This window comes from Schistocerca cancellata, chromosome 8 (assembly GCF_023864275.1).
Source record: "Schistocerca cancellata isolate TAMUIC-IGC-003103 chromosome 8, iqSchCanc2.1, whole genome shotgun sequence".
NCBI classification, from domain to species: Eukaryota; Metazoa; Arthropoda; class Insecta; order Orthoptera; family Acrididae; genus Schistocerca; species Schistocerca cancellata.
In genome coordinates, this window is record NC_064633.1 from 99,411,109 (window position 1) to 99,555,287 (window position 144,179).

Consider the following 144,179-nt stretch of genomic DNA (forward strand, 5'->3'; position numbering starts at 1 on the left):
GACACTAAGAATAATTTCCAGTTTCATTAGATGTAAAACAACACATTTATTTAGATTGCAAAATTAATGATTTTTTTCTGTAAGATTTAGTCCAAGAACTGTGACTGTTTCTGGAGTAAAGACACTGTTTTCTAAGGAATGATTCAACATGACTGTGGATGTGACTTTTTAATGTTAGCAGACTTCACATTGACTATAACATTTTTCCCATGTTAATCTCTTGAAGATTTACACGAAAGCAGTAATTTCCTTATATGGTTAATTCTTCCATCACAATTTAAACAACGGAGACTAATATCAGCCTTGTGATACATTTCCTTTCCTGGTTATTTGATGATGTGGTAAGTGAAGCTAAAGCCAGAAGTTACCAAACTGTTTTCTCTCCTAGGACGTTTTCTCTGTACAGATTGACAATCTATTAACCTTTGCAAATACAGGTCTTGCTCATCCTTGCTTTCCAAACTGTTAAATCAGTCTAAAATTTGTTTTCTTGTTCGTCTTCTGCATCACGGAATACCATCGTTACAGCTGCAACTCCCTCTCTCTCCCGTCGGAGGTTCGAGTCCTCCCTCGGGCATGAGAGGGCGTCACTTAAAGTTAAAGTAGTATGTAAGCCTAGGGACCGATGACCTCAGCAGTTTTGGTCCCATAGGAACTTACCACAAATTTCCAAAAATTTTACAGCTGCAATTGGGACCAGTTTGTCATGCTGGAACGGTTTTACCACTTTTGTCCTTACATCCTTTTCCCTCCACACAACATCGTTATTTATTTCACTTCCATAATAATCGACTGTTCGTAAGAAACGAAGAACGGTGAATGGTGGTACCAGCATTAATTATAGGAACAGCGAGAGTCCTGGACTTAGGTACTTTCTAAAATGAACCAAATTTACCTCACTCTGTTGTGCTGCACGTAAACATTGGACTGCCATACTTTCTATGCAATATTATAAGACTTATTATTGCTGTGGTCTTCAGTCCAAAGACAGATTTGATGCAGCTCTTCATGCCACTCTATCCTGTGCAAGCTTCTTCATCTCCGAATAACTACTGCAGCCTACATCCTTCGGAATCTGCTTAGTGTATTCAACTCTTGGTCTCCCTGCATGAGTTTTACCACCCATGCTTCCCTCCAGTACTAAATTGGTGATCCCTTGATGCCTCAGAACGTGTCCCACCAATCGATCCCTTGTTCTAGTGAAATTGTGCCACAAATTCCTCTTCTCCCCAATTCTATTCAGTATCCCGTCATTAGCTACTTGATCTTTTTCCTGTAGCACCACGTTTCAAAAGCTTCTATACTCTTCTTGTCTAAACTGTTTATCGTCAACGTTTCACATCCATACATGGCTACATTCCATACAAATACTTTCAGAAAAGACCTCCTGACACTTAAATCTATACTCGATGTTAACAAATGTCTCTTCTTCAGAAACGCTTTCCTTGCCATCGCCAGTCTACATTTTATATCCTCTTTACTTTGAACATCCTCAGTTGTTTTGCTCCCCAAATAGCAACTCATTTACTATTTTAAGTGTTTTATTTCCTAATCTAATTCCGTCAGCATCACCTGATTTAATTCGACTACATTCTATTTTTCTCGTTTTGCTTTTGTTGATGTTTTGCATATTGTTTAACTTTCTTTAAATATGATAATTTTTTAAAACACGTTTATTCAGGTTATATGGATGTTGTTTGAGGGCTCTGACTGTATTGTAAGATTTTTATTAAATAATATGCACTGCAACAGTCACTTGCTACTAATATTTTATTAGAATGTCGCGTTTGGGCAGCACCAGGTGCATTTACAGTTACTTCTATATTCTAATTAAAATTAAGCAAAGTTAGTTAACTTTGTTGTACGTGGGCGTGCGTTTATGTGTCGAAAAAGACGCCTGTTTAGAAACCTAACGGGCACACAAAACAAAAGAAACCTCACCTCATTTTAATTACAATGTAAAAGTGACTGTAAATGCACCAATTGATGGCAGCAGCTGCCGAAACATGTCATGCAAATAAAATATTACTAACAAATGACTGTGGCTGAATATATTATTTAATAAAAACAATAAATTTTATTATGTAATTGTGCACAAAAGGGTGCCCTCTAGCTATTGTATCAAATAGCAACATCACGAACACACACAGTAGTTTTATGCCTCAGTACTTAGATGTAAAATATGTGCCGCGCTACTTTCTGTAACTATATTTTACGGTACCTTCTTTGTCACTTTATTGCACTTTTTGTAAGTAGATGGAACTTTTCATGAACGAAGTTTCTTTATTTTAGATCTGTAGAAGAGGACTAGCACACTCGGAACCGGTAATGCCAGTTTATAAACTCGCGATCTAAATGAAAGAAAGTCATATTGAAAATATACTGCTCGATTCAAAACCGAAGCGCTTTTTTGAAAAATCCTTTAAGTGCATACGTAACCAGTAATGTGTGTGCGTGTGTGTGCGTGTGTGTGTGTGTGTGTGTGTGTGTGTGTGTGTGTGTGTGTGCGCGCGCGCGCGCGTGAAAGATTCATGACCCGCACAAAGTGTGCGCCAGAGCCACGCAGGGCTGGGGAACGCACACATGTGTAGCGAGGGCGGGCTGCGCGGCCTGCTTTGAAGTGTGGTGTGCTGGCCGGCAGGGGGGGGGGGGAGGGGGAGGAGACAAAGCGGGGCACTCTCTCTGCCTCTCGCTGCCTACCTGCCTACCTGCGATGTGACACACGTCCGGCCCCTGCTCTGCACTCAGCATGCCTCTTTCCCCCCCCCCCCCCCCCCCCACCCAGCCCCTTTGCAGCCAATACTGCTGCTCCTCTTTGGCATCCGCTCTCTCACGAGCGCAGTACTCGCCCGCAGCCGAGAATTCCGAATGTCACAAACATCAACTGTCACGGACATTTCCGAGCTGTTGTAACCGAATTGCAACCGGTGGTGGTGACGACGACGACGATGATGATGTTTGGATAGTCCAGTCCCCACTGTCATGAATGATGATGATTATGATGATGAAATGATGAGGACAACACAAACACCCAGTCCCCGGACAGAGAAAAATCCCAACCCGGCCGGGAATCGAACCCGGAACCCCGTGATCCAGAGGCAGCAACGCTACCTTGCAGCCGAGTTCTTTAGCGATCCTCTCTAGCTATGACCGTGGCGAACTGCAGTCTCCGTGTCGTACGTTTTCTCCAATTCGCAATTTTTGCAGTTCAGCATTTAAACCTATGGTACCAGGCAGGCAACTCACTAAGACCTCATCGCGCTCAAGAGCAAAAATCAAATTGCACCTAGCTGTGGACGAAGAGCGAAATAAATACTCTACATTAAATTACAAAATTGATTACGACCTAGTGGTGGGAGACGCAAAAGATTTCTCCTACCTAGGAAGCAAGGTTTCGCCGAATAACCGATGCAATGGAGATCTCAGCAGCAGACTGGCACAGGCAGGGGAAGCGTTATTCAGTGGAAGAGTCCTGCCCATACGGAAGTTGATGTAGAACTGAGAAGAAATTTACTGAAGTGTACATCTGGAACACAGCATTGTACGGGGCTGAAACGCTGATGACCTTAAATCCGGAGAAGAAAATGGAACATATGAAAAGTAATTCTGTCGAAAAATGCTGAATTGTTGTGGAGATACGAAGCAGGAAAGGGGGGAGAACTACAAAGAGCAGCTCAAGGCAGAAGCCTGCGGAAGACCATTTTCAGAAAAAAGAGACATTTTAGTGGGACGTCTGCTGATGCATCCAGTAGTAAGTAGTACAGAATGGCGGCAGAAGGAGCAATAGAGGGGAAAATGTGAGGGTAGGCCAGGAGTACAATATGCTAAATAAGTTATATAAGGTGTTGCGTGTAGCAGCTATTGTATATGTAGATCGAAAAAATAGCAAAAGATAGGTAAAGATGGAGGATACCTTCAAACTACACTCCTGGAAATTGAAATGAGAACACCGTGAATTCATTGTCCCAGGAAGGGGAAACTTTATTGACACATTCCTGGGGTCTGATACATCACATGATCACACTGACAGAACCACAGGCACATAGACACAGGCAACAGAGCATGCACAATGTCGGCACTAGTACAGTGTATATCCACCTTTCGCAGCAATGCAGGCTGCTATTCTCCCATGGAGACGATCGTAGAGATGCTGGATGTAGTCCTGTGGAACGGCTTGCCATGCCATTTCCACCTGGCGCCTCAGTTGGACCAGCGTTCGTCCTGGACGTGCAGACCGCGTGAGACGACGCTTCATCCAGTCCCAAACATGCTCAATGGGGGACAGATCCGGAGATCTTGCTGGCCAGGGTAGTTGACTTACACCTTCTAGAGCACGTTGGGTGGCACGGGATACATGCGGACGTGCATTGTCCTGTTGGAACAGCAAGTTCCCTTGCCGGTCTAGGAATGGTAGAACGATGGGTTCGATGACGGTTTGGATGTACCGTGCACTATTCAGTGTCCCCTCGACGATCACCAGTGGTGTACGGCCAGTGTAGGAGATCGCTCCCCACACCATGATGCCGGATGTTGGCCCTGTATGCCTCGGTCGTATGCAGTCCTGATTGTGGCGCTCACCTGCACGGCGCCAAACACGCATACGACCATCATTGGCACCAAGGCAGAAGCGACTCTCATCGCTGAAGACGACACGTCTCCATTCGTCCCTCCATTCACGCCTGTCGCGACACCACTGGAGGCGGGCTGCACGATGTTGGGGCGTGAGCGGAAGACGGCCTAACGGTGTGCGGGACCGTAGCCCAGCTTCATGGACACGGTTGCGAATGGTCCTCGCCGATACCCCAGGAGCAACAGTGTCCCTAATTTGCTGGGAAGTGGCGGTGCGGTCCCCTACGGCACTGCGTAGGATCCTACGGTCTTGGCGTGCATCCGTGCGTCGCTGCAGTCCGGTCCCAGGTCGACGGGCACGTGCACCTTCCGCCGACCACTGGCGACAACATCGATGTACTGTGGAGACCTTACGCCCCACGTGTTGAGCAATTCGGCGGTACGTCCACCCGGCCTCCCGCATGCCCACTATACGCCCTCGCTCAAAGTCCGTCAACTGCACATACGGTTCACGTCCACGCTGTCGCAGCATGCTACCAGTGTTAAAGACTGCGATGGAGCTCCGTATGCCACGGCAAACTGGCTGACACTGACGGCGGCGGTGCACAAATGCTGCGCAGCTAGCGCCATTCGACGGCCAACACCGCGGTTCCTGGTGTGTCCGCTGTGCCGTGCGTGTGATCATTGCTTGTACAGCCCTCTCGCAGTGTCCGGAGCAAGTATGGTGGGTCTGACACACCGGTGTCAATGTGTTCTTTTTTCCATTTCCAGGAGTGTACTTCCGCGGGTGTGACCGCGCTCGGCGAGACGTTCATTCTGCTTCCTCGATGCTGTTTTCCATAGTACATCCGACGAACAGAAGTTTCGCTTTACGTGGACTACACGTAGGTGTTGTTGTACTTACGAACCACGCGCGTTTCTAGTCTCTATGGTTAAGTACTTACCTAGAAACTACTCTTACATGGTCTCGTGTTGTTTGCAGTCAAACTGAGAGAAGCAAGTAGTCTCGCTATTCGTGTACAGAGCGGGACAGCTGAGATACTCCACCCAAAAATACACAGAACGAGTATATGTTTCCACGAGCGGTCTTTACTGACGGACGATGTGACCAATTCTGTGATGTACGCGAGTAATTTTTAGCGTTCATATTTGGTTGATGCGTAAGTTCGTAGCCTTTTCTGCTTTACATGTTGGTATTACGGTTGCTATGAGTTTATTTATCAACTGTCATTTTTTATTTGTAGTTCACTGTTGGTATTTGAGTTCACATATTGTCATTTTGTCTTTTGGAGATAGTCAGTGGAGCTCTGGACCCTGGAAAATGGAATGCCAAGTGGAGAAATCGGAACTTTTCCGACGTATTTTTCTGTTAGAGCTCAGTAGACTGGTGACAGCACCGGAGGCAGTCAGAAACTTTTTCGCCATGTTTGGGGATAATGCCATTAGACAGAGCACGGAAAGAAAGTGGTTTTGTCGTTTTAAGGAGGAACGTTTTGATATTATTGAGTCTCCACGTTCAGGAAGACTTTCGGCTTTTGATAAAGATCGTCTAAGCGCTTTAATTCACATGATACACGTCATTGAATTAAAAAACTAGCAAATATGATGAACTGTCATCATTCCACCATCGTGCGACATTTGCGTGCGATGTTGAAGGTTCGAAAATAAGTCATGCTCTAAGTCAAAATCACAAAAATCAACGGGTGGCTATAGTTGCATTTCTGCTTGGAAATTTGTGGTAAGGACTGTGGGACCAAAATACTGAGGTCATCTGTCCCTAGGCTTACACATTACTTAATCGAACCTAAACTAACTTACACTAATCACTAACTTACACTTATCACACCCATGCCCGAGGGAGGACTCGAACGTCCGACGGGGGTAGCCGCGCGAACCGTGACAAGGCGCCTCAGACCCGTTTCTGCTTGCTTGTCATCAACTGACTTGAGAACACCATTCTTATCCTGTATCGTTACTGGTCACTTGAAGTGGCGTCTTTATGCTAACGTAAGAAAAAGGAAGGAATGGTTGAGCCCAAACAAAAAAGCTACTCCCCGTAGAAAGACCAGGGTGCATCCACAAAAGATACTGTTATCCACTGGTGGAACAGCGACGGTGTGGTGTGCGTGCTACAAACTGCTTCCCCGAGGTTCAACCTTCACCGGTTCCGCCAACTGAGACGTATTGTACACGCAATCCATGAACAAAGGTGATGGAGACTGCACGAAGTAATGCTGCACTACGATAACGCTCGCCCACATTCTGCTAGATTGACAGAAATTCTATACCGGAGTTGGCTTGGGGAAATTATTCCACAACTATCTTATTCGCCTGATCTTGCGCCCTCGTATTTTCACTTTTTCTCCTCTTTACCGAACAACTTCCAAGAAACTTCCTTTCCGAACATGGCTCGACCAGTTCTTTACTTCAGAGACACGTGATTTGTACAGCTGCGGAATGGAAAACTTGTCCCAGCGATGGCAGACTGTTGTAAATAGTAAAGGAGAATATTTTACTGATGGCTAAAGTCTCTGTTATATGTATCTGTCTCTGTTATGTGTATCTGTTGTGTTTATTAAACTTATGAAAAACATTACAAACTTCGCACCAACCTGATAGTTGCCGAATGACGACGCCAAGTAATTTTCTTAAAGGTAGCTACATAGTTTTTCATATTCGAAATAGGCTCCGAACAGTTCTTCAGCAGCAAAACAGGTGTCGAACTTGATGGAACAGTAACGACCTAACAGCGTCAGACGTCACGTGGGTAAGCGTCCGTCCTGCCGTACCAGATGTAGGCAAACAGGTAACTTCTAGATACGGCCGGTGTCGTTATTCTTATCACTGTCGTATCAAATGCTCAAAATGTTTACCTTCAGCATTGGCGTTGTTATAGACAGACTGTATTTAGCAGTAGTTATTTTATAACACAAAGCGGCTCTGCACCCAGAAAACCTTTGTTAAAAGCGACGTGGTTAACTTTCAGGTTGACCATCTCGTCAGTGTCCCAACATTTACCACACAAACCGTTGCAAGGAAAATTTTGATTGGTTACGTGTGTGTTGTTGAATGAGTAGCAGGATAACTCAGAAATGTTCAGATATGTGTGAATTCCTAAGGGACCAAACTGCTGAAGTCATCGGTCCCTAGAGTTACACACTACTTGCACTATATTATCCTAACTTAAGCTAAGGAGAACACACACGCATGCCCGAGGGAGGACTCGAACCTCCGGCAGGAGGGGCCACGCAATCCGTGACATGGCACCTCTAACCGCGCGGCGGATAACTCAGACCGCAATTTAAACTTACGTTTGCCGCCGTATCCATAATATTGCACGTAATGGGGATTATAATGGTTCAAATGGCTCTGAGCACTAAGGGACTTAACTTCTGAGGTCATCAGTCCCCTAGAACTTACAACTACTTAAACCTAACTAACCTAAGGACATCACACACATCCATGCCCGAGGCAGGATTCGAACCTGCGACTATAGCGGTCGCGCGGTTCCAGACTGTAGAGCCTAGAACCGCTCGGCCACTTCAGCCGGCTGGGGATTATACCGGAGGGTTACAATTACTAGTAAATTGCAGCTATTTACGGAGGTCCAATGTGGACTGTAATTATAGTATCCCAGCGAAGCTTGGTAGAGATGCTAAAGTGTAAATACGAAATCGATTTACGCTCTAATTCTGGCCACCTGGTGCACATCGGGCGATGTACACGGTTTTTATGAGGGTATGACACCCACACTATCCTTTGACAAGCCGTAGCGTGAGTGAACAATATGACTATGTGGAAGAGAGACAATGTGCTGTTAGTGAAACTGTTTTATGTGAGCGACAGCAATTACAGTGCATGTTGAGAGAGTATCGCCCAGTGAAAGGTCTGAGGAGAGGCCCATGACATTAAATTATCTAATGAAGAATATCATGTAGCACGTTGAAGAGAAAAGCGTCCTATCTCGGTGGAAGTTATGCACGAGATTGCTGTTGCTCTAACTGGCCATGCAACATGTGTCCTAGATAGCGGTGACGCTGGTGCAGTCTCGCGAGAATTGTCAACACCGTGGTTAACAGTACAGAATATTTTGCGGTCTATTTAACACTAGTACCAATGCAAGATCAAGACGGTGCAGCAACTGAAACATCATGAAAAAATGTGTGTGAAATCTTATGGGTCTTAATTGCTCAGGTCATCAGTCCCTAAGCTTACACACTACTTAACCTAAATTATCCTGAGGACAAACATACACACCCATGCCCCAAGGAGGACTCGAACCTCCGCCGGGACTATCCGTACAGTCCATGACTGCAGCGCCCTAGACCGCTCGGGAACAACGTTCTGAATTTGCTCTCGGTCGTATGGCACGGGTAGAAAGTGATGACGTGTAGCCGAACAGTATTCTACGGAATACACTAAAAGGTGCAATGAATACACAGATTTCTCTGCCTCGTGATGACTGGGTGTTGTGTGATGTTCAAATGGTTCAAATGGCTCTGGGCACTATGGGACTTGACTGCTGAGGTCATCAGTCCTCTAGAACTTAGAACTACTTAAACCTAACTAACCTAAGGACATCACACACATCCATGCCCGAGGCAGAATTCGAACCTGTGACCGTAGCGGTCGCGCGGTTCCAGACTGTAGCGCCTAGAAACGCTCGGCCACATCGGCCGGCTGTTGTGTGATGTCCTTAGGTTAGTTAGGTTTAAGTAGTTCTAAGTTCTAGGGGGCTGATGACCATAGATGTTAAGTCCCATAGTGCTCAGAGCCGTTTAAACCATTTGAATACACAGAACTGCCAAATTTTGGGTACCGTTGCAATGCGCATTGTGCACGAAGAACCACTGCACTCGCCGTGTGTGACTGTGTGTTGTGCATTCACAAGCACCTTTATTCTTGGTTCGTTCTTCTTTGAAGAAAATACACCCAGACGGCCTGTAAGGTATACCGTGGCCTCTGCGCGTCATCGAGAACTACTTGTACATCACGTGATTCCTGCTTTGGAAGAGCGCAACTTTGTGGAAACCACTGTTTTCATGGAATATGTCGCGCTACCAATGAGAGATCTACTTAATGCAAACTTAAACGAGCTTGTTATCTCCAGAGGTTTTCCACATGCATGGCCTGGAAGATAAACTGATCTGAATCCAAGCGACTTTTGGCTCTGGGGATGTCTAAAAGAACATGTTTACCAGGGGCACGTTCGGTCTCTACCTGACCTAAAGACCAGTATACAGGAACACATGACTCAGTTTCCCCCGGAACTCACGTTGTTCCACAGATGCAGCATCTCGGACGTCTCCGGTGCTTGGTTCAAATGGCTCTGAGCACTATGGGACTTAACTTCTAAGGTCATCAGTCCCCTAGAACTTAGAACTACTTAAACCTAACCAACCTCAGGACATCACACACATCCATGCCCGAGGCAGGATTCCAACCTGCGACCGGAGCGGTCGCGCGGTTCCAGACTGTAGCGCCTTTAACCGCTTGGCCACCCCGGCCGGCTCCGGTGCTTGTACTGAGCAAGTTGTGTAAGCATCACTTAATAATAAAATCAGTATTTTCATCTGTTTGCTCCTTCCTGACTACGTCCCATTAAAAATCCATTACATACGTAAAAAATTCTGTACGTCTCTTTTGCTCTCGCAGCGCCAGATTTGCACATGGTGGCCAAAGACTGAACTAATGTTTATGCAGCGTAAATAGGTGCCGCATTAACGAATTAGAGTATCTACCAAGTTTCGCTGTTATACGATAATTACAGCCAACACTGGACCGTTATGAGTGGCTGCTCATTAATTATAGCCACTCAGTAGTTCCCAGTCAGTTACTGTCAATGGCGGACCCATAGGCGGATGTGTCTAACTTATTTCAGTGGCGTACCAGCACTACCGTCTTGATTCATTGTTTGTGTCTTCGGAAAGGAGGATAAATAAAGGAATTCACAGATGAATTATTATAATTACTTCTTTCATTTCTCAGACGTTATGACTGGTCAAAAATGGAAAGTGACTCGGACCTTGATCAAGCGTGACTTCCTTTTAACTGTACGGTATATGTTATATTGCATTTAGGAACTTTCGGATGATTGAACACGTATCAATAATTACAGATTTCTGTAGTTGTATATATAAGTTTGGATGTAGCTGTATTGCATTGATGTACTGGTGGATATTGTGTGGTATGACTCCTGTAGTTGATAGTATAATTGGTATAATGTCAACTTTGTCCTGATGCCACATGTCCTTAACTTCCTCAGCCAGTTGGATGTATTTTTCAATTTTTTTCTCCTGTTTTCTTCTGTATATTTGTTGTATTGCGTATGGATATTTCGATTAGTTGTGATAATTTCTTCTTTTTATTGGCGAGTATGATGTCAGGTTTGTATTATTATTATTATTATTATTATTATTATTATTATTATTATTGTGACCAGTGGTGTGCAAAATCACAGCTAATATTTACTCATCGCTAGCAGCTTCATTTATTTGATATTTACTCTTTTCCACGTTGGGGTGATAAATAAAGAGATTTCACATACATTTGGTCTTGGGTCCCTCCTGTGCAATTGAACTAGGCTCCGTATCTCATTTCCAAACAGACCGAAGCGTGAAGATATTGAGTATATGACCCGTCATTTTCGATAAGAAGAACCGCATCGTAAACGAAATATGACCATGTATAATTAGGAAGTAAATCTTCTATCCATTTTGGATGAGGAATACTGCAACTATGATGAATAACGGTTTCTTGAAATTTCTGCAACCAGTCGCCTTTTGTTTCGTTCTCCAACTTTTTGATTATTCCAGTACCCGTTTCGAACCGCCTAGTGATTGATCATCAGATGGTACATGTACACTGAAGTGACAAAGAAACTGGTATAGGCACGCATAATCAAATACAGATATATGTAAACAATCAGAATACGGGACTGTGGTCGGCAACGCCTACATAAGACAACAAGTGTTTGGCGCAGTTGTTAGATCGGTTGGTTACTGCTGCTAAAATGGCAGGTCATTAAGATTTAAGTGAATCTGAACGTGGTGTTATAGTCGGCGCACGAGCGATGGGACACAGCATTTCCGAGGTAGCGATAAAGTGGGGAATTCTCCGTCTAAAGTTCTTATTTTATTCTCTCTGTTATTTAATGGGCGTTTTATTAATGTGATTGCGTATTGTTACTATTTGAGTGTTATTTATGGTTTGGTTTAGCGATTCCTTTTCACTGTTTGCTCCTTTTATGTAAGTTGAGTTCTTTTAATTATGTTTGCGGTAGTTGTGAAGTCTATATTGCTTACTGTTCTCCGTAAGTTAAAGAATATGATAATACCATATTTGTTTCGCAGCAGCAGATGTCGTTGAGTCTCCTTACTGAAACTTCTCCACCTGAAGTCACTAAAGATACTTTATCGCTCTACGGAAATCGCTCGGTACAGTCAAGTACTATGCTACGTCATGTGTATGGAATGTGGCGTCCAACTTTAGTTCGTGAAATTATTTAGGTCTTCGGAGAAATATTCTCGTCGAACCCCAAAACCGTGTAAAAGTGCTGGTTCGCACCATCAAACCACATAACACTTCCGAACGACTTGCGTCTTTATAATCACTGAATATTTCTTTTGAAATATTAAGGGTTATGAACTCGTACGCACCAGATACTCCTTTTGTGCTTTTATTTGTATTTACTTTCTTCAGTACTATAAAACATGGATAACTGCCTTAATGGCGGATTCCAACAATCTCCTCTCAATCCGACTAGAACATCTCCCTTCCAATGTCCAACATGGAACAATAATCTCTTTGCCGTAGCTTAATACAGTCTGTATATCTTTGTTATCGAGTTCGCACGGAGATGCTTAAATTCCACAGAGTATTTATCATATTAATAATCCGTCGCACTTTATTTATGGGATTTTGCGTCACGAGGCGTTACACCCATACGACCATTCCACAAGGGTAATCAATATCAGGGATTCGGTAAAATATCATATCGTCACGAGGCGTTACACCCATACGACTATTCCACAAGGGTAATCAATATCAGGAATTCGGTAAAATATCATATCTCCAATATCGTTGCGGCCGGAAAGAGATCTTATAAGAACGACACTAACGACGACTGAAGGAATCGCTCAACGTGACGGAAGTGCAGCCCTTCCGCAAATTGCTGCAGATTTCACTGCTGAGCCAGCAACAACTGTCAGCGTGCGAAACATTCAACGAAACAACATCGATATGGGCTTCCGGAGCAGAAGAACCACTCCTGAACCCTTGATGACTGCACGATACAAAGCCTTACGCCAAGCCGTAGCCCGCCAACATGTTGCTGATCGGACGAGTGTCGTTTCAAATTGTATCGAGCGGATGGACGTTTACGGGTATGGCGACAACCTCATGAACCCATGAACCTTGCATGCCAGCAGGGCACTGTTCAAGCTGGTGGGGGCTCTGTAATGGTGTGGGTGCGTGTGCAGTTGGAGTGATATGGGACCGCTGATACGACTGTGACAGGTGACACGTACGTAAACATCCTGTCTCATCACCTGCATCCATCAATCCCGCGTCCGGCCATCCTGATTTAGGTTTTCCGTGATTTCCCTAAATCGCTCCAGGCAAATGCCGGGATGGTTCCTTTCAAAGGGCACGGCCGACTTCCTTCCCCGTCCTTCCCTAATCCGATGAGACTGATGACCTCGCTGTCTAGTCTCTTTCCCCAAACAACCCAACCAACCTGCATCCATTCATGTCCATTGTGCATTGCGACGGACTTGGACAATGCGACACCCCACACGTCTAGAATTGCTACAGAGTGGCTCCAGGGACATAGTTCTGACTTTAAATACTTCCACTGGCCACCAAACTCCCCAGACATGAACATTATTGAGCCTATTTGTGATGCTGTTCAGAAGAGATTTCCACCTCCTCGCACTCTTGCGGATTTATGGACGGCCCTGCAGGATTCATGGCGTCAGTTCCCTCCAGCACTACGTCAGGCGTTAGTCGAGATCATGCCACGTCGGACTGCGGCACTTCTGCGTGCTCGCGGTGGCCGTACACGATACTGGACAGTTGTACGAATTTCTGTGTATTAATTGTCTGCAGCAGTGTGGGAGTCATATAGAATGATTAGTATCCGTTGATTGGATGTCGGTGTACACAGTATTCTGGAAAACACTGAATGTTCCAAATGACTGGAAAAGAGCACAGTTAGTCCTAGTTTTCAAGAAGGATCGTTTAGCAGATGCGCAAAACTATAGGCCTATATCTCTGACATCGATCTGTTGTAGAATTTTAGAACACACCGTTGGGTGGCTTGCGGATTATAAATGTAGATGTAGCTCCAACCAACGGATACTATCACTCTACATGACACTGCTACAGACAATTAAAATACGTACCATCTGATGTTGAATCGCTAGGTGGTTCGAAACCGATAATGGATTAAGTTGAAGAACAAAACAGAAGGCGACTGGTTGCAGTAATTGCTAGGAACCTTAATTAGGAAGTGACTTCGGCATTGGAATGTTTTTGAACGCCAGCTCAGGGACAGCGAGACTCTTGGTTGCCGGCTTGTGTGTGTCGTGTCGCTGCGGCGGCAGCGTGAATGCGCGCTGCGCGCCTCGCCGTGGTTCGTCCCCGCGGGATACGCCGTTCGTTCCCGGCGGAGCTGCGGTCCCGTTAGCCCGACTCAGTCACGGCCCAAGGTCGCCGACCGGCCGTCCGCGCCTGACGTAAAACCGAGGAGAGTCCGCCGCGCGCAACTGGCTGCACCCAGCACGCCAGCGTCAGCGTAGGCTGCGGTTCGCATCGACAGCGGAACTACAGCTGCCGTTTGTACCTCTACCAGCAGTCGCTGTACAGTTCCGCGACAAGTTGGGTAATATCGAATGGCTGGTATCTGATAGAACGCCACTGCAGTCTTCGGCGCCTGTGGCAGAAACGTGCAGGGCTAAATGCCTCTAGCCGTCGGCACACGGACCGTGCTGTCGAACATTAACACTGAGCGTGCCCAGTTCGACGGGCTGCTGAACGCTTAGGAACGATGCGACATGTGCATACGGTACGTGGGCCCCAACGTGGTGTATGCGATCGCAACGCACTCTAGTGGCAGTTGAAGGATTTTTACAGTTCGTAAATCACACTGTTTACTCAACGGGCGCGCGTAAAATTTCCACGTTAGCCCTATTAAAACACACATTTCCTCCATCGTCCACGGAAAGGAAAGTACCATGTCCAATCAATAAGGACACAGGCTTATAAAAGTTCCATTACAAACAGTGCGGTACACATTTGGAATACTTCTCCGCATAAGATAAACATTATTTTATCATTCCCAAATTTTAGTAAAACCCCAAGGTCAGTCTTACTTAATCACTGTTCATACCCAGTAGTAGAAACTTTGCAACATGTGAATTACGATGCGTAAAAGGAAAAGGAGCAAAATATCTTTTTACAAGTAGCGCAAGGAGTCCTGTAGATAAAGCCAATCGAACAAAGTCACCCCTCAAAAAAAGTTGAACTTATATTTACGTAACATCAAATATTATAGTATATACTTATATTAAACTAATAATGATTTATCAGAACCTAATAAAAACGCGAATGTCAGGAAATAAAATTAGGAATATCGAGACGCGATCCATCGCCCTAACTTATAACCCAATTCAAGACATCAACGCTACTCATTACGCTAAACCAATAAAGCAACATTTGCAACTAACCATAGTATTTTACCCCTTGCAGAAAACCTTATCGTAGATATGTTACTAATTGAAATTTAGTTATAATACATTGTACCAATAACAATGCTTTTTGGGTGATCTTCAGCGTGTCGTTGCCTTCAAATAGCCTACTCTAAAAAATGGTTCAAATGGCTCTGAGCACTATGGGACTCAACATCTTAGGTCATAAGTCCCCTAGAACTTAGAACTACTTAAACCTAACTAACTTAAGGACATCACACACACACCCATGCCCGAGGCAGGATTCGAACCTGCGACCGTAGCAGTCCCGCGGTTCCGGACTGCAGCGCCAGCACCGCTAGACCACCGCGGCCGGCAATAGCCTATTCTCATAATACGCAAGTTACAGTAATTCGTTTGCCATGAATATGTTGTTTCTCATTATTTTATTGGAACGAATCACAGAGTTAACAACGCTTTTTCCAGTGATTCTCAATTTGCTGGTGCTCAGAAACGGCATATATACATATAAACTTGAAATGAATGCCAATATGGCGCCTCACAACTCTGTACTGAAGGGAGATGGCGTGCGTGTGACGTAGGTGGCGTTGTGCCATCTCATTGGTCAACTCTCAGACGCACGCTCAGAGTATCTGACATGCTGGATATTGCTCTGCACGTTCGGAAAGACCCTCGAACGTGCTATTCCACGTTATGACGTGAGAAACTCAGCACGCTCAACGCTCAACGTTCGGATGCACGGTCCGTGTGCCGATGGCTTTAGTGAGAACGAATGAGATATCGATCACCTTCTTAATAATAGCCCAGTATCATTAGGAATTGAGCCACCGGCAAACTAAATCAGTAAGTTGCGCTTGAATGCCTTCGTTTCTAGCGATGCGCGCTGTCAACTGAGACGACCAAACATGCTGATTAACGTCGCCAAACAACTTCTTTTCAGTAAAGCGTTCTTGCCTACGCAACCGCGTCGTCATATTGCTGAAACATAGCAACATTTTGTCCACTGAAATAGATTCAACTTAACTGTAAAACGTTATTGCACTGCCTGTGTTTTTAAGAAATGCGTGCATGTCCGAAGGAGCATTGCATCGTGGTTATTGCAACACAGATACTGCAATCTCGTGTTTATCTGCCGATACCAGGCAATGATTTTCAAGTAAAATGTCTCTTCCTCCCCCACCCCCGTAAGGGTATTACATCATGTGTACGAGTGCAGATTCTGACGCATGAAAGATGACATACGGAAGACTGGATGTGGCCATAAGTTGCCAACGGGTAGCGAAAGTTGTTATGGCGACCCTTTGCGTAAAACGGGGAATCTGGTTTCGGCTCCCACTCCGGCACAAATTTTCCTATGTCGTTTTAGCTTGTGCACGTATATCTATTACAGTTAAGTTGAATTTCATGAATACATTTCAATATTTGAAACTGTAGTTAGTCATAAAATTTCCACTGTTGCAAGTACCGAAACACCGGTCACAGTGTGTCGACTCATGCACGTATAGACAATATTTTTCACGGTTCCAATTTTCATTTGTTAGACGGCTCAGCATCAGCAATCAATGCCTGCTTTGGGACCTAGCGCTCGATTCTAATGCGGCCAGTTCGTACCGTAACTGTCCTAAGCGATTTTAACTGCCAGAATTTACACGTAAAGAAGAATATGGCCAACGGTTCCGGATTCCCAGGCTGTATTACAGTGCCCTTCTGAGAGCTGCAAATATTTCGGCATTTGGCATGGAATGGGTAGTGGAGCATAAATCTGGTTATGAAAGAAACATGTAGCACTCATTATTGGTGCTAATCGTCGGACCATCGGATTAAGACGTTTAACCTCGCCATAATTCCACTTACACTGATAGCCTTTCAAACTGCAATACTAAGAATTAAGTATGCAACTGACTCCAAACTGATATGCTTCCTTACGTAAATGAATAACAAATCACAGCAGTCACACAAAGTAAGTACGAGTAACGTCACCTGCATTCTGTATACAGGGTGTTACGAATCATCATCATCATCATCATCATCATTTAAGACTGATTATGCCTTTCAGCGTTCAGTCTGGAGCATAGCCCCCCTTATACAGTTCCTCCATGATCCCCTATTCAGTGCTAACATTGGTGCCTCTTCTTATGTTAAACCTATTACTTCAAAATCATTCTTAACCGAATCCAGGTACCTTCTCCTCGGTCTGCCCCGACTCCTCCTACCCTCTACTGCTGAATCCATGAGTCTCTTGGGTAACCTTGCTTCTCTCATGCGTGTAACATGACCCCACCATCTAAGCCTGTTCGCCCTGACTGCTACATCTATAGAGTTCATTCCCAGTTTTTCTTTGATTTCCTCATTGTGCACACCCTCCTGCCATTGTTCCCATCTACTAGTACCTGCAATCATCCTAGCTACTTTCATATCCGTAACCTCAACCTTGTTGATAAGGTAACCTGAATCCACCCAGCTTTCGCTCCCATACAACAAAGTTGGTCGAAAGATTGAACGGTGCACAGATAACTTAGTCTTGGTACTGACTTCCTTCTTGCAGAAGAGAGTAGATCGTAGCTGAGCGCTCACTACATTAGCTTTGCTACACCTCGCTTCCAGTTCTTTCACTATGTTGCCATCCTGTGAGACTATGCATCCTAAGTACTTGAAACCGTCCACCTGTTCTAACTTTGTTCCTTCTATTTGGCACTCAATCCGTTTATATTTCTTTCCCACTGACACTACTTTCGTTTTGGAGATGCTAATCTTCATACCATAGTCCTTACATTTCTGATCTAGCTCTGAAATATTACTTTGCAAACTTTCAATCGAATCTGCCATCACAACTAAGTCATCAGCATATGCAAGACTGCTTATTTTGTGTTCACATATCTTAATCACACCAAGTCAGTATATTGTTTCCAACATATGATCCATAAATAATATGAACAACAGTGGAGACAGATTGCAGCCTTGTCTTACTCCTGAAACTACTCTGAACCATGAACTCAATTTACCGTCAACTCGAACTGCTGCCTGACTATCCAATTAATGACCTTTAATTGCTTGAAAAAGTTTGCCTCCTATTCCATAATCTTGTAGAACAGTCAATGTAAGCAGATATTTGTATTGGCGATTCAGAACAACGTACTTGACACATCAGTGTTTACGTCATTTGCAGACTAATAACTATAGCTATTAGAAGTAGCATGTTTTAGATAGGTTACTAGCTCCAAGTGCATATGGCAAGAGCAAGGCATTAGCGCATATTTTCCCCTGGGCTGGAAATCAGGTGTTGATACGTGAACACATGGACGGGAAACGGTTAGTTTATACTGACAAGTGTAGTCCATTTGGTGATGCAGTCACGGCCATGCAGAAAGCATCAGGTCGTAAAGTTTGTAACGCGGTTGTGGGAGAGAGCAAAACAACCGAAACGCTGTGTGTACCTATTAAGGTGGCACATATTAAGGTGCCACACATAAAACTACCTGCCCGTTACACCCTGGGTAATGAAATAATACACAGCGTGGGACAGTTACTTGTTTGTTGGAAGACGGTGTTACACCTCGTATGAGGAGGAGGAATAATAATGTCTATGAGCGCGTATCGGAATCCGACAGCGGCAGGGTCATGGCCTAGACAGATTGCTTTCTATCGTTCCACAAAATCCTTGCGCTGGTCGAGAGTCCACGACTTTCATCCAAATGTGGAATCATGCGTTGAGGAAGGCCACATTCGGTATCAAAGAGGAGCCATCAGTAAAGCTGTCAGTTCACCTGTTAACAGGTTCAAAAGGGATTCAAATGGCGCTGAGCAGTATGGGATTTAACGGCTGAGGTCATCAGTCCCCTAGAACCTATAACTACTTAAACCTAACTAACCTAAGGACATCACACACATCCATGCCCGAGGCAGGATTCGAACCTGCGACTACAGCGGTCGCGTGGTTCTAGACTGTAACGCCTAGAACCGCTCGGTCACCACTGCCGGCTGTTAACAGGTGTACATTGCCAGTACATCGAACCTGTTGGACTTTTTGTTGTTGACATTAGTCAGCTGAATTGAGACACTGTGGAGATATTCCTCTTACTTCGTTATAGGTACAGAAAGCTGGCTGAAGCCAGAGATAAATTCTGCCGACTTTTTACAAAGGCACAGTCGGTGTTTAGAAAGGATAGATTGCATGCAACCGGTGGTGGCGTGTTTGTCGCTGTTAGTAGTAGTTTATCCTTTAGTGAAGTAGAAGTGGATAGTTCCTGTGAATTATTATGGGTGGAGGCGTTACACTCAACAACCGAGCTAGGTTAATAGTTGGCACGTTTTACTGACCTCCTGACTCAGCAGCATTAGTGGCAGAACAACTGAGAGAAAATTTGGAATACATTTCACATAAATTTTCTCAGCACGTTATAGTCTTAGGTGGAGATTTCAATTTACCAGATATAGAATGCGACACTCAGATGTTTAGGACGGTTGGTAGGGACAGAGCATCGAGTGACAGTATACTGAGTGCACTATCCGAAAATTACCTCGAGCAATTAAACAGAGAACCGACTCGTGGAGATAACATCTTGGACCTACTGATAACAAACAGACCCGAACTTTTCGACTCTGTATGTGCAGAACAGGGAATCAGTGATCATAAGGCCGTTGCTGCATCCCTGAATATGGAAGTTAATAGGAATATAAAAAAAGGGAGGAAGGTTTATCTGTTTAGCAAGAGTAATAGAAGGCAGATTTCAGACCACCTAACAGATCAAAACGAAAATTTCTGTTCCGACACTGACAATGTTGAGTGTTTATGGAAAAAGTTCAAGGCAATCGTAAAATGCGTTTGACAGGTACGTGCCGAGTAAAACTGTGAGGAACGGGAAAAACCCACCGTGGTTCAAGAACAAAGTTAGGAAACTACTGAGAAAGCAAAGAGAGCTTCACTCCAAGTGTAAACGCAGCCAAAACCTCTCAGACAAACAGAAGCTAAACGATGTCAAAGTTAGCGTAAAGAGGGCTATGCGTGAAGCGTTCAGTGAATTCGAAAGTAAGATTCTATGTACCGACTTGACAGAAAATCCTAGGAAGTTCTGGTCTTACGTTAAATCAGTAAGTGGCTCGAAACAGCATATCCAGACACTCCGGGATGATGATGGCATTGAAACAGAGGATGACAAGCGTAAAGCTGAAATACTAAACACCTTTTTCCAAAGCTGTTTCACAGAGGAAGACCGCACTGCAGTTCCTTCTCTAAATCCTCGCACAAACGAAAAATGGCTGACATCGAAATAAGTGTCCAAGGAATAGAAAAGCAACTGGAATCACTCAACAGAGGAAAGTCCACTGGACCTGACGGGATACCAATTCGATTCTACTCCGAGTACGCGAAAGAACTTGCCCCCCTTCTAACAGCCGTGTACCGCAAGCCTCTAGAGGAACGGAAGGTTCCAAATGATTGTAAAGGAGCGCAGGTAGTCCCAGTCTTCAAGAAGAGTCATCGAGCAGATGCGCAAAACTATAGACCTATATCTCTGACGTCGATCTGTTGTAGAATTTTAGAACATGTTTTTTGCTCGCGTATCATGACGTTTTTGGAAACCCAGAATCTACTCTGTAGGAATCAACATGGATTCCGGAAACAGCGATCGTGTGAGACCCAACTCGCTTTATTTGTTCATGAGACCCAGAAAATATTAGATACAGGCTCCCAGGTAGATGCCATTTTCCTTGACTTCCGGAAGGCGTTCGATACAGTTCCGCACTATCGCCTGATAAACAAAGTAAGAACCTGCGGAATATCAGACCAGCTGTGTGGCTGGGTTGAAGAGTTTTTAGCAAACAGAACACAGCATGTTGTTATCAACGGAGAGACGTCTACAGACATTAAAGTAACCTCTGGCGTGCCACAGGGGAGTGTTATGGGACCATTGCTTTTCACAATATATATAAATGACCTAGTAGATAGTGTCGGAAGTTCCATGCGGCTTTTCGCGGATGATGCTGTAGTACACAGAGAAGTTGCAGCATTAGAAAATTGTAGCGAAATGCAGGAAGATCTGCAGCGGATAGACACTTGGTGCAGGGAGTGGCAACTGACCCTTAACATAGACAAATGTAATGTATTGCGAATACATTGAAAGAAGGATCCTTTATTGTATGATTATACGATAGCAGAACAAACACTGGTAGCAGTTACTTCTGTAAAATATCTGGGAGTATGCGTGCGGAACGATTTGAAGTGGAATGGTCATATAAAATTAATTGTTGGTAAGGCGGGTACCAGGTTGAGATTCATTGGGAGAGTCCTTAGAAAATGTAGTCCATCAACAAAGGAGGTGGCTTACAAAGCACTCGTTCGACCTATACTTGAGTATTACTCATCAGTGTGGGATCCGTACCAGGTCGGGTTGACGGAGGAGATAGAGAAGATCCAAAGAAGAGCGGCGCGATTCGTCACAGGGTTATTTGGTAACCGTGATAGCGTTACGGAGATGTTTAGCAAACTCAAGTGGCAGACTCTGCAAGAGAGACGCTCTGCACCGCGGTGTAGCTTGCTCGCCAGGTTTAGAGAGGGTGCGTTTCTGGATGAGGTATCGAATATATTGCTTCCCCCTACTTATACCTCCCGAGGAGATCACGAATGTAAAATTAGAGATATTCGAGGGCGCACGGAGGCTTTCAGACAGTCGTTCTTCCCACGAACCATACGCGACTGTAACAGAAAAGGGAGGTAATGACAGTGGCACGTAATGTGCCCTCCGCCACACACTGTTGCGTGGCTTGCGGAGTATAAATGTAGATGTAGATGTAGAAGAGTTCCTCGAATCGCGCGCGCGTTGTGTGTGTGTGTGTGTGTGTGTGTGTGTGTGTATGTGTGTGTGTGTGTGTGTGTGTATGTGTGTGTGTGTGTGTGTGTTCGAAGCGAGTTCTCCAGTCTGCTTTTTAATTTGAGTGTATATTTAACGAACATCAATCGTGGAACGAGCAAATGGTGCAACGGTCACATGATTCTCCTGTCATGGAAACGTTCGGTAGACGAATCGTTAGTTTTCGGGCAAGGTGCACCTTTTAACCTCCGTGCGAGGTACAGCCATCTTTGGTGCACGTATAGCATAAGAGCGAATTTTTCCTATTATCTACACGAATGATTTCAGTACTTTCCAGGACTTCGATCTCTTAGGGATTTCAGTCGTATCATTGGAGACTTTTCAGAACTGTACGATGCAGAAGGCGAGATACAGCTGAAAGGTGATTGTGACTACTAGAATGCACTTACCAGAAGACGGTAGAATCAAGAAGGAAAGTGATGCCGTGGAAACTCATTCGGTAACTAGTACGGATTGGCTGATCGTTAAACATCTGTCTGATATTTTCTGGAATCAAGTAATGAAGCAGTTGGTCAGTGACCTTCATCTACTCTATCACGCTCCGAGGAATATCGTGTGAGTGGTGTGAATTAAAGTGGAAGGGTTTATTGCAACCAGTCACTGTTTAGTTAACATATTTTATTTAATCAGCTTTTAACAGTTTTGCATGTTTTAGTCCCATCTACCAGGGTTGGAACTTTGATAATGGCAACTATTTATTTACAGCTCGTACAAAATAGATACATGTTTCAAAGTTTTACTGACCTTCAAAGTAGTCACCAGTATTTTGTACAACCCGTTGCCAGCGATGTGGAAGTCGTAGTATACTCTTAGCAGTGCCAGTTGTGTTGACAGTTCGAGCGGCGCGGTCTATTTTCCAACGAATTTGTAACAGTTCTGAAGCGAATGCCGTGAAGTGTTTCCTTCGGTTTAGAAATCGAGTTGAACTTATGAGGGCTTAAGTCAGGGGAGTGCAGTAGGTGGTATAGCACTTAGCAGCCCAATCAGTCAACCAAATGAGTAACAGCTTGCATTGTACGCGCTTGAGCATAGTCCTGCAAAATGATGGTCAGGTCCTGCAGAAAGTGTCATCGCTTCTGTTTCTATGCTGTTGATTTTTGGAACACAACCTACGACCAGCTTGTATATATATGAGAGATGGTCAAAAATTATTGCAAAACGTTTATTTCTGAAAGCATGTTGCCGGCCGGGGTGGCCGAGCGGTTCTAGGCGCTACAGTCTGGAGCCGTGCGACCGCTACGGTCGCAGGTTCGAATCCTGCCTCGGGCATGGATGTGTGTGATGTCCTTAGGTTAGTTAGGTTTAAGTAGTTCTAAGTTCTAGGGGACTGATGACCTCAGTAGTTAAGTCCCATAGTGCTCAGAGCAATTTTTTTGAAAGCATCTTGCAAGTTGGTTTTATTCAGGATTCCAATGCACCATATTATTCTCCACTCTTTTGACTACAAAACCCTGCTTTCCAACATAATCTCGGTTCAACGCGACGGCCATACGGCACCCAACTGGGAGGTCCCGTACGCACGCATGGTGCCATTCTGACGTCGGAGCCAACGTCTTGTTGCATCGATTATTTCCCCATCATCCACGTACTGCTACCCGTGGAACGCATCCTTCATAGGGACAACCAGAGGGAAGTCGGAAGGTGAGAGACCCGGGGTGTAGGAAGGATGAGGAAGAACAGTGCAATGAAGTTTCGTGAGCTGCTCTAGGGTGCGCAGACTTTTGTGAGGCCTTATGTTGTCATGGAGAAGGAGACGTTCCCTTCCATTTTGTGACGACGAATACGTTGAAATCGTCATCTTGGGGTTGAAGCTCTTTTCTTCTGTGTTTGCTTTAACAATACGTAGGTTTTTGGATAGGGCCCCCCTTTACCAAAACACAATTTTGTTTTTTAACCCAAACATGTTTCACTGCAGTTGCAGTATCTTCAGTGGGCATTTGTTTTCCATCTTTTAAAGATAAAAAGTGATCTTAGCTGTTTGTATATATGTACCTATTAGTTTTTAAATCGTAATAACAGATATTTGAAAAAAAACATAAATTACGAACTCATACCTTTTTACCACGTGGCGTGGTTTTTCTGATGTGTTTCTACAGGGACCGTTTTGTTGCACAGTTTGTCATCTGCAAGCACTTATACTTTAAAGTAGACAAATTGTTTAAGCCAAAATTACGATTTGAAAAACTTGTTATTTTTGTGCCTGAAATTATTTAATTCTGTGTGTGTGTGTGTCTATTTACATAATGTTTCACTTACATTTTCGTTTTAATCATCTTCATTACTGTCAAACACTATGCATCGAATTGCCACTGGCCGGCCGGAGTGGCCGTGCGGTTCCAGGCGCTACAGTCTGGAGCCGAGCGACCGCTACGGTCGCAGGTTCAAATCCTGCCTCGGGCTTGGATGTGTGTGATGTCCTTAGGTTAGTTAGGTTTAATTAGTTCTAAGTTCTAGGCGACTGATGACCTCAGCAGTTAAGTCGCATAGTGCTCAGAGCCATTTGAACCATTTGATTTGAATTGCCGCTGTCACTGTCGCTTTTAACTGTTTCACTGCTTTACCAGCTGTAAAAACAGACATGGCGGGCAGTGGAACAATTGAAGGTGTAAAAACAAGATGGCTGACAGTCGAACAGTTGAAGGTGTTTCTGGCGCTTGTTCTGAATCTTCCAGAGGTGTCTGTGATTTTTTTTTTCTTTTCTTTTTTCTGCACCTTCAATTGTTCCACTTTTTGTGAGAGGACACCAAACAGATCAACCCGTCCATATTCCCAGAATTCTCATGGCTTTACTGGTCGAGGGTGCGGCTTTGAACTTTTTCTTCAGAAGAGACGTGGTGTGGTACCACTCCATAGATTGCGGTTTTGTTCCCATAAGAGGTGAAACCATGTTTCACCATCTGAAACGATGATCGACAAAGAATTGTCACGATCAGCGTCGTAACGCGCAACCAGTTTCGTTGCCCTTTATGAGCTGCTGTTAAGCAGCGACAAACCCAGCGGGCACCACCTTTGGGTACCCCAATTGGTGGATGAGAATGTCAGCACTACCAATAGAGACGTCCAGTTGAGCAGAGACGAGGTCGATTGTGATCCGTCGATCACCTCGAATGAGTGTCCACACGTTCCAACATTGCAGGAGTCACAGCTGTGTGCTCGCGGACGGCACATGGGAGATGGAACAGGTTTAAGCGACCTTGTTGCGATGATGACAGACGCCTCGCCCGACAGCTCACTACGCATTTGTTCGCTGCCAGGATTCCGTAGACATTCTGCAAGCGCCTACGAATATCTGCAATGGTACTGCATGGTTGCTGGGGTTTTGTTGTTTTGCTTGCTTATTCTAGAATGGAGAAGAACTGTGTGAGGTGGAATGATAAGATTAATTTCGCAATATTTCTAACCAAATTACAGCTTTTCAGACAGTTTTCAACTCGCCAACATAAAAATAGCGCAATGGATAACTCATCTTGCCAAAATCAAGAAGTGAAATATTAACTCTCTGAAAGAACATTAATGTTAAGCACAATAGTATGAAAGTTTAATTGGACTTTTCTTTACAAAATTGCTCCTACTCATACGTTACGATGTAGGTCAGTACTACGAAAATCGTCAGATTCCGGTCCAAAGTTCGGTACTATTTAGGATGACAATCAAGTCTACGGTGAATGGTTAGTCAAATGACAAATCTGAGCGCAAGATTAGCCAAGGCCGCTCTAGTTTACAGTGGACGCAAGCTGGTGAACCAACGAAGTTCACGCCTCTGTACGCGGTATTTACCTTAAGCTGCGACGTGCTGCTGTCTGCAAGGCCTCTTCCTCCCACTGAAATTCCTACAAAACTAATCTGGCCTTCGCTTAATTATCCAGCAGAAACTTTCCCCATGATTCTCGTTATGCGAGAAAACACGTACTCAGCCCTAGTCTTATTATGTGGCTATATACACGGGCATGGTTGGAGCAGCGTGCATGCTGTAGTGCCCTCTCAGTTCTCGCAAGAACAACTAACTAATTTGGTTCGTTTCTCCACAGTTGGAGCTAAACGTTGCTACAGCTAATTTTAGCTGGAGTGCAGCCGCTGTGAACGCAGTGTCCACACCAATTTCTTCTTTGCGCTTGACGTCAGTTCAAAGAAAGTTCCATTACAAAATTTCTCTAGCCGCGCGGGATTAGCCGAGCGGTCTAGGCGCTACAGTCATGGTCTGTTCGGCTGATGCCGGCGGAGGTTCGAGTACTCCCTTGGGCATGGGTGTGTGTGTTTGTCCTTAGGATAATTTAGGTTAAGTAGTGTGTAAGCTTAGGGACTGATGACCTAAGCATTTGAGTCCCATAAGATTTCACACAAATTTTTTGACAAAATTTCTCTCTTGTCCTCTTATGGCAGATCTGCCTCCCTATATTTGGGTTCCTTTTCACGTCACGGGATTTTCACGTCACGTCCAATAGGAGCGTTCCTCTCATTTTGTAGAAACAATCTCTACCAATTGCAAACGTCCCTTCTATCAAACTGCGTCGAAGCTTCAGTAGTTTCTCCTTCCTAGTAAGTTACCGCCAATCGGACGTTTTGTGCCCGTTGCAGACGCCTAAAGTACATTGACCTTTCCGTGTGTCGCACTCACTGGACGAAAATGCGTCACTTGCTTTTGTTCGTATCCCATTGGAATTTCGAAACGCAGTTTTCTAAAGCTTCTTCTCTGCCCTTGTACCGATGCCCTCGCTACAGGCGGCCCTCCAGCTTGAATCACCTGGCCCCGGGTCGCTGTCCTCCTTTCTGCCACCCCTTTAAAGTGGGCGCCGGCGTAACCCCCGCAGCGCGGCTTCGCCACGCCGTTGTGCAGTTCGCTTTTCAAAACTAAAAGCGACGCGACTCGCGTTCCCTGTTCTACCTTCCGCTCAAAGACATGCATTGTATAGGAATGGTGTGTTAATTACCGTCGATTGACTGTCATCCCTGTTTGCATTACATATTGATAGGCAAATGTTCTCATAACTGTCGTATAACGTTAGGTGTCATCAACTTCTCGTTGCGATTTGTAAAGCTCTCATGTAAGGTGCGAATCTGACAATTTATTCTGCCACCTTACAGTATGGTTTCCCGCCAAAAGAAACTCTGTGACAGCTGTCTGCCTGGAACGCATCTCCTTTGCAGACGCCATTTTGAAGGCTACGTATGTAAGATGCCAGGAAATGGGCACTTACACGTTAGCTTACCAACATTAGTATTAATAATAAAGTAACTGGCAAGGGCATCAGATCGTGACTCTATTGAATTATGATAAATATGAGGCATTCTCGAGCAGCACTCCCTGCATGTCTGCATGATTCAGCCACTAACTTAAAGCGTTGGTGAAAAGCGTCGGAAGTTGAGAATTGTGGCATGTAAAGTCTGCAGATGGCCGTAGCTCGCCGGGCCGCCGTGGGCGGCAGGTAGCAGTCACCGGAAACGTGGGACAATACGGCTCTTTTGGGGGTAGCCGGCATCCGGACCTACCTGTGCTGGGCAACACGTGGCAAAGCCGGGAATTTCGTTTGCCTAGGGGCGTTATGACCTACTCGAGCATTGGGTAGATCGCAGTGGAGGGATTTCGGCGATGATAGAGCGTTCGACATTGGCCGAAACTGAGTATTCTTCCGCCACGTTTTCGTACGCGTGGGAGACGAGAGTATCGTGGAAGGACTTCGCCTTCAGCCATCGAGCGGTACGGACTTGGAGACGGCGTCTTGGCCATCGTCTTCGAAGGGAGATATACGGTCTGTATCGCTGCACTGCACCATCGCATGTTCAATGCAGAGTTCTGCTGTTAGAGCTCTTTGTGTGCTCAGAAGCGAGATTTTCACCAACGCCTAACCACTTCCAACAACTTACCTAATATTCTCGATCTATAAGTTATCCGTGCGAGGTGCCGAGTATTTATCAACGCAGCTGCCGGTAATAGGGGGCGCGTAATTGCAAATTGTTTATGTGCCATTCTCAGGAGTGTGTGGGTGGACAAAGAGATTCACATTTATTTTGTAAATTTTGACAGTTGTGGGGAATATGAAAATAAAATGCCAATATTACGATCGAATTATCGACTTCATTCTAACTAGCATGTACCCTGTCCCAGTAAACTTTACATGTACGCTAGTCACTGCACAGCTTGTCCAAACGGGAAGGAAATAAGGTTTCCAGTCTTCTATGTGAGCGACGGACTGGTAAGCCTACACGCACACTGCTGGCCATTAAAATTGCTACACCAAGAAGAAATGCAAATGATAAACGGGTAGTCATCGCACAAATATATTGTACTAGAACTGGCATGTGATTACATTTTCGTGCAATTTGGGTGCATAGATCCTGACAAATCAGTGCCCAGAGCAACCACTTCTGGCCGTAATAACGGCCTTGATACGCCTGGGCATTGAGCCGAACAGAGCTTGGATGGCGTGTACAGGTACAGCTGCCCATGGAGCTTCAGCACGATACCACAGTTCATCAAGATCAGTGACTGGCGTATTGTGACGAGCCAATTGCTCGGCCACCATAGACCAGACGTTTTCAGTTGGTGAGAGATCTGGAGAATGTGCTGGCCAAGGCAGCAGTCGAACATTTTCTGTATCGAGAAATGCCCGTACAGGACATGCAACATGCGGCCGTGCATTATTCTGCTGAAATGTAGCCTTTCGCAGGGATAGAATGAAGGGTAGAGCCACGGGTCGTAACACATCTGAAATGTAACGTCCACTGTTCACAGTGCCGTCAATGCGAATAAGAGATGATCGAGACGTGTAACCAATGGCACCCCATACCATCACGCCGAGTGATATACCAGTATGGTGATGAGGAATACACGGTTCCAATGGGCGTTCACCGCGATGTCACTAAACACAGATGCGACCATCATGCTGTAAACAGAACCTGGATTCATCCGAAAAAATTACGTTTTGCCATTCGTGCGCCCAGATTCGTCGTGGAGTACACCATCGCAGGCGCTCCTGTCTGTGATGCAGCGTCAAGGGTAACCGCAGACTTGGTCTCTGAACTGATAGTCCATGCTGGTGCAAACGTCGTCGAACTGTTCGTGCAGATGGTTGTTGTCTTGCAAACGTCCCCATCTGTTGACACAGGGATCGAGACGTGGCTGCACGATCCGTTACAGACATGCGGATAAGATGCCTGTCATCTCGACTGCTAGTGGTACGAGGCCGTTGGGATCCAGCACGACGTTCCGTATTACCCTCCTGAACCCAACGATTCAATATTCTGCTAACAGGCATTGGATCTCGACCAACGCGAGCAGCAATGTCGCGATACGATAAACCGCTGTCGCGATAGGCTACAATCCGACCTTACACGAGGCATCACAACAACGTTTCACCAGACAACGCCGGTTAACTGCTGTTAGTGTATGAGAAATCGGTTGGAAACTTTCCTCATGTCAGCACGTTGTAGGTGTCGCCACCGGTGCCAACCTTGCGTGAATGCTCTGAAAAGTTAATCATTTGCATATCACAGCATCTTCTTCCTGTCCGTTAAATTTCGCGTCTGTAGCACGTCATCTTCGTGGTGTAGCAATTTTAATGGCCAGTAGTGTATAACGCCGCCACCAATCGGAACTACTTGACACTATAGAGGTTGGGAATACTCGACGATGTCACACGACAATTTACTCATTTTTTTCATCCGAAACCGACGGAGAAAAAAACGTGTTGCTTTACTTGTTGAAGGCCCCTCGTATTTTCAGCATTAAACAGTTAGGAATACCAATGTTAATACTGAATATTCCGCTATTCATCTTTGATTTTACACACGAGCTTGATGGCCGTGTACCAGCCATAACAGTATAACCAGATGCAGGCGCGCGCAGTTCTGAGGCCGCTGAGTGGCGCCTCGCACGCCGCTGTGTGGTGGGCTGTGGCGTCCCACGGCCGCGGCTGCGGCAGCGGCAGCTATGTTTAGTTCCGGCGCGGCGTGGCGCTAACTTTAGTGCAGCTGGGTGCCCGCGACACGGCACGCCGCGCGGCCTTCACCGGCACTTTGCGCGCTCGTCAGCGCCGCGGCGTGGACTGCCGGGCCTCTGACATCACCTGCAGCCGCAGGCAGGCCGCCTGCACCCGCCGCATGCTGGACGCACCCTCCGCCCGACATGGCGCATACCGTACTGCCCTCCGAACCAGATCGTGACGCCGCGCTTCGCAACATTACCTACAAAATTAGTTTCCTTTCGTGTGGGAGGTCTTTCGCTCTCGGTTCCCCAGCAGCGGTTGCCATTTCAGGTGTATCTAAGCGCCAACCTTTAATAACCACCCAGCAAAAACGAGGGTATTTTGTAAAAATACATTTTCATTCTGCATGTGCCAAAGCTTTGCAGTGTGTAGATACATTCTTCCCGCTTGTTTTTAAACTTAGTTCAACCTGTTCCCGTGGGTGGCGCAGTCACAGCATGCCTTCAAGATGGCTGCTATACTTGACGTTCGTCAGAAACAACGTGCTCACAGAATTCCTGTGCTGTGAAAACGAGACAGTGGGAAACATCCACAAGAGGTTGAAAAATGTGTATGGAGATACTGCTGTCGATCGCAGTACGGTTAGTCAGTGGGCAAGCAGGTTACGGGATGAAAGCGGCAGGCCTCGTACTGCACACACTCCAGACAATGTGCAGTGAGTTAACGAATTGGTGTCTGCTGACAGACGCATCACAGTGAACGAACTGTCACGCTACGTTGGGATAGGGGAAGTAAGTGTTTGCAGAATACTGAAAGTGTTGGCTTTAAAAAGGTTTGTGCCAGGTGGGTTCCCAGGATGTCGACAGTGGCTCATAAAGAAACAAGAAAAACTGTATGCAGCGAATTTTTGGAACAGTACGAGAATGGTGGAGATGAATTTCTTGGAAGAATTTTGACAGTTGATGAAACGTGGCTCCATTATTTTTCACCAGAGACGAAGAGGCAATCGATGGAGCGGCATCATGCAAATTCACCCAAGAAAAAAAAATTCAAAACCACACCTTCTGCTGGAAAAGTTATGGCTGCGGTGTTTTTCGATTCCAAAGGACTTTTGCTTGTGGACATCATGCCAAGTGGAACCACCATAAATTCTGATGCGTATGTGACGACACTGAAGAAACTTCAAGCTCGACTGAGTCGTGTTCGACCACATCGCCAAAAGCAGGATATTTTGCTGTTGCACGACAATGCACGGCTACATGACAGTCAGAAAACCATGAAAGCGATCATACAACTTGGATGGACAACACTGACACACCCGCCTTACAGTCCTGACCTGGCTCCACGAGACTATCATCTCTTTGGGAAACTGAAAGACTCTCTTCGGAGGCGGCCGGAGTGGCAGAGCGGTTCTAGGCGCTTCAGTCTGGAACTGCGAGAGCGTTACGGTCGCAGGTTCGAATCTTGCCTCGGGCATGGATGTGTGTGATGTCGTTAGATTGGTTAGGTTTAATTAGTTCTAAGTTATAGGGGACTGATGACCTCAGAAGTTAAGTCCCACAGTGCTCAGAGCCATTTGAACTCTCTTCGTGGAACAAGGTTTGAAGATTATGACTCCCTTGTGCACAATGCCAAACAGTGGCTCTAACAGGTTGGTCCAGAATTTTACCGTGCGGGTCTACAGGTGCTCGTTCCAAGATGGCGTAAGGAAGTTGACAGGGATGGAAATTATGTGGAGAAATGAAAATATTGTTCCTAAAGGATGTATCTACACAATGTAAAACGTTCAAACATGTAGAATAAAAGATGGATTAAAAAAATGTGCATTCTTTTGGAGTGACCCACATATATCTCAAAACTATCAATGTATCACACATTAGGCTCACATCCTTTTATGTCGTCTCATTGTCTTGGTAGAGCTGTACAATGGGAAGCAAGGAGAGGACGTTGTTTGGTGGCCAGTATCCTTTTTCTGTAACACAAACTGCACGCATGTCTTAACTAGGTTTTCTGTTCATAAGAATCGAAAGTTACTTATCTGAAGATAGTCGTTATGGTACAAGCTCTCTGTATAGTCCACTTTAGCCTCACTGCTGGTTCACATGGTTGCTATGAGTTAGCAGCGGAGCTAACTGCTGCTGTGGTTTCCACTGGACTGCGAATGATGATAATGGAACTTTCTCGGTGCTACAGACTGTGACAGACCCGCCCTCCGGTCCACGGCGACGATCCAAATACTGGCGGCCGAGAGAGCGTTGGCGGCAAGTTTCCTGCGAGTCTGTTTTTGGCCTCTGTCGATCTTCTCGCAACCTCTATGCTGCGTAGTGTGCTGGCGCCAGCTTATGCCAGCACACACCCTTCGGCTGTCTTACACACCCACAAAAGTCTTCTTGTGTTAGTCCTTTTCTTCCTTGGGGTAACTTGTAATTGTGTACCCTACTTCTTAAAAGTTTCCCAACGTAAGGCCAACTTCACACAGAAACGCTACCATGCTCGGCGAGTAGGGGCGAAAGTCGTTCACGACCTTCCACCTATCACGACACGAAACTGCAAGTTTCTGGTGTTTTTAGGTCTGGTTGCGTTTCAGTGAACACGACACAAAGTGCAAAATTAGAAAAATTGCTGCCTTATGCGAAGTTCTGGTCTTCAGAGATGCTAGCGGGACGAGAAAGGTAATCTTTACTGGAATGAAGTGCTGTGTACTACACCAGTTGGGGCACTTATTCGTTCTTTTTAACATCGGAGGACTGACGCTGTCGAAGTTACTTACGAATATACGTTCCGGTATAAATAATATGACATCAAAGGTCAATAATCGCCAGTTGGTCAATGGTCCGAAATCAGTATGAAGCCATCCTTATGGTACTGATGGTACAGCCTGCTTAAATAAGGACACAGCCGCGCAAATACGGATGTTATCCATAGATGACTATGTGGAGTTAACGGCGAATGTACAAAATTCTAGCAAAAAACTTAAGCGAAAAAAATGTCGGAAAATCGGAGAAAAGAAATATCCCAGATACGTGGAATCACAAATGTCTGAAACAAATTCGCCAGATCCGTAGTTTGAAAAGCGATGTGGCTACTGTAGAGACGAATAATAATCTTCACCTGCCAAAATAAACGCAAAATCATCTGCAGTTCAAATTCGCAACCGAATATCTCCGTGTAAACAAGACGTCATGCATTCCAAATCGTTTCCTGTATTCGTCTCCCTCTCCAGCAAGCGCTCTCTATCAGCCACTCAGATTTTTCTTCTCAAATTACTCCATCACGTCCTCAAATCATGTAAACCTGAAGGCAAAAAAAAAAAAAAAAAAAAAAATTCTCTCCTCAATCATTTCCAGTCCAGATCAGCTTCAGCCCCTGTATCAACATATCCTCACATGTCCTTCCATCTTCACACGGTCCATAACTCACCCCGAGGCGACTTCTTGACACACACCTGTCCTGCCCTACCAGCTCTGGTGATAACCTCATATTCGTTTTGCTTATTAAGAACCTAACACGCTCCCCATCCTCCCTTTACTATATCTCAACCCTCGCTCATGCTCTTCCATTCACCCATCCATCTCTTCCGTCCTTAACATCTGTACCTGCAATTGATCGCAAACAAAATGTAGGAAACACCTGCTCTGTGGCATAAGTCATATCAAAGTCACTTGTGGGTCGTGTAGAAATACTTGAATTCCTTGTTAATTTCCATGTTCGTCGTCGTTTATTTTGGTGATTTTAAGTGTTCTTCTCCAAAGATTTGCTTCTCGTTATATTCTCTGAGATGCTCTGTAAATGTGGAGCGATTTGTCCCGTACTTTCAGATGATATATTTTGTTCGTAGTGGATCTTAAATGCTGCACCAGTTCGTATCAAACATTTCTCATCGTATGCTAATATTACTACAGCAGTATTTTGTACGCTGGGAGTACTGCCTGTAAAGAGAATCTCTGTGTGGTTGCAATTTTATTCACAAGAGAGAGCCTCAAAGCCCTGAACTTCATAAGAAATGCACAGTTTAAAAAAATTCTTCTTTGGCCAGAGGTGCAGCTCACTCAGCCATTTATATCCTGATTTTAGTTACGATGCTCCCCACCTACCGAGGATGGAGTTGAAAGTCATTAGAAGTATCAGCAAGATGTAGTAAAACCATGGCTGGATTCGCAGGTATTAGATTTACTAGAGTTTTTAGCTAAACACTAAGCCATGCAAGAGGAAGTGTAGAGGAAGAGTAGAAAAAGAGCTAGGTGGTTAAGGTAAGGGTGAAACATACAAACCACTTTAGGGACGCCCGACCGTCCGTCGAGATTTATTTTCCGTTGTTCCCTAAAATGCTGGGATGGTTTCAATCTCTAGTTACAGTGTCGAAGAGGGAACGTTAGACGCTGCTCTTGTTTCCTCCCGAGCTTCTTCCTCCCTTCTTCCTTTGTTAATGAAATATGTGGCAGTGTACAACTGCGATGTTTCTTCCGATGACTTTGCGCCCGCCGGAAATCTGCAAGATAGTTTTCTACTTGCATAAAAGTGCGCTACGTTATTTTCTTGACTTCTAACATGTGTAATGTTTTAGCTGCGAGGATGAGTGGAAGAACGAAAAAGAGATTTTAACTCCAGGATTTTCCGTGCTGAGTAGTAACCTTACTTTAACAGCTCAGTTTGCGGTGATTTAAATTCCACTTTAACCTGCGAGGCTGCTACCGTTGCTTGTGTTGAATCTCAAGTTGGAGGAGGGCAAGAGAACTGTGTCAAATACGCCCGTACCTATTAAAATGCTTTGTAATGATGTAGCAGCTGTCAATCTGAAGGGTTCTGGAGGGGGGAATCTGTGCTGTAAATAATTAAGAGTTCATTTCAATTGTAATAAAGATAGCAAAAGAGCCACACCTAAAGATGAAATTGCAATTCGCATCTTTCAGTCATAAACGGAAAATACGTGGTGTTTCTCCGACACTCTCCGAGGCTTACAGGTCATAAAATGCCGTAGCAACTTTGCGTCAGTGGACTTGTTTACTCGTTTCGTTAACGGCGCCGGCTAAAACGTCTCGCCGCTTGGCAAGGTCGACTGCTCTCCGAAACGTCGCCACTTCACTACGTCGTTGAGCAGGCGCGCGCAGATACATCCGCCATAACTCTCTGGCGTCTCTAGATGTCTGACTGACAGGGACAACGCTAATCTCATTAGAAACGGTAGGGCCAAAGTGACGATTCAAGGAAAGCCTTCATAATATTGTGTTGTGCATCTCTGTGTCCTATAATTTCTTAAGCATAAAACACTTTAATGTCTTTTGTTCTCCTGACGTGGAGGATACATTTCAAGTGATGGCAAAGATGTATGAACCATGTCGAGGTCGTAAGTGCATTATGACGGACTGTATTGGAAGCTTCGTAACAAATCGCAGACACACGACGAAGGTTTAGAAACAATAGGCGTAAACAAAGTGACTGTGCTGCATTCGTGTTCCAATTTTCAACTTCAATGACAGTATAATCTTCCGAGGTACTTACTATTATTATTATTATTATTATTATTATTATTAATTATTTGCATATGGACACTGTAGGATCATGCAGTACTTTTAAATGCGGGTTCCTGGTATTCGACATGCTCTTATTCTATCTTGTTGGGCTACTTTTCTTTCTTCAGTTTACTTGCTTCCTTTTCTTTTTGTATAATTTGCTGTCAACCGTTTCTGTCTGGGCGCTCTCGATATCTTTATTAACTTGTTAGAACCTTGCTATAATGTGTCACAATTTAGCGTGTAATCCTCATTGGTGGGAGTATTACAACATATCCATAAAATTTCAGTCTTGGTTTTATAATGTCTGCTGCCAAGTTTGATCATTTCTTTGTTTACCTGATTGCAGCCTGTATTCATCCTGTTTTTTCTTGGCCAAAAATTTTCCTCACTTACCTTTGTTCTCTGATTGTTGCCAGCATCATATTTAAAGTACCAGGGAAGCAGGTTGCTAGCCTTACTTGCCCCGAGTCCCATTGGGTTTTACCCCTAACGGCTGAGGGACTAACCGGTGGATTTGATAGTCTTTGCCGTATGAGCACAAAGGTGACCACGACTCAGAATATGTCCGAGATGCCCAGCCTTATTCCAAAGTAACTGGTATCCCGACTGTCGGGACCACTTACTTGGCCACTCATACGTTGCCCGTGGTTCATGAACTAGGACATGACTACAGGAACACACACCATGAACCACAGAACAGAAGGGTATGAAAAGGTTATGGGTAAATTTGGAGAGGATATGGAGGCCAACAGGAACGGGAAACAACTCTTGGATTTCTGTGCCAGTATGGGCTTAGTAATCGCAAACTCCTTTTTTAAACATAAGAACATTCACCGGTATACTTGGGAAGGCAGGGGAACCAGATCTGTCATTGACTATATAATAACAGATCAGGAATTGAGGAAGGCTGTGAGGGACACACGTGTATTCAGGGGATTCTTTGATGTCACTGATCATTATTTAATCTGCAGTGAAATTGGGATTATGAGGCCGAAAGTGCAGGAGGTCAGGTCCATATGTAGGAGGATAAGAGTGGAGAAACTTCAGGATAAGGAAATCAGGCACAAGTACATAACAGCGATCTCAGAAAGGTACCAGTTAGTCGAATGTAGTCAATTACAGTCATTGGAAAAGGAATGGACAAGGTACAGGGACACAGTACTAGAAGTGGCTAAAGAATGTCTTGGAACAGTAGTGTGTAAAAGTAGGTTGAAGCAAACAGCTTGGTAGAATGATAGTCAAGGCAGCCTGTAAAAGGAAAAAGAAGGCGTATCAAAAATGGCTACATACCAGAACCCAGGTAGACAGCGAAAGTTATGTTGAAGAAAGAAACAAAGCCAAACAGATAATTGCAGCATCCAAGAAGAAATCGTGGGAAGACTTTGGAAACAGGTTGGAGACTATGGGTCAAGCTGCTGGAAAACCATTCTGGAGTGTAATTAGCAGTCTTCGAAAGGGAGGTAAGAAGGAAATGACAAGCATTTTGGATGGGTCAGGAAAACTGCTGGTGAATCCTGTGGATGCCTTGGTCAGATGGAGGGAATATTTTGAAGAGTTGCTCAATGTAGGTGAAAATACGATCAGTAATGTTTCAGATTTCGAGGTAGAATCGGATAGGAATGATGATGGAAATAGGATCACATTTGAGGAAGTGGAAAAAATGGTCAATAGATTGCAGTGAAATAAAGCGGCTGGGGTGGATGAAATGAAGTCGGAACTCATCAAATACAGTGGAATGTCAGGTCTTAAATGGCTACACAGGATAATTGAAATGGCCAGGGAGTCGGGACAGGTTCCATCAGATTGGACAAAAGCAGTAATCACACCAATCTTTAAACATGGAAACAGAAAAGATTGTAACAACTACAGAGGTATCTCTTTAATCAGCGTTGTGGGTAAAATCTTCTCAGGTATTGTTGAAAGAAAGTGCGAGTATTAGTTGAGGACCAATTGAATGAAAATCAGTGTGAGTTTAGGCCTCTTAGAGGTTATCAGGACCAGATCTTTAGCTTACGGCAAATAATGGAGAAGTGTTATGAGTGGAACAGGGAATTGTATCTATGCTTTATAGATCTAGAAAAGGCATATGACGGGTTCCTAGGAGGAAGTTATTGTCTGTTCTACAAGATTATGGAATAGGAGGCAAACTTTTGCAAGCAATTAAATGTCTTTACATGGATAGTCAGGCAGCAGTTAGAGTTGACGGTAAATTGAGTTCATAGTTCAGAGTAGTTTCAGGGGTAAGACAAGGCTGCAACCTGTCTCCACTGTTGTTCATATTATTTATGGATCATATGTTGAAAACAATAGACTGGCTGGATGAGATTAAGATATGTGAACACAAAATAAGCAGTGTTGCATATGCGGATGACTTAGTTGTGATGGCAGATTCGATTGAAAGTTTGCAAAGTAATATTTCAGAGCTAGATCAGAAATGTAAGGACTATGGTATGAAGATTAGCATCTCCAAAACGAAAGTAATGTCAGTGGGAAAGAAATATAAACGGATTGAGTGCCAAACAGGAGGAACAAAGTTAGAACAGGTGGACGGTTTCAAGTACTTAGGATGCATATTCTCACAGGATGGCAACGTAGTGAAAGAACTGGAAGCGAGGTGTAGCAAAGCTAATGCAGTGAGCGCTCAGCTACGATCTACTCTCTTCTGCAAGAAGGAAGTCAGTACCAAGACTAAGTTATCTGTGCACCGTTCGATCTTTCGACCAACTTTGTTGTATGGGAGCGAAAGCTGGGTGGATTCAGGTTACCTTATCAACAAAGTTGAGGTTACGGATATGAAAGTAGCTAGGATGATTGCAGGTACTAGTAGATGGGAACAATGGCAGGAGGGTGTGCACAATGAGGAAATCAAAGAAAAACTGGGAATGAACTCTATAGATGGAGCAGTCAGGGCGAACAGGCTTAGATGGTGGGGTCATGTTACACGCATGGGAGAAGCAAGGTTACCCAAGAGACTTATGGATTCAGCAGTAGAGGGTAGGAGGAGTCGGGGCAGACCGAGGAGAAGGTACCTGGACTCGGTTAAGGATGATTTTGAAGTAATAGGTTTAACATCAGAAGAGGCACCAATGTTAGAACTGAATAGGGGATCATGGAGGAACTGTATAAGGGGGGGGGGGGGGGGGGGGGGCTATGCTCCAGACTGAACGCTGAAAGGCATAATCAGTCTTAAATGATGATGATAATGATGATGACCTTTGTTCTTCCTTCAGGAATTTTCTAGATCGCCTTTTCTTTTAAGAATGAAAGTTTCGATTGCGTACAGAGTTTTATGTTTGATCACGTTCTCGTTGAGTCTAAACTGTATATGGCTTCTTGTGGTAGATGTGATGTGATCTCCGGTGCGCTGTCTTGAGTTTCTTCAGTCGAACTCCTTATGCTTCATTTTCCAACACCGTTAGTTCTCTGATCTCTCCTAGATACTTAAAATGTGTAGCCCACTTATGTGTCCATAGATCGTGCTTAATTTCTGAAAGTTAAATTTAGTGTTAATGAACACAGTTACTTTTTTTATTCTTTCAAAGAGACTTGTAGGCCGGTTTTTTGGGTCATTCTTTGAGTACTTCCGTCTGTTTCATTGCTGTGATTTCACCGCCTGCAAGCTAAGCAAAGCGGATCTTAATGACATCTTTCGTCTCTCTGCGTTGAGTAGGCTTTCAGAGATTTTCATTTTCAAATTATTTTTTCCCATTCTCTGATAAATTTATATAGTTCGAGAATCAACAGTTATGGTCACAGTCCATCTGCTTGAAGAAGACCCAGTTTTAACAGCAAGTGGCTTTGATATCTCTCCCATAAAATTTCTTTACATTTTGTATCCGTGAGTATGTGCCCCATAAGGCCCCTGCCCCTAGAGATCGTCAAAAGGAGACTGTCGGTCAACTGTATCATATGCTATCTTGAAGTTGAAGATTTGTTGCGCGCATGAGAAAGCTGATGTGATGTCACATGGTATTTGTCGATCTTACGTTCGAGTTATGTTTGTGCAGCTTCTTGACGAGAGTCTCTGGTACATGACCTGAAGGAGATCTATACCTTTGTAGTTGTTTACATCCGCCTTTTCACATTATTATTATTATTATCTTTGACTTTTTTTCTCAGACTTAAGTCTGGTTAAAAATGGAACGTGACGCGGACCTCGGTCAAGCGTGACTTCCTTGTAACTGTATGGTATATGTTATATTGCATTTAGGAACTTTCGGGTAATTGAACATGTATCAATAATTACAGATTTTTGTAGTTGTATATATATGTTTGGATGTAGCTGTATTGCATTGATGTACTGGTGAATATTGTGAGGTATGACTCCTGTAGTTGATAGTATAATTGGTATAATGTCGACTTTATCCTGATGCCACATGTCCTTGACTTCCTCAGCCAGTTGGATGTATTTTTCAATTTTTTCTCCTGTTTTCTTCTGTATATTTGTTGTGTTGGGTATGGATATTTCAATTAGTTGTGTTAATTTCTTCTTTTTATTGGTGAGTATGATGTCAGGTTTGTTATGTGGTGTTGTTTTATCTGTTATAATCGTTCTGTTCCAGTATAATTTGTATTCATCATTCTCCAGTACCTTTTGTGGTGTGTACTTGTATGTGGGAACGTGTTGTTTTATTAGTTTATGTTTTATTATTATTTTATTATTATTATTTATTATTATTATCTTTACTTTTTTTTTCTCAGACTTAAGTCTGGTTAAAAATGGAACGTGACGCGGACCTCGGTCAAGCGTGACTTCCTTGTAACTGTATGGTATATGTTATATTGCATTTAGGAACTTTCGGGTAATTGAACAAGTATCAATAATTACAGATTTTTGTAATTGTATATATATGTTTGGATGTAGCTGTATTGCATTGATGTACTGGTGAATATTGTGAGGTATGACTCCTGTAGTTGATAGTATAATTGGGATAATGTCGACTTTATCCTGATGCCACATGTCCTTGACTTCCTCAGCCAGTTGGATGTATTTTTCAATTTTTTCCCCTGTTTTCTTCTGTATATTTGTTGTGTTGGGTATGGATATTTCAATTAGTTGTGTTAATTTCTTCTTTTTATTGGTGAGTATGATGTCAGGTTTGTTATGTGGTGTTGTTTTATCTGTTATAATCGTTCTGTTCCAGTATAATTTGTATTCATCATTCTCCAGTACATTTTGTGGTGTGTACTTGTATGTGGGAACGTGTTGTTTTATTAGTTTATGTTTTATGGCAAGTTGTTGATGTATTATTTTTGCTACATTGTCATGTCTTCTGGGGTATTCTGTATTTGCTAGTATTGTACATCCGCTTGTGATGTGATCTACTGTTTCTATTTGTTGTTTGCAAAGTCTGCATTTATCAGTTGTGGTGTTGGGATCTTTAATAATATGCTTGCTGTAATATCTGGTGTTTATTGTTTGATCCTGTATTGCGATCATGAATCCTTCCGTCTCACTGTATATATTGCCTTTCCTTAGCCATGTGTTGGATGCGTCTTGATCGATGTGTGGCTGTGTCAGATGATACGGGTGCTTGCCGTGTAGTGTTTTCTTTTTCCAATTTACTTTCTTTGTATCTGTTGATATTATGTGATCTAAAGGGTTGTAGAAGTGGTTATGAAATTGCAATGGTGTAGCTGATGTATTTATATGAGTGATTGCTTTGTGTATTTTGCTAGTTTCTGCTCGTTCTAGAAAGAATTTTCTTAAATTGTCTACCTGTCCATAATGTAGGTTTTTTATATCTATAAATCCCCTTCCACCTTCCTCTCTGCTTAATGTGAATCTTTCTGTTGCTGAATGTATGTGATGTATTCTATATTTGTGGCATTGTGATCGTGTAAGTGTATTGAGTGCTTCTAGGTCTGTGTCACTCCATTTCACTACTCCAAATGAGTAGGTCAATACTGGTATAGCATAAGTATTTATAGCTTTTGTCTTGTTTCTTGCTGTCAATTCTGTTTTCAGTATTTTTGTTAGTCTTTGTCTATATTTTTCTTTTAGTTCTTCTTTAATATTTGTATTATCTATTCCTATTTTTTGTCTGTATCCTAGGTATTTATAGGCATCTGTTTTTTCCATCGCTTCTATGCAGTCGCTGTGGTTATCCAATATGTAATCTTCTTGTTTAGTGTGTTTGCCCTTGACTATGCTATTTTTCTTACATTTGTCTGTTCCAAAAGCCATATTTATATCATTGCTGAATACTTCTGTTATCTTTAGTAATTGGTTGAGTTGTTGATTTGTTGCTGCCAGTAGTTTTAGATCATCCATGTATAGCAAATGTGTGATTTTGTGTGGGTATGTTCCAGTAATATTGTATCCATAATTTGTATTATTTAGCATGTTGGATAGTGGGTTCAGAGCAAGACAGAACCAGAAAGGACTTAATGAGTCTCCTTGGTATATTCCACGCTTAATCTGTATTGGCTGTGATGTGATGTTATCTGAATTTGTTTGGATATTAAGTGTGGTTTTCCAGTTTTTCATTACTGTGTTTAGAAACTGTATCAATTTAGGATCTACTTTGTATATTTCCAAAATCTGCAGTAACCATGAGTGGGGTACACTATCAAAGGCTTTTTGGTAATCAATGTATGCGTAGTGTAGGGACCTTTGTTTAGTTTTAGCTTGATATGTCACCTCTGTATCTATTATCAGTTGCTCTTTACATCCTCGTGCTCCTTTGCAGCAGCCTTTTTGTTCTTCATTTATAATTTTGTTCTGTGTTGTATGTGTCATTAATTTCTGTGTGATGACTGAAGTTAATATTTTGTATATTGTTGGTAGGCATGTTATGGGGCGATATTTAGCTGGGTTTGCTGTGTCTGCTTGATCTTTAGGTTTCAGATAGGTTATTCCATGTGCAAGTGTATCAGGGAATGTGTATGGGTCTGCAATGTAACTGTTAAATAACTTAGTTAGATGTGAATGTGTTGAGGTGAACTTCTTTAGCCAGTAATTTGCTATTTTATCATTTCCAGGGGCTTTCCAATTGTGTGTAGAATTAATTGCTCGGGTGACTTCATGTTGCAAAATTATCACTTCAGGCATTTGTGGTATCATCTTGTATGCGTCTGTTTCTGCTTGTATCCACCGTGCATGCCTGTTATGTTGTACCGGGTTTGACCATATGCTGCTCCAGAAGTGTTCCATGTCTGTTATGTTTGGTGGATTGTCTATTTTAATGTGTGTGTTATCCATTGTTTGGTAAAATCTCTTTTGGTTTGTGTTGAATGTTTGGTTTTGTTTCCTTCTATTTTCACTTTTTTTGTATCTTCTAAGTCGTTTGGCCAATGCTTGCAATTTCTGCTTTTTTTCATCTAATTGCTCTATTGCTTCTTGTTGTGAGATTTTACCTAACCTTTTTCGTTTTTTGTCTGATATTTCATTTCTTATAAATTGTGTTAGCTGTCCGATGTCTTTTCTCAGTTTTTCTATTCTGATCTGTAATTGTGTTGCCATGCTGGTTTTGTGCGTTTCTTCTGTGTGTTGGTTTGTTCTGATCTCTGCCTAGTGTGTATATTTAGTGTAGTGAGTGCTCCTATATAAACCAGTAGTTGTAACTCTTCCATAGTTGTGTTTTCATTTATTTTGTTGTGTATGATTGTGTTGATAGTTTTTATTGTTGTTTCGACTTGTGGGTTATTTGGCGGTCTATGCAAGAATGGTCTAATGTCTGTATTTGTGTCTTTGTATTCTATATATATCAGCTGAAATTTCTCTTCTATATCTAACACGTGTGTCTCTTCGTGTTCTATTTGTGCTTGTTCTGGTGGCTGTCTTAAGATTTCGTTTTCCTCTGATTGTTTAATTGATGCGTGTTGGTCTTTGTTTGTTTGCTCTGGGATGTTTGAGTCCATTACTGTATTTTCTTCTTCTTCTGATTGCACATTATTTTGTTCCAGTATTTGTTGTACTTGTTGTTTGATGTTTTCTAATTCTGACTGGGGTATCCTGTTATTTTTGATTATTACACGGATCTGATCAGCTAGTCGTTGTTCTGTTAAAAATTTTAATTCCGGGTATCTGGTAATAAATGTTGTGTATACTTGTGGTCTGTATCCAGTTGTGTTGGTTCCTAGGTTTGTTGCTTGGTAATAACAGAACATGAGGTGTCGATTTACTTCATCTGACCATCTCATCCTCTGTCTTTGTTTTCCTTCTAGGGTGGTTGCAGGAAGCATATCCTGCAAAACACCTCTATTCGGATTTAAATCATTTTCCATGTGGCTAGCAGTGTCGTTACCATTGTGGGCGGGCATAGGGTTCAAGCGTCGTCCCCGACCATGACGGCGCTTGTCCGAGGCTTCTTTAGTTCTGTCCTGAACCAAGTAATCACACTAAAAGGGGGGTTAGCCCTATTAGTGGTTTGTTCTTTTCGTCGCCTTTTACGACTGGCAGAACATACCGGAGGCCTATTCTTTTCCCGGGCCTCCACGGGGGTTATTATTATTATTATTATTATTATTATTATTATTATTATTATTATTATTATTATGTATCCTGCCTACACTAATAATAAAATTGTCGTGTCTTTGTGCTTGTCTGCTTGAACACGCTAAGTTCCAAAACTAATAGAAGAATTTTCATGGCGTTTTTATAGGTAACTTGAGCGTAGCTTGGGCCAACGTATAGGTTTTACTTCACCAAAATAATTTAAAGTTTTATCTAAATACATCTACTCAGCTTAGTGGTTTGCACCAAAAAACCAACAGATGGCTATGTTAGTTTTTTAGTATTTTTTTTAATTCATTGACAGATGTACTTTCGAAAGTTTACGTCAGTGACCGAATTATGCGCCGCAGTCTTATCCGTACGAACACAAATTAACATTGAATTTACTTTGCTATGATGTGAAGATTTACTGATTTGCTTCGTATATTAAAAACTTAAAGACATTACTTTGCTTCTTTCGACAGGTTTTATTTATATTTTTTGCTAGGAAAACGATTTTATCAAGTTTGCTGTGCGATTTAGTTGTCTACTCACTACTTTTTGATGATTTGTTTACTAATAAAAATGCATAGGGAACGGCCGAGTCTTTCTGAATACGCAAGAACGGCTAAAAGACTGAGTAATGCGTAGTCTCAAGAATCCGATACAGATCGTGAGGCGAGATTTCTTATGACTATAGATCATCAGACTTTAACACTGGCGAACGAGTTTTTATGCTCCAAAACCTGCCTATTCGTAACAATGTCCCAATTCGCTTTAAAGATGTACAGTTCTAGATCGAACGCTGTGCGTTATGCGCGTGGGTCATAGTTCCAGGTGCTCTCCCGTGTTAGTGAAACAAACAAGATCTTTTCTTGTGTCTTCAATTCTACTACTTGAAACTTGTACGCCGAGAAGCTTTATAATTACACTATAAATTCGACGCGTACGAAGTCGCGGGCACAGCTATAAATAATTACTTGGGAAACGCCAGGTTTGTGAGCTAATTATTCATGATTTCCATTCGACGGAAGCCCTTGTGGCATCATCGTGTGACTGTCGCACAGTACTCCTTTGGAACAACGACAATAAATCGCGTGCTGTGCGTTTTTTCCACACGTTGCTCTCCCCCGAAGCGCTGGTGAGATGTGACCCGCAGCGCCAGGATGTCGGTTTGCCATCGCGGCCAACAGCTGTCGGCTCTGCGGATTGGGGCCGACGTTCATCCCCTGCCGCCTGTCGCTTTTGCTGCCTTGCTGTGTACCCCAGGCCGTACCGACAATTTTCGCGTGCCGGCAAGACACCATACACAGTTCTCACACAAGGGCACTTTTAAGTAATCTGTTCCCATTTTTCCATTCTTATAACAGTCGTAAAAGAGTCAGTGCATAACGTAAGTTTCTCGGCTTGTAGTTGTAACATTTCCTCGCGTATCCCAATGTAGTCTAGAACATAATCTCCTTGCTTGGACGCAGCCCAGAAATTCCGTAATCGGCAGCATCCAAAGTCGACAGTCCTGTGGCCATTTTTGAGTAGTTCAATATCGGACATCTGGACAAAGATTAGCTACTCTTGCTGTAGTTTTTAGCAGCTTTTTGCAGGCTTCTGCCATCACTTTTTGGATAACGCTCTTACGAGGATTGCCCAGAAAATAATGAAACGCATTTTTTTTTCTCAGCCGAAAACAATGTTACGAATGTGAAACGATACGTATGTATTATTCGACGTCTCTTGAGTGAGAGGGCCAAGTTTCCTTCACTTCCGACAGATAGCGCAGCTGCAGGACAGTTTCAAATTGGCGTCTGTAGGTGATGTACGTTACAAGCAACGTGCCGTCATTGAATTTCTCACTGCAGAGAAACAAATCGTGGGGAATATTTACAAACGCTTGCCCAAAGTCTGTGAAGCATCTGCTCTCGACGGAAGTGCATTTAGTCGCTGGAGACGGAGGGTGACGTCATCAAAAGCAGTTCGGCAGAGCTCCACGATCTGCAGTGGTCGGGGAGACCATCCATGGCCGGCCGCTGTGGCCGAGCGGTTCTAGGCGCTTCAGTCTGGAACCGCCCGACCGCTACGATCGCAGGTTCGAATCCTGCCTCGGGCATAGATGTGTGCGATGTCCTTAGGTTAGTTAGGCTTAAGTAGTTCTAAGTTCTAGGGGACTGATGACAAAAAATGGCTCTGAGCACTATGCGACTTAACTTCTGAGGTCATCAGTCGCCTAGAACTTAGAACTACTTAAAGCTAACTAACCTAAGGACATCACACACATCCATGCCCAAGGCAGGATTCGAACCTGCGACCGTAGCGGTCGCCCGGTTCCAGACTGTAGCGCCTAGAACCGCACGCCACTCCGGCCGGCGGACTGATGACCTCAGATGTTAAGTCCCACAGTACTCAGAGCCATTTGAACCATTTTTGAGACCACCCATGGCTGTCATACCTGACCTGTAGCAGCGAACTTGTTTGGACCATTAAACGATGCCATCCGTGGAAGACATTTTGAAGACGATGAGGAGGTGATTCACACAGTGAAGCACTGGCTTCGCCACCAGGACAAGGATTGGTACCGACAGGTCATACCCGCCCTTGTTTCGCGCTGGAGGAAGGCCATAGAACGCGATGGAAATTACTTGGAATAATAGGGTGATAAAACACCATCTTCAGTGGACGATTTCCTCTGCTCTGATTACCTTCGACTTCTCGTCATGGAGAGACACGCAGAAATTACATGTAGATACGTAGAGAATACATTTTATTTTAACTTACGGTGAAGTTCCTTAGAATGATTGGTTACATTATTCTGTGTGAGTCGTCATTAGCCTAATTTTATCTTCGCATACTCCATGGGATCAGCGATTGGAATATTAGCAGTTAGTACCAAGAAATCCGGCGCTTTCAAGACGGATTATAGTCAGCTGTGCGACGTCTATCTTCTCAGCTAAGGGTTTTCATTATTTCTTTTAAATTCTGTCTCAAATCAATAACGTTTGTTGTGGTATACAGGGTTATTACAAATGATTGAAGCGATTTCACAGCTCTACAATAACTTTATTATTTAAGATATTTTCACAACGCTTTGCACACACATACAAAAACTCAAAAAGTTTTTTTAGGCATTCACAAATGTTCGATATGTGCCCCTTTAGTGATTCGGCAGACATCAAGCCGATAATCAAGTTCCTCCCACACTCGGCGCAGCATGTCCCCATCAATGAGTTCGAAAGCATTGTTGATGCGAGCTCGCAGTTCTGGCACGTTTCTTGGTAGAGGAGGTTTAAACACTGAATCTTTCACATAACCCCACAGAAAGAAATCGCATGGGGTTAAGTCGGGAGAACGTGGATGCCATGACATGAATTGCTGATCATGATCTCCACCACGACCGATCCATCGGTTTTCCAATCTCCTGTTTAAGAAATGCCGAACATCATGATGGAAGTGCGGTGGAGCACCATTCTGTTGAAAGATGAAGTCGGCGCTGCCGGTCTCCAGTTGTGGCATGAGCCAATTTTCCAGCATGTCCAGATACACGTGTCCTGTAACGTTTTTTTCGCAGAACAAAGAGGGGCCGTAAACTTTAAACCATGAGATTGCACAAAACACGTTAACTTTTTGTGAATTGCGAATTTGCTGCACGAATGAGTGAGGATTCTCTACCGGCCAGATTCGCACATTGTGTCTGTTCACTTCACCATTAAGAAAAAATGTTGCTTCATCACCTGAAAACAAGTTTCGCACTGAACGCATCCTCTTCCATGAGCTGTTGCAACCGCGCCGAAAATTCAAAGCGTTTGACTTTGTCATCGGGTGTCAGGGCTTGTAGCAATTGTAAACGGTAAGGCTTCTGCTTTAGCCTTTTCCGTAAGGTTTTCCAAACCATCGGCTGTGGTACGTTTAGCTCCCTGCTTGCTTTATTCGTCGACTTCCGCGGGCTACGCTTGAAACTGCCCGCACGCGTTCAACCGTTTTTCGCTCACTGCAGGCCGACCCGTTGATTTCCCCTTTGAGAGGCATCCAGAAGCTTTAAACTGTGCATACCATCGCCGAATGGAGTTAGCAGTTGGTGGATCTTTGTTGAACTTCGTCCTGAAGTGTCGTTGCACTGTTATGACTGACTGATGTGAGTGCATTTCAAGCACGACATACGCTTTCTCGGCTCCTGTCACCATTTTGTCTCACTGCGCTCTCGAGCGCTCTGGCGGCAGAAACCTGAAGTGCGGCTTCAGCCGAACAAAACTTTATGAGTTTTTCTACGTATCTGTAGTGTGTCGTGACCATATGTCAATGAATGGAGCTACAGTGAATTTATGAAATCGCTTCAATCATTTGTAATAGCCCTGTAGATAGCAACGATGCCACGGTTTAGTTGCCAGTTAAGTTGGCACTACGACAGACAACGACGACAGCGCCCTCTAGCAGGCGCTGTTCAGCTCTGCTAGCACCACCGAAGAATCAGCCCATTTGATCAAGAGCAGACGGCCGGGACACTTCGCTTGCTATTGAGACTATGTACTACTACGACGGGTCTAACGTTTCGCACCTCAGTGCAAGTTATGTATTCAGTTAATATTGATATAGTAAAACCATTTCATTTCTAAGAGCAGTACCGAGAATATTCACCTTTTCCTGCTCCTACCCACGCTCCGCCTTCCAGGCGGGATCCAAAATCTGTGACCTTCCGTGCAACCCTTTTTCGTCCAAAGTCGATCAAGTGTTGAGACCACGGAGGACACAGCGCGCAACCAAGACGGAGGCGTTTCAGCCGCGTCCGCTCAACCCACGCTAACGTTTTCGTTGTTTATCTGTCGATCAGTGCAAGGATGGTTCCTTTCGAAAGGACACGTTTGATTCTCTTCCCTAGTCCGAGCTTGTGCCACGTCAGTAGTAATGTCATCGTCGACAGTAACTTGAACAGTATTCTCCCGTCCCTTCATTCCTTCGTGTTCGCACACAGTGGCACTTCCAGGTGTTCGTGTTGTTGACCAAATTCAGTTGTCACACAGAAATCTTGCGGTCAAAGGCTACTGCACTTCTAAACATTCAGTGAATAGTGCGTCTTTGTCAGAAAAAGCTGGCAGTTCTTGCACCAGATCTAATTGGATAGTAATACAGTTTTTACCAGAGAGCACTTTCATCTACATCTATATGTACATCATACTTCGCAAGCCACCTAATGCTGTGTGGCGGAGAGCACTTCTGGACCTACTAATTGGTCCTTCTTCCCTGTTCCACGCCCGAATGGTGCGTGGGAAGATCCCCGGTAAACCTCTGCATTGACTCCAATTTCTCGAATTTTCTCGTCTTGGTCATAACGCGAGATGTTTAAGGGAGGAAGCAATATATTGTCCAACTGTTCCCAGACAGTGCTCTCACCAAATTTCAACAGTAACCTCGCCGTGAAGCACAACGCTTCCCTCGTAATGTCTATCAATGGAGTTCGTTGAGCAATTCGGTAACGCTCTCGCACCGACTTAACGGTCCCGTGACGAAACGCGCTGCTCTTCGTTGTATCTTCTCTGTCTCTTCTATCCGTCCTACCTCTTAATGATACCATATTGATATACAGTACTCAGTACTTTGTGTATGCCTTACATGCTACTTTCTCAGTGATAACTGTATCATGAGAGAAGTCAGAGATTACAAATATCTGTCAAATAATTAATGTTACCTAAACATAACAAATATTAGTTCTTCGCCTAACAATTGCTCTAAATCCACGGTACTCCGCTGCAAACAGCTGTAAATCCAGTCGCAAAGGTAGTCCGAAGTAAGGCTCCTGTTTTTGTTTCCTTTGTATCAGGCTTTGGTGTGACACGGATTGACTCGAGGCGTGTGTCATGTGAACGGATACCTATTCAGCCTTGGTGTTAACAGTGGCTACAGAAGAGAGATAACTGTTTCAGTAAAACCTGTGCTCTTGTGATCTCAGTGTTTTATCCATACTGTAAGTGAGATTTAATCATTTTTGTTCCCCATAAGTGACTTATTATTTTGTGTTTATCTTGATCTCAATTATATCCTTAACCGCTGATCACGCCGGATTAGATAAAATACCATGTAAATTGGCAGAGTAGGTTCTCCTTTGACTATCTTTGTAAACCAAATATCCGTGTAACGCCAAAAGAGAGATCTGTTCTCCGTCTTCGTGCTGTTAAGTTTGTGGTAGTAGCTGGGATCCATAACTTATGTGTAGTTGAAGCTTGTTACTAATCCAAGTAATCAACGCTATGGCAAATGTTCAGGAAAGGTTTCCTTCCTTTAAATGACGGAGAAAATTGGCCAGGTGCGAGCAGGACTCTTGTTTTGAGGATTCCATACACACATAATTATGTACGAATATATAGACAGTTTGTCCATTCCTGGAATTGGAAATCTCGACGATTTTTGCCTGTTGTCGACTATGATACTGGCAAGATATCGGTCCCGGAAATTTTAAGATTTTCGAGTGTGTTTTAATTTTGAGTCGCTTTAATTAGAAATTAACAATTTTCGGATTTTTTCCCTTACTTTTATGGTGAAACTTTGCTGCTTACCAAATTTTTAACGATTATAGGTCGACGGGAAGTACACTACAGATTTTGATGAGTGAGTTTGCGAGTATCAAATTACTTGACACAAATGGCCGCATCTTTTGATTGCATTCACTTAGAAACTTAATATTTCTACGCCACCAAGGGACTATAGTTCTTAGAGCGTGATACAAATTTCAACTTCAGCTTCCTGAAAAAAATGCGCTCTAACAGACTGACGGACAGACAGACATTTGGCTAATAAATGACGATATTTTTTCGTGTGATCTAATTGCAGATGGACGATTTAGCGATTTTTTTGTCCTTTATTTGTACTCTGAGACGTTACTTCTTGCCAAATTTCATGATTACAGATTAACAGGAAGCAACCTACACGTTTTCACGTGTGAGTTTGTATGCACCAAAATACACTCCTGGAAATGGAAAAAAGAACACATTGACACCGGTGTGTCAGACCCACCATACTTGCTCCGGACACTGCGAGAGGGCTGTACAAGCAATGATCACAAGCACGGCACAGCGGACACACCAGGAACCGCGGTGTTGGCCGTCGAATGGCGCTAGCTGCGCAGCATTTGTGCACCGCCGCCGTCAGTGTCAGCCAGTTTGCCGTGGCATACGGAGCTCCATCGCAGTCTTTAACACTGGTAGCATGCCGCGACAGCGTGGACGTGAACCGTATGTGCAGTTGACGGACTTTGAGCGAGGGCGTATAGTGGGCATGCGGGAGGCCGGGTGGACGTACCGCCGAATTGCTCAACACGTGGGGCGTGAGGTCTCCACAGTACATCGATGTTGTCGCCAGTGGTCGGCGGAAGGTGCACGTGCCCGTCGACCTGGGACCGGACCGCAGCGCACGGATGCACGCCAAGACCGTAGGATCCTACGCAGTGCCGTAGGGGACCGCACCGCCACTTCCCAGCAAATTAGGGACACTGTTGCTCCTGGGGTATCGGCGAGGACCATTCGCAACCGTCTCCATGAAGCTGGGCTACGGTCCCGCACACCGTTAGGCCGTCTTCCGCTCACGCCCCAACATCGTGCAGCCCGCCTCCAGTGGTGTCGCGACAGGCGTGAATGGAGGGACGAATGGAGACGTGTCGTCTTCAGCGATGAGAGTCGCTTCTGCCTTGGTGCCAATGATGGTCGTATGCGTGTTTGGCGCCGTGCAGGTGAGCGCCACAATCAGGACTGCATACGACCGAGGCACACAGGGCCAACACCCGGCATCATGGTGTGGGGAGCGATCTCCTACACTGGCCGTACACCACTGGTGATCGTCGAGGGGACACTGAATAGTGCACGGTACATCCAAACCGTCATCGAACCCATCGTTCTACCATTCCTAGACCGGCAAGGGAACCTGCTGTTCCAACAGGACAATGCACGTCCGCATGTATCCCGTGCCACCCAACGTGCTCTAGAAGGTGTAAGTCAACTACCCTGGCCAGCAAGATCTCCGGATCTGTCCCCCATTGAGCATGTTTGGGACTGGATGAAGCGTCGTCTCACGCGGTCTGCAGGTCCAGCACGAACGCTGGTCCAACTGAGGCGCCAGGTGGAAATGGCATGGCAAGCCGTTCCACAGGACTACATCCAGGATCTCTACGATCGTCTCCATGGGAGAATAGCAGCCTGCATTGCTGCGAAAGGTGGATATACACTGTACTAGTGCCGACATTGTGCATGCTCAGTTGCCTGTGTCTATGTGCCTGTGGTTCTGTGAGTGTGATCATGTGATGTATCTGACCCCAGGAATGTGTCAATAAAGTTTCCCCTTCCTGGGACAATGAATTCACGGTGTTCTTATTTCAATTTCCAGGAGTGTATATAACATGTGTGGCCGTATCTTTGAACTGCACTAATTTAGACGCTTACATTTACTACACCATCAAGAAACTACAGACAGTATTTGACATATATTTCAACTTGATATGGCTTTCCGTTCCTTAGAAAAAGGATTTCTTACTGTCGGACAAACACATCAGGTGGACTTAAGTGGCGTTTCTACCGACTATGGTAAGGAACTCCAGAAATCGCTGACAGTGGTAACAATGAGTTTCGTTTTCTTGTCAACATCGTAGGACGATTTTTAGTCTGTAACTGCCAGTTTGCTACGTTTTTAAGACGTTCATTGTCGATATTAAAGCATCTAATTTTCAAATTCCTGGGTGCCTGTTCTGTATCTTTCCGCCATTGTGCCGACGGTCTAGTACTCGAATTAGAGCCCCTGCATTATTCAGTATGCATTTCGGTAGCGATACCGGTCGGGTCTAGAGACCCGAAGCGCTGTTGTCGGTTCGCGTCGCGCAAGCCAATCAAAAGCAAGCAGCCGCAGACCCTCGCACGCGCACTGCAGCGCGCACAGCGCCACGAACACAAAGCGGCTAGCAGACGACACAGGCGCGCTTTTCTTCCAAGTACCGAAAATTGCGTTTACGTTTCCATAACGCATAACGCCGCATTCCATCGAGCTGACGTGCCCGCCTTCATCGCTCTTGCCTCCCCTTTAACTGTATCAGGCGCAGTATATCCATTTCCATGATTCTCAGCTGAAATGCATAGAAATTTTTACAGTTTCCTGACCGCATGTTTCCATGCATGCGTAATAACGATAGCGTATTTGACTGTATTCTGCAGATTGTCGTAAATGCCGCATTATGTCATCTTATTCTCATTCACACTGACATCGTGTTTTGGATTTTACGTTCGGAAAATGAGTTAGGAATAATGTATAGTACCACATTGTACTGACACATCTATAAAAACACGCGAAAAATTGATTCTGAGAGTTTCAAAGAATAAGAAGATAAACAGAATGTGGTTATAACTCGCTCCTAGAGATCAAAATGATTAAGTAGCCCAGTTCCCCAAATGATACGCCAACGATTTGGGTCTTAAAAACAAAATTGAAGAAACGCATTTTCGAGAGTTCCTGGAGTTTGTCGAAGTTTATAACGTGCATCTCATGAATGAAAATGTTTCGTATATGGTGCTACAGTCTAAAAATATTACGGCGGAGATCTTTCATCTCTGTCTACTGTTGTTGAGGATACGATCGCAGATAAATACTTCTGACAAGCAAGATTATGAAGATGACTGCTGCTAGTTACATTCCCAGTAATTTAAGTTATGCTCTTAGATTCCTGTCTAACCGCATACTCGGAAATCGCTATATATTCGGAAAGAATGGTGAATTAATTCCGACAAGAAAAAAATATGAGGGTCACTGTCGGTTGTTTCACTTACAGCAGTTTCATATTTCGGTTTTTAAACACACATAAATCACGAAATCATTACTGAGGCAGTGCGCTCTTACATGTAAGTAATAACGAATATTGCAGAAAAATCTTAACTTACACGTATAACAATGGCTCAGAACGTGTTGCAAATATGAAGAGGAAAAAAAAAAAATTAGCACCAATCCGTATGTGAACCCGTGTCCTGCCATATTGCATTCCCGCGGACTAACAGCTTGGCCACGTCAAACCGTAGAAACGTAATACTCAACTCTTGTACACTGGACTCACATTCAGGAGGACGACGGTTCAATCCCGCGTTCGGCCATCCTGATTTAGGTTTTCCGTGATTTCCCTAAATTACTCCAGGCAAATGCCGAGATGGTTCCTTTAAAAGGGCACGGCCGACTTCCTTCCCCATCCTTCCCTAATCCGATGAGACCGATGACCTCGCTGTCTGGTCTCCTTCCCCAAAAACAACGCAACAACTCAATTCTTGTAGTATTGTGTAGAGGAACGCAGGCTGATTTCGTTGTCAAACGGTGCTGCGTAAGGAATAAATGCATGATAGTTTGGAAGGTTTCCAATATCAGGCTTCACATAATTGCTTTTCATTGGTACTTGAAAGTTGTAAACATACACTCCTGGAAATTGAAATAAGAACACCGTGAATTCATTGTCCCAGGAAGGGGAAACTTTATTGACACATTCCTGGGGTCAGATACATCACATGATCACACTGACAGAACCACAGGCACATAGACACAGGCAACAGAGCATGCACAATGTCGGCACTAGTACAGTGTATATCCACCTTTCGCAGCAATGCAGGCTGCTATTCTCCCATGGAGACGATCGTAGAGATGCTGGATGTAGTCCTGTGGAACGGCTTGCCATGCCATTTCCACCTGGCGCCTCAGTTGGACCAGCGTTCGTGCTGGACGTGCAGACCGCGTGAGACGACGCTTCATCCAGTCCCAAACATGCTCAATGGGGGACAGATCCGGAGATCTTGCTGGCCAGGGTAGTTGACTTACACCTTCTAGAGCACGTTGGGTGGCACGGGATACATGCGGACGTGCATTGTCCTGTTGGAACAGCAAGTTCCCTTGCCGGTCTAGGAATGGTAGAACGATGGGTTCGATGACGGTTTGGATGTACCGTGCACTATTCAGTGTCCCCTCGACGATCACCAGTGGTGTACGGCCAGTGTAGGAGATCGCTCCCCACACCATGATGCCCGGTGTTGGCCCAGTGTGCCTCGGTCGTATGCAGTCCTGATTGTGGCGCTCACCCGCACGGCGCCAAACACGCATACGACCATCATTGGCACCAAGGCAGAAGCGACTCTCATCGCTGAAGACGACACGTCTCCATTCGTCCCTCCATTCACGCCTGTCGCGACACCACTGGAGGCGGGCTGCACGATGTTGGGGCGTGAGCGGAAGACGGCCTAACGGTGTGCGGGACCGTAGCCCAGCTTCATGGAGACGGTTGCGAATGGTCCTCGCCGATACCCCAGGAGCAACAGTGTCCCTAATTTGCTGGGAAGTGGCGGTGCGGTCCCCTACGGCACTGCGTAGGATCCTGCGGTCTTGGCGTGCATCCGTGCGTCGCTGCGGTCCGGTCCCAGGTCGACGGGCACGTGCACCTTCCGCCGCCCACTGGCGACAACATCGATGTACTGTGGAGACCTCACGCCCCACGTGTTGAGCAATTCGGCGGTACGTCCACCCGGCCTCCCGCATGCCCACTATACGCCCTCGCTCAAAGTCCGTCAACTGCACATACGGTTCACGTCCACGCTGTCGCGGCATGCTACCAGTGTTAAAGACTGCGATGGAGCTCCGTATGCCACGGCAAACTGGCTGACACTGGCGGCGGCGGTGCACAAATGCTGCGCAGCTAGCGCCATTCGACGGCCAACACCGCGGTTCCTGGTGTGTCCGCTGTGCCGTGCGTGTGATCATTGCGTGTACAGCCCTCTCGCAGTGTCCGGAGCAAGTATGGTGGGTCTGACACACCGGTGTCAATGTGTTCTTTTTTCCATTTCCAGGAGCGTATTTCAATAGTTACTAACTAAACCGTTTGCGGGAAAAAGTACACAAAGTCACTAGTAACGTCAGTTCACACTCTTGTAATATACGTAAGCAGAGCTGATGTCTTGATATTTATAGGTGTTTAAACTCTTACTTGCATAAAAATAACACGTATTTTGAGAGAATATTGACCGAAAACGTTTTTTTTTTATGTAATCATTCACAGTAACAACGTAACCCAATCATATTTATAACAAAGGAAAATTGTCTATTATGAACTCACTTTCCAACCGGATGCATCCTCTGGTGATTATTCAGTAACACAGTCACTAAATCCAAAGCTAAAACAGCTAAATAAGTTTACAATAACAAATTATAGGTGTACATAAACCACAGCTCACCGATCGACAGTGCCACACCGAAATCCTAAACCTCTCGGTACAATTGTCATAAAATCGGTGGGAGGACCGTTCGGTAACAGGTCTCAGAAGCTTACTGAACAGGATATTTCGATAAAGAACCAAAAATGACGTCACAACCGAGAGTAACCTACAACACCGATTGGTATTAACGATACAGAATAGGGCCCCTGACACAGTTATTGTGTAAATACCAGAGGTCATCAGACACCCATATGTACATCTATTTATTTATTTGCTTACTTACTTATTTATTAACATTAGTGAGAGACCCACCACCTTGGCAACTATAGTGGGTCGTTTGCTACTGAAAACTAGACAACTCTCAGGATTTAGTACTTTCCTTATATTTATATAATTAAATTGTCAGTTAAGAGAAGAAATGCAAAACAAAAATACACAAAGTACAATTGGGGTAAAATTACTATACAGGGTGATTCAAAAAGAATACCACAACTTTAAAAATGTGTATTTAATGAAAGAAACATAATATAACCTTCTGTTATTCATCATTACAAAGAGTATTTAAAAAGGTTTTTTTCACTCAAAAACAAGTTCAGAGATGTTCAATATGTCCCCCTCCAGACACCCGCGCAATATCAACCCGATACTCCAACTCGTTCCACACTCTCTGTAGCACATCAGGCGTAACAGTTTGGATAGCTGCTGTTATTTTTCGTTTCAAATCATCAATGGTGGCTGGGAGAGGTGGCCGAAACACCATATCCTTAATATACCCACATAAGAAAAAATCGCAGGGGGTAAGATCAGGGCTTCTTGGAGGCCAGCGATGAAGTGCTCTGTCACGGGCTGCCTGGCGGCCGATCCATCGCCTCGGGTAGCTGACGTTCAGGTTTCATAACTAACCTTTTTCGTAGGACTCTCCATACAGTTGATTGTGGAATTTGCAGCTCTCTGCTAGCTCTGCGAGTCGATTTTCCTGGGCTGCGAACAAATGCTTGCTGGATGCGTGCTACATTTTCATCACTCGTTCTCGGCCGTCCAGAACTTTTCCCTTTGCACAAACACCCATTCTCTGTAAACTGTTTATACCAACGTTTAATACACCACCTATCAGGAGGTTTAACACCATACTTCGTTCGAAATGCACGCTGAACAACTGTCGTCGATTCACTTCTGCCGTACTCAATAACACAAAAAGCTTTCTGTTGAGTGGTCGCCATCTTAGCATCAACTGACGCTGACGCCTAGTCAACAGCGCCTCAAGTGAACAAATGTACAACTAAATGAAACTTTATAGCTCCCTTAATTCGCCGACAGATAGTGCTTAGCTCTGCCTTTTGTCGTTGCAGAGTTTTAAATTCCTAAAGTTGTGGTATTCTTTTTGAATCACCCTGTATTCTTAAGAAGAAAATAATACACGAAAGGGAAAATTCAGATAGCAAGACTGGTCCCTTTAACTAGCTATTTCAAGTGGGAGGGCTTCGGTAAACACTTAGAACCTGTCTGACCTGAATTAGCACATTCTATTCTAGAATATTCTGTCCCGTAGGTACAACAGGCTTCAGATAAACTTGCAACTACGATGCTGGAAGACGCTGTGTCTCAGAAGCAGACGCCGAGTGCAGGAGGAGCGGTCGGCGCCTATAGGGGTGGGTAAGGGGCGACACAGCGGCTTTTGTCTCGCGGCCACAACCAACGCACAGTGCCCCCTGCGAGGGGGCGGCAGCGAGGCGCAGCGCAGCGCTCTGTTCCATTTGCCGGCTTCCGATTAGTTTAAAAGCTCCGAGTCGGACCGGCCGCGTCATAAGCCGCTGGCGAAACCGCCGTCTGCTTCTTGTAAAGGCGTGCCCGCTATCGGGTTACTTAGCCGGCTGGCGCGCCTTTCATCCAGAGATACTCATCTGCCTCTGTGAGTCGCCGCCGCTACCTCCGGGCCTGCTTTTATTTTAGAAAGGCAAAAACAGAAAATAGAAGCAGTCGCGGGCAAGAAACCGCTGCGGCATAAACGCCCTTCCTGCAGAGGACGATGCAATGCGCTAACTGCATAGCCGTCGTTTGTGCAGCTTCCCTGTCGTCATGTTTCACCCAGGCAGGCGCCTTCCGCTTTCGTTTATAAATCTCTCCACCTCGGCTCTAGCTCCAATTATCCTTCTTCAGGATAGCAAGCGAATCGTATTTGAAGGAGGAGCCAGGTATCGAGATTCCATAACACAAAAAGTGTCCTCAGCAGTCCTGGGCAAGTTGTCTGAACTGCGAAGACGAAGAATGTGTGAAAGGAACGTACGGTCCTCGCATCACTGCGTCTTGATGACATCCTATCGGCTTCAGTGTAGGTAAGCATCAACAACGAATGAGCATCCGCAATAGCGTGAATCTGAAAGTAAAAAATAAGCTACAATAACCGTGAAATAATGTATTATCAACTGAACAAAAAGGAAAATAATACTACAAGCGCCACTCCAAAAGAAATGCACACTATTTATTTTTTAAATCCATCTTTTATTCTACATGTTTGAAAGCTTTACAGAGTGTAGATACATCCTTTCATTTTTCCACATAATTTGCATCCCTCTCAACTGCCTTACGCCATCTTGGAGCCAGCGCCTCTATACCCGCACGGTAAAATTATGGGCCAACCTGTTGGAGCCACTGTTTGGTAGCATGCACAAGGCATCTTCAAACCTTGTTCCACGAAGAGAGAGTTTCAGTTTCCCAAAGAGATCATAGTCTCATGGAGCCAGGTCAGGACTGTAAGGCGGGTGTTTCAGTGTTGTTCATCCGAGCTTTGTGATCGCTTCCATAGTATTTTGACTGACATGTGGCAGTGCATTGTTGTGCAACAGCAAAACATCCTGCTTATGCCGATGTGGTCGAACACGACTCAGTCGAGCTTGAAGTTTCTTCAGTGTCGTCACTTATGCATCAGAATTTATGGTGGTTCCACTTGGCATGATGTCCACAAGCAAGAGTCCTTTGGAATCGAAAAACATTGCAGCCATAACTTTTCCAGCAGAAGTTGTGGTTTTGAATTTTTTTTTTCTTGTGTGAATTTGCATGATGCCACTCCATTGATTGCCTCTTCGTCTCTGGTGAAAAATGATGGAACCCTGTTTCATCACCTGTCACAATTTTTCCAAGAAATTCATCTCCACCATTCTCGTACTATTCCAAAAGTTCGCTGCATGCCGTTTTTCTTGTAGAACAAACCTTTTTTAACGCAAACACTTTCAGTATTCTGCAAACACTTCCTTCCCCTATCCCAACGTAGCGTGACAATTCGTTCACAATGCGTCTGTCAGCAGTCACCAATTCGTTAACTCTCAGCACATTGGAGTGTGTGCAGTACGAGGCCTGCCGCTGCGAGGACAATCCTCAATATTGCCGTGGCATCTTTCATCCCGTAACCTGCTTGCCCACTGACTAACCGTACTGCGATCGACAGCAGCATCTTCATACACCTTTTTCAACCTCTTGTGGATGTTTCCCACCGTCTCGTTTTCACAACGCTGTTGTGCGCCCTACAACACCAATCATCATCGTTTTCACAGCACAGGAATTCTATGACAGCACGTTGCTTCTGATGAACGTCAAGTGTAGCAGCCATCTTGAAGACATGCTGTGACGGCGCCACTCAGGGAACAGGTTGAACTAAGTTTGAAAACAAGCGGGAAGGAGGTATCTACACACAGTAAAACTTTCACACATGCAGAATGAAAACTGTATTTTTACAAAAATAGTGTGCATTTCTTTCGGAGTGACCCTCGTAATTAACAACTAAATCGTCGAATCACTTAACGGGCTATAGTGAGAGCTGCTGAATGTGCTTCCTGGCTGCATATGGAAAGATATAAAAAGCAGACTGAAAAGGAAAGGAAGTGATTTGGGTGAACTAAATACTGTTCTCGTAATTAATCTACCGACGTGTACGGAAAAGAAATCTTACGACCAGTGTCTACATCCATTTCCGACTTGGACATTTAATATTTAATAACAGTAGATTTCTCATTGAACTATGGAAAGGCTTGTGTAGAGGTATTACTTATAGTAGAGGCAGAGGAAGAAAGATGCTGAGCACTAACTATAAGAAACCGACAGTACTCCATGACTCATACTTCGCTGACAGCACCCATGGAAGATAATGAAAGGTCGCGCAGCACCTCTGTACTGGTTCCAGGAAAACGTTGTCTCTTCCGGGTGGGATCAGACTAGACGCAGAATCTTCGGAGACCTGCAAGATCACCATTAGTAAAAGAAAATAAATAATAAAAAAATCTAGACACTAATTCTGAACACTAAGCAAATACCAGTTTTTGCATGGTTATCTCGAGTGTTAGCTTCGGTTGTCATAAGACGACATATTTTTTGGTTTGTAGGTGCTTTCCGCGGTCGCCGATAAGCAGTGTACTTTTCCTACGTATGACGAATGATCACTGTCGTTTGTACCCGGCAAATCACTGTGAAGTGCATGACAGAGGTTATTTGAACCAGTTATTGGGGTCTTTTCTATTCCATTCACGTATGGAGTGCGGGATGAATCATTGTTGAAATCCTCTGTGTGATATTATTAATCTAATCTTGTCCTCAGGAAACGCACTGGAGCCGTACGTAGACTCCTTATTTAAAGCCGGCTCTCGAAATTTTGTAAGAGTGCTTTTTGCATCGTGTCTGAGAGACTCTCCCGCAGATCGAACAGACCTGTGATTATTAATGCTGCCCTTCTCTGAGTAAATTCAATATCCCCCCGTTTGTCCTACTCGGTATTGCTACAATACATGTGAGCAGTATTCCAGGATGGGTCGCGCAAATGAGATGTAAGCAATCTCCTATGTAGACTGATTGCACGTCTCCAGTATTCCACCAATAAACCGAAACCTACCACCTGCTCCGTCCACGACTGATCGGAACCTATGTGATTATTCCATTCCGGATCCCTACAAAGTGTTACACGCAGTTATTTGTATGAGTCGACCGATTTCAACAGTGACTCATTCATATTATAGTCATAGAATACTACGTTTTTTCGTTTTGTGAAACGCAAATTTTACATTTCTGAACATTTAGAGCAAGTTGCCAATCTTTGCACGACTTTGAATATTCATGCAGTTTCTTTCAGACAGTACTTCGTTACAGATAACTGCATCATTTGCAAAAGTCTGAGATTACTGTTAATATTGCCTGCACTGTCGTTAATATACGACATGAACAGCAGGGGCTCCATCACACTTTCTTGGGGCACACTTGAAGCTACTTCTACATTTGACGATGACTCCCCATCCAAGATAATATGCTGCCAGCTCCCTTCCAAGAAATGTGCAATACAGTGACAAATTTCGCTTCATACCCGTATATGATCGTACTTTTGATAATGAGCACGGACGTGGTACTGACTAAAATGTATTTTTTTTAAGTCGAGAAATACTGAATTTACCTGACTGTCATGATCCAAACCTTTCATTATGTCACGTGAGAGAAGTGCGAGTTGGGTCTCACATAGTCGATGTTTTCGAAATCCATACTGGTTTGCATGAAGATCGTTCTGCACGAGACACCTCATTACGCCTGAAAGATAGTTTCTAAGATTCTACAACACATCAAGTAAGCTGAGCAAGTTTTAAAGGAAATTAACCAGCAAAAGTCATCAGTCTCCAATTTAGCCACCTCTCACTCCCCCGAAACAAAAGCATTGTACCCAGTCTGTCCGCGAAGAGAATAAATTCTGTGGGCAAGTGTGAGAAATTGTTCTAAATGTCGGCGTAGCATGTATTTGATGTGGCACTCAGGGACCATTCCTGTACTCGCGGAATGGGACGTGGGAAACAGCCTAAAAACCACAGCCGGGCTGGCAGGCGCACAGACCCCTCGTCGTTAATCCGCTGGGGGATTCGATCTAGGGTCTGGCATACATATCCGTGCCGCATGCGCAACAAATCGATGTCAAGGGCACTGGACGGTAATTTTGTGAATCACTTCTACTACCCTCCTTGTAGATGGATTTCACCTGTGTTTTCACCCAATTTGCTGGGCACGTTTTTTTCCCCTAGGGGTTTACGATACGGTATGGTTGAAAGAGGAGGTAACTCAGCCGCAAATTCTGTATACGAGTAGAATATGACAGGGATTCAGCAGGGTCCTGGAAGTTTGTTAGTAGGTACATGCAGAAGATGGTCAATCGTGGCTAGCTGCACGCCGGCAAAAGTCTCTTGTAAATCGGGCACAGCGAAATTTGTGCCCAGACGTCGAGGAAAGATCCACTAATCCCTGTGTCCGAAATTCGCAATTTGCGTGACAGGTAGAAGAGCCGAGGATTCTTACGTGGTGTTTTACTACAGATGAAGAGGACTGGATAGTATGTATTGAACTGGGAACCTAGAAACGACGGAGAGGCTTCGTGCCCGCCGTAGCTCTCGGTGGTTGACAACACCACAACAGGCTCCAACAGTCCACTCACCCCACCGCCACCCCACATTGAATATAGGGTTACTGTGCGCTTCGGCCCCCAGTGGACCCCCCCCCCCCCCCCCGGGAGCGTCTCATTCCAGACGAGTGTAACCCCAATGTGTGCGTGGTACAGTAATTATGGTGTACACGTACGCGTACGTGGAGACAGTGTTTGCGCAGCAATCGCCGATATAGTGTAACTGAGTCTGAACAAGGGGGACCAGCCCGCATTCGCCGAGCCGGATAGAAAACCGCCTTAAAAACCATCCACAGGCTGGCCGGCACACCGGACCTCGACACTAATCCGCCGGGCGAATTCGTGCCGGGGAGCGGCACTGCTTCCGGAAAGCCGTGCGTTAGACCGCACGGCTAGCCAGGCGGGCTGGACTGGATATACTCGAACAAAAATTATGTTGTCAAAACTTCTCCGTCCGAAAATGATCAAAATTCATTTCCTGTCTGACGCAATCCCAAAATTTTTTCTTATGACTAGATCTTCAAATAGTACAGTTTTCACATCCGGACAGACTATGCATGATTCAAGAGAGAAAATCAGAATTTAAACGTTAAAACAACTAAAACCATTGAAATATTCGTATGGAAGAGGGCTTGACATAGATTTTTTTTTCCAGTCTTGGCATGTGCTGTGGCCATTCTGCAGAGAGAGAGAGGATAACTTCATTAAGGGAATATTCAAAACATTCATTTCGTTTGTTGTTCAGATAATTGCTTAAAAAAATAATGACTTACTTGGTTAATATGAGGGGCCTGTCTCCTTCTGGGCAGTCATGGATTGTGCGGCAAGTCCCGGCGGAGGTTCGAGTCCTCCCTCGGACATGGGTGTGTGTGTGTTTGTCCTTAGGATAATTTAGGTTAAGTAGTATATAAGCTTTGGGACTGATGACCTTAGCAGTTAAGTCCCATAAGATTTCACACACGTTTTAACATTTTTCTCCTTCTGCTGTGTTCTTTCACATCTATTGCCATGGCTTCCTGACTGGTAACAATCTTTTGAGAAACTTTTTCAAGTTTTTGGGACAGTCACGGTCGATTTACTGTTGTTTTGGCTTTAAATTGTTAGTTGTATTTGACTTCACAACTGCACGCTTCTGACCACTACTGCGAACTGCTGTTACATACGTCTGTGTTGTTGTAATATCCAGAATACGGTCAATATGTTATTAACTGGCGTTAATTATAATGCGCCATTGCTTTCAAATGGCATAAGTTCATAATAAGCAAGTTACAAAATGAAGACAACCAAAAACGAAAGTCCCTTAACCAGGAATATGACGTTTCTAGTCCTTTTATTTCAACGAATCGTCCCAGAAACGTCGCGTATTCAAGAGTTCCTCAGTTTACCGGCGCTCTGAAGCCCCCAGATATTCACACGTCGTAAGTTAAAATACAAAACCCACCAAATATGGGACACTGCCGAAAACGACATAGTCCAGTGTGGCGTCTCACAAGTGCTGCTTGTGACACAGCACGGGGTCTCACTGCCCACGTTCCTCTCCATGAGGCAGAAGTCGTACTTGTCGTATCCAGTTTTTCCTGTTTCGAAATGCTGTGGAACGTTACATTCCCCGCTGTGACGTCACAAAACCCGACCAGCCCCTCGTCCACGATCGCTTTGACGGCTCAAGCGTGCAGAAGGGCAGTAGTCGCGAACAGAGGAGGCTCGTGGGTGGCAGCTGGCTGCTGACGTAACGCCGCAGACCAGCTACCTTTTTGCTGAGTTGATCTGCTTACCGAGCTGAGGGTGACGTGCTACACCTGACACGTACCCAGTCAGCCGTCTGTTGACTCATACTCACAGAACACCACGCAGGCAAACATTACTCCTCGACTCTGTTTTGACTTCGTCAAATTAGTGTAGAATCTACCTCTGTAATGAATTATCTGAATTTTTCATTCCTTCTTACATATTTTCGCAGTACTGTATCATCTGTAAACGCATGTCCTTTCTCAACTTCTTGTTTTTCTTTTTATTTTCGCGAAAGTAATTTGCCAGTTAATAATTGTTGAAGGAGGCTTGATCAGTAAGCGCCAAACTTGACCACCCTCGGAAGGCTGCAGTTGTTTCCGTACAAAGAAGATATATATGAAATTAGCGCCTGTTTTTATGCCATGTGGACAACTTACATATACAGCGTGTTTCACAGTTCGTGTTTTCGGCTTATAGCGGTTGTAGAGGGGACTTACACTGTGCAACGATGAAAGTGTAAATCGAATGAAAATAGCCAATTCCTATCAGTTCTAATGTGCTGATCGCGAATATCACAAAGATAATTCAAAATTAGCTCTAGTTTTCATTTTACACTGTTTATTATGGTGAGATAATTATATACGGATTTTTATGTTAAGTTTCAAATCAAATATTATAATGGTTTGTCAAAGTCATAATAACTAGTAACTGGTCTTACTTGTGTGCAACATTTTGGATATAGACATTTTGATACCATTTTTAGTGATCTTTTTGTCTCCCTCCTCTTCAGCTTCAGTGACTTTATTAATGCATGCAATAATTTTTGCACATTTTTTTGAGATTAACTAGCAGTTGTTCAAGTTGACTGCTATTGAAGTGAACAGAAATGTTTGTGTTAACAGTGCGGACACATTTTGCTATGTGTGTGGAGAAGTGACATTTGCTTCACAAAAACAGCAAACAACTCCATTGATTAAAAAAGCTTACAGTTATTTTTGGTGCAAAATAGGCGATCAGGATAAACCCTGGGCTCCACAGGCCCCTCCATACCCGCGTCGAGTGACTCCTGTGAGTGAGGATGACACGGCGGCCGGTCGGTAAAGTTGGACCTTCATGCCTTGTTTGGGTGGAGTTCAGTTTCAGTGTTCGCTAACGGACCGACGTAAACGAGTGTCTGGTAACGATATGTGTAAATGATACGATATATAATAACAGCACCTGTACATATCTGCTCGCATATGATATTGTTGTATTCAAGGAAGTTGCAACGCAGAAAACGAGAGAAATTAAGGAAAAGATGCACAAATGTACCTTATCGTGCATAGCTTTATTATTCAGTACACAATGAATGACCAGAAACAGTTATAACCTTTATACGAGGGCAGTTCAATAAGTAATGCAACACATTTTTTTTCTGAAACAGGGGTTGTTTTATTCAACATTGAAATACATCAGGTTATTCCCCAATCTTTTAGCTACACAACACTATTTTTCAACGTAATCTCCATCCAATGCTACGGCCTTACGCCACCTTGAAATGAGGGCCTGTATGCCTGCACGGTACCATTCCACTGGTCGATGTCGGAGCCAACGTCGTACTGCATCAATACCTTCTTCGTCATCCGCGTAGTGCCTCCCATGGATTGCGTCCTTCATTGGGCCAAACATATGGAAATCCGACTGTGCGAGATCGGGCCTGTAGGGTGCATGAGGAAGAACAGTCCACTGAAGTTTTGTGAGCTCCTCTCGGGTGCGAAGACTTGTGTGAGGTCTTGCGTTGTCATGAAGAAGGAGAAGTTCGTTCAGGTTTTTGTGCCTACGATCACGCTGAAGTCGTTTCTTCAATTTCTGAAGAGTAGCACAATACACTTCAGAGTTGATCGTTTGACCATGGGGAAGGACATCGAACAGAATAACCCCTTCAGCGTCCCAGAAGACTGTAACCATGACTTTACCGGCTCAGGGTATGGCTTTAAACTTTTTCTTGGTAGGGGAGTGGGTGTGGCGCCACTCCATTGATTGCCGTTTTGTTTCAGGTTCGAAGTGATGAACCCATGTTTCATCGCCTGTAACAATCTTTGACAAGAAATTGTCACCCTCAGCCACATGACGAGCAAGCAATTCCGCACAGATGGTTCTCCTTTGCTCTTTATGGTGTTCGGTTAGACAACGAGGGACCCAGCGGGAACAAACCTTTGTATATCCCAACTGGTGAGCAATTGTGACAGCACTACCAACAGAGATGTCAAGTTGAGCACCGAGTTGTTTGATGGTGACCCGTCGATCATCTCGAACGAGTGTGTTCGCACGCTCCGCCATTGCAGGAGTCACAGCTGTGCACGGCCGGCCCGCACGCGGGAGATCAGACAGTCTTGCTTGACCTTGCGGCGATGATGACACACGCTTTGCCCAACGACTCACCGTGCTTTTGTCCACTGCCAGATCACCGTAGACATTCTGCAAGCGCCTATGAATATCTGAGATGCCGTGGTTTTCCGCCAAAAGAAACTCGATCACTGCCCGTTGTTTGCAACGCACATATGTTACAGACGCCATTTTAATAGCTCCGTACAGCGCTGCCACCTGTCGGAAGTCAATGAAACTATACGAGACGAAGCGGGAATGTTTGAAAATATTCCACAAGAAATTTCCGGTTTTTTCAACCAAAATTGGCCGAGAAAAAAAATGTGTTGCATTACTTATTGAACTGCCCTCGTATATAGTTGTGACTGTAGTAACTTAATGCTGCTGTCAATTCAGCCCAAACATAGACAGTAGCAGGAAGCTGCTACAGTTCAGTAGGGTAGCCATCGTACGCTTGCTACATAGCACTTGTGTTTCAGGACGGCACTATAATAGAAATGTGGCAAAACAGTAAGAAATAACAAATAACCTTTATTAAGAGTATCGTCCGCAGTGGTACTTAACTTTGGTATGTTAAGCACCTGTACCTTCTTACCAGGGAATGACTTAAACTTACGTGTACTCCGAATTCTCAAATCAGACTGTAGTATAACATTTCCAGCGCCGATATGGCTGTATGGGCATGATCTGAAACCCAATAAAGTAAAAGGAGCTTTGATATATTTTGATGCGTGGCAACTGGTGTCCTAATCCCGATACAATGAACTCTGAATATTGCGCAGACCTCGAGAGGCGCCAGGGAGTGGTTGCGTCTGTGTGGTGACGGCGTCTCGCAGCCTAAGTTGTGCACCTTCTGCTTGGTACATAACACACACAGAGTGAACCAGTTACCTCTACCACTGGGTTTTATGCATCTTGCAACATCTTCAAATACCAAGTGCAAGATCTTCATGTTCTCGCTATGTGCCGTACAGAAAAATGAACAGGACTATTTTGCAGGAAATTTAATGTAGTTAAATTTTATACCGAGATGCGTTTTCGCTGGTGGCCATATTCGAGTTATTCAAGAAAAACGGTTCTGAAGGTCACCTTGGTGCGTTTTTCGTCAATAATTCGAAAGCGACGGCCTCTAGCGAAAACGCATCTCAACACAAATTCAACAACATTAAAGTTACTACATAAAGGTCCTGTTCATTTTTTGTGTAGTACTAACAGAGGGAGGGAACATCAAAATATTACACTTGGAATTTGAAGATGTTGCGGGTTGCATAAAACCCAGTGCTAGAGGTAACTGGATCACTGAAACTCCCTGTACGTAGGATTAAGTGTGGAACGAAAACATAAAAGAGAGTAAGAAAGGCAGCTGCCAGCCTGAGATCAGCTGTGAGAATTTTTCGGAAATGTTACTTATCTAGGAATGAGGTAGGTTACAAAACCCTCTATTGATCATTGAGTTTTGCACGTTACTTTAGGATCCTTAAAAGATTGATTTAATTGTGGAGGCAGAGAAGATATACAGAATAGTGTCGCACACACGTTTCGCTTGGGTACATAACTACATTCCTTCAGAAAAATACTTCCTAATATTTAAATTTGTATTCTCACGTTTTGCCTTTTCCAGAAATGTTTTTCTTGGCACTGACAGTCTGGATTTTATAGCCTCTCGACTTGGGGCATCACGAGTTATTTTGCTATTAAAAACGCAAAACTCTTGGGCTACTGTTTGTGCCCCGCTTCCCAATCTCTCCGCCTCAGAAGCGCCTGATTAAATTCAATTGCATTCCATTACCCCCCTGTTACACTTTCCTTGCTCTTCACCTCTTTTCAACGCATTACCTATTCCGTTCTAATTGCTCTTCGGTGTCGTTTGAGTAACACCTCGGTTCAGTTTACAGTGATAAAAGCTATAGAAATAATAATTTAAAATTAAGAATAGAATTTTTAGAGGGGAAAATAGCGTAGAATCAGAGTTCGGTAATTGCAGATCAAAATTATAGTATATCAGCAAGTTGTTTAACGTGTAAGTACAGCAAAGCCACGGAAGCTCCGTCATGGAGAAGGCAGTGACGTTAATCTCTTGTGATGAAAAACCTATAAAAAGACCTGATCGTCATTACTGCCGCCTTTTTTCCTTGATTGTTTTGTTAAAGGGCGGGGAACCCGTGTCAGCCAGCGAGACAATAATTAGATCGGACTTTATCGTATTAGGATTCACGATAAACTGTTAGAATATTACGGAGATTAAAAGTGATGTAGTGTACGATGTCTGACTGTTGGTAGCAACGGAGTATTAAGGAGATTTTAGGACTTTCGTGCTAGATTGGAACTTTATGGATATACAGACGACAGAAACTCAAATTATCTGCTGATACGAGTGAATTCAGAGGTACCGGTAGTCAGATATTAACGTGTGGACTTTGGAAAGTGTCGTGTGCGGTTAGTTGCGAATCTGGGCATAGTGCGCGTGCATATCGGCATTTGCGGACTATTTAGGTTCCTCCAGGCTAGGAACCTCATAAATAGACCATCATCTATCACCATATTAATCCTTGAATATAGAGTGAAAGTGAAATACGAGAGTGTTGTACTTATTTCATTTACCTAGCGCTAATCAGTGAAGGTTTTACGGAACCAAAGCTATTCAGCTGTAAGTCAGCACCATCTAGCGGAAAGCGTAGGCATTAACTAACACGCTAACTCAAGTGAACGTTTACGTGTTTTACGGACTGCTTAATATGAACTTTTGTGACCCTTTGACGTCCCCACTCCCTCCGATAGGTGGCGCAGGCTGTTTTAATCATAAAGGGGGAGAATTTTAGCTGGGCAAATTACTAAATAAAAGCGATATTTACAAGACTCGCAGTAATAGCAAAACACAAGACCCGCACCTCATCGGAGAGTCGTCGCTGTCACGTCGAGAAGTAAAGCCGGCAAACCTACCGACGATACGTATCTACGAACAGACGTCGACGTGGAGTACCTAAAAAGGGAACCAACAGAGAGTTGGGGATGCTTCATTTGCCACGTGTGAGAATTACGGTGTCATCTGCTTTTCATCTTCCTAGAGCTTTAATTCGTTTTCACCATTCCTCCTCGATCCCTTCATGGCAGTACCTGAGGCAGTTGGCTGATGTGGCTGGCTCCACCCACCCCTCCACGGGCCTCGCTGACGCACGCTGCTCGGGCTTGAGAGAGTATTTTGCCGCCATAGTGTGGCGTGGCCAGGCAGTGCTGAGCAGAGGCACGCGGCTGCCGTTGTCTCGACGCGCCATCCAGCAAGGCCTGGGACCACCGCAGTCTCATTGTGCTGGCTTCATTAATTCTGCTGACAAGTGGACGGGCCGGGCGGCCGGGTGTTAATATCCCTCCCCCATTTCCCACTCTCCCTCCCTCCCTCCCTCCCTCCACCGCTGGATGCTCCTGCAGTGCGCAGGATCAGCAGCCGCCTGCCCGGCTGTCGCCGCTAACTTCATTACGACGACGACGTTGACACCGCCGACAGTGTACCGCCTCGGCAGTGTGCAGGCGAGAGCTGCCTTCCATTTCCGCAAACCAACAGTCGCGTCTTGCGGCTAACTTACAGTAACGCACGAATTAACCCGAAGCTCAGTTTTGTTTCAACTGCCTTGCACAAAAGTATAAGGCCTACGAATTAGTTGACAGACAAACACTATTCCACATACTTTATGAATTAGGGATAGATAAAACACCAGAATATTTGTTGAACAAACGCTCACAGATACAACATCAAGAAGTAAGTTTCAAGGCGAAATTTCTGAACCATTCAAAATCAAAACAGGAGTTCGACAAGGAAATGGAGAGTCACCAAGTCTGCTTGTTGTTGTTGTTGTTGTTGTTGTTGTTATTGTTGTTGTGGTCGTCAGTCCTGAGACTGGTTTGATGCAGCTCTCCATGCTACTCTATCCTGTGCAAGCTTCTTCATCTCCCAGTACCTACTGCAACCTATATCCTTCTGAATCTGCTTGGTGTATTCATCTCTTGGTCTCCCTCTACGATTTTTACCCTCCACGCTGCCCTCCAATACTAAATTGGCGATCCCTTGATGCCTCAGAACATGTACTACCAACCGGTCCCTTCTTCTAGTCAAGTTGTGCCACAAACTTCTCTTCTCCCCAATCCTGTTCAATACCTCCTCATTATTTACGTGATCTACCCACCTAATCTTCAGCATTCTTCTGTAGCACCACATTTCGAAAGCTTCTATTCTCTTCTTGTCCAAACTAGTTATCGTCCATGTTTCACTTCCATACATGGCTACACTCCATACAAATACTTTCAGAAACGACTTTCTGACACTTAAATCAATTCTTGATGTTAACAAATTTCTCTTCTTCAGAAACGCTTTCCTTGCCATTGCCAGTCTACATTTTATATCATCTCTACTTCGACCATCATCAGTTATTTTGCTCGCCAAATAGCAAAACTCCTTTCCTACTTTAAGTGTCTCATTTCCTAATCTAATTCCCTCAGCATCACCCGACTTAATTCGACTACATTCCATTATCCTTGGTTTGCTTTTCTTGATGTTCATCTTATACCCTCCTTTCAAGACACTGTCCATTCCGTCTGCTTAACTTGGTTTTAGCTTAAATAGTTAAACCATGGGAAAGCACATTAAAAAACAGAGGATCAAAAGGTGTAAGCGTGGGCCAAGGAAAGAACAGATTTGAAGTGAAATGTTTATCCTTTGAGGATGATGTGGCATTGATAACTGAAAACCGAACAGACGCAACAGTTATGCTTGACCTGTTACACGAGATTGCTGAAAAGACTGGGCTAAAAATATCCTATGAAAAAAACCGAGTATATAGAACACAAACATAATACAGAAAAGTTTGTGGAAACAAAATATGCAAAAATTAAAAGAGCTGACACATTCAAATACCTGCAGCAGTGAGTACAAGCCAATGGACTGGATAACACAATAAATAAATAAAGAATAAAAAAGTTAGAATTTGCATATAAATTAACACAAAACCACTAGAATAAGAAATCAATATTCATACAAGCGAAGATTAGACATTATAATTCAGTTATTAGGACACAAGCAACGTATGGATGAGAGTGCCTAACATTGAATAAGGAAGGCGAATTAAGAGAACTAGAAAAAAGAGAGAGAATATTGCAAGGTCCTGAGAAAAACAAGGAAAATAGGTGGATTAAATGGAGAAATGAAGACTTACACAAAATACAGAAAAGATCACAGATACAATGAGGAAGAGACGGCTAAAATTTTGTGGACATTTAAAAAGAATGGAAGAAACACGGGTTACAAAGAAAATTTTTAATTATGCTAGTAAGCTGAAAAAAACTGTAGGGTGGATAGAAGTGGTAAAGAAAGACATCAACAAAATAGGTGTTGCAGAAGAAATAATACGTGACAGGAGTTATTCCAGGCTACTGATAGAAAACGCAAACTATGAAGAAGATGAGGCAAAACTTCGACCCAAGAGAGTGTGGACAGATGAGCAGAGACGAGCCTTTGGCGAGCAAATTAGGTAGTACTGGGAAGAACGAAAGAAAAAGAAACAATATAAGTCTGAAGTTGTATGCGGTCCACAGCTGGCCAAATTTACAAATAAAAATTATAAAAATGTGTGTATGTACGTCGAACATCTCGTGCTACACGACTGGATCGATTTCAACCAAACATGGTACACATACCACTTAAGGTCCGTAAATCATCGCTGCGGAAGTAAAAACCATCTCCCTATCAAAGCGGGGGTGGGGGTGGGAGTGGGAGTGAAAAATCAGTGTAGTCCACGATGCGCTTATACTCATACTTTAGTCATCCGGTATTTGGAATCAGAGCACCTAGAGACTTGCAAGAAGCTTTACACGAAATTTCAAGCATTTACGGATCTTTTTCTCGCTGATGACCCCCACAAAATAATGAAAGCAAAAAAGATTTATTGTTTACTAAATTTTCGCTGTGCATGCAGTGAAATTGCCACGTGGAGTATGACGTTTTAATACTTTACTTCTTTACTACTAAATCCGTTCGCAACGAATTTCGCAGGCACTAGCCACATATACCGGTGGATATACCTACAAAATTACATCATTGTACAGCACGTAGTTAGGGAGATATGACGTCATAAAATTGCGCTACGTGAAAATGAAACTGCCGGTAGATATTCGCTAGAGATACGGGTGAAATGTGTGTGAAATATATGTGACATATGAATACGCGGGCAAATCCATAGGTAAAAAGCTCATCGTAAAACTCCAGGAACGATTTCAACATAAGCGGAAATGGCGGAATTGAAGCTTAGTGGATGGGTCGTGAGTCGTGCTTGGGTAGTTCAGATGCTAGAGCACTTGCTCGCGAAAGGTAAAGGTCTGGAGTTCGAGTCTCGGGATGTTTGAATATTTGTTTTACGCCAGCCCTTCCACTGATATGCTTAGTGGTGCAACAATGCTGATAACGCGACCGCAAATTCAGTCCACGCCACTCCTTTTTAGCCAATCCTTTTTACTCCTGCTACAAGCCATCAGTGACAGACCGCACATATTTATCTTTGAGTGGGTGCACTGCTTCTTCCTGTAAACCTCACATTCGTAAGGTGTGTTGCGCACATAAGGATTAACATTACTGACAGCATTACATGTACCGGTGCCCAAGTAATTCTGCTTGCTTACGGGAGAGGTGATGCCAACGGCAAACATGCTACACGATTGTGTGAAGAATGATTTCCCGAGATAAATCATTCCACATTCGCAGTCATTTAGGGAGGACTTCCACGAGACCGAAATGTTTTTCGTAGGTGCTGTATTTTACACTTGGAATTTTTTTTACACAATTGTAGCTTCTACATAAAATAAATTTTCTTTGCTTGTTAGATTGTTTCTGTACTTACAGCATTAGTGCGCAATAATGATAAATTCAACAGTGTTGTGTTTGTGTGCCTGCACCTGTAAACGTCCGCCGCTCGTGGTCTCGCGGTAGCGTTCTCGCTTCCCGAGCACGGGGTCCCGGGTTCGATTCCCGGCGGGGTCAGGGATTTTCACCTGCCTCGAGATGACTGGGTGTTTGTGTTGTCCTCATCATTTCATCATCATCCAGGAAAGTGGCGAAATTGGACTGAGCAAAGATTGGATAATTGTACGGGCGCTGATAACCACGCAGTTGAGCGCCCCACAAACCAAACATCATCATCATCATCACACACACCTGTAAACAAACAAACATGTGGATGATGACAAGAAAAATGAAAAGACTATGACAAGTTACGAGGAGCGTTTGAAAAGTCCGTGCAAAAATAAAAACTACTTACGTCTTTGGGGTAAACTTTTTTTTTTATTTTTCGACATGGTCTCCTTTTAAACTTATACACTTCGTCCAACGCTGTTCTAATTTGTTGATCCCTTCCGAATAATAGGAATTGTCCAAGTCTGTAAAATAGCTATTAGTTCCTGCAATCAACTCCTCATTTGAATGAAATCTTTGTCCCGCCAGCCATTTCTTCAAATTGGGGAACTAATAGTAGTCCGAGGGAGCCAAGTATGGAGAATTTACATTAATTTTGTGACCACAACTGCTGAGGTGTGTGCTGGTGCATTGTCATGATGGAAAAGGACCTTTTTTGCGGTCCAGTCGCCGGCGTTTATCTTGCAGCTCGGTTTTCAAATAGTCCAATAACGATGGGTCGATGAGGATTATCCCTTGTAAATTCCAAAAGACAGTCGCCTTTTTTGGTACAGATTCTCCCTTGGTAATCTATTGTTTAGATTGTTGTTTGGTCTCAGGAGTATAGTAATGTATGCATGTTTCATCCACAGTGACGAAACGACGCTTAAAATCCTGCGGATTCTTCTTGAACAGCTGCGAACCATGCTAGCAACACTTCACACGATTCCGTTTTCGGTCAAGCGTGAGCAATCCCGGAACCCATATTACGGATAGCTTTCTCATGTCCCAATGTTTATGCAAAATATTATGTACCTGAAACTTCCTGGCAGATTAAAACTGTGTGCCCGACCGAGACTCGAACTCGGGACCTTTGCCTTTCGCGGGCAAGTGCTCTTCCATCTGAGCTACCGAAGCACGACTCACGCCCGGTACTCACAGCTTTACTTCTGCCAGTATCTCGTCTCCTACCTTCCAAACTTTACAGAAGCTCTCCTGCAAACCTTGCAGAACTAGCACTCCTGAAAGAAAGGATAGAGCGGAGACATGGATTAGCCACAGCCTACGGGATGTTTCCAGAATGAGATTTTCACTCTGCAGCGGAGTGTACCTGTTCATTCGAGATGCCCACAGGACTAGCAATCTCACGCACCTTAACTCTTCTGTCATCCATCACCATATCATGGATTTTATCAATGATTTCTGGAGTCGTAACCTCCACAGGGCGTCCAGAATATTCAGCATCACTTGTGCCCATATGGCCACTCCGAAAATTTTGAAACCACTTATAAACTGTTCTAATCGAAGGTGCAGAGTCACCGTAATGTTTATCAAGCTTCCCTTTAGTATCCTGAGCGTTTTGTCTTTCATAAAGTAATGTTTAATCACCACACGAATTCTTTTTCGTCAATTTTTTGACAATCACTCGACTTCATTGATTTACACGAATGCCAAACACAAAGCAATAGACCAATTTGACTGAAACTTGGTGTGTGTTCTTTCCAAAGATGCTGCTAACTAAACATGACCTCGATACGCGTCGGTGGTGTCATCTCTCGGACTTTGCAAGGACTTTTCAAACGCCCCTCGTAATGTTGTTTGGACACGGAATGCGATATAAGAATACGATATAAGAATACTGTCTGAGTACCAGGCGTTCCTTGGGTATGTATTTATTCCGGTCATCTATTAGTCCATCACTTCCTCCCCCGTATCTCTATCGTCTCCTCCCACGATTTCTCTTTCCATTACGTCCTCCCTCCTCCTCCTCCTCCTCCTCCTCCTCCTCCTCCTCCTCCCCCTCCCTCCCCCCTTCTCCCTCCACGTTACCAAATTTGACTGTCATCTCTCCATGGATTTAGGATGAGCTTCTTAACCGTGGCTTGGCCCGCATACCCACATGTCGAATATATCCCACACATATTTAACATATTTCGGTGTATGTACAGCGAACTGAGCACTGCAGTTTCATTTTCACGGACCTCCACGTTTATAACGTCGTTTCCCCTGATAAGGATACAATTTCGCTGTACATCCAGTGGTATATGTGCCTATTGTCTGCGGAATGTGTTGTGAGTAGCGTTAGTAGTATAAGACTAATAAATTGAAACGTAGTGGATGAAACGGCAGTATCTCGCGCATCTCAGCGTTTACGACGTCATCTCTCCTGAAATACGTGTCGTACAGTGATATATTTTACTGAGGACACTCAGCGACATATGTGCATACTCTCTGTGAATTGTGTTGCGAATATTACTGGTAGCAGCGACGTAATGAATTTCAGTGTTTATGACATCGTACCTCCTGAACTCTCGCTCGTACCGCGATATGACGTTTCTGGTGCATGTAGCGACATATGTGGATAGTGTCTGCCAGATGTGACATCATTACAGTTAGCAATGAAGAAGTAATAAATTAGAACGTCATGCTTCATGTGGCAGTTTCACTGCATGAACAGCGAAGATGTACTACGCGATAAACTGTTTTTTCCTTTCATCATTTTGTGAGGATCGTCAGCGAGAAGTAGTTTGTAAAAGTTTGAAGTATATTGCAATTGCCTAAGAACTCCCATTCTCAAATACGGAAAGATCAAAGTCTCGCGTCGTGGCCCACACTGCTTTCCCATCCCCACCCCTTCGATAGAGTAGTGATTCTTCCGCTCACTTTGATTCTTTCCAGACAGTAACTGATACGTTTACCAAGTTTAGATGCCAGTGGTGTAGGAGGAGATAGGAACATACACACACATACGTATATCCATTTTTATTATTTGTTTGGATTTTAGTACAGTTGCGTGAAGAGGGGGAACCCAAATTGTTCTGTCTTAGACAAGGGTGCTGTTAGAGAATGAAAGAGCGTAGGAGGACGACGACGGTGGTGGTGAGAAGGAATGCCGTTGTAACTATTTGTGTAACGAGACATGTGTTTGAGTCATGCGCGAATACTTACGAGTACTAGTCTCTCGTACGTGCACACCGCCCTCAGCAGAGGTGTGAGAGTTTGAGGCCACTGTACTAACCGCGAGTGGCTCGAGGCCTGTGGCGTTCTAATCGGTCACGGCGCCCTCTGTGTGTCAGCTGTTCAGAAATCAAACGGCCCCCTAGATCAGCGCCTGCCGTCAATGATTCATCATGTGCGGCTAGACCCGCTTTGCGCTCATCGGACAGACGCACTGCCCGTCCCTTCCTCCCTCTCTCCCTCCCACCCTCCCTCACTTTAGCGTGCACGTGGAATTGTCCGCGTGGAACGACATCGGTGCAATATACGCTACTGGCCATTAAACTTGCTACACCAAGAAAAAAATGCGGATGATAAACGGGTATTCATTGGGCAAATATATTGTACTAGCACTGACATGTGATTACATTTTCACGCAATTTGGGTGCATAGATCCTGAGAAATCAGTACCCAGAACAACCACCTATGGCCGTAATAACGGCCTTGATACGCCTGGGCACTGAGTCAAACAGAGCTTGGATGGCGTGTACAGGTACAGCTACCCATGCAGCTTCAACACGATACGACAGTTCATCAAGAGTAGTGACTGGCATATTGTGACGAGCCAGTTGCTCGACCGCCATTGACCAGACGTTTTCAATTGGTGAGAGATCTAGAGAATGTGCTTGCCAGGGCGGCAGTCGAACATTTTCTGTATCCAGAAAGGCCCGTACAGGACCTGCAACATGCGGTCGTGCATTATCCCGCTGAAATGTAGGGTTTCGCAGGGATCGAATGAAGGGTAGAGCCACGGGTCGTAACACATCTGAATTGTAACGTCCACTGTTCAAAGTGCCGTCAATGCGAACAAGAGGTGACCGAGACGTGTAACCAATGGCACCCCATACCATCACGCCGGGTGATACGCCAGTATGGCGATGACGAATACACGCTTCCAATGTGCGTTCATCGCAATGTCGCCAAACACGGATGCGACCATCATGATGCTGTAAACAGAACCTGGATTCATCCGAAAAAATGACGTTTTGCCATTCGTGCACCCAGGTTCGTCGTTGAGTAAACCATCGCAGGCGCTCCTGCCTGTGATGCAGCGTCGAGGGTAACCGCAGCCATGGTCTCCGAGCTGATAGTCCATGCTGCTGCAAACGTCGTCGAACTGTTCGTGCAGATGGTTGTTGTCTTGCAAACGTCCCCATCTGTTGACTCAGGGATCGAGACGTGGCTGCGGGATCCGCTACAGCCATGCGGATAAGATGCCTGTCATCTCGACTGCTAGTGATACGAGGCCGTTGGGATCCAGCACTGCGTAGGACCAAGGTACTTGGCGGTTCTGCGCCAGGGGAGTTGAGTTCCATTTAGGTGATGGTGGAGGGGGGGGGGGGACGTTGAGGAGGTTCGCGCCTTCCGAGCCTGCGGGTAATCAGCATTGCCTGCGTCTTCTCAGAGTTGATGTTGATGCGCCAACGACGGGCTCAGGTTTTTGTGTCGTCTAAAACTCTTTGTAGCCTATGGATGACCAGGTCCTTGTTCGCATTTCTCGTTCAGAAGGCTGTGTCGTCCGCGCACTGCGCAGTGTGCACCAGGGGGGCCGTTGGAGTCTCCGCAGTGTACAAACTGTACAATACGGGCCCCAGTTCCGATCCCTATGGCATCCCAGCACGAATACGCCTTTTGGTGGAGGTGGCAGTTTCTACTTTGACGGAGAAAGTCCTATTCGTGAGATAGCTCTTGATCAGCTGAACTATGCTCCCAGGAAACCCTTGTGTGTACAACTTGTAGAGTAGCCCTCTATGCCATACTGAATCAAAGGCTTTGGGTACGTCTAGTAGGACTATCCCGCAGTAGCCTCTGTGGTTGAAGCCCTCTGTGGCTGCTTCAACCATTCTCATGACCTGTTGTGGGGCAGAGTGGTTCTGCCGGAACCCAAACTGGAAATCCCGCAGAATTTGCTCTCTGGTAATATGTTCTTGTATGGGTCTTAGCAGGAGGCGCTCATAGATCTTGCTGAGAGTTGGCAAGTGGCTAATCGGCCTGTAGTGCTCCGGGAACAGAGGGTCTTTCCCTGGTTTGTGTATCGCGACGACTTCCGCATGTTTCCAGCAAGCTGGGAACTCGCGGGATCGAGTAATCTCGTTGAGGACGTTCGCGAGGTGTGTGATTGCTGTGGGTGGGAGATTTTTGACTAACTGATTAGTGACACTGTCGTGCCCTGGCGCCTTTTTTGTAGGGAGGGACCTAATTACTCTTGCCACGTCCTCGAGGGCAAAAAGTATGGGTTCGTCCTCTGGGTCCTCCTCGGCATTGAGATAGACAGTCAGTTGACGACTGACTATCTCTTCATGCTCTTCATCCTGGGGTTCTGCCGCTTCGAACTGCTTCTCGAAGGAGTCGGCGAGGGCGTTGGCCTTCCCAGCATGGCTGTAGATCAGTCCCCGCTCGCCGTGCAGTGGTGGCATCCTAGCGCGTCTTTTTGTAAACTGTTTGGTTGCTTGCCATAGTGTATGATCGTCTATTCCGAGAGCTGTGAGGCGGTTTTGCCATTGCTGGTTTCTGTGCTCATTGAGCGCTGTACACGACTGAGCAGCCTCCTGGTGGCCTGATATCTGGTGTTCTTCCACTCTTTTGCCACTCTGTTCTTATGTCGGATTAGAGCTAGCAAGTGTTCCGGGAGCTGTATTTGCGGTGGAGGGTCATCCCTTTGTGGAGGGGTGGCCTCTTCCGCTGCCTGCAAGATGGTGCCTGTCAAGTCTTGTAGCGCTTGTTCTACTGTTTCGGCAGTAGGTGGCGGAGCGCGTGCGATATCAGAGGCGACAGTTTCCTGATATCGCTCCCAGTCTGTACGTTTGTAAGACGTCTGGTACCTGCCGCGTGAACAGCTCTACTGCAAACGGCTGGTTGGTGTTGAAATGTTACTTTATAAATGTATAAAAAAAGTAGTGCCAGTTTTAATTAACATGAGAAAATATTATAAATTATTTTATATATATACGTGAATTTCTATATTAATTGAATGAAACGATTTACTAACGATATGATGTAATCTTAAATATTCATGAATTATTTTGTAATAATGTATCTATGAGCTAACATGTGTAAAGAAAACTATGTGAAACAAAACGTAGTAGGTACCTCCGCTTGTCTAAAAACATAAAAAGTGGAACGCGATTTGTTCCATCTCTCCTCTCTCTCTCTCTCTCTCTCTCTCTCTCTCTCTCTCTCTCTTTTCTTTTCTTTTCTTTTCTTTCTCTTGTACTCCACTATCGAGATACGCTGTGTGTCACTTGTGCTCCTTTGTTGGATAATTACGTTAATTTTATGTTACGTAGCCGTGTTTCCTTGCAATTCATGTTATACAAGGTGCGACAGTAACGTAATGAAACTGATTTTCTTTGCAAGATGTGGCACCCTGCAGGCTTGCGTAGGCACTATATCTTTGACCTTCGTCTATAAGCTGCTTCTAATCCAAGCGGCACATCGATGCAACTGCTCAGTCATGAGTTGTGCTGTAATAAGTTAACACGCGTTTATGTCACTCGTCACGGAATTGGCTGGCTATGAGCACTATATGACTTAACTTCTGAGGTCATCAGTCGCCTAGAACTTAGAACTAATTAAACCTAACTAACCTAAGGACATCACACACATCCATGCCCGAGGCAGGATTCGAACCTGCGACCGTAGCGGTCGCTCGGCCCCAGACTGTAGCGCCTAGAACTGCACGGCCATTCAGGCCGGCCACGGAAATGGAACCGCATAATATTGCGCAACGGTATGCCATTTCGTTTTGCTTTAAATTGAGCGAAAACACGACGCCGGCCGGAGTGGCCGAGCGGTTCTAGGCGCTGCAGTCTGGAACCGCGCGACCGCTACGGTCGCAGGTTCGAATCCTGCCTCAGGCATGGATGTGTGTGATGTCCTTAGGTTAGTTAGGTTTAAGTAGTTCTAAGTTCTAGGGGACTGATGACCTAAGATGTTAAGTCCCATAGTGCTCAGAGCCATTTGAACCATTTGACGTCGTGCTTTTTGAGGATTATTTCTATTCTGGAAGACATGCCGCCAAAATAGGCAAGAACGCTGTTGCAGTAGGTGCCTCCGCATCTTCATTTACATCCCTGCTTCGAGTTCGCTTGGAACGGAATGCAAGGCGTATATGCCTAACGGAATAGCCATTCAGTTGGAATACCGTTATCAGGTGTTGTAGTTCACCAGGCAGACTGTCGGCATCTGAGACCACATGTGCTCTATGCACCAAAGATCGTAGGACTCTACCGCGTTGCGCAGGATGATAACTTGTGGCCTGCAAATATAGCTCCGTATGAGTTGATTTTCGATGGACGCTGTGTCCCAGTATACCATCTGCTTTTCTCCTATGACGTCCAGGAATGGTAAGATGCCGTCCTTTTTCACTTCCATCGTGAACTGTATATTGGGTTGGAGCGAGTTCAGATGCCGGAGAAACACAGATAGTGTCTCTATTCCGTGGTGCCACACCACAAAAGTCTCGTCTACATACCGCCAGAAACAAAAAGGTTTGAGGCTTGCCGACTACAGTGCTTTTTCCTCAAAGGCTTCCATAAAATAGTTGGCCACCATGGGAGACAGAGGACTTCTCATGGCAACACTGTCCACTTTTTCATAATACTGGTCATTGAATAAGAAATAAGTTTAGGTAAGCACATGTTTAAATGTCTTTCTCAAACTGGATGCTGATAAGCTCTAACGAGTCCTGCAGAGGTACTTTCATAAACAAAGACATGACATCAAAACTAACCAAAACATCAGACGCTTGTAGCTTAAGTGTCTTCAGGCGTCCTATGAAGTCCTCTGAATTCCGGATATGGTGATCAACTTGCCTATGAGAGGTCCCAACAGTGTAGTAAGAAGTTTGGTCAGAAAATAAGTAGGAGCTCCAATGTTGCTAACTATTGGGCGAAGAGGTGTCCCATCGTTGTAATCTTGGGTAGGCCGACAGTCTTGGGGTAGCTGCAGCCTGTTGGCGCAGGTTTTTAGCCAAAAAATCAAATAGCTCTGAGCGCTATGGGACTTAACTGCTGAGGTCATCAGTCCCATAGAACTTAGAACTACTTAAACCTAACTAACCTAAGGACATCACACACATCCATGTCCGAGGAAGGATTCGAACCTGCGACCGTAGCGGTCGCGCGGTTCCAGACTGTAGCGCCTAGAACCGCTATGGCCAGCTTTTGCCCACTTTAGAAGAAATAAAACTCTTCTTGAGAAGATCTGATGTTTTCTCTGGATTTTGCCAGTTGGATCGATCCTTTCTTAGCCTGCGATAGGCAGGATCATCGAGCAGCGCCTCCATCTTGCTCTTGTACCCAACTCGTGAGAGAGGGACGCTGGCGTTCCCCTTGTCGGCAGGTAAAAATGACGAGTTCTTTGTCCGCTTTCAGAGCCTTTCTTTCTGCTGAGCTGATGTTGAACTTGCTCGGTGGGGCTTGCAAGACTTGTCATTCCAGTTACCTAACCAATTAAAATTCTCGATAAGCTGCTCTCTTTCGTGGGCATTTGAGTTACTTGAAACAATTAAACAATGAGGATATGTAGCCATTGACTAACACATATCACTGTGCCCTAAGGTTCCTAAAAACGTAACTCTTTCTGTCGCAACAGTTCTCTTTTCAGCTGATTGATTAATAGATTCCTTGTCATTTTGATCTTCTGATGATCCACACATTGTAAACATCCTAAAAGGGCCACACTACAATCATAATTCTACCTAAACACTATTACTGTAAGGAAACAGCACAGAGTAAGTAACTCAGCCGATCACGTTTACGGTTACAACGCAACTGATCTAACTGGTATATTGCAAAGAGCTGAACAAAGCTTGGACCTGCCCCATACTTTCCATGAAAAGATTGACATTGAACGTTCTTTCTGTTACCACTAAAAGTAAGACCCTTTATATCTCGGTGTCCTGCTACTTTATCTGTTATTCATCTTGACGGTCTTGTAGTACCGACGGCAGGCCATCAGAATATGCCATGAACTCATTTCGTAATTGAATCGACTTACCCAGTTTTTTTTTTTTTCGTGGGCCTTTCATGTATGAACAGCTAGACTCAAAATCCGTAGTTTTCACAGTTTATGCCATTTCTTTTGTTGGGACTGGTTAACATTATATTTTCCCAAAGCCCGTGAACAACTGGGCTGCGTACGTACGTCTCTTTACTTGTGCTTTTACGAGAAGAATGTCTGAGGAGATTCAGGAATGCCGCAATTCAGTGTCAGGTCGCTGAAAGCCACGTCGACATATGGACGGATCTGTCGCTCGTATCGGCCAAACGCACGCCGTCCTTGTTCAGCAGGGCGGCGTCATATAGGGGCTAATGACGCGACCTGCGAGAGAGAGAGAGAGAGAGAGAGAGAGAGAGAGAGAGAGCCGTTCCACTCCCTATTCGTCCACCCCCTCCCCTCCCCTTCCCCCTCGTCGACCCTCTTCTTTTTTTTCCCTGCCATGTTTGGCCGTCATTGGGCTGGGTGCCGAGATTGGCGCAGAAATTGCGGCTCCCAGGCGCCTGCCGCCTCGGGCGACTCGAGCGTTCGCCGCCAGCCTGTGAATTGGCGGATCAATTTTTAATGTGTGCGACAGACACGTACAGCCCGCGCTGCGCACTTGGGCCCACCCTGTTACCCGTCCGCTTTCTCGTCGCGCGCGAGAATCAGCCGGCAATGGACTCGAGTTCGGCAAGAAGCGAATTCCACTTATCGCCCAGGGAGGCTGGTATATGTTCAGTTGCTGATCCAATTGAGATGCATCATACTTTTCCACGTGAACTTAAACGTATCGCCGCTGCACTCTGCCGGCGGAATTCTGCTTGAGACTTAACAGAGGTAATTTTTCATTTCATGCACCAGAACTGTTAGATTTTGTTGACTTAATTACTCATTCGGGTCAAAAGAAGGAAATTAGGCTAAATATATAAAAGTAATGCATATAAAGGATGTATACACCGAAGAGCCAAAGAAACCAGAATACCTGCCTAATATCGTGGTTGGCCCCCGCGAGCACGCAGAAGTGCCGTAACATGACGTGGCATGGACTCGACTAATGTCTGAAGTAGTGCTGGAGGGAACTGACACCATGACTCCTGCAGAGCTGTCCACAAATTAGTAAGAGTAGGAGGGGGTGGATATCTCTTCTGAACAGCACGTTGCAAGGAACACCATATATGCTCAATAATTTTCATGCTTGGGGATTTTTTCGTGCCAATGGAAGTGTTTTAACTCAGAAGGGTGTTCCTGGAGCCACTGGGTAGCAATTCTGGCCGTGAGGGTGTCGCGTTGTCCTGCTGGAATTGCCCAAGTCCATCGCACGCTGACACCTGTTAACGGCCCAGCATTGAAATCTGCACCAATTTGCGGAAGGGTTGCACTCCTGTCACGTTGAACGATTCTCTTCAGTCGTCGTTGGTCTCGTTCTTGCAGAATCTTTTTCCGGTCGCAGCGACGTCGGAGATTTGATGTTTTACCGGATTCCTGATATTTACGGTACACTCGTGAAATGGTCGCACGGAAAAATCACCGCTTCATCGCTACCTCGGATATGCTGTGTCCCATCACTCGTGCGCCGACTATAACACCACGTTCACACACTTAAACCTTGATATCCTGCCACTGTAGCTGCAATAACCGATCTAACAACTGCGCGAGACACTTTTTGTCTTATATAGGTGTTGCCGACGGCAGCGCCGTATTCTGCCTGTTACATATCTCTGTATTTGCCTATACCAGTTTCTTTGGCGCTTCAGTGTAGATACAATGTGAGGATAATGGAGCCATATAATAATAATATATAGAAACAAATTACGAACACTAAATATAATCAGACCAAAAATTAGTGATGGCGTCATTATCACTGGCCCACAACAGGTCCTCCATAGTGCGGGAAACAGGGCACTGAGGACTTGGATGGGTGCTTGGTGGTTTGTTCGGCTTCACATTCACATACAGTTGATGTGTCCCCAAGGTAGTTCCGTTTGGCGATATTATCCTTTGTTCTACCCAACCACGTCCTAGTCTCTTGAGGGACTTCCACGTTTTCCATTTCTCCTGGGAGAAGCTGCGCCTACGAAGATGGGATCCATGATGTGATATCTGCATTTCTGATTGTAACAGGTTTCGTCTTGCCATTGACGGTGATGTGCTGTCTTCGACGGAAATTTGTAGGAAGCTCTCCTTACATTTCAGCCTTCGTGGAGGAGGTTGTTGTCCATGCAGCGGGCGAACAGCGTTTATTTCCGCTTTGCTTCTCTCTGTGTTGGCGGCAACTTCCCGCCATATGTATAGTGGGGCTATCCCCGCCAGGCTCTAGAGTTTGTAGGTAGGCGTTGCCCTGTAGCATTCTGATGTTATTCTATATGTCACGTTGAGGGCAACATCCACATGCCTGGCCTCAACAGAATTGTGCCAAACGAGGCAATCGTATTCAGCGGCAGAGTAACATATTGCAAGTGCCTATGTTCTGTGTACTCACTACTTATGAGCTTTCTGATGATGATATTTCGGTTGGATACTATTTTTTGTTTTGTATATTGGCTGTGCTTCCTAAGTGTCCCCGGTCCAGCATGGTCTCCAGATATTTTGAACTGTGACAGCGCTCCAGCTCCATGCCATCCCATACGACTTTTAATTTTCTTTTGGCGTCTTTCTTTCGTAGATGACAAGCGGGTACTTCAGTTTTAACCGGATTCGGTTTCAGGTAGTTACTTTGGTAGTATGCGGCAAGAGTGTGAAGTCCATTTATTAGATGTGACTGTACTGTTTCTAAATCTTTGGGCCGGCCGGTGTGGCCGTGCGGTTCTAAGCGCGTCAGTTTGGAACCGCGTGACCGCTACGGTCGCAGGTTCGAATCCTGCCTCGGGCATGGATGTGTGTGATGTCCTTAGGTTAGTTAGGTTTAAGTACTTCTAAGTTCTAGGGGACTGATGACCTCAGTAGTTAAGTCCCATAGTGCTCAGAGCCATTTGAGCCTAAATCTTTGGCTTGAGATATTAGCGCCGGATCGTCAGCATAGACGAAGATTTTTGTGTAAAGAGATTGTTAGTATAGATGTTAAACAAGGATGCTGCTAGGACGCTACTTTGTATGAGAGACGTAATTACGAGGATATCTCAATAAATAATGCCCTGCAATTTCTTTTCTCGGAACACATTTAGTCTTCAAATGGTTGAAATGGCTCTAAGCACTATGGGTCTTAACGTCTGAGGTCATCAGTCCCCTAGACTTAGAACTAATTAAACCTAACAAACCTAAGGACATCACACGCACCCAAGCCCGAGGCAAGATTCGAACCTGCGAGCGTAGCGGTCGCGCAGTTCCAGACTGAAGCGCCTAGAACCGCTCGGCCACTCCCGCCGGCTGACATTGGTAGATGTGGGGGTTTCCTTCCCCTGGGCTTTGGACGGTAGGCTGTCTCTGATCTACAGTCATGTAGACCTTTATGTTAAAGGACAAACGGTTTGATGCTATAGTAGTTTGGTCCCTTTAACTATCTGTCCAGCCAGCTGCTGTGAAAGTGTTCGCGGAACCGCAACATTTCACCATTTAAAAACACGCTGGGACTGATGTGTGTAGGCCAAGACAGGAGTCAAAAGGGAGGTGCGTAGTGGGCTCATGTTCCACAGGGCTGAACGGCATCTCTCCGGCACATTACCAGAGATCAATTCCTGTTGTCAGACCGTTACCTTTAGCTAGAGACAGGCAGCTGTTTGTTACCGCAAGTATGTTGCGTGTATCGCAGTTGTAAGGAAGACGTCCCCGTGGTCTCTGCGTTGACAACACATTCACACCTACCCGCTCCTGCCTCCTCTTCGCCATCAGAGTTCACATGTGGTTGCCAAGTCCTGTATCGGGAATTGTTTCCGGCACTGGCAGTTGTGAGGAAGTGAACCAACACAGGCTGCCCTATGCATGGGGAGTTGGTAAGTGGCAGAACAAAAGGTGTCTGCTGGCTCCGTCGTTCCGGGCCGTCATATTCGGATTTGTCCGGAACACTTTATGTCCACTTCACGGTTTTTCCATTTCTGCAAATGGCAGCCACCTAGCAGCTGTAGTGTCGAAATTGCATGCTGAAGTTAAACGTTGCATTTTGTGTTGGTAGCGCCGAGCGCCGAATATGTCAGTATTTCCGCTCACGCGACTCCGCCCACCATAAAGACCAGTCTTCGTTGACCCATTATGGATCGTGGGACGACGGCTGCCATGAACTTCTTGATGCAATAATTTACCAACAGCCGTATGATTTGTGAAGGTTTATTTTATTTTATGAACTTCTATGTGCTACCAGTTTCGGCATTACATTGATGCCATCTTCAGGCCCCACTCGTCATAGTCGTAAAATCGCTATACACGGAAGAAGCCATATAACTGGACCCCTGAATCAATCGTCCTGCAACAGCTCTTGGTGGCCAGGCGACACAGACTCTAATCGTAAAAGACTGAAAGATATCTTTGAACGTATAGATTGGTAGATCTGGTGTCTGTTCACGCCTATTGGGCATTTAGCGGGCTTTGCACCCGAAGACAACATGCAGTTAGCTGCTTTTGAAACCGAACACGATTTTCGACAGCCATGTTTGTTCATGCAATTGATATTGCATGTGTAAATGCATGGACTGATAACAAGAAAAACGCATCAGAATTAGGTGTTCCTAAAAGACACTTTGATTTGCTTCACTTTAGGGCCACTGTGGTCAAAGTAATGACAAAAATAGATAAGCCAGCTGCCAGAAAAGGGGGTGTCCCACTACGGAGAGTCCAATGCTATCTCCAAGTACTTCAAACCGAGTAATTGCGGAAGTTCGTCCACAAGCTGATGTTCATTTGGACAACGTTGGGCATCTTCCAGTAGTCACTGACAAAAAATCATTTGGCAGCTGCAAGAAACCGGGTTGCAAAGGAAAAACCAAATTTTATTGTGTAAAATGTAACATTCACTTATGTCTGCATAGAAGAAAAAATTATTTGTTTGATTATCATTCTTCACATGTGTAAAACCATAGTTTATTCATATAATCATTAAGTAAGCTTTGTGTAATTTATGTATTTTGATGAAATAAAATCAAATACTATCTTTGAATTTTCGACTTATACTGCACCCACTTGAACACAATGTCCTCATCTGGGGACGCGTTGTATCCTCCCTTGGGGGGCATCTTGGAATATTTCATACATCTGGAAAGTCATAATTTAATTCGAAGAACTGGATAGCAAATCCATGATCTTTATCAGGAAAAAAATAATTTATCACCGAAAGAGTTAAGCCTGTGGGCGATTAAGCGAGAGACTTTAACCGTTTGTCAACATCGGCCACCGCGAGTCAGTGCAAACGTTTTGTTTACAATCGGAACGCACATCATCCATTAGCTTAATTTAGTTATTTCATTTGATAGTTATTTGCTTTGATCGAAGCTGACCTACCTCACTCTGATGGGGAATGAGACAGTTTCAAATTTCTCAGTGATATATATGACAACATTCTGACCATTTACATTCTTGTTTACCCCAAGTAAATTTTATGTAACTCTGTTTGTACAGTCTCTCTCTCTCCCTCTCTCTCTCTCTCTCTCTCTCTCTCTCTCTCTCTCTCTCTCTCTCTCTCTCTGTCTCTCTCTCTCTCTCTCCAATCCCTCCCCGTTTCCCTGTCTCTCATTGTGTACTGATAATTATACATCACGCCGCCGTATCTGAAAGGAGCTGAATAATAATTACTTTTTGCTTAAAATTTAACGAATAGCGACAGTATAGAAATAGAATTTTCGTTCACTTTCGTTATGTGCCAACGGTGTACAGAACTAAACGAAGGGCATAGTAGACGTTTTGTTAAAATTTTGTCGTGATAAGTTCTCACATTCTTATATATTCAAATCGCGATTTGCGTCCGTAGAAAGTACAAAGTATCTTACTGGTTTTTTTATCATCGAAATCCCTTAAAAGTAAATAAACAACCAATCTCATAGAGTCACTTGTTAGTCACGCCAGTTTCAAATTCGTTTCCTCTTCCGTCTGACTTTCAAATAAGTTCAACAGCGAATCCACAGCAAAGCTACGGATGTCAGCAGATGAAAATAATCCAGGCCATCCGCAAATCATTCTGTCGCAGCTCCGACGTAACGAAGGAGTTATAGGGACTTGAAAATATTCTCGTATCCGCGGATATATATGCTGAATAAAGACTTTAAATCGTGGGTCAGGGACGTGCGGATGCGGTCAGCAATTCGCACGTGTAACTGATATAGATACATAAATTTTTTGAAGTACATGACATCGGTAAGCCTTAATTTACGTTTCATGATATTACACAGGCACCTCCACCCACGACCAGAAACTCGATCACAAGAGAGTGAGTGAGTGAGAGAGAGAGAGAGAGAGAGAGTGTGTGTGTGTGTGTGTGTGTGTGTGTGTGTGTGTGTGATAAAGTGAAGCATAGTGACACTTCTATCTTGGTTAAAGCTGGATGAATTCTCTACCGCCAAGAGCGCGTCATTTTCGCGGTCGCAGCACTTACGACATCTCGTGAGCCCCCCGTCGTCTCAGTTTATCCGGGCAATTTGGGTTCTGTCTTTTAAATCTCGTCGCCCCATTTCGGTAGGATTTCTTTATCCTGCTGCAATTTCCTTATGATAATGCATTCTGTATCCATTATCCACTTTGCTCCACCATAAGATCTCCAGCGTGGGTAGTGTTGCAGCACAATGATGAAAAACTCCTCTTGTGCAAATATGCCTTGCATCTCACGAGGGGACCGGAATACTAAAGGAATGGTATTCTAGCGAAACAAGAGTGCTGTGTGTTTTCACGAACCGATGGAAAAAGTTGGGGTCTCAGAAAGGTAAGCCGCTTACACGGAAAAAGCTTCGAATCAAATAAAAGCAAAGAATCACTAAGGGTAACGGAAGTAATTTAATTACTATTAGTTTCACATGGATTGAAAATGAATTGATGAACTAAGATATAGAATATAATAAACCTGAAATCATGTAATTGGAAAGCGATTTGTAACGTTTGTTAAAGTAATTGAAAGAAACAAAGCCGTATATCTGCGATTTCAGTCTTTCTCGACGTATTCCACTGATGAATTCTTCTCGGGTTATGAGCCGAGTGGTGGCGTCGTCTTGTCGCAACGTTTCAATGAGTTTCGTACCCATCATCTTCTGGTGAAGTCAAAATAAGGAATGTAAATTTTAGTTGCATCTATCTTTGAGGCGAAGATACCTTCATTTTGCGTTTCTGAGGAGGTTCCTAAATTCTCAAAATCAATTCTTTATTCGCATTTATGTGCAGCCCACTATTGTTACGACTATAGTTTTCATACTAGAAATCGCCACTGGGAGTGGTTCGAAAACAAATGAAACGAAATGCTTATGGATAAAATTTGATAGACTTTCAATTTGACCTCGAGGATTTCCCTCTCGTAAAAAGGAAAATCACAATAAATGCTTTTTTACACCTGGTCTCTCAGCTTTCTTTGCTACCTGATAGTTTCTCTAATTATCAGTCGGGAACTGGTGTCCTGTTATACCCTTGGTTGGTCAATCCTCCTGATTACTAAAGCTGTTGAGGTGTGGCTTATCAGCCGTGGGGCGACAGTGAAGCGGTGCGAAGCGCAGTTGGCAACTTCTGTTTGACTGGAAGTCGAATGTGTCTGGACCTACTGTACTGTTAACATGTGTGACATTTGCAGAACGTAAGTAGATTACTGAGAACCCGCTGAATATACTGAAAGAGAAATTTTGTTACTGAAGCGCCTCTCATTCTGCTGTTCTTCGCGACATCATGCCAGAAAATTCTGGAAAGGACTACTAAATTCAACGCCAGTAACAAAATTTCACAATTTTGGCAGTTTCTGTAGATCACAATTGCACCGACTTTCTTATTCCAATAGGACTGCGTCATCTTTGAAATAGTTATTTTTCTTGTTTAGTAAAGGATGTTCCAATAAGAATTAGTTGCAAAATGGTTCAAATGGCTCTGAGCACTATGGGACTCAACTGCTGTGGTCATCAGTCCCCTAGAACTTAGAACTACTTAAACCTAACTAACCTAAGGACATCACACACACCCATGCCCGAAGCAGGATTCGAACCTGTGACCGTAGCAGCAGCGTGGCTCCGGACTGGAGCGCCTAGAACCGCACAGCCACCGCGGCCGGCAATTAGTTGCATAGACGGAACATACCTCCACGAAGAATGCACAGTTTAAATAAAACACGTTAGTTAGGTACTTCAAATATTGAAATTTCTTTATTTTAAACTCATCAGTATATAATCCAGTTTAATATTTACAAAAATATAGGACATATTTCCGCCAGTACTTTGTTGATAAACACTCTCGCTACAATTTTTTGATGACTTTTTCGTATATTTCCAGGTTAGTTACCGCAATGACGCGCACACACTTGTTATTTAACTTAAGAAACGTAACGATTCAGGGAAGAGCGCCAAAGCGCGATGTCGTAAGATCTTGGTGACCATTTCTGATCTCAAAGGCATGAGTACAGGATCTGAAAGTTTCTCATGCAACAATGCGTGTGATTCGCACTTGGTTTGGAGGTGGCGCCATCTCTCTGGAACCACTAGTTTCTGGGGTCCATCCCCTTCAGTTACGGGCCAAGGAAACTTAGTTATGTTTCATAACGTACGCCATTCGCTATCACTGCATTACCTGCCATGTTTCCGAAAAAGTAAATCCCAGTATCTACGCCCGCCCAAAACCCGCCCGTGGAGCATGCATCGGCAGCTCGAATGTTCTGCAAGAACACACGGTGCCCTCATTCCGACAATTAGGCTTCTTGATGCAGCCGTCCAACTGCAGATGCTCCTCATAAGTAAAGGTAACATCCCTCGCAAAATTCTCATCCACATTCTGGTTAGGGTGCGGACGAAGATCCTTTGTCACAGTTGTCTGGTCGTCCTCGAAACGCTCAGTTCTCGTGATGCGCGGCGAATCGACCTTTCAGAACTTCAGGCTACGCTCTCGTTTGGCGAGGTAATATCTTCAGCAGACAGGCCGGTGCCACGTCACTATCGCGTTTAGCCATCAGTAACTGAAGCACTTTCCTCAAAATTTTAAATTTCTCCACGAAATGGCGATGAAACAGAAGCATTTTGTCGACCGGAAGTTCTACGGAATTTGCGACGCTCCTCTTAAGAACTTTCCTCGTATCTAAATCTGTAAAACCCTCGTTTCTGTCTGTCTGTCTGTCTGTCTGTCTGTCTGTCGTTGAACACAGTAATATCCAGATGTACTAGACGAATTTTCATCAGGTTTTCGCAGGTAACTGGGGCATTGCTAGAGACACCATATAGACTATATCGTCTCGAAATCGGATGACGAAAAATAAGAATTAATAAATTACAAAAAACGTATGTATGTTTGTATGTATGTATGTATGTAATGTATGTATGTATGTATGTACGCATATTCCACATTTTCTCCGAAACCACGGGACCGGTTTCAACCAAACTTGGTGTACATATTACTTACTGTCTGGATAGAATCGATGTGCGGATAAGAAGCACGTACAGGCCAAAGGGGCAAGAGTGCGGGTAAAAAAGAAGTATAGGTCACGACACGTTTATACATAGATTTTATTCGTCCAGTATATGAGAACGAGAGCGCTTAGTGACTTCCAACAAACTTTACACACAATTTCAAATCTTTACGAAAGTTTTTCTCCCTGTCAACCTCCAGAAAATGATGGAAGGAATGAAGTTTATCGCTTACTACAGTTTCGCTGTTTACACAGTAAAACGGCCTTATGAATCATGAGGTTTTAATTTATTACTTCCTTCTTACTAACTGTATTGGCGGCACAGTTTTCAGACAGTATTCACATATGACAATGAATGTACCAGCAAAACCGTGTCATTGTACGACCCATATTTTAGGATATATGACATCATAAACACTGAGATTCCTAAAAACAGTCGGGTGAAATTCGCTAAAGATATGGGTGAAATATATGTACACATACATGTGAAATGTGTTAAAAATACGTGAAATAGATTTGACATGTGCTTACGGAGGCGAAGCCATGAGTGAAAAGCTCATCCTTAAACCCTGGGACGATTTCAACAAAATTTGGAACACACATTAATTAAGATCTGGAAGAAAATAATGTTTGTGTGTGTGTGTGTTTGTATTTGTGTTTGGGGGTTAAGAACCACCAACTTGGTGGGATAAGCGAAACAGCGTAGAGAAAGAGAAAGGGGGGGGGGGGAAGAGATGGACAGACAGCGAGGGAGAAGGGAGAAGGCAGAGATGGACTAAGAGAAGTTTGGAATAAATACATACCGGGGCGATGCCTGGTACTCAGCGAGTCTATATATATAGTGAGCTTTTCGTTGAGATTATGTCTGGTCATGGTTGCTAAACCCTCCACATTGTATAAGAAAAATTCAGATTACACAAGTCATCGATAACCATCTTGACTGAGAATGTTCAAGCGGCTTTCAAAATCAATTTGTAGGCGTTACGAATGCGTTAAGAGTAAGATTCAAACTGCGAAAGATAGTCATATTTAAGGGAAGAAGTTTCAGCTAACGCTGACAGAAAATAACACAGGAGCATTGTCAACTTTCAAGATCGAATTCTGAATTTAAATTTTTAACAACTCTTTCAAATAAATACCATTAAATATCAAAAATGGTTCAAATGGCTCTGAGCACTATGCGACTTAACGTCTGAGGTCATCAGTCGCCTAGAACTTAGAACTAATTAAACCTAACTAACCTAAGGACATCACACACATCCATGCCCGAGGCAGGATTCGAACCTGCGACCGTAGCGGTCGCTCGGCTCCAGACTGTAGCGCCTAGAACCGGACGGCCACTCCGGCCGGCCATTAAATATCCGTAAATATTATGCATATTTGTCGTCACACAACATCGAATATTCATAGCAAAGTTTATTTCCAGTTTTTTCCTGTTTCATGTACTAATCCCTTTGTTGCAGCTTTTTGGTAGGATATTGAAATCAGCACTCTGCATCGAATTAGCAAGTAATTTTTTTTAATTACTGCGTATTATCCTTTTCATTTGTCTGCGTATTAATGAATGAAACACTGTCTCTGACTGTTTCATTTCATAAAGAAATTAATTGTCTGTAATTGTGCGAAAAATCAACACCAGACGCAGGTTGGTGAAGCGCCACCAGCTATATCCAGCGAGAGGAAAACAGCCAGCCGCGCTGTTCTGCCCCTCTTCCTGTTTGCTGCTCCAGAAGGTGGTTCTGTCTGTTGAGGGCCCTAAATTACCTGTTAATGAGGACTGAGGGAACCAAACAAGGTGTACTCCAGTATCCAGTCCAAGACTTGCAAGTGATGCAGCTTTAGTAACAGTATGGTAAAATATAGACAGACAGCTTAATAGTATATTAATTCGGACAGGCTGCTCACACATCCACGCCGCCAACAGGCCAAACATATTGGCAATCTCTAATTGTTAGATGTTGGAATTATCTGGGCAAATGAGGTGTATGCTGATATGTCATCCGTATGCGAACTGTCCATCTTGATTGCAGGTTGTGATATTCTGGTATTTGATTAATCCGAGAAATGCCGTGCTGACTTACACTGGAGTCTGTGGTAAACTGACTGCCATGGTGTTCAAAACAGCAGTTGGGTTGGGGACACAAGTGCGGGTGAACCAGAACTTCACGGACTAACCTTTCAGAGGTTGTTCATGCATATCGTCTGAATAATTTGGTATGAGGGACTGACGGCCTTCAGCGGTTCGGTGGAGAGTTATTGCACTTCGTTTAGTATCTTGCTTGTCCCAATTACTTTTGTATCTGTATTCCTCTGAAAATAGTACACATTGGTGCAAATGTCGACGGTATGCGCTGTGTCTTGATTGGAAACAAACTTGTTCCATTCGCTCACGGTACGTGCTGAACTATTCTGCGTTTTGTGCTGTACGTTCTAGTTATTGCATATCACAGATATTTTCACGGAAACCAGAACGATTGCGTCAATAAACCAAATGATTGCACTATTATTCTTTAAAAAAACCGCCGGGGACAATGGTCCCTTCAACCAGAGTACTCAGAAGTTTTCCCTGAATAACCTTTGAAAGCTTATCGATGGAGCTCAAACTACAGCAGTGTTGTGGTTGTTGTTGTTGTTGTTGTTGTTGTGGTGGTGGTGGTGGTGGTGGTGGTGGTGGTGGTGGTGGTGGTGGTCTTCTGTCCATGGACTGGTCTGATGCAGCTCTCGATGCTACTCTATCCTGTGCGAGCTTCTTCATTTCCAAATAACTATTGCAACGTACATCTTTCTGTATCTGCATTCTGTATTCATCTCTTGGTCTCCCCCTACGATTTTTACCCCTCACGCTTGCCTCCAACGCTAAACTGGTGATCCCTCGATGTCTCAGAATGTGTCCTATCAACCGATCCCTTCTTTTGGTCAAGTTGTGCCACAAATTTCTTGTCTCCGCAATTCTGTTCAGTACTTTCTGATTACTTACGTTATCGACCCATCTAATATTCAGCATTCTGCTGTAACACCACGTTTGCAAAGCTCCTATTTTCTTTTTATCTAAACTGTGTCCGCCTGCTTAGCTGGGTGGTAACGTACTTGCCTCCCATGCTCTGGACCGGGGTTCGATTCACGGCCGGGTTGTAGATTTTCTCCGCTCGTGGACTGAGTGTTGTGTTGTCCTCCTCATCATTTCATCCTCATCATCGGTCGCAAGTCGCCCAAGGTGGCGCCGGATCAAATACGACTTGCACGTGGCGGCCGAAGCCGAATGGGACCACCCGGCCAACAATGCCATACGATCATTTCATTCTTCGTTATCTAATCTGTTTGTCGCCCATATTTCACTTCCACACATGGCTACAATAAATCGAACAATTTCTACACGAATGCGCGGAAAATTGTCTGCTGCGCGTAGTAGAGCGGGCTGCTCGAAATCCGGTCCACTATGGTACCTCAAGACGAATTGGCCTCAGCTCATGGGGAATTGCATCCCAACCCCACGAAGTTTAGTGCATACATTAGATGCAACTGAGACGATTCAGTGATCAAAATGGATGCAGGAAGCAATATTTTATTACAGTCAAGAATTGTTAAAAGTTATGCATGACAAATATGTTAAGTTGCAAATATTATGGATACACCTGTACCTAGGTCGCTCTACAGACTTTTAGATTCGTCAGTTATAACTTGCATTACTTTCATTTGTAGAGAAAAGAAAAGACAACTTTTGCAGTAAATTTAAACATCTGTCAAGTCTACATCTACGTGATTACTCTGCTATTCACAATAAAGTGCCTGGCAGAGGGTTCAATGAATCACCTTCATGCTGTCTCTCTACCGTTCCACTCTCGAACGGCGCGCGGGAAAAATGAGCACTTAATTTTTTCCGTGCGAGCCCTGATTTCTCTTATTTTGTCGTGATGATCATTTCTCCCTATGTAGGTGGTGCCAACAGAAAGTTTTCGCAATCGGAGGAGAGAACTGGTGATTGAAATTTCATGAGAAGATCCCGCCGCAACGAAAAACGCCTTTGTTTTCATGATTTCCACTCCAATTCACGCATCATGTCTCTGACACTATTTCCCCTATTTTGCGATAATAAATAACGAGCTGCCCTTCTTTGTACTTTTATGTCATCCATCATTTCCACCTGATGCGGATCCCACACCGCACAGCAGTACTCCAGAATAGGTCGGACAAGCGTAGTGTAAGCAGTCTCTTTGGTAGACCTGTTGCACCTTCTAAGTGTTCTGCCAATGAATCGCAGTCTTTGATTTGCTCTACGCACCATATTATCTTTGTGATCGTTCCAATTTAGGTTATTTGTAATTGTAATCCCTAAGTATTTAGTTGAATTTACGGCCCTCAGATTTGTGTGACTTATCACGTAATCGAAATTTAGCTGATTTCTTTAAGTACTCATGTGAATAATTGCCCGCATCTCGTGGTCGTGCGGTAGCGTTCTCGCTTCTCACGCCCGGGTTCCCGGGTTCGATTCCCGGCGGGGTCAGGGATTTTCTCTGCCTCGTGATGGCTGGGTGTTGTGTGCTGTCCTTAGGTTAGTTAGGTTTAAGTAGTTCTAAGTTCTAGGGGACTGATGACCATAGATGTTAAGTCCCATAGTGCTCAGAGCCATTTGAACCATTTGTGAACAATTTCGCACTTTTCTTTATTCAGGGTCAATTGCCACTTTTCGCAACATACAGATATCTTATCTAAATCATTTTGCAAGTCGTTTTGATCATCTGATGACTTTACAAGACGGTAAATGACAGCATCATCTGCAAACAATCTAAGACGGCTACTCAGATTGTCTCCTACGTCGTTAACATAGATCAGGAACAATAGAGGGCCTATAACACTTTCTTGGTGAACGCCGGATTTTACTTCTGTTTTACTCCATGACTTTACGTCTATTACTACGAACTATGACCTTTCTGACAGGAAATCACGAATCCAGTAGCACAGCTGAGGCGATACGCCGTGGGCACGCAGTGTGATTAAAAAAATTGCTCTGAGCACTATGGGACTCAACTGCTGTGGTCATAAGTCCCCTAGAACTTAGAACTACTTAAACCTAACTAACATAAGGACAACACACAACACCCAGCCATCACGAGGCAGAGAAAATCCCTGACCCCGCCGGGAATCGAAACCGGGAACCCGGGCGTGGGAAGCGAGAACGCTACCGCACGACCACGAGATGCGGGCCGCAGTGTGATTAGAAGATGCTTGTGAGGAACGGTGTCGAAAGCCTTCTGGAAATCTAAAAATATGGAATCAATTTGACATCCCCTGTGGATAGCACTTATTACTTCATGAGTATAAAGAGCTAGTTGTGTTTCACAAGAACAATATTTTCTGAAACCGTGCTGACTATATGTCAATAAATCGTTTTCTTCGAGGTACTTCATAATGTTCGAATACAGTATATGTTCTAAAACCCTACTGCAAATCGACGTTAGTGTAGTTGGAAAATGAATAAAACAACAAAACGCCAAGAAAATAATGGCAGAAATTGCGTTATATTCTACTTGTGCTGCAGCGGCCATTATGGCTCGCTTGTTGCACTTTTACGATGGAAACATCGAACGCTAACATTGATCTCCTCCGTCGCTGGAAATACTCTTGTTCAAATACATTACTCCCATTAATTAGACACAGTAAGGAAGTGTCAGCAGTTATCGACCACATGCAGTTTAATTTGCTTGTAACGTTTGGAATGATGGCTCGGGACAGTGGCAGAAACGACACGACATTGTTCTGCGGACGGCTACATTTCGGCCGGGAAATTCTCGTTATGCGAGACGTTTACATAAACTGCGAGCGGACAATGGTGGCGAGAAAAAAGAATTGACGCTTTAATAAGGGAGTGAAAAGCGGTGCCCGAATTCAAAGGACTAATCCCACTCTTTTGAAAGGCATCGCGCTCGAGAAACGCTAATAAAGAAGTCGCCGGCTTATTCAAACGCGGCCGCACGGCCAGAGCGAATGACTAATTTATTCGAGGAAAGAATGGTTCAGTGGATTTGCTTATTGTTATAAAGAATTCTCCGCTGAAATATTTACGCTGGGGATTAATGTCTTTTGAAATGTAGAGCGCAAGAGCGAGAATGAGAGATATTCATTAGAGGTCGCCAGCCGCACTGGGAGGGAGTGGGGGAGGGAGAACATGCGTGTAGCTGTCTCTCTATACTAGCGGCTCTGCTTGAGGCTGACGAGCAATAACCGCTAACGATGTCGGATGCGACGTCGGTTCACATTGTTCTCTCGTGGTCCCAGCTTAATGGATGTCCCGTAAAGAGTGGAGGCTTATCTTTGCCGCTGGCGCATGTGTTTCAAATCAGCGGTAGTGACGCAGACCACGTATACGAGAGGTTAGAAACCAGATAGTGCTAAGTTTCGTCACCAGAATTAGGGTTGAATGAGAACAGACGTATTACTGTACATTTCTGAAAACCTGTGATAGCCGGCCGCAGTGGCCGTGCGTTTATAGGCGCTACAGTCTGGAACCGCGTGACCGCTACGGTCGCAGGTTCGAATCCTGCCTCGGGCATGGATGTGTGTGATGTCCTTAGGTTAGTTAGGTTTAAGTAGTTCTAAGTTCTAGGGGACTGATGACCACAGTAGTTAAGTCCCATAGTGCTCAGAGCCAAAACCTGTGATAAAATGCCAAACCGTCCCCGGGGTGTATTATGAAGTAAATTCTACTGTTGACGGTGACTGGGAACACTACGCTCGCATGGCAACCGTGCGCTGTCCTTGAGGAGCAGCAGCCTGTTCTATCTTCCCAGTCCATCCTCAACAGTAACTGGTAAAAAGAAGAGTACGTTGTATGGTATCGGCCGCCCTTTAATACACGCGCACCGCCGGTCATACCGCCGCATCTTCTACAACTGACACCCCCTCTCTGGAGCTCCAGCGGCAATATATGATCAAAAGTATCCGGACACCTGACTGAAAATAACTTACAAGTTCGTGGCGCCTTCCATCGGTAATGCTGGAATCTAATATGGTGTTGGTCCACCCTTAGCTCCACTATCGCAGGCAGACGTTCGGTCAGGTGCTGGACGGTTTGTTTGGGAATGGCAAGCCATTCTTCACGGAGTGCTGCACTGAGGAGAGGTATCGATGTCGGTTGGTGAGGCCCGGCACGAAGTCTCTTTCCAAAACATCCCAAAGGTGTTTCTTAGGATTCAGGTCAGGATTCTGTGCAGGCCAGTCCATTACAGGGATGTTATAGTCGTGCAGTCCGCCCCGATAACTGAATGGTCAGAGCGTTGGAATGCCACGTCCGGGGGCCCGGGTTCGATTCCCGGCTGGGGTGGGGTGGGGGGGGGGGGGCAGGAGAGATTTTCTCCCCTCAGGGACTGGGTGTTGTGGTGTCCTCGTCATCATTTCATCCACATTGTCGACGCGCAAATCACTCAACGTGGCCAATGACTTGGTAACAGCCGATCCAACCTCAAATTACCACCTTGCAAGACTCTCGACAATCTCAGGAAAAAAGGAATAGGTGTCGGGGTAAGAGCTAAAAGTTTTGTATTTCACGTGAAAATGAGACCCTACAGAGTTCTCGGAAACGATATGGTTCATTAATACGTTAAAGAACCTCACCAAGTAAATTTCCTAGACCGGCTGATCCACCTGTCAAGTATTAGCTCCCTGGTCTTTCATAAAACTGCCACCGAATAATGCCACCAGCGTCCAAAACCACTGCACACACCACTTCCCCGCAGCTGCTGAGCTCCCAAAAGGCATCCATTTTGTCTTGGCGAAACTTCGAGACCAACTTGCAGGATACAGACCAGCTCACGAAATTTCTCATAACATTTACTTCCTTAGGCAACGAGCGCCGCAGCTGAGAAAATCTGACGTTCTTACATGCAAATGAGTGTTCTCGTTGGTTCTGCCCCTACAGTTAATAGCAGGACTACAGTCACGAGCAAATTTCGCAAGCTAACGATCAGAAAAATAGTGCTCAAGAGAATTGAAGAGAAGGTGGAGGATATGCTGAGTGAAGATCAGTTTGGTTTCAGAAGGGGATTGGGAACAAGATAAGCGAATCTGGCACTGAGACCCCTATCGAAATCCATTTACGGAAAAATAAACCAACTTATATTGCCTTTGTAGACATGGAAAAGGCATTTGATAACGTTATCTGACAAGAGATGTTCCGAGCGCTGAGGGAAGGTGGAATAAAGTACAAAGACATCCGTGTGATACTCAGTTTCTATACGAATGAGGTGGCAGTGATTAGGAACTGTCACCAGGAACAAGAAGCAAATATTAGAAAAGGGATAAGGCAAGGATGTGCTCTCTCTTCTCTTATATTCAATGCTTACATCCAGGAAGCTATAGGCCAAGTTCGAGAAACTACTGAGGTGGGGATCAAAATTAATGGGCAGAAGATGCTACGTTACGCAGATGATATTGCTATAGTCACGGAGACAAAAGAAGATCTAGAGGAAGTCCTCAGAACAATGGAAAAAATTCTATGCAATCAGTATAGAATGAGAATGCAAGAAAAAGACTAAAGTGATGGTATGCAGTGCAGGAGCGGAATATAAACCTCTGAGAATGAGAATTGGAAAAGAGGAGCTGGAAGTGATAGGGGAATTTACTTACTGGGGAAGCAAAACCACAAGAGTTCGTAGAAGCCGGAAAGAAATTGCGACCAGAATACAAAAGGCCAAAATTGCATTTAATCGTAGAAGGGATTTACTCACCAGCAACAACATCAGTCTGAAAAGAAGGAAACGTATCATGAAGGGTTTCGTTTGGAGTGTGGCCCTATATGGATGTGAAACTTGGACAATTGGAAGAGAAGAGAGAAGGCGGCTAGAGGCCCTGGAGATGTGGTGCTATAAAAGGATGATGAAGATCAGCTGGAGAGACAAAGTAACAAATGAAGAAGTGCTTAGAACGGTACAGGAAACCAGATCTCTGTGGAGACACATCCTACGACACAACAACATCAATAGAATAATAGCAGAAGGAGCTATTGAGGGAAGGAATCGGTGGGGACGACCAAGGATATCATACATGCAACAGATCATGAATGACATTGGATGTAACACATACGTGGAAATGAAGAGGAAGGCAGACAAAAGAGAGGAATGGCGCTCTGCTGCAAACCAACCTCAGGGTTGAACACTAAAAGAAGAAGAAGAAGAACGATCAGAAAAGTTTCGTGACGTCATGCAGAATACATTCGACACTGTGCGGTGGAAGCATTCCGGAGAACAGCACTGTTCTTGGCTTCGGGAAAATACGTAACCCCCTCCCCCGTGCCTCTTCCTTCCCGCACCAGTCTCACGATGCAGTTAGTGGATGGTGTACCTCAACTTCACTCTGCACGTATCGCCCTAACAACTTCTCGGCTAGGCACGCAGCCGCCGCCCCTACAGTGGTTTGCCGACGCGCAACTCACAAGTCAAAAACGTCAGCCTGAAATACAAATTACTCCTCCGACAACGCAGCCCCGTCGTCAAGGAAATAAATAACTTTTCTCCAGCTATAAAGAAGTGGCATACAGCAGCGTCCGTGTATGGCAAAGCATGTGATAGTCCTACATCTTCTAAAATTATTAATAAAAGCGTCGGGGTAAGAAGTGGTCGTTCGTTCCGCTTTTGTTGCGGACGTGTAGGAGAGAGGTTTTTTTTCAGTTATTGGCTATCTGGCGGCAGGCCACCCACGGAGGACATTTCTGCGGCTGGGAGGCTCGCGGTGAGGGGTCCTCACGTGGAGCGGCCATTGTTTGTGTGAGTGGCCGAGGAATGCGGCGAGGGGCTGCAGGTAGCGCGCGGCCTGCCGGCTTGGCCAAGGACGCCACCTGGCTGGCTGGCTAGCAGGAGCACCACCAGCCGCCTTATCTGATGGGGCGGCCGTCCTCTGCACCAGCACAATGCCATCCCATAAACACCGCCGCTATCGGCCGCTGTGAAGGGCCAATCACTGCCACCCACACAAGGACCTTTAGGCCCGTCCTGATTAGTAGCGCCCCAGTACACAGCCCGTCTAAACACTTCCTTCTTGACAAAATTATTTGGCTTCATTCTCCGAATTGCAGGACGGCGACGAGTCTCTTGTTGTAGTCTTCAGTCCGAAGACTGGTTTGATGAAGCTCTCCACGCTTCTCTACCTTCACCGCAGAACTACTGCAACACACAGTCATTCAAACACATTTGTTGTATTCATCCCTTGCTCTAACTCTTATCACTTTACCCACACACCCCTTTTCACATATAAACACACTTCCTTCCATTACCATACTGGCGATTACCTAATGCCTCATGTCAACTAATCCCTACTTTTAGTCAAATCGTGCCATAAATTTATTTTTCCCTAATTCAATTCAATATGTCCTCATTGGATATTCGATCTACCCATATAAACTTCTACTTTTACATCCTTATTAGACCACATAGCTCAATCATTTTCTGGTCATCTTATTCAATACATTTTCTTTCTTAATTGACCAGTATCTTTTCATTCGTTCTGATCCTTTTTGTCACTCCTCATTCGTAACATTTTTTTGGACCGAGTAAGGTGGCGCAGTGGTTAGACGCTGGAATCGCATTCGGGAGGACAACGGTTCAACCCGCGTCCGGCCATCCTGATTTAGGTTTTCCGTGATTTCCCTAAATCGCGCCAGGCAAATGCCGGGATGGTTCCATTCAAAGGGCACGACCGACTTCCTTCCCCATCCTTCCCTAATCCGATGAGACCGATGACCTCGCTGTCTGGTCTCCTTCCCCAAAACAACCCCAACCCAACCCTCAGATTTACACTTGGCAAACGGAGCCCCTTCCTCTCCCATCTCCTTGCTCCACCCCTCCTCCCTCCCTTCTCCAGCCAGTCACAACGTAATATTAAAATAAAACAGCCAGTCACAGCATAGCACTTTAAAAGCCATTAAAATAAAACAGTCAACCACAAAGCAGCCATCTTGACTGCACTCAGAAGTATCTGAAAGCTCTGAATGTTTTGTGCGCTGGTCAAAAATCCTAATTTTCTTATTGCGCCATATGCCAATTAAAAAGTATGTGAAAATTGTAAATTGCTGTATTTTAAAGTACTTTACAGAGTGCTCAAAAGTATTCGAACACTCCCAATTTTATGCGCCATATTCAAAACTTACGTAAAGTGGTACCTACGTAATTCCAGTGTTCAGTTTCCCTACTGTAGGCACAACTGAGCCCCAGATGAACTATTTTCCGTATATGAATTGTTCTATGATACTTGACAAGTGTCACGAGGCAGGGTAGGCACAGGCAACACTGAAATTACTGAGTGAGCGTTTTGCTTGTACCGACAAGTCTTGTGCTGACGTCCACTCGACGTAATATGATGCATTTTTAGGGCAAGGCGATACATTTTCGGTGCAAATTACATTTGTGAGGAAAAAGTAAAATTTTTGGAAATATGTGGCAAGGTTCTATGGGACCAAACTGCTGAGGTTATCGGTCCCTAGATTTGTATTGTATGTTAACCTGGGACCTAGAAGCGACATAGCGGCTCCGTCCCCGCCGCAGCCGCAGTGGTCCACGACCCCACGACGTCTGCCGCAGTCCACTTCACCCCTCCGCCGCCCCACACCGAACCCATGGTTATTGTGCGGTTCGGCCCCCGGTGGACCCCCCCAGGGAACGTCTCACACCATATGAGTGTTATCCCTATGTTTGCGTGGTAGAGTAATAGTGGTGTACGCGTACCTGGAGAACTTGTTTGCGCGGCAATCGCCGACATATTGTAACTGAGGCGGAATAAGGGGAACCAGCCCGCATTCGCCGAGGCAGATGGAAAACCGCCTAAAAACCATCCACAGACTGGCTGGTTCACCGGACCTCGACACAAATTCGCAGGGCGGATTCGTGTCGGGGACCAGGCGCTCCTTCCCAGTCCGGAAAGCCGTGCTTTAGACCGCACGGCCAACCGGGCGGGCTCCCTTGGCTTACTCACTAATTAATCTAACTTAAAACTAGTTTACGCTAAGGACAACACACACACACACACACACACACACACACACACACACACACACACACACACACACACACACATGCCCGAGGGAGGACTAGAACCTCCGACGGGGGGAGCCGCGCGAACCGTGACAAGGCGCCCTAGACTGCAGGCGAAAAAGTACAATGAATATATATGTATATAGTGTGTATGTGTGTGTGTGTGTTTGTTTGTTTTTGCGTGCGCACGCGAGCGCGCTTGAAACTTCTTTTTATAAATAGCGCTATGGATGCTTCGAACATGGGAGGCTTTAGAAAAAAATATACACCGGGACACTCTCATAAGAGTCGTCAGGCGAATTTTCTCTGGTGTTTCGGCAGATATTTGCAGTTTTGTTTTTGCTATGTCAGCCCAAACAAATGCTGCTCATCACATGTTTCATGCGACGTGCAGTGTCGACGGGATGATTAGGTCTGTTTCCCGTTTCAAACAACCCGATTGTTAAACTGGAAATTTACATGCCCATCCGACAGAGCGCTAGCAGAATAGTCAAGTGCGATGTTCGTTTTAGCAGGAACGGTGGAAGACGTGGACGAAGCAGTACTCTAGCAGTGACTGAGCAGCTCGCTTCTGCGTGGCGGCAGCAGTCAGCGCGGATCAGGGCGGTGCCGTCGCTGCTGCAGTACTGGTTATTCCCCGTCTTTTGTTGACCTTGTTAATACGTATCGGTAAAACGAATATCGCACCTAACTAATCCGGCACCTCTCTGCCAGCTGTTGTGGCCGAGCGGTTCTAGGCGCTTCAGTCCGCACCCGCGCTGCTGCTACGGTCGCAGGTTCGAATCCTGCCTCGGGCATGGATGTGCGCGTTGTCCTTGGGTTAGTTCGGTTTAAGTAGTTCTAAGTCTAGGGGACTGATGACCTCAGATGTTAAGTCCCATAGTGCTCAGAACGATTTGGCACCTCTCTGTCGAACTGGCATGTAAAATTCCACTTTAAAGATCATTTCTCTTGTTTTTTGTCATCAGTCTACTGACTGGTTTGATGCGGCCCGCCACGAATTCCTTTCCTGTGCTAACCTCTTCATCTCAGAGTAGCACTTGCAACCTACGTCCTCAATTATTTGCTTGATGTATTCCAATCTCTGTCTTCCTCTACAGTTTTTGCCCTCTACAGCTCCCTCTAGTACCATGGAAGTCATTCCCTCATGTCTTAGCAGATGTCCTATCATCCTGTCCCTTCTCCTTATCAGTGTTTTCCACATATTCCTTTCCTCTCCGATTCTGCGTAGAACCTCCTCATTCCTTACCTTATCAGTCCACCTAATTTTCAACATTCGTCCATAGCACCACATCTCAAATGCTTCGATTCTCTTCTGTTCCGGTTTTCCCACAGTCCATGTTTCACTACCATACAATGCTGTACGCCAGACATACATCCTCAGAAATTTCTTCCTCAAATTAAGGCCGGTATTTGATATTAGTAGACTTCTCTTGGCCAGAAATGCGTTTTTTTGCCATAGCGAGTCTGCTTTTGGTGTCCTCCTTGCTCTGTCCGTCATTGGTTATTTTACTGCCTAGGTAGCAGAATTCCTTAACTTCATTGACTTCGTGACCATCAATCCTGATGTTAAGTTTCTCTCTGTTCTCATTTCTACTACTTCTCATTACCTTCGTCTTTCTCAGATTTACTCTCAAACCATACTGTGTACTCATTAGACTGTTCATTCCGTTCAGCAGATCATTTAATTCTTCTTCACTTTCACTCGGGATAGCAATGTCATCAACGAATCGTATCATTGATATCCTTTCACCTTGTATTTTAATTCCACTCCTGAACCTTTCTTTTATTTCCATCATTGCTTCCTCGATGTACAGATTGAAGAGTAGGGGCGAAAGGCTACAGCCTTGTCTTACACCCTTCTTAATACGAGCACTTCGTTCTTGATCGTCCACTCTTATTATTCCCTCTTGGTTGTTGTACATATTGTATATGACCCGTCTCTCCCTATAGCTTACCCCTACTTTTCAGAATCTCGAACAGCTTGCACCATTTTATATTGTCGAACGCTTTTTCCATTTCTCTTGTAACAGGACGTATTTCTCTTGTAACATGAAACAAACCGACGCTTTCCATCGATGCCGGGCGTCGCATGAAAACGTGATGACCGGCATTTGTTTGGGCTGACTCCAGCTACACATTTCAAAAATAGCACTGCAAATACCTGTTGAAACACCAGAGAAAATGGGCTTTATTACTCTTAGGAGTAACATCCTGTATGTACCGCATCTTGACGGGCTGTAAAAATCTTTCAGCTAGCACCAGCTTGCGCTATGATTGGCTGAAAAAATTTCTCCGCCATCCACCATCTTTAATTTTTTAAATTTACTGTCATATTGATTTATATATTGAACATCATCTTTAATTTGGAAATTTACAGTCATCTGTCATTTTTATGACATCACTGAAAAAGGACATGGTTTGTGACATCACAAACAGGAAGTGTAGCTCGTCACGTCATAGATAGGTCACTGACCTTCTCATGTGATGCCACAAATGTAAATAAAGTACACAAAAATCCTCATAGATGTACTGCTTCTACACTTCTTATTGAAGTATTAATTTTAATTTTAATAATTAACAGCCTCAGTTGCACCGTTTACCTACAATTTACCTAGGTTTCAGTCGGGATAGCCCAACCTTCTTCAGAATAACAGTAACTATCGTTTGTCCATAGTGGACGATGTCCGCTGTTATTCTGAAGAAGGTTGGGTTATCTCAACTGAAACCTAGGTAAATTATAGGTAAACGGTGCAACTGAGGCTGTTGATTATCAAAATAAAAATTAATATTTCTACAGTTGCAGACAGGGCCGCGAAATGTTGAAGATCTTATTGAATAGTTCCGATTATTGTTATATTAACGAAATACTGCCTTCACTACGTGGTTTGAAGTGAATGGACTGTGTGTGAACGTCTGAGCAACTTAGTAATACGAGGCATGTATTCTTTGACTTCTCGAACGTTTGGGAAGACAGTATGATACTGTATAGTAAACTCCATATCACATATTGTATCATTGAAATGACAGGTTTTACCTTTAACGAATCTTACACATTGCATTATGGGATGCATTTACACATAGCTTGGCTGAAATATCTTGTGTAATTAAGCAAGTCAATTGCTCTATTCGAAATGTAATGACAGATGTCCTTTTGATTTCAGGTGCGTAGACGGTACGATGGCTGCAACCATCTCAAGTTCAGATGTGGCGGATTTCAATGGTAAGCCGCCTTTGCTCTGGTCATTTTCTGTGTTACCCTCTGCCTCACACACGTTCTAGTAAGCTGCCTCTCTTCTACCTGTTCTCTGTAGTAAACCACCTCTGGGCTGCCGACTTTCTTCAGGGCGCCACCTCTCCTCTTTGTGCTTTCTACACTAAGTTACCTCTGCCGTACCCACTTTTTGTGATAAATCACATTTCCTACGTCTGATTTCTGCACTAAGCCATCTCTGGTCTCCCTACGTTCTGCACTAAGTCACTTCTGGTCTACCTACTTTCTGAACTAAGCCACCTCTGGTCTACCTACTTTCTGAACTAAGCCACCTCTGGTCTACCTACTTTCTGCACTAAGCCACCTCTGGTCTACCTACTTTCTGCACTAAGCCACCTCTGGTCTACCTACTTTCTGCACTAAGCCACCTTTGGTCTACCTACTTTCTGCACTAAGCCACCTTTGGTCTACCTACTTTCTGCACTAAGCCACCTCTGGTCTACCTACTTTCTGCACTAAGCCACCTCTGGTCTACCTACTTTCTGCACTAAGCCACCTCTGGTCTACCTACTTTCTGCACTAAGCCACCTCTGGTCTACCTACTTTCTGCACTAAGCCACCTCTGGTCTACCTACTTTCTGCACTAAGCCACCTTTGGTCTACCTACTTTCTGCACTAAGCCACCTTTGGTCTACCTACTTTCTGCACTAAGCCACCTCTGGTCTACCTACTTTCTGCACTAAGCCACCTCTGGTCTACCTACTTTCTGCACCAAGCCACCTTTGGTCTACCTACTTTCTGCACTAAGCCACCTTTGGTCTACCTACTTTCTGCACTAAGCCACCTCTGGTCTACCTACTTTCTGCACTAAGCCACCTCTGGTCTACCTACTTTCTGCACTAAGCCACCTCTGGTCTACCTACTTTCTGCACTAAGCCACCTCTGGTCTACCTACTTTCTGCACTAAGCCACCTCTGGTCTACCTACTTTCTGCACTAAGCCACCTTTGGTCTACCTACTTTCTGCACTAAGCCACCTTTGGTCTACCTACTTTCTGCACTAAGCCACCTCTGGTCTACCTACTTTCTGCACTAAGCCACCTCTGGTCTACCTACTTTCTGCACTAAGCCACCTCTGGTCTACCTACTTTCTGCACTAAGCCACCTCTGGTCTACCTACTTTCTGCACCAAGCCACCGCTGGTCTACCTACTTTCTGCACTAAGCCACCTCTGGTCTACCTACTTTCTGCACTAAGCCACCTATGGTCTTCCCACTTCCTGCGGCAAGGCACCTCTTGACTTCCCACTTCTTGCACAACCGAGCGAGGTGGCTCAGTGGTTAGCACACTGGACTCGCATTCGGGAGGACGACGGTACAATCCCGCGTCTGGCCATCCTGATTTAGGTTTTGCGTGATTTCCCTAAATCGCTCCAGGCAAATGCCGGGATGGTTCCTTTGAAAGGGCACGGCCGAATTCCTTCCCTAATCCGATGAGACCGATGAACTCGCTGTTTGGTCTGTTCCCCCCAAACAACCCATCCCCAACCCTTCCTGCACTAAGCCACCTCGGCCTACTCACTTTCTGCAAGAGCCCACCTCTGGTTTAGCCGGCCTGTGTGGCCGTGCGGTTCTAGGCGCTTCAGTCTGGAACCGCGTGACCGCTACGGTCGCAGGTTCGAATCCTGCCTCGGGCATGTATGTGTGTGATGTCCTTAGATTAGTTAGGTTTAAGTAGTTGTAAGTTCTAGGGGACTGATGACCACAGATGTTAAGTCCCATAGTGCTCAGAGCCATTTGAACCATTTTGGTTGGCTCTGAGCACTATGGGACGCAACTGCTGTGGTCATAAGTCCCCTAGAACTTAGAACTACTTAAACCTAACTAACCTAAGGACAGCACACAACACCCAGCCATCACGAGGCAGAGAAAATCCCTGACCCCGCCGGGAATCGAACCCGGGAACCCGGGCGTGGGAAGCGAGAACGCTACCGCACGACCACGAGATGTGGGCTGAACCATTTTGAACCCACCTCTGGTTTACCCACATTCTGGATTAAAGCACCTCTGCTTCAGCCACTTCTTGCATTAAGCCACTGTGCTCTTCCCACTTTCTGCGCTAAGTCGCCTCTGCCCTACCCCGTTGCTATGGTACACCATCTCTTCTCTACAAACTTTCTGGGGTAAGCTACCACCTGTGGCCTTGTTGAGGGAAGCATCCTGGCATTTGCCTTAAGTGATTTAGGAAATCAGTGAAACACGATGGCTCGGCTGAGTATGACTCTGCATTCTTTCGAATCTGAGGCCCGTGTATTAACATACTCGGATACACGTAGTGTACAATCATTCTAGGAACATGGGAGCATCATATCACGCAAAATAATTCGGCTGTCTTCGTTCAGCGGATTCCCGTTTTTAACATTGGTCGTCGATCATACGTACAAAATAGTAGGCCTATCTCTCTCTCACGCCGGTTTGTTGTAGAATTTTGGGACACGATTTATGCTCGCGTGTGCTGACTCCCATGTAAGAAACAGCATGGATTCCGGAAACAACGATTGTGTGAGAAACAGTTCGTCTTGGTCCACGACACCCGGAAAGCAGCAGACAGACGCTACCAGGCTCGGGCCGTGCTCCGCACTGTTCCCCAATGCCATCACCGTTCAGGCGGCATGTCGTTGCCTCGTCCTCGAACGGTCAGCGCCGAACCTCGGTCGCTGTCTCTCCAGAGCCCTGAGTAACCACCTCGCTGGACGGCGCCTGCCAGCTCTTAACTGTCCAGCTCATCGACGGACAGCGCTGTTCCCCGAACACGACGCGACGCAGCGTCGAAGTCTGTAGTGGGAACAGCTATTCCAGTTTCCACTACGATTCTCCGCATTTTGACATCTGTCAGTTTCGACTGTACCACCGTGCTTGCTTCTCTCGTTTCACAAGTACCTGACCGTGACGGCGAGAGCTTTGCAGATCTGAGGCGAATAAACGTCACCGTTTCTGGCGGCGCCAATTACCGCAGCACCAGCAGCTCGACTCACAGAGGTGGTGGGAGGCGCCTTCTTTGTACGCAGGCGGCCGGCAACGAAAGTTCCGGCCGGCTGGCGGCCGCCTCTGGCCGCTTTGATGTGCCGGGAGCAGGCGCCGCGTTTAGCTTAATGAGGCGCGCTGTGAGGACCTCGCCGTGGCTCCGCGCCTCAATCTCTGCCGGAAGAGAACCACTCCTCCCTACTCCTCGCAGCTTAAGACTTCTCGCAGGATAAAGAGCTTCGTACGGCTGTCCTGATTTGCTACTGATGCTGCATAACGAGTACAAAGTCTTCCAATTGACGCGTCTCTGTGGGCCTGTAAACCTGACCAGCAGTACACCACTCTCGCACGAATGCCGGACATTTGCCACGCCGGACATTTGCCACACTTGCCCCTTCGCCAGGTAGCGATCCCTTCCTCGTACTTCTTCTGTCCGCTTTCAAACCGCCGTCACCACATCTTACTCGATACTAACAGTACGTAAGGGACCTTCTTCTTCGACATCTTGGCGAAATACAGAGCTTCTTTTCCGAAATCGAAATATTTATATCTTTCGGGAAACGAAAGCAATTCCGACGATTATGTCAGTATGTAATTAGTTCTGCCAAGTATAAATATAGATCCCTCTGTCTGTACGGTAGCTTCCTTTCACGCTTACTGATTGCGATAGAAACAGTCCATCGCCATGGGAGCAACAAGAAAGGAACGCTGTAAACAGAATGCGAATGTACGCTAATCATTTCTTTTTGATTGCTGCATTTGTGCCTACTTTAATTACTACTACTGCATGCCCAAAAGACAATAAGGAAAGAAGAAATGGGTATGCGAATGTTTGAAAAGAAGAACGACATACTACATATTAATTTACTCTTTAAAATCCGATATCCCTTGCGGCGAAACATTAGTTAATAAAGTGTAGCGGGACAATGTTCAAAACATGACTGAAAGTACGTTCATAAACAGAGCTAAGAACATTTACGATTGACATGTCATCTAAAGTTGACGCACAATTTTAAAATGTTATAAATAAGGAAACGAAGTAATACAGAATGCCATGCTTGTACCGTAAGTTGTTGTTCTACATTGTTTAGCTCTGGTGTTTACAGGGTCACAGAGAAAGCAACCTAGGATTTGGAGCGAAAAGCGGTAATTGTAATGGTCTCCACTACAACAGAAACAAGAAGCACAACTTAAGGAAAAATAATGTAATGTGTGTTCCAGCTCAAAAGCGACATTGAAGCAGGTAGTTCCTGTGACTTAGTATGAACAGAGGTTATTTTCGACAACCGGAATAAATTAATAACTGGCTCCTTTTACCAACCCCCGGTCTCAGATGAAATAGTTGCTGAACATTTCAAAGAAAACTCGAGTCTCATCGCAAAGAGGTACCCTACTCATACAATTATAGATAGCAGTGACTTCAATCTACCTTCCGTATGTTGACAAAAATACATTTTAAGAACCTACTGTAGATAGAAAACAACTTCCATAATTGTTCTAAATGCTTTTTTATAAAATTATTTTCAACAATTAGTTCACGAGGCTATTCAAATTGTAAATGGTTACGAAAACATACTTGACATCTTAGCCACAAATAATCCTGAGCATCACGACGGGTACAGGAATTAGTGAACACACAGTCGTAGCGAGGCTCACTTCCGTAACAAAGAAATTCACCTAAACTAAACGCGAAATATATGTATTTATAAAAGCAACTAAAAATTCGGTTGACGTCTTTCTAAGAGACAGTCTCCAATCCTTCCAGACTATGTAAGTGAAGACCATATGTGGCTTAAGTTCAAAGAAATAGTATCAACAGCACTCGAGAGAATCATACCAAATAAATTAATGTCAGACGGAACTGATCCCCCATGGTACACAAAACATGACAGAAAGCTGCTGCAGGAGCACCGAAAGAGGCATGTATAATTTAGTCGAGCGCAAAATCTCCAAGATTGTCGAAGTTTTACGGTGGCTCGAAATTTGGTGCGGATTTCAATGCGAGATGCATTTAATAGTTTCCACAACGAAACTATCTCTAGAAATGTGGCGAAAAATCCATAGAGATTCTGATCCTATGTTAAGAAAACGAGCGGAAAGGCTCAGTGAGTACGTTTACTGCGGGTCGGGAGGCGAGTAAGGAGGAGGAGGAGGAGGAGGGGGAGGGGGAGGCAAGGGATCCAACCCTTCGGAGCAGGTAAAATCGTGGCAAATGTCCGCCGTGGCAAATGGCCACACACCTCTCGCACAGAGATCGAAGGTAAATACACTGAAAGAAACAAAACTCTAGAAAAATAATTAATTTAGAATAATGAAACTTTTAGAATACATTTGTCTAGGTAACATAATTGATTAACATTGCAAGATCACTTATTAATGTAAGCGTGTGATAAGCCATTGCACTTGTGAAATGCTGGTAAATTAATAACCGGTTTAACTGCCAGAATGTTGAAAGCAAGCTTACAAACGTGCATGCATTGTGTTGTACAGGTGCCCGATGTCAATTTGTGGGAATGGGTACCATGCCTGTTACACTTGGTCGGTCAGTACAGAAATACCTACTGCTGTTTGTAGATAACGATGGAGACGTCTACCGATGATGTCCCATATCTGCTCGATTGGAGACAGTGGTGATCCAGCAGGCCAAGGCAACTAGTAGACACTCTCTAGACGATGTTGGGTTACAACAGCGGTATGTGGGCGAGCATCATCCTGTTGGAAAACACCCCCTGGAATGTCGTTCACGAATGGTAGCACAACAGGTAGAATCACCAAACTGACGTACAATTTTGCAGACAGGGTTGTTGAGTAACCACGAGAGTACTCCTGCTGTTATACGAAACCGCAGCTCTCACCGTGGCTGTTGGTACAGATCCAGTGTGTCTAGCACGCAAACAGGTTGAGGCATATAGGCAGTTCAAAAATGGTTCAAATGGCTCTGAACACTATGGGACTTAACATCTATGGTCATAAGTCCCCTAGAACTTAGAACTACTTAAACCTAACTAACCTAAGGACATCACACAACACCCAGTCATCACGAGGCAGAGAAAATCCCTGACCCCGCCGGGAATAGAACCCGGGAACCCGGGCGTGGGAAGCGAGAACGCTACCGCACGACCACGAGCTGCGGCCATATAGACAAGTCATTTTCCCTCGTTCTGTTTGGGAGTGGGTTGGGTTGTTTGGGGAAGGAGACCAGTCAGCGAGGTCATCGGTCTCATCGGATTAGGGAAGGACGGGGAAGGACGTCGGCCGTGCCCTTTCAAAGGAACCATCCCGGCATTTGCCTGGAGCGATTTAGGGAAATCACGGAAAACCTAAATCAGGATGGCCGGACGCGGGATTGAACCGACGTCCTCTCAAATGCGAGTCCATTGTGTTAACCACTGCGCCACCTCGCTCGGTTTTGGGAGTGGAACAGGGAGAATAGATGCTAGTTGTGGTACGAGGTACCCTCCGCCACGCACCGTATGGTGGATTGCGGAGTATGTATGTAGATGTCGATGTTGATCGTTGCAGACTCTCAACTGGCCTTCTCCTAACCAACACACGGCCATCACTAGCATCGAGACAGAACCAGCTTCCATTAGAAAACATGAAAGCCCTCCATCCTGCCCTCCAATGAGCTCTCGGTAGACACCACTGAAGTCATAAACGGTGGTGGTTTGGGATAGTGGAATGCACGCTACAAGACGTCTGTCTCGGAGCTGTCCTTGAAGTAACCGGTTTGTGACATTTCGTTACGTCACTGCGGTGGCAACTGCTGCTCAAATTGCTGCTGCAGATGCAGTACGATGCACCAGACCCATACGCCGATCGCGACGCACTTCCGTCTCGGTGTTACCACGTGGTCATCTGGAGTCGCCTCCTCTTGCGACCGTAAGTTCTCGTGACCACTGCTCCTAGAAATCGTATGCAGTGGCTATCTTCTTGCTAATTCTTCCTGCAATGTCGGTGGAAGAACTTCCAGCTTCTCGTAGCCCTACTACAGGACCCCATTCAAACTCAGTGAGGTGTTTACAATGGCGTCATTGCCATCTTAAAGGCATTCTTGACTAAGATAGACTCATCACGTTCAATCTCAAAAGTAACTTGTTTTGTATCCCGCCTGGAAGGCGGCGCGTGGGTAGGAGCAGGAAAAGGTGAAAATCTCTCGGTACTGCAATGTGAATTAAAATCAACTTTACTACAGCAACAAGAGTAATACATGGTTACATAACTTGCAATGAGGTGCGATGCTGAGACCCGTCGTATGTAGAGCAAAGCTGAAGCGAAGTGTCCCGGCCGTCTGCTCTTGATCAAACGGGCAGAATCTGGAGCCGAGCTCGTAAAGCACAGCAGCGGCTATAGGGCTCTGTCGTCGGTGCCGTTATCGTAGTGCCCACCTACACCGTAGCATCGATACCAGAACTTGTGACTCCCCATCTTAAGCGTAGTGCGTGGTAAAAGCACTAGCATTGATGCTTAAGGTGGGGAATCATAACTTTACTTTCGAGTTTATTACATACGATATGGTAATTATTAACTAATGGAGTAAGAGTCAGCTGCAAATTTTAACTAGCTGGGTTATACCATAAGAACAAATGTGTGGTATTCTAATTAATCAGAAAATGTAAACTTTTTTTTTTTTTTTAAATTGGAAGCTACAATGTGGCGAAGTTCCAGGAGGAGGATGTGAGCCACTCGTGTGTTCTGAAATGTCAACGCCCTTGCCACAGTGGTAACAGCGGTTCCCAACAGATCAACAAAGTTAAGCACTATCGGGCCGGGCTAGCATTTGGATGGGTGACCGTCCGGGTCTGCCGAGAGCTTTGGCAAGCTGGATGCACTCAGCCCTTATGAGGCAAACTGAGGAGCTACTTGGCTCAAAAGTAGCGGCTCCGGTCACGGAAACTGACAACGGCCGGGAGATCGGTGTGCTGTCCACATGTCCCTCCATATCCACATCAAGTGACGCGTGTGATCTGAGGACGACACGGCGGCCGGTCGGTAACGTTGGGCCTTCGTGGCCTGTTTGGTTGTCTCGCCCATTACCTACAGTGGCTGATCGTCTGTTAGATGAACCATGGATCTGAGCGTCCGCTGAATGACTGCAAATGCTTAACTACTTTTGTAGTTCTAATATTCGACCTGCTAACTCACCGATGCCGCATTCATGCTCACCATTGTTCGCGTTGCCACATGATGTGAGTGGTGTTGAGTAGACAGGCTGTGGACCAGTACACCACTCGCGACGGCCTGCTACTCAGAACTGTCGACGGAAGAGCACACACGGCTGCACATCACAAAGTCGTGTACGATCTGCCTAATTGTGCTTCTCGCGATGTAATTCACTCTCTGGCGCCGCTTAATAGACTCCAATATTGTCCCTTGTTCAGAGCTGCCTTGCTGTTAGTTTACCTCTGAAACGCTGCGAGAAACAAGTCATCTGTTAGACAGTTGTCCATCGTTCATTTGACATCATAGAGCTGTTGACCAGTTTGTGCCTCCTGTTAAACAGCTAGCCGCGCTACAGACTGCGCGAGAAAGCAGAAACGCTGGGCGAAAGGTTAGTTCCTCACCCTCCCCTCGCATTCGACTCAACAGACGCCAAACTCCAGGTGAACCGCTGTTACGTTTCTCGAAGTGAAGGCTCTTTCGTGGCTCCGACTCACAAGATACGGCAGTGACCCGGCTGCGGTCACTAGCCTGCTCTCCGGGCCGCAGTTCCCAGGGGGACACTAACTAGGCAGACGTTTCTGCCAGTCTGCCCTGAGCCGCAATGTTAGCCCGTCCTCAGAAGGAAACGTTACCTGTACCAAGTTCTTAGGAGTGTTAATTAAAAAATGGAAATCGGTTTGATGCACCACTGTAACGCAAATGTATCTAAACTAAGTAATTATGAAGGTTCAACAATTATGAGAAGAGACAGGTCAAATGGCCTGCCGCTTTTAAGAAGTACAAAAGCTGTTTCTCTCGAAAGTCAGAATATGGATCAGATCAGTTATTTCGTGTATTCAGAAAGATAATTTATCCGGCATTAATTGCGTGTTTTCCCGTCAACACCGTTACATACACTACTGGCCATTAAAATTGCTACACCAAGAAGAAATGCAGATGATAAACGGGTATTCATTGGACAAATATATTATACTAGAACATGTGATTACATTTTCACGCAATTTGGGTGCATAGATCCTGCGAAATCAGTACCCAGAACAACCACCTCTGCCCGTAATAACGGCCTTGATAGGCCCGGGCATTGCGCCATACAGAGCTTCCACGGCGTGTACAGGTACAGCTGCCCATGCAGCTTCATCACGATACCACAGTTCATCAAGAGTAGTGATTGGCGTATTTTGACGAGCCACAATTGACCAGACGTTTTCAACTGGTGAGAGATCTGGAGAATGTGCTGGCCAGGGTAGCAGTCGAACATTTTCTGTATCCAGAAAGGCCCGTACAGGACCTGCAACATGCGGCCGTGCATTATCCTGCTGAAATGTAGGGTTTCGCAGGAATCGAATGAAGGGTAGAGTGACGGGTCGTAACACATCTGCAATGTAACGATCACTGTTCAAAGTGCCGTCAATGAGAACAAGAGGTGACCGAGACGTGTAACTAATGGCACCTCATACCATCACGCCGTATGATACGCCAGTATGGCGATGATGAATACACGCTTCCAATGTGCGTTCACCGCGATATCGCCAAACAAGGATGCGACCATCATGATGCTGTAAACAGAACCTGGATTCATCCGAAAAAAATGACGTTTTTCCATTCGTGTACCCAGGTTCGTCGTTGAATACACCATCGCAGGCGCTCCTGTCTGTGATGCTGCGTCAAGGGTAACCGCAGCCACGGTCTCCGAGCTGATAGTCCATGCTGCTGCAAACGTCGTCGAACTGTTCGTGCAGATGCTTGTCGTCTTGCAAACGTCCCCATGTGTTGACTCAGGGATCGAGACGTGGCTGCACGATCCGTTACAGCCATGCGGATAAGATGCCTGTCATCTCGACTGCTAGTGATTCGAGGCCGCTGGGATCCAGCACGGCGTTCCGTATTACCCTCCTGAACCCACCAATTCCATATTCTGCTAACAGTCATAGGATCTCGACCAACGCGAGTAGCAATGTCGCGATACGACAAACCGCAATCGCGTTAGGCTACAATCCGACCTTTATCAAAGTCGGAAACGTGATCACAACAACGTTTCACCAGGCAATGCCGGTCAACTGCTGTTTGTGTATGAGAAATCGGTTGGAAACTTTCCTCATTTCAGCACGTTGTAGTTGTCGCCACCGGCATCAAACTTGTGTGAATGCTCTGAAAAGCTAATCATTTGCATATCACAGCATCTTCTTTCTGTCGGTTAAATTTCGCGTCTGTAGGAGGTTATCTTCGGGGTGTAGCAATTTTAATGTCCAGCAGTGTGCGTTTTATGTAGTCAGACAGAGCACGAGGCATGTGCACTTTTAAACAAATGAAATGCGGATTCCTTCTGCGTCGGGGCACAGAACACAAGGGGCACGATCACTACCAACGGACGTTGGGAACACTGGTAAATGTCGCCTCGTTATATTTGCTAGAGGCTGATCGCTAACATTACGAAAGCCATTGGTTGTGGCCGTAAGCACGTTCAGTTTAACCACGTCGCCTTCTGACTGTGTAGGGATGACACGACGAACATTTCACAGACACGAGGGTACTGTAATAGTGCTACCCCACAGGTCACGTGACCTCAGGCATCTGACCACACCGAGGTCGCTTAAAGGGGGATGTGGGCACCTTTCTGCCGGCTGAGCGGTCAGGGAGCGGGAGGGAGGGATCGACAACGCGTTTGGTTCTGCCGTTAGAGGCCGAAATTGGGTGGCGTGTCTACGCCCAGAGCTCATGGTTGGGTCAAAAAGAACAATTTTATCGATTACTGAGAATAATGAGCGAATGCCTTTCACGGGTTCCTTATACAACCTTCAGTAACATCATTCCCCATCCTTCAACTAGTGTTCCATCTCTAGCGACAACGACGTCGAAGCCAGTCACAAGTTTCGCTTAACGGATACGACACAGAAAAACCGTTTTTAGCTTGTAAAACAGATTGGACAGACCACATATTCGCTGCCCATTTTTCTTCTGTACTCGAACTAAATGAAATCCTCACCGCCGGCCGAAGTGGCCGAGCGGTACTGGGCGCTACAGTCTGGAACCGAGCGACCGCTACGGTCGCAGGCTCGAATCCTGCCTCGGGCATGGATGTGTGTGATGTCCTTAGGTTAGTTAGGTTTATGTAGCTCTAAGTTCTAGGGGACTAATGACCTCAGAAGTTAAGTCTCATAATCCTCAGAGCCATTTGAACCATTTTTGAAATCCTCACCAGTCGAGCTAACACGGGACAGCGAAACTATAGAAACGAGGTAGTGCAGTCGAATAAAACGGAAATGCAGAAAATTCTCACTGATGGGATAATTAAAGAAAGACAGCCTATATTTCGTGAAAACTTACAAAGAAAATCCTAAGACTCGTTTTAAGGGCGCATTCCGTATTTTCATGTTTATCTTTTTTCTTAAGAGTTTGAATTTGGTTACTATCAATCAACATTTCTTTCACATCTGCTATTTTTTTTTACTTTATCTCCATGACGTCCTACGGCCTAACACTATGGTGCCGGCTGGAGTGGCCGAGCGGTTCTAGGCGCTACAGTTGGGAACCGCGCGACCGCTACGGTCGCAGGTTCGCATCCTGCCTCGGGCATGGGTGATGTATGTTACAAGCAAGGTGCCGTCATTGAATTTCTCATTGCAGAGAAAGAAACTATGAGGAATACTCACAAACGTTTGTGCAAAGTCTATGTAGCATCTGCTGTTGACAGAAGTACAGTTAGGCGCTGGACACGAAGGGTTAGATCGTCAGAAGGCGGGGCTCCACGATTTGCAGCGGTCGGGGAAACCATCCACGGCTGTTACAATAGACACACGAGACCCAAGCCCCCTCGGACTTCCACTTGTTTGGGCCATTAAAGGACGCCATTCGTGGAAGACGTTTTTGAGGACGATGAGGCGATTCACACAGTGAAGCACATCAGCAGTACAAGGATTGGTACCGACAGGGCGCACACGCCCTTGTTTCGCGCTGGAGGAAGGCCATAGAACGGGATAGAAATTACATGGAAAAATAGGGTGTGTAGATAAAACACCATTCTTTCGTGTGTGTATTTCTTATTACGTTCAATAAAGAATTTCTGAAGAAAATAATGCAGTGTGTTACTTTCTCGGCAACCCTCGTAGGATGAGGTGGTGGGAGGACGTCCCGAACTTAGCCAGTCATGCAGCTCCCCTCGTGCACCTGCTGACGCTTTTAAATCTCTTTAACCAAAGTCCAACAATACTCATGTCGACTGTATCATCACCATACACTGCGTAAAATGTTTAGGTATGTTTACCTCGAATCCTTTATCCGAGACCAAAAAATTCAGTTGTAACACGTTGCTCCTAACGAGTGTCTGGATTAGCTGCCACTCTGATGCGTCACTACGACTCTGCTGTCGGTTGGAATTGTTTGACACGTGTAGAAGAAACGGAAAGTATTAGAAAAATGGTTCAAATGGCTCTGAGCATTATGGGACTCAACATCTTAGGTCATAAGTCCCCTAGAACTTAGAACTACTTCAACCTAACTAACCTAAGGACATCACACACACCCATGCCCGAGGCAGGATTCGAACCTGTGACCGTAGCAGTCCCGCGGTTCCGGACTGCAGCGCCAGAACCGCTAGACCACCGCGGCCGGCAAAGTATTAGAAACCTGAAATGGAGTTTTAAGGGGCGTTCATTTTTTAACAGCCCTTCTATTTGGTGTTAATAAATCTATCCAAACAGCTTGTAAAGAATCACTAGGGACCGACGGTTTCTTACGACGAAGCACTGAGACTTTTAAAGCTTCTCAATCGAGTTCGAACTTTGCACGCAGAGAAAGGAACGATCAACATGAATATCAAACCTGGTTTTGAGCATACTTAATCACTCAGTTTAACACAGAACGCGTTGAATATCCGTGGCCCTTTCGAGCCATGTGGTTCTGGGCCACATCATGTTGCTGCCTGACTAGAGTAACACATCGCACCCATCAACGGCCCTCCGCGCTTCCACTGGAGGTAAATGCCGATGACACTGAAATATCGCTATCGGCGGCAAGTGCTGCGGTCCAGCACAGATAATCCAGGCAAATGTACCAAGTTTGCCTGCGGTGCAAGGACGCTAAGCCTTTCGACGCTCTGAGTTTACAACGGATCTGCCACGTTCCGCCACAGTTCTAATCTCTTCATCACGGAGAGGGAGGGAGGGAGGGAGGGAGGGAGAGAGAGAGAGAGAGAGAGAGAGAGAGAGAGAGAAATGACTGGCTCGGAGATTACCTCGACCTCGCCATGGGACACTATTCTCCGTCGAATGGAATCCCGTAGTTTGTGGAACAAGAGCTAATTCCCTTAGGAGCGACATTTTACTAGACAGACACACGTGGCCACGTCTCAGTAGACTAAATCAGCCTACGCTTTGAGGTCGTTTATAAGTGTTGCATGCAGGAAGTCAATTAAACATTTTTATATATCGTGAACACGTTGTCAATTTAGCGATTGGCATTTATTTGCGGACCGAGCGAGGTGGCGCAGTGGTTAGTACACTGGACTCGCATTCGGGAGGACGACGGTTCAATCCCGTCTCCGGCCATCCTGATTTAGGTTTTCCGTGATTTCCCTAAATCGCTACAGGCAAATGCCGGGATGGTTCCTCTGAAAGGGCACGGCCGATTTCGTTCCCCATCCTTCCCTCACCCGAGCTTGCGCTCCGTCTCTAATGACCTCGTTGTCGACGGGACGTTAAACACTAATCTCCTCCTCCTCCATTTATTTGCGTGCATCAATGAAGCTCGCTGTTCCAGCCTCCATTTCAGATCACATCTACACTCAATGAATCAATATAACGTGCATGGTTACAAAAAAAAAAAAGTTTTGTTGCACCGAGTGATCGTTAATAAAAGTGAAGCGGCACTGCTCATATCACTGAGAAACTGCAGTATTCCATCCTTCCTGGAACGTGCGTCCTGGACATAATTATTTCGTCTTTCGGCATTCCGAATGAGAATCTTGCAGCCGTTTTCAAAGTGTGCCTGGGGCAGGATTCTGGGCGTGGAAGCGAGCCTGTTTATTTTAACCTGATCAGATTAGGGTCATCAGGCCCTTTTTTACAATGGACCAGCGTTTCACACATTGAGTACCTTTTCATATCACAGTTACCTAAGAAATAATGCATTTAATATGACAAATAGTGTTAAAACAGTTGGAGGGTATATAGTGAGGAAATAATAATGCCGTCTAATAAAGTTATTACTGGCAGTACGTCTACTACTACTACTGATGATGATGATGATGATGATGATGATGATGATGATGATGTCGACAATAATAATAATAATGGTGGTGGTGATAAGATATTGGCAGATATGAAAAAAAGTTAGAGATGTTTTCCGATTTAGAGACTTCTGGGGAAAGCAAATGTAAGGAGACTGCTCTAGCCAAGAATGGTTGGAAATCGGGAAGATCTGGTTTGGAAAAAAAAATTACATGGGAAACGAGTGCGTACAAGGACAATGGTAATCTTTATTCTTGTTTTAGTAAGTATACCATTAACTGCCCTGTGAAGCCAGAGATGTTATTCGATTCTCTAATATACTGCGGGAGGTTATTCCAGAGTCGGATTTCTGCTGCTGAGAACGACTCAGAGAAAGTGATTGAACGATAGAATGGGTAAGAAAGGATTTTGCTTTGACAGGAAATGTGTTTCTGCCGTCCTGTTCAGGTAAGAGCGTTAAGGTCGTGGAGAGATACGGGGACAGTGTACACTGATAACACAGTAGAGAAGAAAAAGGGTTTGGAAGTCTCTGCGCTGTTCTGCACTCAGCTAGGATAGCTGTTCATAAGATAGTGAAAGATGATCAAACAGATATAACGATCACAGGCATTCATAACCAGTTCCAGGCGCCCCGACGTTTTGTCAGAAAAACCTCTGATAAATTCGCTGCAATCAATAACTGAATTTTAAGTGGATCTACAAGATTCTTTTTCAGGTCAAGTGGGAAGATCTTTTGATGTTTTTGTAGGGCATAGAGAGATCCTAATGCCTCCTTTTCCTCTGACGCTATGTACTCTGTCCAATTTAGATTTTTGTATGTTATTACTCCTACACTCTTTCCTGGGGGACAGAAGTTGCCGTACGTCAATTTGGGGTTAGACGTAGTAGAATTCACGATATTTTGGCCAAATGAGAGTAGAATGATCAACCAGTACCGCTTGGGTTTTGAATGGGTTGAGTTTTAATACTACACACTGCGCCAATTTTGATAGCGCACACTGGTCGCGGAGATTCACGATAGCTGTCTTCAGGTTTACTGCTTTTGCACATATGTACAGCTGGAGGTCATCAGCGAATATCTGGCATTTGCTGTACGACAAAACTGAAAGCACATCATGAATATACAGTTAAGTACATACGGCCTAAAACCCGCTCCCGTTGTGACTTCATGATGCTAGACATGACACACATCTGGGTAGACGTTAGGTTCGAGCGAAACCGTTGCACTGCACTTGGCGATAATTGGATGCTCCAAAGTTTGGCAGATAAAATGTTGAGGTTGACAGTGTCAGAGGCTTCGCGGAAGTCTAAGAAGCACATGATGGTCGTCTCTTGTGCATCCATGGCAGGTTTCGGGTCTTCTGTCACCAGTATTAGTGCTGAAGTTGTGCTGCGATGTTTACAGATATGTGATTGGTATATCCGTGCAGTTAGTTGTTAGCGCTTAGTTACTTTGTTAGCTAGTCGTGGAATGTGTATTCTAAGACCTTGGACAGAGCAGTAAGAATGAAAATAGTTTGGTAATCAAATGGTGCTGCGGTAACGTAATTTTTGGTAGTGGCTTAACAAGTTCCTGTTTCCAGGCCTCAGGGAAAACATTTGTGGTTAAGGAGTGGTTGACTATAGCTGTTACCATGGGCGGGATGGGCCAGTAATAAGCTTCCTCATTTGGACTGTGATACCATCGTATCCAGTAGATGCTTATCTGGTGCGCATGATGACTTTTTTGACGGTATTGCAAGTAACAAGCTTTAGATAGAATTTTTCGGGGTTACAGTCTTTTACTCATGTGAAGTAATGGTTGAGTCTCTGTTTATTCTCTGACATCAAGACCATGTGCCTCAAAGCTAGAGACCTACTGCGTGGTTCAGTACGTACGTGCCACAGATAACGTTGTTGGCTCAACACATTAGCACAACAGCACTGCACAACTCCGCCAGCTACAGATAAAACTTGTTTGTCAAAGATAAAACGTTGCGAGTGCCGAGTATATAGAAACAGAGAACTGCTCGAGAAGCCACGAACCCGCCTGACTACGACACAAGATGCACACGGTTCCAATTTGTGGCAAAAGGCCGAATATTGGGCAGCCAGAACTCAGAGAAGGCGTGAAGCGAGGAGACCTAGCCAAATGTCCTGAGTGGAGGCTGTCGTCCTGGTTGACCAGACTGCCTGTTAGTCGTATTTGCACTTCCTCCCTTGCCACGGATACCAAAAGAACGAGGTTGACACCAGCAGCTGAATGTTGTTGAAATTCGCGGCACAGTCAGTGGAAACACGACGTCGAATCACCGCAGATTAATTCGGCTGTAGAAGGCGGTCATGACGTTTAGTTCATTCGATGGGCCGCTCATGTACAGTCCGGCGGCAGCTCCTGCTGGTGCGCCAAGCTTGTAAGTTTCTTGCAGCTCCCAGCTCGCCTGCTCACCATCTTGTTGCCCTTCCACCTCTGGATCGCCTTTTTTCCCGCCGCCCCCGGGCTACGTTGCCGTTTGGGATCAGAGTGCACCGTGTGCTTGAGTCCCTCGGTGTGGAGTCTGTCCAACCCCAAATCCTGGGTTTTAACCGCCTGCCACCCTGGTTACTAATGAGGCCACGTGTGATTTTAGATTTATTGCAGTACAAGAGAGATTGCACTCCTGCCACCGTTTTTACTGCAGCATTTTCTGCTATTTTATCTGAGCACCACGACTATGTAGCTGTTTTTACGGATGGGTCGAAACAAGGGGATTCCGTGGGTTGCTCAGTTGTTTTTCCGGATCGTGTCCTCAAGGTCCGCCTGCCTCCGACTTTTACTGTCTTTGATGCAGAATTGTCTGCGATCTTGCGGGCACTGGAGCCGATGAGACTTTCTTCCTCGCCTAAATTTCTTGTCTGTTCCGATTCACTCAGTGCCCTTCAATCATTGCACCATTTGTATCCGGCGGATAAAGCAGTCCAGACCATCCAGGATGCTCTCCTCCGGCTACAGCGACTGGGGAAGGTTGTAGCTTTCTGCTGGGTTCCGGGGCATGTCGGCATTGCTGGGAATGAAAGGGCAGATCTCGCAGCCAAGGAGGCGTGTCTTGATCCACACGTATCTCAGTGTGCTATCCCGTTGCACGCACTCACCTCGCTGTTGAGCTCCCGAGTCATGTGTCGGTGGGAGGATGAGTGGCTGGAAGTGACTGACAATAAGCTCCGTCTAGTCAAGCCCACAACGCGTGTGTGGTGTACTTCCTTTCAGCCCCGTCGACGGGACGAGGTTCTCCTCACTCGGCTTCGAATAGGCCACAGCCCTTTGACGCATGGCTTCCTGCTCCGGCGAGAAGACCCTCCATTGTGTGGTGCTTGCGGCGTCCAGGTCACTGTGAGCCACATTTTACTGGATTGTGTTTTATTTTCTGACCAGCGGGCCTCGGCTGATTTGCCGGCGGACCTGCCAACTCTTTTAGGCAACACTCGGACGAATGTGGTTAAAGTTTTAAAGTTCTGTGCCTTGTCAAATGTTTTTACAAAGATTTTAGGAAGAGGATATTAATTTGCTCACTGTGTGACAAGCTCGCCCATCTTTTATGTAAGTGGCCAGCCAATGACACTTTCCTGTGTCATTCTTGTTGCTATGTTTTCCCTTCCCTTCGCTTTTACTTTCTTATGTAGTAATTTCTCTCTTTTCCTGCTTTCTTTGAATGTGTTTTTCAGTTTTATTAGGTCTCTCCACATTCGTTCCTTTTAATGTGTGTCAGGGCGCTGATGACCTCGATGTTGAGCGCCCATAAACCCCAACACACACACACACACTCATGTACAGTGCATTTGGTTTGGTTTGCCCTTTACCATAATGCACTGCCACGTGATGAGCTGCGGTCTTCGTCGATGAGCGAAAGATAATTTTCTTCAAAAATCGTAAGATTCCTCAGGTAAAGAAAGAAAATCTCTTCGCTCTTCATCTGGTACGATCCGCCTCTTTCGCTTCCAAAAGTTCCTTAATCTAATGTTGCGAGCAGCCATTTTCTCTGTTGTGCCAGGTTCTCCTGAAGATTGCCAGCATCAGACACTACCATAGATCGCCGGCCAGAGTGGCCGAGCGGTTCTAGGCACTACAGTCTGGAACCGCGGGACCGCTACGGTCGCAGGTTCGAATCCTGCCTCGGGCATGGTTGTGTGTGATGTCCTTAGGTTAGTTAGGTTTAAGTAGTTCTAAGTTCTAGGGGACTGATGACCTCAGAAGTTAAGTCCCATAGGGCACAGAGCCATTCGAACCATTTTGAACCACTACCATAGACCCTCTGAAGCAGACGTCGAAGGACACCAATTCCAACGCTCAGCTCCGTCAGTGACGAGCGTTGTTGTGCTGACTATATCAATTAAATGACTGTGAAATAATTAGGACGGGGAAATCAGAGAAGTTATAACTCCAGTCGCACTTCCCAGGCCTCATTCGGGGATGTCAAAGTGGACTGTCCTATTTACTATGACAATTTTCAGGAAGTTTTGATCATAAATGTGAATGAAGATGCGAGTTTCATGAATGTGCTCAACCTCTGTGGTATCGATGTAGCCATTTTCTTTGTACAACTGTGTTTGAGACCGCATATGTTGGTCAGAGTTAAGTCAGAGAGTAGCAGCAGTGTGTGTTGTTCAGTCTCGAATAGACTTGGTCTGAAAAGGATGGAAGCTGGCCTGCCGTGTAATGGAAGCAGCATTATTGAAAAAGGGATTTCGTAATGATTTTTTTTTTTTTTTTGAGGAAAGATATTGATCAGATGAGGCTCTATTAATGGAAGAATGACACAAGGCAACTTTTAAGATAATCTGCTTTTTTAATATATACACTCCTGGAAATGGAAAAAAGAACACATTGACACCGGTGTGTCAGACCCCCCATATTTGCTCCGGACACTGCGAGAGGGCTGTACAAGCAATGATCACACGCTCGGCACAGCGGACACACCAGGAACCGCGGTGTTGACCGTCGAATGGCGCTAGCTGCGCAGCATTTGTGCACCGCCGCCGTCAGTGTCAGCCAGTTTGCCGTGGCATACGGAGCTCCATCGCAGTCTTTAACACTGGTAGCATGCCGCGACAGCGTGGACGTGAACCGTATGTGCAGTTGACGGACTTTGAGCGAGGGCGTATAGTGGGCATGCGGGAGGCCGGGTGGACGTACCGCCGAATTGCTCAACACGTGGGGCGTGAGGTCTCCACAGTACATCGATGTTGTCGCCAGTGGTCGGCGGAAGGTGCACGTGCCCGTCGACCTGGGACCGGACCGCAGCGACGCACGGATGCACGCCAAGACCGTAGGATCCTACGCAGTGCCGTAGGGGACCGCACCGCCACTTCCCAGCAAATTAGGGACACTGTTGCTCCTGGGGTATCGGCGAGGACCATTCGCAACCGTCTCCATGAAGCTGGGCTACGGTCCCGCACACCGTTAGGCCGTCTTCCGCTCACGCCCCAACATCGTGCAGCCCGCCTCCAGTGGTGTCGCGACAGGCGTGAATGGAGGGACGAATGGAGACGTGTCGTCTTCAGCGATGAGAGTCGCTTCTGCCTTGGTGCCAATGATGGTCGTATGCGTGTTTGGCGCCGTGCAGGTGAGCGCCACAGTCAGGACTGCATACGACCGAGGCACACTGGGCCAACACCCGGCATCATGGTGTGGGGAGCGATCTCCTACACTGACCGTACACCACTGGTGATCGTCGAGGGGACACTGAATAGTGCACGGTACATCCAAACCGTCATCGAACCCATCGTTCTACCATTCCTAGACCGGCAAGGGAACTTGCTGTTCCAACAGGACAATGCACGTCCGCATGTATCCCGTGCCACCCAACGTGCTCTAGAAGGTGTAAGTCAACTACCCTGGCCAGCAAGATCTCCGGATCTGTCCCCCATTGAGCATGTTTGGGACTGGATGAAGCGTCGTCTCACGCGGTCTGCACGTCCAGCACGAACGCTGGTCCAACTGAGGCGCCAGGTGGAAATGGCATGGCAAGCCGTTCCACAGGACTACATCCAGCATCTCTACGATCGTCTCCATGGGAGAATAGCAGCCTGCATTGCTGCGAAAGGTGGATATACACTGTACTAGTGCCGACATTGTGCATGCTCTGTTGCCTGTGTCTATGTGCCTGTGGTTCTGTCAGTGTGATCATGTGATGTATCTGACCCCAGGAATGTGTCAATAAAGTTTCCCCTTCCTGGGACAATGAATTCACGGTGTTCTTATTTCAATTTCCAGGAGTGTATATTTTTAACGGTGACGTTTCTTATTGTTACAACATTGCGTATAGTTGAAGTTTCCTGTACAAATTTTTAAATTCAAGATACGATTTTGTATTATAGTTGTAACAAGTCAAGGAAGGAATTGTACACTGGGGAGTTACTACGAAAAAAAAACTTACTTCGGTGTGAGAACTTTATGAAAAGATGTATTGTTGTCGTGGCTTAATGAAGCATGGTTTAACTTGAAGTCTTTCCTCTCATTTATTAGTCATTAAGATTAGTTGCCCATTTCCATATTTTACTTTCGTGACCCTGTTTGCACACTCGCGCTCCACATCGAGAGTTGTATACAGAGAAGCACTCTATGAAAACTGATAAGATACCGTCTTCCATTGCATATCACAAGTACATCATCATCATTTAAGACTGATTATGCCTTTCAGCGTTCAGTCTGGAGCATAGCCCCCCTTACACAGTTCCTCCATGATCCCCTATTCAGTCCTAGCATTGCTGCCTCTTCGGATGTTAAACCTATTACTTCAAAATCATTCTTAATCGAATCCAGGTACCTTCTTCTCGGTCTGCCCCGACTCCTCCTACCCTCTACTGCTGAATCCATGAGTCTCTTGGGTAACCTTGCTTCTCTCATGCGTGTAACATGACCCCACCATCTAAGCCTGTTCGCCCTGACTGCTACATCTATAGAGTTCATTCCCAGCTTTTCTTTGATTTCCTCATTGTGGACACCCTCCTGCCATTGTTCCCATCTACTAGTACCTGCAATCATCCTAGCTACTTTCATATCATCACAAGTACGGCAAAGGAAATTTTATTTTTAACAGTCGTATCATTACTCCTAATAGCAACAAGCTGCCGAGCAAACGAGCGTTCCCTGCGCACGGGTAGGCTGATATATTTCATTACCATCAAATTTTATATCCACCGTAAGGCACAGTGACTGTCAGAGTGTATTTGTGAAAATAATATCATACACTATGTGATCCAAAGTATCCTGACAGCCCCAAAAAACATACGTTTTTCGCATTAGGTGCATTGTGCTGCCACTTACTGCCAGGTACTCCATATCAGCGACCTGAGAAATCATTAGACGTCGTGAGAGAGCAGAATGGGGTGCTGCGCGTAACTCACAGACTTCGAACGTGGTCAGATGATTGGGTGTCACTTGTGTCATAAGTCTATACGCGAGATTTCCACAATCCTAAACATCCCTAGGTCCACTGTTTGCGATGCGATAGTGAAGCGGAAACGTGAAGCGACACGTACAGCACAAAAGCGTACAGGCCTACCTCGTCAGTTGACTGGCAGAGACTGCTGAAGTGGAAGAGGGTCGTAATGTGTAATAGGCAGACATCTATCCAGACCATCACACAGGAATTCCAAACTGAATCACGATCCACTGCAAGTACTGTGACAGTTAGGCAGGAGGTGACAAAACTTGGATTTCAAGGTCTAGCGGCTGCTCGTCGCTTGGTGTAACGAGCGTAAACATTGGACGATTGAACAGTGGAAAAACGTTGTGTGGAATGACGAATCACGGTACACAATGTGGTGATCCGATGGAAGGCTGTGGGTATGGCGAATGCTCGATGAAAGTCATCTGCCAGCTTGTGTAGTGCCAACAGTAAAATTCGGAGGCAGTGGTGTTATGGTGTGGTCGTGTTTTTCATAGAGGGGGCTAGCACCCCTTGTTGTTTTGCGTGGCACTATCACAGCACAGGCCTACATTGATGTTCTAAGCACCGTGTTGCTACCCACTGTTAAATAGCAATTTGAGGATGGTGACTGCATCTTTCAACACGATCGAGCACCTGTTCCTAATGCATGTCCTGTGGCGGAGTGGTTACACGACAATAACATCACTGTAATAGACTGGCCTACCCAGAGTCCTGACCCGAATCCTATAGAACACCTTTGGGATGTTTTGGAACGCCGACTTCGTGACAGGCCTCACCGACTGTCATCGATACCTCTTCTCAGTGGGGAACTCCGTGAAGAGTGGGCTGCCATTCTCCAAGAAACCTTCCAGCACCTGATTGAACGTACGCTTGCGAGAGTGGAAGCTGTCATGAAGGCTAAGGGTGGGCCAACACCATACTGAATTAAAGCATTTCCGATCGATGGCGCCACGAACTTGCAAGTCATTTTCAGCCAGGTCTCCGAATACTTTTGGTCCCATAGTGTATCAGTTCAGAGGCTTCATACCAGTACATTTCAGTGAAGTGCTATCTTGTGAATTTTCAAACAGTTCCTCCAGAAAGTCAAATCGGTTAATTTTTGTATTACTTTTCTGTGTAATTAGAATAAAAATTATGGTACAGTGGTTGTTTGCAAGACTAAAGATAAAAATTTGCGATATTCAGGGCCAGCATTTTAATCTGAGTCTTTTTGTTTTGGAGTCCGATGGCATATGCAGATTTCAGTGAAAACGGATTACTTTCTCGCAGAAGAAATTTTTGATGTACGGGATGGTCTGTATGTCGTATAGCTGGAAGATTTTCGTCCGAAATATCAGAAAACAAACAGTGATGTCCTTGATGCATGCCAGGAAGATAATTATATGATTATATTCTATCCTCTGGGGAAACTCAAATAACTTCTCGGGAACATGTAAAAAAACATTGTTTTGTAAGAAAATATGATAAATGTAACGTGGAAGCTATGTCGATACCCCACCTGTGCCTAGGTAATATAATATTTTACAGCACATGTCGTTAGCAACTTCCAGTCGTTTCAGTTGTGTCTATTTAGCCTTGATCACATTATTTGCTTTTTATTTAAACAACGGTCTCGAACGCTTAGCATGAAAACGTGTAATTGAAAGTAAGCCACATGAGGATGGGCACAAGCGCTAAACCGGACATGCATTACATGAAATCACCTCCTATTGTGACTCGTAGCGCTTATTATTTTACATCCTACTCCGGAATTAATTGTTGTGGCTTCTACAAGATTTACTAAAGAAGAATTCGTCGTGAGGTGTCACTGCGAAACTGTTTTTCGATCTATAAGTGCATCCTTACGCTCTGACGACTTCTGTTAAAATCGATCAACTCAGTAGCAGAGGACGAACACTTCACTACAGAATGATCTCGCGTACTTACCAGCCTCATATAGAAACGAGGTGCAAAATGTTTTTTAAACATAGGCAGGAAGGAATGCAAACGACTCTGCGCAAATGGCATTTACTGTTGAGAAGAGCAGAACTAACTGAATGTATTTGGTTAATATCAGTCTCGTTTCTTTCGTGACCTGCGACACTTTTCCGGTAGGCCTCTAGAACGAATTTTCATTGGGATGTTAATCTGTTGCCATTGACCTGATAAGATTTTGATTAAACTTGTACAGCGGAAAGATACAGTACAAAACAGAGAAAATGTTTCGTAGAATTACGCCCTGAAAAACGATTGCCTTATAATGCTCTCCGACAATTTCTTTTTTTTTTTTCACTGTTGACTATCAGTCGAAATACTCAGCTGAGCTACTATCGCTACATTTAACCTTTCTTCTCCGAATAAGAAAATATTTTGTTGCACCCGCCTTCATAGGGAGAAATGACAATTGTAATAAAATAAGAGAAATCAGAATTTTCGTGGAAATTTAAGTGTTCATTTTGCCCGCACGCTCTTCGAATGTGGAGAGGTAGAGAAATAGTCTGAAGGTGCTTCGATGAATACTCTGCCAGGCACTTGATCGTGAACTGCAGAGTATCCATGTAAATGTAGAAACAGACGTTAATAGGTGCTTTCATGGCACCGTTGTCAATGTACAATTTATACAACTACTACTGATAGGATGACGATACAAGTTAACAATGTACCCCACACTACTGCGTTGTGGTAGTCTCCACAACTTTGGTTCCGAATCCAAAAACAACATGACTCGATATTTCGGCGATCCATCTCTGCGCTGTCTTCAGGACGGATAATACTGCTATTAAGTCCTGTGAAAAGGTGATACCAAGGCTGCAAATTGTCTTCCTGTGCATGGTGATTCAGCAGCCCCTATCTACGGGTTTCACGCATCTTACAACGTCTTCGAGAACCACAAGCGAGATTTTCATAATGTGTCGCTTGCTATTAGTCCTACAGAAAAGAATGAACAGGATCTTTGAGCAGGAAATTTAATGTAGTTGTATTTTGCACTGGGATATGTTTTAGCTGGGGACCCTTGTTCGCATCGCCATAAGCATGACTTAGGACAGGCCATAATGAATTTTGTCCTTTTGAGTTGAAGGGGTTTGTATTGTAACTTACATCCAATGAATATATCCTGTTTGAAAGCACCAGCACATTAAGAACCTCTCGAAAACTCGTCCTTATTGATACGATATCAGGTGCTGTACGTGTCGTACGCATAGAGTGTCACGGAATGTTTATAATGAGATTAAGTCGAATGGCGTAGACATCATTTTAACAGGGCCAGAGGACTTCACTTCGTCGTAACTCCTTTCACTCTGAAACGCCGGCCGCGGTGGTCTAGCGGTTCTAGGCGCGCAGTCCGGAACCGCGCGACTGCTACGGTCGCAGGTTCGAATCCTGCCTCGGGCATGGATGTATGTGATGTCCTTAGGTTAGTTAGGTTTAAGTAGTTCTAAGTTCTAGGGGACTGATGACCACAGATGTTAAGTCCCATAGTGCTCAGAGCCATTTGAACCATTTCACTCTGAAACTACTTGACCCTGTTCGTCATTACTGGGTGCATCTGGCTATTGGTGCCTGTTTCACAATTCCTGTCAACAGTCCCCTCGCAGAAGCAGATATTCTCCCTCTACAAATAAGACAGAGCCAACTGCTGGTTTCTGACGCAATCGCCATTCGACGATTCCCTGACCATCCTGTGTTCCCTGTCCTCTTTGCAAAAGAGGGACGTCTCCTTCCTGATAGCTGCCCTTGGGTGGGATTGACAGTTGAAATGCATCTAACTTTCCTCTGTTGGGATCTCCATCCCATTCACTGGAAAGTGCCCTGTTTGTCTGCTCCCGCATCCCACCCCTTGTTTGATGCCTTGTAAATGGTTTACGACCGACCTATTCCAGGGTCCTGAGGCCTCTGTTGCCCCTGTGATATTATGGCGTTGCGTAAGTTTCACCCTTGAAGAGTTCTAGGGTACTGCCATCGTTTACACTGACGCTTCTGACGCACTGACGATGAGATGGGATATGCTTTTACGTCTCCTACTGGTCTTGAACGGCATTGACTGCCGTATCATGTAGTGTGTTCACAGCGGAGCTGCTCGCCATTAACAGGGACCTCTATTTTGTGTCTAAGGTCTCACTCCACAGTTATCCACAGTGTTTTAGCATGCACTGATTCAATGAGCAGCTTCCGAACTATAGGTCAATGCTACTCTGGTCACCCTTTGGTCACTGCCATTTACGACAGTCTCTCTGCCTTTGGCCCTGTCGTCTGCTCCGTTGTTTTTCACTGGTTCTGAAGCAGATATGCGAATACACATCAGATCTCTTTATTCCCAAAAGTGGAATGACATCTGGTGTGCTACTGCTCTCAATAATATACTGCACACAATCAAGGAGACAATTTCAGTTTGGCACTTTTCTTTCCATTCCTCTATGAAGCAATCCACTGTCTTACGCAGTATATGCATCGGTCACACTAGGCTCACCAATTGTTTTCTCTTATGTAATGAACCACCCTCAAGATGTGGCTTTGGAGCTAGACTGATGATAACCCAAATATTTGTGGAATGTCCCCTTTCTTTGGCCATTTGTACTAAATATGAAGGACTTATTTCAATAGTGGTACAAGTCCATTTTTGTTCGTTTTGAGATACAGAGTCCTAAAGTTAAATGAGCGCTGAAAAATCTACAGTTGAGATACCAGAAACATTCAAGCATATGGCTTCTTGCTAGAGATGAACCTTTCTTTCTGTTTGTTTGGATCATTAATTTGAGAAGCATTATAGACAGAAAAGTGGAGGTAATGTACTTGTACCACTATTGAAATAAGCCCTTCATATAGCCTACTTGATTCCTTGCCTTTGATATTAGCAGATCATTCATGGACGGTTGAACTGGTCCTCAATTTCCTATGTGCGAAAGTGTTTTTTATTTTCAGTTATAAAGTTTTGCTTTACTCCTGGAGCAGAGGCGGGTGGTTGCGGTTAGAGCATCTCATTATGTTTTCTTGGGATGGGACTGATGACCACTCCCGCGTGCAAAGACGACTCTTTTACACCTCACCACACGGTGTAGCCGCGCGGTCTGGGACTCCCTGCCACGGTTCACGTGGCTCCCCCTGTCGGAGTTTCGAGTCCTCCCTCGGGCATGGGTGTGTGTGTTGTCCTTAGCGTAAGTTAGTTTAAATAGCATGTAAGCCCAGGGGCCGTTGACCTCAGCAGTTTGGTCCCATAGGGACTTACCGCCACCACCACCACCACCACCACCACCACCACCAATACTACTACTACTACTACTACTACTACCACTACTTCCACCACCACCACTACCACCACCACCATTTTACATCCCTGTTTTTGCAGTAGTTGGTTACCCTTTTATGACATATACTGTGTGTGTTTTAGCTTCATAGTTTGATCACTCTGACCGGATGGGTCCACTTTTAGCAGGCCTTCTATCTTGTGCAAGTGACTTTTGAATCGAGTGACTGATGACGTCGCCATTTAGTCCCATAACCGCCTGCTCTCTCCCCCCCCCCCCTTCCCGCCCATCGCTCAATCACTCAACCAATCAGATTGCGAAGTAATGGGGAGCGGGTTCCTGCGTTGTTACATCCAAAAATTTTGTGTGTACCTTCGCGTTTTCTAAAAGATAGGTTGTGGGGTTTTCTGCTTAATCCAATAGAAATATTTTGTGCAATATTCTCCTAGAAGTGAGTCTTGGCTGACTGGATATGGGATTTTCCTTTTTGCCTTATAACATGTTGATGGACAGCAGCGAAATTTTTATTTACGTGTTCTACAAACGGCAAGACTCGATTAGCTTATGGACAAGGGATGAAATACTAGTTTTAACAGAGGTAATGAAGAAATGCTACACGTGTAAATTTTCATAAACAAACTGCGTGATTACTGAGCGAGATATAGCCGACAGCTCCCTCCAGAGAGCGAAGCGGTAGCAAATGACGTTAAGGAGCACGTCCCGAGTCATGCGAGCGCTCGCCTCGTGCGGCTGGGTTTCCCGTCCGCATTCACGTGAGCTGCCTCGTTCCGTGTGAGGGCGGCTTTTACGGTGGTGTCGCGACTGCGTCCTCACAAGGACTCGTGCTGTTCAGCGTGGCCGGCGCGCCCGCTCGCTGTCGGTTAGCCCGGCGTGCTCGCTGCGCTGGCAAACGTGCTGCCAACCAGGCGGAGCTCTCTGATCGGCGACCAGTACACGGCGCTGCCTCTGAGGTCCTCGGAGGCAGCCGGCCGTGCCGTGCTTGTGCGTGTCAAGGACGCGCCGCGCCGCGCCGCGCTGCGCAGGCTCGAGGACGCATTCCTGCGGAGCTACGCGTGCTGCGTGCGCGAACCAGCCGTCCGCCGCCGCAGCGCCAGCGACAGCTAGCTACTAGCTCACTGCCCACCTCGTGGGCCCGCAGGGCCGCAGACCGTGTCGTGCAACCAAAACAGTGTGTGGCGCCTGTACCGGCTTGCGCGTTCAGATTTCTGCAGATTTTGACTCGTGTATAGCTTAGCGACCCATAAGTACGGGGTTATTACAAATGATTGAAGCGATTTCACAGCTCTACAATAACTCTATTATTTGAGATATCTTCACAATTCTTTGCACACACATACAAAAACTCAAAAAGTTTTTTTAGGCATTCACAAATGTTCGATATGTGCCCCTTTAATGATTCGGCAGACATCAAGCCGATAATCAAGTTCCTCCCACACTCGGCGCTGCATGTCCCCATCAATGAGTTCGAAAGCATCGTTGATGCGAGCTCGCTGTCCTGGCACGTTTCTTGGTAGAGGAGGTTTAAACACTGAATCTTTCACATAACCCCACAGAAAGAAATCGCATGGGGTTAAGTCGGGAGAGCGTGGAGGCTATGACATGAATTGCTGATCATGATCTCCACCACGACCGATCCATCGGTTTTCCTATCTCCTGTCTAAGAAATGCCGAACATCATGATGGAAGTGTGGTGGAGCACCATCCTGTTGAAAGATGAAGTCGGCGCTGTCAGTCTCCAGTTGTGGCATGAGCCAATTTTCCAGCATGTCCAGATACACGTGTACTGTAACGTTTTTTTCGCAGAAGAAAAATGGGTCGTAAACTTTAAACCGTGAGATTGCATAGAACACGTTAACTTTTGGTGAATTGCGAATTTGCTGCACGAATGCGTGAGGATTCTCTACCGCCCAGATTCGCACATTGTGTCTGTTCACTTCACTATTAAGAAAAAATGTTGCTTCATCACTGAAAACAAGTTTCGCACTGAACGCATCCTCTTCCATGAGCTGTTGCAACCGCGCCGAAAATTCAAAGCATTTGACTTTGTCATCGGGTGTCAGGGCTTGTAGCAATTGTAAACGGTAAGGCTTCTGCTTTAGCCTTTTCCGTAAGATTTTCCAAACCGTCGGCTGTGGTACGTTTAGCTCCCTGCTTGCTTTATTCGTCGACTTCTGCGGGCTACGCGTGAAACTTGCCCGCACGCGTTCAACCGTTTCTTCGCTCACTGCAGGCCGACCCGTTGATTTCCCCTTACAGAGGCATCCAGAAGCTTTAAACAGCGCATACCATCGCCGAATGGAGCTAGCAGTTGGTGGATCTTTGTTGAACTTCGTCCTGAAGTGTCGTTGCACTGTTATGACTGACTGATGTGAGTGCATTTCAAGCACGACATACGCTTTCTCGGCTCCTGTCGCCATTTGGTCTCACTGCGCTCTCGAGCGCTCTGGAGGCAGAAACCTGAAGTGCGGATTGAGCCGAACAAAACTTTATGAGTTTTTCTACGTATCTGTAGTGTGTCGTGACCATATGTCAATGAATGGAGCTACAGTGAATTTATGAAATCGCTTCAATCATTTGTAATAGTCCTGTATAATTTGTATGGCATTTTCGTCAGTGTGTCCCCTTCTGGGGAGCTCGGCAGCCTCATGCAAATCTTTTTAGTTGGCGCCACTGCGGCGACTTTTGCGACACTGGGGAGTTGCTTCAGCCAGTGTAGTTAATAGCCCTATATGGGAAGTATGGATGGTAGTAATAATAATAGGACTGCAAGCTGTCACTGAGGTAGAGGGGAGTAGCCTTCTGCCAATCCACAAGTGAAACCTGGTGTATGTGGAGAGGATATTTTCGCTATTAGTCAAGCACTAGAGAGTTGCTCCAGCCAGTCTAGCCAATAGTCCTATGTGGGGAAGATGGGTAATAATGATGGAACAGAAATCTATCACTGAGGTACAGGGGAGTTGCTGCCTGCCCATCTACACTCCTGGAAATTGAAATAAGAACACCGTGAATTCATTGTCCCAGGAAGGGGAAACTTTATTGACACATTCCTGGGGTCAGATACATCACATGATCACACTGACAGAGCCACAGGCACATAGACACAGGCAACAGAGCATGCACAATGTCGGCACTAGTACAGTGTATATCCACCTTTCGCAGCAATGCAGGCTGCTATTCTCCCATGGAGACGATCGTAGAGATGCTGGATGTAGTCCTGTGGAACGGCTTGCCATGCCATTTCCACCTGGCGCCTCAGTTGGACCAGCGTTCGTGCTGGACGTGCAGACCGCGTGAGACGACGCTTCATCCAGTCCCAAACATGCTCAATGGGGGACAGGTCCGGAGATCTTGCTGGCCAGGGTAGTTGACTTACACCTTCTAGAGCACGTTGGGTGGCACGGGATACATGCGGACGTGCATTGTCCTGTTGGAACAGCAAGTTCCCTTGCCGGTCTAGGAATGGTAGAACGATGGGTTCGATGACGGTTTGGATGTACCGTGCACTATTCAGTGTCCCCTCGACGATCACCAGTGGTGTACGGCCAGTGTAGGAGATCGCTCCCCACACCATGATGCCGGGTGTTGGCCCTGTGTGCCTCGGTCGTATGCAGTCCGGATTGTGGTGCTCACCTGCACGGCGCCAAACACGCATACGACCATCATTGGCACCAAGGCAGAAGCGACTCTCATCGCTGAAGACGACACGTCTCCATTCGTCCCTCCATTCACGCCTGTCGCGACACCACTGGAGGCGGGCTGCACGATGTTGGGGCGTGAGCGGAAGACGGCCTAACGGTGTGCGGGACCGTAGCCCAGCTTCATGGAGACGGTTGCGAATGGTCCTCGCCGATACCCCAGGAGCAACAGTGTCCCTAATTTGCTGGGAAGTGGCGGTGCGGTCCCCTACGGCACTGCGTAGGATCCTACGGTCTTGGCGTGCATCCGTGCGTCGCTGCGGTCCGGTCCCAGGTCGACGGGCACGTGCACCTTCCGCCGACCACTGGCGACAACATCGATGTACTGTGGAGACCTCACGCCCCACGTGTTGAGCAATTCGGCGGTACGTCCACCCGGCCTCCCGCATGCCCACTATACGCCCTCGCTCAAAGTCCGTCAACTGCACATACGGTTCACGTCCACGCTGTCGCGGCATGCTACCAGTGTTAAAGACTGCGATGGAGCTCCGTATGCCACGGCAAACTGGCTGACACTGACGGCGGCGGTGCACAAATGCTGCGCAGCTAGCGCCATTCGACGGCCAACACCGCGGTTCCTGGTGTGTCCGCTGTGCCGTGCGTGTGATCATTGCTTGTACAGCCCTCTCGCAGTGTCCGGAGCAAGTATGGTGGGTCTGACACACCGGTGTCAATGTGTTCTTTTTTCCATTTCCAGGAGTGTATAAGTGAATAGCTGCTGCTGGGAGCAACGTAATGATGAGTAATAATAAGATTAAAACAAAATATTTTTTCCCCTTTATTGTGGCTGGCAACGACACATTAGCACCACTCAATCATGATCAGGACAGCGCACACACACACCCACTCCCGAATGGAGAAAATCCCCGATCCGTCTGAGAATCCAAATCCGTGGGCACGTGATCGAGAGTCAGCAATGTAGCGGAGGGTACTTCAGGTACCACTGACTGAATCCCCTTATCCTGTTCCACTCGCGAATGGCGCTTGGGAGGAATGGTTGTCGGTTAACCTCTGTATTGGCTCTAATTATCCGGATTTTCTCGTCGCCGTCATTACGCGAGATGTATCTGGGAGGAAGTAATATATTGTCCAACTGTTCCCGGAAAGTGATTTCGCGAAATTTCAGTAGTAAACCTCTCCATGATACACAGCGTCTCTCTTTCAGCGTCTGTCACTGGAGTTTGTCGAGCGTCTTTTTGTTGTACTCGCGCCGGCTAAATGGACTCGTGACGAAGCGCGCCGCACTGCGTTCCATTTTCCCAATCTTTTCTATCAGTCTTACCTGGTGAGGAACACTGAACAATATTCAACAGTCAGTGGAACAAGCGCCTTATGCCTTTTCGTTTCTGTACTGTTTCCAGTAGTTTCTCATCAATAGCATAGTTGCACACTAGTGGCATTCTCAAAAAATGGTTCAGATGGCTCTGAGCACTATGGGACTTAACATCTGCGGTCATCAGTCCCCTAGAACTTAGAACTTCTTAAACCTAACTAACCTAAGGACATCACACACATCAATGCCCGATGCAGGATTCGAACCTGCGACCGTAGCAGTCGTGCGGTTCCGGACTGGACGCCTAGAAGCGAGTGGCATTCTTTTCCTATGTATGCGTTATACACTGAGGCGACAGAAGTCACGAGATAGCGACAAGCAGGCGTAGAGAGGGCTCCAGTGTCGCTTACACAAGGCTGGCGCGGCCGTCATTTGTACTTCCAAACTTTACTGAAGCTCTCCTGCGAACCTGTTCTGCAAGGTTCGCAGGAGAGCTTCTGTAAAGTTTGGAAGGTAGGAGACGAGGTACTGGCAGAAGTAAAGCTGTGAGTACCGGGCGTGAGTCGTGCTTCGATAGCTCAGATGGTAGAGCACTTGCCCGCTCTGCCAGGAAGTTTCATATCAGCGCACACTCCGCTGCAGAGTGATAATCTCATTCTGGAAGTGTAATCTAGTCACACATACAAACAGCAACCAAAATGACGCACGAAATATTTACGCGCCTTTTTCTCTCATTCTTCCTTTCTGTTATTGTTTCCTCCCATTGTCAAAGGCGAGGGGAATGTGAAAGGTCCAGGCTGCATAAGCCAAGCAAGAGAAGGTAGATGGAATACATCCAGTAAGCTGTCAAATGCGCCCCTTCGCTCTGTATTCATACTCGCGTAAGTCAGGAGAGGGAATATGTCCGTCGGCTTTTTTGGCATTGCGCATCAAAGGAATTTCTTGGTTTTCATTATTGACTTTATTTATCGCAACACAGCTGCAGCACACTAAAGTGAACAACTTTGTAAATCAGCAATTCAGTTTCCGTGTTTCATTCTTTTGTGTGAGTGGTAAGTATATCTGGGAGAAGAGCTATAATTAAGAAGAAGAGGAACCAGCGTAAGCGACTCAAGCACTAATTTGCGAAGTATTCTTCGTGGAAGTATAGCCAAAATCCACGAAACCTTTCTCGGAAGTCTCGAACTGCATAGTTCCGCAGCACGTGCTCTCACTTCCAACTACAGATAAATATGAATTCATGGAGACTCATCGGCTAGTGGTTGTGAGGAAAACTGTGGACTTCAGTTGAAGACCCTGACTCAGTGCTGTACCTCTCATTTAGCATATTGTTGTGCCTCTTCCTTGTGTTTAGTTATCGACATTGAAGTTTGTTAGCCGCGCGGAGTGGCCGAGCGGTTAGAGGCGCAATGTCAAGAATCGCGCGGCCCCTCCCGCCGGAGGTTCGAGTCCTATCTCGGGCATAGGTGTTGATATAAATCCTGCATTTCAGACTTCTGATATGGCATCACCATTTACGCGTTTATCAAAAAGGCTTCCCAAAAGTTCATGTAATTTATCTCAAATTCCAGTATCACACGTTTTCAAAGTTTTAATTGAATTTTTTTACTGCTTCTGTGTCCAGACAAATTTTGAAAATTAGGTGGACTGATAAGGTAAGGATGTAGAGGAAAGGAATATGTGGAAAACACTGATAAGGAGAAGGGACAGGATGGTAGGACATACGTTAAGACATGGCGGCCGGCCGCGATGGTCTCGCGGTTCTAGGCGCGCAGTCCGGAACCGCGCGACTGCTACGGTCGCAGGTTCGAATCCTGCCTCGGGCATGGATGTGTGTGATGTCCTTAGGTTAGTTAGGTTTACGTAGTTCTAAGTTCTAGGGGACTGATGACCACAGCTGTTAAGTCCCATAGTGCTCAGAGCCATTTGAACTATTTGAAAACTGACGGAATGATTTTGGAAAAAACGAAATTTTATCTATGGAGTGCATGATTGATTCACTTGTAAAAATTGTTTGTTTATTTATAGACACAATCACACAGTCATAGCCGGTTTCGGCCATACAACGACCATCTTCAGATGCTAAAGGCGGCATACACTGAACATAGGTTCATGCGTTGTCAAACTGAGTGAATGACTTCCGTGGTACTACAGCGAGCTGTAGGTGGCAAAAACTGTAGAGGAAGACAGAGATTGGAATACATCCAACAAATAATTGGGGACGTAGGTTGCAAGTGCTGCTCTGAGATGAAGAGGTTAGCACAGGAGAGGAAATCGTGGCGAGCGCCATCAAACAAGTCAGAAGACCGATGACAAAAAAAAAAGGCCAGTGAAATGCTGCCATTATTTTCTGTTTCTTCTATATCGTTATTAACTGTAACCGAAAAATCTCCTCTGTTTTCAGTCAATAATTCTTTGAAGTATTTTACCCAAGTCTCGATTCTAATGTAGTCAATTTGATGAGTTTCATTAGAATTGTTTCTCATTGATTTCTTCCCTGTCTCTGAGCGTCTCTTACCTCCAATTAGACTATCCACTTTATTACAGGTATTTCACAATGTTTATTTCTTGCTTTGTAACCATTTGCCTAATTTTAGCTTGTTGTGCTCTGAATTCTATCTTGTCCTGGATACTTTGTGTATTTAGCCATTTTAAATATTTTTCTTTATCTGCATTTCTTTCTCTATTTCTAGATCAAAATTAATTTCTTCGCCCAGGGCTTCTTTGGCTGCGTCATGTAGAGCATTAACGATATATTTGTATTGTTTATCTGTATTGTCAAATTCAGTTTCAGTTACTTTTCATCTAACCTTTTTTGAACAGATAACCGTACTTACATTTTCAAAGCTATGTACATTATACTTCGGGATTTTTATTTCAGTTTTAAAGTCTGCGTCCTCATTAGCTCTTCCACCACATTTCACATCAAACTGGAATCAATGTTCTAGCTAAACGCTTTTCCACGCTACATCAGTTCATAGCCTTACACAAAGCCAATTCATAGCAGTTACAGGCACGTACGTACACCGGTAGGATGACGTCGCAGCCAGAACAAGCAAAAAAAATTGTAAGTTTGTGGTAAGAGCTTATATGACAAAACTGCTTAGGTCATCGGTCCCTGAGCTACCACACTACGTAATCTAACTTAAACAAACTTACGCTGTGACAATACACGCACCCATGCTCGAGGGAGGACTCGATCCTCCGAAGGGTGGGGGGGAAAGCGCGCGCACCGTGACAAGACGCCCAAAACCGCGCGGCTACCCCGTCCGGCCCAAAACAAGTACCATGCGACAAACGTGAACAGACGTGATCTGTCCGTTGTGTGTGAATACACGTGTTGGCGTAAAAAAAAAAGAAGAAACTGCGTTAATGTCATAATATACTATGTGATCAAAAGTATCTGGACACCTGGCTGAAAATGAATTACAAGTTTGTGGGGCACTCCATCGGTAATGCTGGAATTCAGTATGGGTTTGGCCCACCCTTAGCCTTGATGACAGCTTCCACTCTCGCAGGCATAAGTTCTATCAGGTGCTGGGAGGTTTCTTGGCGAATGGCAGCCCATTCTTCATGGAGTGCTGCACTGAGGAGAGGTATCGATATCGGTCAGTGAGGCCTGGCACGAAATCGGCGTTCCAAAACATCCCAAAGGTGTTCTATAGGAATCAGGTCAGGACTCTGTGCAGGCCAGTCCATTACAGGGATATTATAGTCGTGTAACCACTCCGCCGCAGGCCGTGCATTAGGAACAGGCGCTCGATTGTCTCGAAAGATGCAATCGCCATCTCCGAATTGCTCTTCGACAGTGCGAAGCAAGAAGGCGCTTAAAACATCAATATACGCCTTTTCTGTGATAGAGCAACGCAACAAGGGGGGGCCTTTCCCACAACAAGGGGTGCAAGACTCCTCCATGAAAAACACGACCAGCCGCCCGGAGTGGCCGAGCGGTTGTAGGCGCTACAGTCTGGAACCGCGCGACCGCTACGGTCGCAAGTTCGAGTCCTGTCTCAGGCAAGGATGTCTGTGATGTCCTTAGGTTAGTTAGGTTTAAGTAGTTCTAAGTTCTAGGGGACTGACGACCTCAGCAGTTAAGTCCCATAGTGCTCAGAGCCATTCGAACCATTTGAAAAACACGACCACACCATAACACCACCGCCTTCGAACTTTACTGTTGGCACTACACACGCTAGCAGATGACATGATCAGGGCATTCGCCGTACCCATACCCTACCATCGGATCGCCACATTGGGTACCGTGATTCGTTATTCCACACGTTTCTTCACTGTTCAATCGTCCAGTGTTTACTCTCGTTGTAACGAGTGAGGCGTTGTTTGGGATTTACGCCGTGATGTGTGGCTTATGAGCAGCCGCTCGGTCATGAAATTCAAGTTTTCTCACCACCTGTCTAACTGTCGCATTACTTCCAGTGGATCCTGATGCAGTTTTGGATGTGTCATGGTCTGGATAGATGTCTGCCAATTACACATTATGGTCTCTTCAATTGTCGGTGGTCTCTGCCAGTTAACAGACGAGGTTGGTCGGTGCGCTTTTGTGCTGTACATGTCCCTTCACG